This window comes from Lathamus discolor, chromosome 23 (assembly GCF_037157495.1).
Source record: "Lathamus discolor isolate bLatDis1 chromosome 23, bLatDis1.hap1, whole genome shotgun sequence".
In the NCBI taxonomy this organism is placed as follows: Eukaryota; Metazoa; Chordata; class Aves; order Psittaciformes; family Psittacidae; genus Lathamus; species Lathamus discolor.
The window spans coordinates 1205885-1306931 of record NC_088906.1 but is presented as its reverse complement, the minus strand read 5'-3'; the positions used below and the strand labels follow the sequence as shown (position 1 = coordinate 1306931).

The window sequence follows — 101047 nt, the reverse complement described above, 5'->3', positions numbered from 1 at the left end:
CCAGCACCCTCCCATGTGGGGGGGGCCAGGAGTGGGATGTCCCATTCGCCCCCAGTGTCACCAGCCAAGGGAGGGCTGTGTCCCCCCCTTCCCCACATGGCAGAGCTGGGGTGCAGACGTGGCGGGGGGGTCCCCATCTTTGGAACTCAGCTCAAATGTGTGCCCCCCCCAGCCCTACTTCAAACTCCCCCCCCCCCCCCCCCAGCGTGTCCCCATTGCCTTGCAGTGTAAAAACACACCACACCCCCCCCCCCGAACCCCTTCCCTACGGTGGGGGGGCTTGGAAGGGGTCAGACTGGGTCCTGACCCCCCCTCGTTGTACCCCCAGATTTGGAGGGGGTGATGGTCCTGGGGCCAGTTCCAGGGGGGGTTCACTGCACTTGGGGAGGGGGGGATCCTGTACCCAGGACCCCCGGCATGGGATGGAGGAGGTCCTGGGGTGGGATTCGGGGGGTCTCAGCCCCCAGTGATTGGCTGGGAAGGGGGGGTCCTGTAGAGATGGGATAAGATTGAAGGGGGGGGGGTCTCAGTATCCCCGAGACCCCCAGGATTGGGAGGGGGGTTCTCAGCCCCTGGGACCCCCAGGTTGTAACAGGGGGGCTCAACCCTCCGGGACCCCCAGGATGCAATGGCGGGGTCTCACCCCTGGATGGGACAGAATGGGGTGGGAGCCTCACCCCTGGATGGGATGGAGTGGGGGGGGGGGGGTCTCACCCCCCGGAGCCCCCAGGTTGTAACGGGGGGATCTCCCCCCCATCGCACCCCGACCCCCGCAGCTCGCGGGGCCGCGGCCGTGCCGGGCTCTGTGCGTTTGGGGGGGACCCATCCGCGTCCCCCCCCCCGTCCCCGTCCCCTTCCCTCCCTCCCTCCCCGCTCCCTCCCTCCCTGGCCGCCGGTGCCGTCCCGGAGGAGGGCCGGGGGGGCCGGGCCCGGCTCGGGTTACACGGGCCCGGGGGGCCGCGCCGGGACATATACGCGGCTGCGGGGCGGTGCGGGCACTGCTCGGCCCGACGCACGGTGAGGGGCGCCGCCGCCTCGCCATGCCCGGCCGCCGCCCGCTCCGCCTCGCCGCCGCCCTCGCCATCCTCCTCCTCGCCGTTGTCGCCGCGCAGGACCGAGACCTCCGTGAGTAGCGACCGATACCACCACCCCCCCCCCCCCGCCCCGACACCGTCCTGACCACCCCCCCACCCCCCCCCAGAGGGGAGCTTCGGGATGGGGAATGGGGGAGCGGGGGGGACGGGGGAACGGTGTGGGATGGATGGGAACAGTGTGGGATAGAGGGGGACAGCGTGGGATGGATGCGGAAAGTTTCAGGGTAGTTGGAAGGGGGCAGCCTGGGATGGGGGGCACACAAGGGAAGCGGTGGATAGCCTGGGGACACTGGGGAACAGTGTGGGATAGAAGGGAGACAGTGAGGGATAGGGGGGAGACAGCGTGGGATGGATGGGGAAAGTTTCAGGGTAGTGGGAATGGACAGATTGGAATGGGGGAACACACAAGGAAAGTGGGGGTCAGTGTGGGGACACTGGGGGACAGCGTGGGATGGGGGGGCCTGTGGGGCAGGGGGACAGTGTGGGATGGGTGGGGAAAGTTTCAGGGTAGTTGGAAGGGAACAGACTGGGATGGGGGGGAGAGAGTGGGGCACAGTATGAGACAGGGAAGGTCAGTGTGGGATGGTATGGAACAGCACAAGGAGAGTGGGGGACAGTATGGGGACATTGGGGGACACTGTGAGGACATTGGGGATATAGAGGGGTGTGGGGTGAGTGGGAAAAGTGTAAGGATAGTGGGGAGGGACAGTGAGGGATGGGAAGGAGCAGTGGGGGACACCGGGGGACAGGCTGGGACTGGGGGTGCAGCATTAGGACCGTGGGGTACAGATGGGACAGTGGGGTGCAGCGTGGGGACAGCAGGGTCCAGACTGAGACAATGGGGTCCAGTTGGGGACACTGGGTCCAGGCTGGGGACACTGAGGTCCAGCCCTGGGGCATGGCCTGTGGATACTGAGATGGATGCTGGGGACCAGTGTGGGGACACTGGGGACCACGCTGCGGTCCCGGGGGACGCCGGGAATCTCATGGAGATCCTGGGGCACATTCTGGGGACCCTGGGGACACCTTCTGGGGCCGCTGCAGCGCATCCCAAGGTCCCTGAGGACTCCAGGGACACCAGGACACATCCCAGGGACCCTGGGGCACCTCTGGAGATGTTGGGGTGCAGCGTGGGGGCCCTGGGACACCTCCTGGGGACACTGAGGCACAACCTGGGGACATCTGGGCGCTGCTGGGGTCCCTGGGACACATCCCATGGACCCTGGGGTGCAGTTTGGGGCCACCAGCCCCAGGGAGCCGATGGAGCTGCTGCCCGTGTCCCACTGGAGGTGCAGGGGCTGTGGGGATGCGCTGATGCCCCCAGGACACGGGGACCCCTCCGCTTCAGGCTGGAACCCCCTCGCTGAGCCGCTCCAGGATCCTCTTTCCCCCCCCCATACTTCGGGGTGCTGGGGCGGGGGGGGGATGCCCCCATAGCAGCACCACCACCTCCAGCACGGGGTGCCCGCGGTCCCATTGCCACCCTCCCCGACCCCCGCGGGGGTGATGCCCGCACGGTGTAGCCCGCAGCCTTCCCCCCCCCCCCCCCCCCCCCACCTTGTCCCTGCAGCCGAAGCAGGCAGCTGCCTGCAGGACGGGCAGAGCTATAGCGATAAGGACGTGTGGAAGCCGGAGCCGTGCCGTATCTGCGTGTGCGACACGGGGACCGTCCTCTGCGACGACATCATCTGCGAGGAGCTGCGGGACTGCCCCAGCCCCGAAATCCCCTTCGGAGAGTGCTGCCCCATATGCCCCGCTGAGCAGCCCAGCGGTTGTAATTTATTTATTCCCTCTTTTCCTTGATAAATAAATTACCGGCCATGGATGGGCGCCGGGAACATCCATGCGGAGCCCCTCGAAAGGCAACTTGGCAAAGCTCGGGGTGGTGGTGGGGGGTTAGGGGTGTTTTATGCGATTTTGGGGGTGCTTTGTGTGATTTTGGGGGTGGTTTTGATGGTTTGGGAACGGTTTGGAAGGGTTCGGGGTGGTTTATATGGACTGGGGGTGTTTTACAGGGATTTGGGGTGGTTTATCTGCTTGCGAATGGATTTGAACCCGTTGGAAGCAGATGGGTTTGGGGCACAGGGGGTGATGATGGGGGGACGCCGCAGCCGTGGACCCCCCCATCTCCCTGGACATCCCGTGCCAAAAGGGACGTTTCCATCCCCCTCATCGGGATAACCCACCTGGAACGATGGAAAAGCCCCGGGACCCCATTCCCCAACCCCCCAAACCCCCCAAGTTGCCTTTTTTAACCCTTCCCTGCCCCTCCCAGGGGGAGTTGAAGGGTTGAGCCCCCCCCCAAATCGTGCAGCCCCCCCCCCCCCGCATGCTAACCCCTGCTTTGCCCCCCCGTTCCCCACCTCCCTGCTTCGGGGGAGCCCCTCTGCTCCTGTGCCCCCCGGTTTTGCCCCACAGCCCCTCAGGAGCATCACACCCCCCCCCCTTCCTCCGGGTTGTGCCTTTTGTGTCGTGTCCCCCCCCCAGCCCATTCCCCCTCTAATTCCTCTTTATTTCTTTGTTTCCCAACAGGGCAACCTGGCCCCAAGGTGAGGTTGGGGTCTGTCCCCTACCCTGGTCCCATTATCCTGTGATTTTCCCCAAAAATGGGGTTGGGGGTTCTAAGCAGGAGCCCTGAGCATGGGGCGAGTGGCCCTGGGGTTGTCACCTCTTGGGGGGTGCCACTTGGGGGGGTACATTTGGGGGGCTCTTTGGCTCACCCCATGCTTTGCATTTCAGGGGCAGAAGGGTGAACCCGGTGACATTAAAGATGTAAGTGTTGGGTGTGCACTGGGTGGGGGGCACCCACAGAATGGGGTCCCTGTTGTTGGGGGATGGGCTGGAGGGGGTGCCCCCTTCACCCACCTCACCCCACCCTTGTGTGTGCCCCCCCCATCACAGGTTGTAGGACCCCGAGGGCCTCCAGGACCGCAGGTGGGAACACGTTTCACTGGGTGCATTGCTGGAATATTTGTGGGAAGGGGGTGGGATATGGGGGGGGGGATATGGGGGGGGGGATATGGAGGGTGGGATATGGAGGGTGGGATATGAGTGGTGGGATATGGGGGTGGGATATGGGGGGGGATATGGAGGGTGGGATAGGGAGGGTGGGATATGAGGGGTGGGATATGAGGGTGGGATATGAGGGGTGGGATATAGGGGGGATATGGGGGGGGGATATGAGGGGTGGGATATGGGGGGGATATGATATGAGGGTGGGAGATGGGGTGGGATATGGAGGGTGAGATATGAGGGGTGGGATATGGGGGGGGATATGGGGGATATGAAAGGTGGGATATGGGCGATATGGAGGGGGGGATATAGAAGGTGGGATATGAATGGTGGGATACGGGGGGGGGGGGGGGGGGAAGGGCAGAGCTGACCCCCCTCTCTCCCACAGGGCCCTGCAGGTGAGCAGGGACAGCGAGGGGACCGCGGCGAGAAGGGGGAGAAGGTGAGGGAGAGCCCCCCCAGCGCGGATGGGTGTCGCAGAGACCTGCCGCACTCACCGCATGGATCACCCCCTCTCCTTCCCCCCCCTTTAGGGTGCTCCCGGCCCCCGGGGCAGGGATGGAGAACCCGGCACCCCCGGGAACCCCGGCCCCCCCGGTCCCCCCGGCCCTCCCGGGCCCCCCGGCCTCGGCGGGGTGAGTATCAGAGGGGGTTTTGGGGTGAAATGAGTGGGTTTGGGGGGTTCAGTGCGCTCAGATCCCCCCCGTTCCCTGCAGAACTTCGCGGCTCAGATGGCCGGAGGCTTCGATGAGAAGGCTGGAGGCGCACAGATGGGCGTCATGCAGGGGCCCATGGTAACGGGAACCCCCCCTAGCTCGGTGCAGGGCCCCCACCATGGGGGATGCAACCCATCATGGGAGACCCCCCCGTTATGGGGCACCCCCCGCAGGTGATGCTGACTCTGGTGTCTCTCCCTATAGGGCCCCATGGGACCCCGTGGCCCCCCCGGCCCTTCCGGTGCTCCTGTAAGTAACAACCCCCCCCCCCCCATATCGGGGGTCTCTGGTGGGCACCCCCCACCCCATTGATGCCCCCGTGTCTCTTCCAGGGTCCCCAAGGCTTCCAAGGCAACCCCGGCGAGCCCGGCGAGCCCGGCGCTGCTGTGAGTGCCCCCCCCACCCCGCTCCTTGTCCTGGCTTGGGGACGCGGTGCCCCCCATCGGCTCCCATTCACCCGCTGCCTCTTTGTCCCCTTTAGGGTCCGATGGGTCCCCGGGGACCCCCGGGACCCCCCGGGAAGCCCGGCGATGACGTGAGTGCTGTGCGGGCTGGGAAGGGGCAGCTCCTTGCAGCAGTGGCCCCAAAGGTGCCCTGATCCCCCCCCCCCCAATCTCGTGTCCCCGCAGGGTGAGACCGGCAAACCCGGCAAGTCCGGAGAGCGCGGCCCCCCCGGCCCGCAGGTAAGGAAGGATCCGCCCCCCCCCCACCTCCGAGACCCCCGTGTCCCCCCCTGCGCCCCTGACCCCCGTTCTCTGTGCTCGGCCGCAGGGTGCTCGAGGCTTCCCCGGGACCCCCGGGCTGCCCGGAGTGAAAGGACACCGGGTGAGTGTGTGCGTGCCCCCCCCGCGGTACCCCCGAGGGTCCCCATCACTTGGTGGCACAGAGGGTGACCCCCCCCCCCCCCCCCCCATCCTGTGTCCCTCATCTCTCTTTCCACAGGGATACCCTGGCTTGGATGGTGCCAAAGGAGAGGCAGGAGCTCCTGGAGCCAAGGTAAGTAAGTGGGTGACCATCGTCATGGCATCGGGGCTGGTGGGTGACCACTCCTGTGGTGTCAGGCCTGGTGGGTGACCATCCCCATAGCATCGGGGATGGTGGGTGACCACCCCCATGGCATCAAGGGTGGTGGGTGACCATCCCCATAGCATTGGGGATGGTGGGTGACCACCCCCATGGCATCAGGGCTGGTGTGTGACCATCCCTATGGCGTTGAGGATGGTGTGTGACCATCCTCATGTCATCAGGGCTGGTGGGTGACCATTACCATTGCATCAGGGCTGGCAGGTGACCATCCCCATGACATCAGTGCTGTTGGGGGACCATCCTCATGGCATTAGGATTGGTGTGTGACCATCCCCATGGTGTCAGTTCTGTTGGGTGGCCATCCCCATGGAATCTGGGCTGGTGTGTGACCATCCCCATGGTGTCAGTATTGGTGCGTGACCATCCCCATGGCATCAGTGCTGGAGCATGACCATCACCATGGCATTGGGGCTGATGTGTGACCATCCCCATGGTGTCAGTACTGGTGTGTGACCATCCCCATGGCATCTGGCCTGGTGGGTGACCATCCCCATGGTGTCAGTTTTGGTGTGTGACCATCCCCATGACATCAGTGCTGTTGGGGGACCATCCTCATGGCATTAGGATTGGTGTGTGACCATCCCCATGGTGTCAGTACTGGTGTGTGACCATCACCATGGCATTGGGGCTGATGTGTGACCATCCCCATGGCGTCTGGCCTGGTGGGTGACCATCCCCATGGTGTCAGTACTGGTGTGTGGCCATCCCCATGGTGTCAGTACTGGTGTGTGACCATCCCCATGGCATCAGGCCTGGTGGGACTCACCCTCTCCACCCTTCCCCACAGGGTGAATCCGGCTCCCCCGGTGAGAACGGCTCCCCCGGCCCCATGGTGAGTCTTTGGGGTGACAAAGGGGGAATCAAAGCACGGGGGGAAGCTTCTTCTTGCCCCAACCGGTCCCCGTGTCCCCCCACAGGGTCCCCGTGGGCTGCCTGGAGAGAGAGGACGACCCGGCCCCTCCGGCGCCGCGGTGAGTGTGACAGTGCCCGGTGACACCCGGTGATGGGGACCCCATCTCCCCCCATGACACCCATCACCGTGTCCCCGCAGGGTGCTCGTGGCAATGACGGTCTCCCCGGCCCGGCGGGCCCCCCGGTGAGTATCGGGGTGCTTCGGCCCTTCCCATAGAGCTGCGGACCCTGTGTTACCCCATGGGGAGCACTGGGGTTTCCCCCCACCGAAGCCTGTGCAGGCCCTCACGCTCTTCTCCCTGCACCAACAGGGACCTGTGGGCCCAGCCGGAGCCCCCGGCTTCCCCGGTGCTCCCGGCTCCAAGGTAAGGGCGAAGGGGCTGCTCCCAATGGGGAAACTGAGGCACGGCGCCAGCTGCCACATCCCCTTCACCCCATCTGTGCTCCCCGCAGGGCGAAGCTGGACCCACCGGAGCACGAGGGCCCGAGGGTGCCCAGGGCCCCCGCGGTGAATCCGGTACCCCCGGCTCTCCCGGCCCCTCCGGTGCCCCTGTGAGTGTCCCCTCCCCTTGTCCCTGTGCGTCCCCTGCACTGGGATCCATGGGGATGGGGTGATCCCGAGTGGGGAAACTGAGGCACGGGGATGGAGCCTCAGGGGTGTCTTCTCTTAGGGTAACCCCGGGACTGACGGCATTCCCGGCGCGAAGGGCTCTGCGGTGAGTGGGAATGGGACAGGGATGGGGATAGGAGGGTCTGAGGGGGCTGAGCTGGGGTTTGGGGGTGCTGGGGGTCATAGGGGATGTGGGAGGATGCTGGGGGTGGGAGGATGCGCATTGCTGGGGGGTGCTGGGAGTTATTGGGGATTTGGGATGTTGGGAGATGCTGGGACATACTGGGGACATGGGATGACCGGGAGCATGGGATGCTTGGGAGACAGTGGTAGGTACTGGGGCATGTGGATGCTGGGGATCATGGGATGCTGGGAAATACAGGTAGGTAATGGGAGATGTGTGATGCTGGGGGATGTGGGATGCTAGGAGATACTGTGAGGTACTGGGTGATGCTGGGGATGCTGGGAGATACTGGGGAATGTGGGATATTAGGAGATATTGGGAGGTGCTGGGGAATGCAGGATGCTGGGAGATACTGGGAGATACTGTGGGATATGGGATGCTAGGAGATACTGGGGGGTGTGGGATACTAGGAGATACTGGGAGATACTGGGTGATTCTGGGGGATGCGGGATGCTGGGGGATGCAGGATGCTGAGGGATATGGGGTGCTGGAGGATGCGGTCGCTGGGGGATGTGGGATGCTGGGGGATGAGGGATGCTGGGTGGTGCGGGATGCTGAGGGATATGGGACGCCGGAGGATGGGGGATGTTGGAGGATGCGGGATGCTGGGGGATGTGGGATGCTGAGGGATATGGGATGCTGGAGGATGCAGGATGCTGGGGGATGTGGGATGATGAAGGATGTGGGATGCTGAGGGATATGGGATGCTGGAGGATGCAGGATGCTGGGGGATGTGGGATGATGGAGGATGCAGGATGCTGGGGGATATGGGATGCTGGAGGATGGAGGATGTTGGAGGATGCGGGATGCTGGGGGATATGGGATGCTGGGGGATATGGGATGCTGGGGGGGGGATATGGGATGCTGGAGGTGCGGGATGCTGGGGGATATGGGATGCTGGGGGATATGGGATGCTTGGGGGGGATATGGGATGCTGGAGGTGCGGGATGCTGGGGGATATGGGATTTCTGGGGGATATGGGATGCTGGAGGATGCGGGATGCTGGGGGATGTGGGATGCTGGGGGATATGGGATGCTGGAGGATGCGGGATGCTGGAGGATGTGGAATGCTGGGGGATACGGGATGCTGGGGGATGCAGGATGCTGGTGGATATGGGATGTTGGGGGATATGGGATGCTGGGGGTGGATATGGGATGCTGGAGGTGCGGGATGCTGGTGGATATGGGATGTTGGGGGATATGGGATGCTGGGGGTGGATATGGGATGCTGGAGGTGCGGGATGCTGGTGGATATGGGATGTTGGGGGATACGGGATGCTGGGGGTGGATATAGGATGCTGGAGGTGCGGGATGCTGGGGGATGTGGGATGCTGGAGGATGCGGGATGCCGAGGGATGCTGGGGGTGTGGGGACACGGGGGTGCGGAGGAGTGCGGTGATGTTGGGAGATGCGGTCCTTGCCGTGTCCCCCGGTGACCGTGTCCTGCTGCCCTCAGGGTGCTCCTGGCATTGCGGGTGCTCCAGGCTTCCCCGGCCCCCGCGGCCCACCCGGACCCCAGGGCGCCACCGGCCCGCTGGGACCCAAGGGACAGACGGTGAGAGACCCCCGAGACCCCTCCCACCCCCAGAGCCGCCCAGAGACCCCCCGAGTCGGGGCGGTGGCTCTGGCCCCGCCCACTAACAGCAAATCCCGCCCACTTTCACCTGACCCCGCCCACTCTGACACAGGCCACCCCCCCCATCCCAACCTCTTTGTGGGTCCCCTCCCGACCCGGCCCAGGTCACCCCCAGGTCACCTTGTCCTGGTGCCCAAAGGGGACAGCGGGGATGGGGGTGGGATGGGATTGGGGTGGGGTGGAGATGGAGATGGGATGGGGATGGGATGGGGATGGAGATGGGATGGGGATGGAGATGGGATGAGGTGAGGAGAGAAATGAGATGGGGACAGGGATGGAAATGGGGATGGAGGTGGGATGGGATGGGATGGAAATGGGGATGGGGTGGGATGGAAATGGGGATGGGGTGGGGATGGGGACAGGGATGGGATGGGGACAGAGAAGGGATGGGGATGAGGATGGAGAGGGGGACAGGATGTGAACAGAGATGACTACAGGGTTGGGTACGCGGACAGGTAAGGGGACCAGGATGGAGGTGAGGATGAGGAAAGCGATGGAGACAAGGATGACAACAGGGATGGGCATGGGGACAGGGACAGGGTTCAGGCTGGGGTCAGCAATGAGGACAGGAGTTGGTGACAGGAGAGAGGCTGGGTCAGGGATGGGGACAAGGAGGGATGGGGATGAGGATGGGGACAAGAAAGGGGCTGGAGACAGGGATGGGGACATGGACGGATTGGGGAATTGAGGCCAGGGATGGCGACAAGGAGGGATGGGGATGAGGATGGGGACAAGAAAGGGGATGGAGATGGGACATGGATGGGTTGGGGATGGCGATGGGGTGGGGACAGGGATAAGGATGGGAGCGGGAATCGGGGAAGGGAACAAAGTTGGATCAGGAGAGGGGATGGGAACAGAGATGGGCTGGGAACAGGGCTGGGGACAGGGGTGAAGATGGGAGTGAGGGTGAGGACGAGACCGGCTTGGGGGCAAAGATGCGGACAGGGTGGGTATGGGGCCAGGCATCGAGATGGACACAGGGCCAGGGCCTGGAGCTGGATGTGGGATGGGGACAGCCTTGGGGACACCGCGGCTTCATCACCTCTGCCTCCGCAGGGTGAACCCGGCATCGCGGGCTTCAAAGGCGAGCAGGGACCCAAGGGCGAGACGGTGAGTCCGGGATGGGGGCACCTCATCCACACCCCCCCCCACTGCCGGCTCTGGAATCTCCCCGGCATCTCCCGAAGCTCTTCCCCTGCGGAGGCCCCTCGAGGGGCAGCGTCCCCCCTCCCGTGCGGAACAAAAGCCGCTGTGTTCGTGCCCCCCCGGCGGGGACATTCCCCCCTCGCTTCATTAACCAGCCTCAATGCCCGGGGCCGGTTCCCGCAGAGGTGGCCACCGAGCCCCGGCGCCGGCGGGACACGTGGCGCCGGCATCTGGGATGCATCGAGAATTGCAGCCCCCCCCCCCCCGTAACCGGCTCCTTGTGACCCCTTCTCCTCTTCCTCAGGGCCCCGCAGGACCGCAGGGAGCCCCCGGCCCGGCGGGGGAGGAAGGCAAGAGGGGAGCCCGAGGGGAACCCGGCGCTGCCGGCCCCGTGGGGCCACCCGGAGAGAGGGTGCGTGCCCCCCCCCCAACAGAGCCCCCCGCGAGGTGCTGCCCCCCGGACCCTCCCGTCCGACCTCCCTCCTCCTCCTCCTCCTCTTCCTCCATAGGGCGCTCCCGGCAACCGCGGCTTCCCGGGGCAGGACGGGCTGGCTGGACCCAAGGTACTGCCATGGCCACGGGTGCGGGGGGGACCAGGGGCGCACCCCTGAGCCCCCCAACCCATCCGTGTCCCCCCGCACAGGGTGCTCCGGGCGAGCGCGGCCCCGCCGGCCTCGCGGGGCCCAAAGGAGCCACCGGTGACCCCGGGCGCCCCGGAGAGCCCGGCCTGCCCGGAGCCAGGGTAAGAGCCGGGGCCGCATCCTGCCCCGCTCAGCGCCACGGATGGGGGGGGGGGGGGCGCAGGGCAGTGTGGGGATGGCGGTGGGACCTGATGGGGCCAGCCAGGAGGCGCTTTGGGGTAGGTAAGGTGCTTTTGGGGTAGATTGGATGCTTTTGGGGTCATTTAAGGTGCTTTTGGGGTTCATAAGGTGTTTTGGGGGTCAATAAGGTGCATTTGGGGTTCATATGGTGCTTTTAGATCCATAAGGTGCTTTTAGGGTAATTTGAGGTGCTTTGGGGGTCAATAAGGTGCTTTTGCGGTTCATAAGGTGCTTTGGGGTTCATAAGGTGGTTTTGGGGTCAGTTAAGGTGCCTTTGGGTTAGATACGGTGCTTTTGGGGTCAAAAAGGTGCCTCTGGGGTTCATAAGGTGCTTTTGGGTCAAAAAGGTGCTTTTGGGGTTCATAAGGTGGTTTGGGGGTTTGTAAGGTGCTTTTAGACTCATTTAAGGTGCATTTGGGGTTCATATGGTGCTTTGGGGGTCATAAGGTGCTTTTAGGGTCATTTAAGGTGCATTTGAGGTTCATAAAGTGCTTTTGGGGTCAGTTAAGGTGACTTTGGGGTTCATAAGGTGCTTTTGGGATTGGTTAAGATGCTTTGGAGGCTCATAAGGTGCTTTGGGGGTCAATAAGATGCTTTTGGGTTTGGTTATGGTGCTTCTGGGGTTGGCCAGGATGTTCTGTGGCACTAAGGCACTCTTTAGGGTTGGTTCAGCTGCTCTTTATTGCTAATGAAGAAACTCTTTGGCGTTCCTTAAGATGCTCTTTGGGGTTAGTCAAGATGCTCTTTGCTAATTGAGATGCTCTTTGGGGTTAGTCAAGATGCTCTTTGCTAATTGAGATGCTCTTTGGGGTTATGCAAGATGCATTTAGGGTTGATGAAGATGCTCTTTGGGGTTTAGATGTGCCCTGGGGTTAAGATGCTTTCCTGGTGCTAACTAAGATGCTTTTTTGGGGTGGGTTAAGGTGCATTTGGGCTTAGCAAAGACACTTGTTTGGGGTTACGATGCTCTTTGAGGTCATGGGGTTAGTGCCGGCGTCCCCCCCCCTTCGGGGCTGCCCCCCACAGCTCCCCATTGCTCCCCGCCACCTCAGGGTCTCACCGGCCGCCCAGGAGATGCTGGTCCTCAAGGCAAAGTCGGCCCCACTGTAAGTGCTGCTGCGCAGGGGTCGGTGTGGGGAGGGGGATCGGGGTCCAGAGTGGTCCCCGTTGATGTCCCCATCCCCACAGGGTGCCCCCGGCGAGGACGGACGCCCCGGCCCCCCCGGCCCCCAGGGTGCTCGTGGCCAGCCCGGTGTGATGGGTTTCCCTGGTCCCAAAGGTGCCAATGTGAGTATTGACCCCAACCTGGGGCGGTGACAGGGACATGGAGCCCATCACCATCACCTCCCTCCTTCATCCCTAGGGCGAGCCTGGAAAAGCCGGTGAGAAAGGGCTCCCCGGAGCCCCGGGGCTGAGGGTGAGTGGTTTCCCTTCCCCATCACCCTAAAACACACCTTGGGGGGGGGCCCAGCATCGCTGTGCTGAGGCACCTGCAGTGTCCGAGTGGGGAAACTGAGGCACGGGTGCAGCAGCGCCTGCAGCATCGTACCTGGAGCTCAGTGAGGGGTTGTCTCCTCCATAGGGGCTTCCTGGCAAGGACGGTGAGACCGGAGCCTCCGGCCCCCCGGGACCTGCTGTGAGTGTCCCACCAGACCCAAACCTTGCTTGAAATGGGGGTCTGGGGGTTGTGCCCCCCCACTGTGGGCAAGAGCCCACCCGGCTCTGCTGGGATGGAGCCGCTCGTGCCCAGCCCCTGCGGTGGTGGGGATCTGGGGTGTCCCCATGGCCCCAAAACCTTGGGGTAGGGAAGCTCCAGGGTCCTTCAGCATCGTCCTCCCATAGGGTCCTGTGGGAGAGAGAGGAGAGCAAGGAGCTCCCGGTCCCTCTGGCTTCCAGGTGAGCACATGGCAGGGGGGCTCGGGTGATGCTCAGGGGTGATGCTCGGGGGTGGTGCTCAAGGGTGATGCTCAGGGGTGATGCTCGGAGGTGATGCTCAGGGGTGATGCTCAGGGGTGATGCTCAGGGGTGGTGCTCAGGGGTGATGCTCAGGGGTGGTGCTCAGGGGTGGTGCTCGGGGGTGGTGCTCGGGGGTGATTCTCGGAGGTGATGCTCAGGGGTGGTGCTCGGGGGTGATGCGCAGGGGTGATGCTCAGGGGTGATGCTCGGGGGTGATGCGCAGGGGTGATGCTCAGGGGTGGTGCTCGGGGGTGGTGCTCGGGGGTGATGCTCAGGGGTGGTGCTCGGGGGTGATGCGCAGGGGTGATGCTCAGGGGTGGTGCTCGGGGGTGATGCTCAGGGGTGATGCTCAGGGGTGGTGCTCAGGGGTGATGCTCAGGGGTGGTGCTCAGGGGTGGTGCTCGGGGGTGGTGCTCGGGGGTGATTCTCGGAGGTGATGCTCAGGGGTGGTGCTCGGGGGTGATGCGCAGGGGTGATGCTCAGGGGTGGTGCTCGGGGGTGATGCTCAGGGGTGGTGCTCAGGGGTGATGCTCAGGGGTGGTGCTCAGGGGTGATGCTCAGGGGTGATGCTCAGGGGTGGTGCTCAGGGGTGATGCTCAGGGGTGATGCTCAGGGGTGATGCTCAGGGGTGGTGCTTGGGGGTGATGCTGGGGTCTCGTTGCTGCTCACGCTGCTTCCTCCCCATCCCAGGGCCTGCCCGGACCACCAGGTCCCCCTGGAGAGAGCGGCAAACCCGGAGACCAGGTGAGGCCCCTCCTCTTGGGCACCCCCAGGGTGCAAAGTGGGGTTCAGGACCCCCCCGCAGCCCCTATGGCTGAACCCCAACTCTCTTCCCCCCTCCCCCCCCCCCCCCGCAGGGTGTTCCTGGTGAAGCTGGTGCCCCCGGTCTCGTCGGTCCCAGGGTGAGTGTCCCTTGTCCCCATGGATGGGGGACGGGGGGGGCCTGGACTCCCCCATCCAGGGCCAGCGGCTCCCCCTGGTGGCTCAGCCTTGGCTGCAGCCCGTTGCTCCCAGTACATCCCAGTCCCACCGGGGCGGTGTGGGATGGCTGCTCTGCCACCATCCTTTGGGATACGGATGCTGTGACCCTCACCATGGCCCCATCGCCCCCTCCTAACGCTGTCCCCCCCACCCCAGGGTGAACGCGGCTTCCCCGGTGAACGCGGCTCTCCCGGTGCACAAGGGCTGCAGGGTCCCCGCGGGCTCCCCGGCACACCGGGCACCGATGGACCCAAGGTGGGTGACAAGGGGGGGCACAGGGCTCGGTGTGGCTGTGCCCAGGGTGCCCGGGGGTGTCGACACCCCAATAACTGCTCCTTTGCTCTGGTTCAGGGTGCAACCGGCCCCGCCGGCCCCAACGGCGCCCAGGGTCCCCCAGGGCTGCAGGGGATGCCCGGGGAGCGAGGAGCAGCCGGGATCGCCGGTCCCAAGGGAGATCGGGTGAGTGATGGGTGCCAGCGGTGTCCCGAGCGGTGTCAGGCCTCAGCCGGGCTCATGGCACCGCTGTCCTGGCCCTGCAGGGAGACGTCGGAGAGAAGGGACCAGAGGGAGCTCCTGGGAAGGACGGCGCACGCGTAAGTGGGATGGGACAGGGTGGGATGGGGACACGGTGGGATGGGGACGTGGTGGGATGGGGACGTGGTGGGATGGGACACGGTGGGATGGGGACATGTTGGGAGTGGGACATGTTGGGAGTGGGAACACAGTGGGAGCAGGTACATGGCAGGATGGGGACATGGCAGGATGGGGACATGGAAGGATGAGGACGTGGCAGGATGGGGGCACAGAAGGATGGGGACATGGAAGGATGAGGACGTGGCAGGATGGGGGCACAGAAGGATGGGGACATGGAAGGATGAGGACGTGGCAGGATGGGGGCACAGAAGGATGGGGACATGGAAGGATGGGGACACGGTGGGATGGGGACACAATGGGAGCACGGACATGGCAGGATGGGGACAGGGTGGGATGGGGACACAATGGGAGCACGGACATGGCAGGATGGGGACAGGGTGGGATGGGGACACAATGGGAGCACGGACGTGGCAGGATGGGGACAGGGTGGGATGGGGACACAATGGGAGCAGGGACGTGGCAGGATGGGGACGCGGCAGGAGCACAGTGGCTGGCGAGGGATGCTCGTGGTGGCCTCACCCTCACCTGTGTCTCCTCCCCAGGGTCTCACGGGTCCCATCGGTCCCCCCGGCCCTGCTGGCCCCAACGGCGAGAAGGTGAGGTCCTGCCAGCCCCTTGGCTGCTCCCAGCTGGGGGTGATCCCATCCACACCCCCCCACTCCCCATCCTTTCCTTTTTCCTTTCCTTTCCAGGGAGAATCCGGCCCCCCCGGTCCCTCCGGTGCTGCCGGTGCCCGCGGTGCCCCCGTAAGTACCCCCCCTCCTTGGGTCCAGCACCGGCCTCGCTGCTCCCACCCCCCCCATTGACTCCCATCTCTCCCCGCAGGGCGAGCGCGGGGAGCCCGGTGCCCCCGGTCCCGCTGGATTCGCCGGGCCCCCGGTGAGTATCGGCCCCGCGTCCCGGCACGGGCGCAGCTGCGGCTCCTGCCGCTGACGGCGCCGCTTCCCGCAGGGCGCCGATGGACAACCGGGAGCCAAAGGGGAGCAGGGAGAGCCCGGCCAGAAGGGAGACGCTGGAGCCCCCGGTCCCCAGGGCCCCTCCGGCGCCCCGGGCCCGCAGGTGGGTGCAGCCGGAGCACCCCGAGGCAGGGATGGGCCCCGCGGGGTGCCCAATCCCGGGACGCTGGTGCTGTCCCGCAGGAATGCCGCCCCCCCCCCGCCATGTTCCAACCCCTTTTCCTTCTCTCCCCAGGGCCCGACGGGGGTCACTGGTCCCAAAGGAGCGCGCGGAGCTCAGGGCCCCCCGGTGAGTATGGGGGGGCTGGAAGGGGGGGCGCTGGGGGCAGCGGGGGCAGCCTCTGAGCTGCCTCCATCCTCTGCATCCACAGGGAGCAACCGGATTCCCGGGTGCCGCCGGTCGAGTGGGACCTCCTGGCCCGAATGTGAGTTGGGAGCAGCCGGGATCACTTGGGGAGCAGCTGGGACTGGTTGGGAGCACTCAGGAAGCAGCTGGGATCAGTTGGGAGCCGTTGGGATCACTCAGGGAACAGTTGGGATCGCTCAGGGAGCAGCCGGGATCAATTGGGATCAGTTGTGATCACTCAGGAGCAGTTGGGATCAGTTGGGATCATTCAGGGAGCAGCTGGGATCACTCGGGAGCAGTTGGGATCACCCGGGAGCAGTTGGGATCAGTTGGGATCACTCAGGATTCAGTTGGGATTACTCAGGGTTCAGTTGGGATCAGTTGGGATCACTCGGGAGCAGCCAGGATCAGTTGGGATCACTCGGGATCAGTTGGGATCACTTGGGACCAGTTGGGGTCACTCAGGGATCACATGGGATCAATTGGGATCACTCAGGGATCACATGGAAGCAGTTGGGATCACTCAGGGATCACTCAGGGATCACTCGGGATCAGCTGGGATCACTCAGGGATCAGCTGGGATCAGTTGGGATCACTCAGGGATCAGTTGGGATCACTCAGGGATCACACGGGAGCAGTTGGGATCACTCAGGGATCAGCTGGGATCAGTCGGGATCACTCAGGGATCACTCGGGAGCAGTTGGGATCACTCAGGGATCAGTTGGGATCAGCTGGGATTACTCAGGGATCAGCTGGGATTACTCAGGGATCAGTTGGGATCAGCTGGGATCAGTTCGGATCGCTCAGGATCAGCTGGGATCGCTCAGGGATCACTCAGGGATCAGCTGGGATCGCTCAGGAGCAGCCGGGGTCTCTCGGAGCCCTGAGCGCTGCCGCACGCGGGTGCTGTCCAAGCCCCTTCCCCCCGCGCTCACCTCCTCTCTTCCCCCCCAGGGTAACCCGGGCCCCCCCGGCCCCCCCGGCTCCGCTGGCAAGGACGGACCCAAGGGCGCTCGCGGCGACGCGGGGCCCCCCGGCCGCGCCGGTGACCCCGGGCTCCAGGGCCCCGCCGGTCCCCCCGGGGAGAAGGGCGAGCCCGGCGAGGACGGCCCCGCGGTGCGTTGGGGCTGGGGCTCCCGCGGGGCTGGGCCCGCAGCCGCCGGTGCTGAGCCCCCGCTCGCCTCCACAGGGTCCCGATGGCCCCCCCGGCCCCCAAGGCTTGGCAGGACAGCGCGGCATCGTCGGGCTGCCGGGACAGCGAGGGGAGAGGGGCTTCCCCGGGCTGCCGGGGCCGTCGGTGAGCAATGGGGGGGGGGGGGGCAGCATCACTGAGGCACCCAGCACCCGGAATGGGGGTGCTTGGATCGCAAGGGGCAGCTCAGGGGTGGTCCCTGGACCCCCTGAGTGCAGGGACCCTGTCCCGCGGCACCGGGGCTGGGCGATGACGGCTGGGTCATCGCTGGGCGATGGGATCTGCTGGGATCGCCCCTTCAATGCTGGGATCTCCCATTCGATGCTGGGATCTCCCATTCGATGCTGGGATCTCCCATTCAATGCTGGGATCTGCTGGGATCTCCCCTTCAATGTTGGGATCTTCCCTTCAATTCTGGGATCTCCCATTCAATGCTGGGATCTGCTGGGATCTCCCCTTCAATGTTGGGATCTCCCATTCGATGCTGGGATCTCCCCTTCAATATTGGGATCTCCCATTCAATGTTGGGATCTCCCCTTCAATGCTGGGATCTCCCATTCAATGCTGGGATCTCCCATTCAATGCTGGGATCTCCCCTTCAATATTGGGATCTCCCATTCAATGTTGGGATCTCCCATTCAATGCTGGGATCTCCCATTCAATGCTGGGATCTCCCATTCAATGTTGGGATCTCCCCTTCAATATTGGGATCTCCCATTCAATGTTGGGATCTCCCCTTCAATGCTGGGATCTCCCATTCAATGCTGGGATCTCCCATTCAATGCTGGGATCTCCCCTTCAGTGCTGGGATCTCCCATTCATTGTGTTCTGTCTCCCGTTTTCCCTTCGTTTAGGGTGAACCTGGAAAACAAGGAGCTCCCGGCTCCGCCGGTGACCGCGGCCCCCCCGGCCCCGTGGGTCCCCCCGGCCTGACGGGTCCTGCCGGTGAACCCGGGCGCGAGGTGGGCAGCATCCAAGGGGCAGGGCACTGGGGATTCTCCTTCGCGCCGGGCCGGGATCAGCCCAATGTGACCCCAAGGGGTTAGGGCATGGCCGATCCCGCAGCCAGAGCTCCCAGCACCACCACTGGGCTCCCGGCAGCACCTTCCGCCGGTGGCTTTGGCTTTGAAGATGCTGCTCGTGTCCGGCTCCATCCCAGCTCCTAATCCCCCCTCTCCCCGCAGGGGAACCCCGGCTCCGATGGCCCCCCCGGAAGAGACGGCGCTGCCGGCGTGAAGGTGAGCTCAGCCCCGTGCCCCCCCGCTTTGTGCCCTCACATCCCCCCCAATCCCTGACCCTGCCCTTGTCCCGGCACAGGGTGACCGCGGCGAGACCGGCCCCGTGGGTGCTCCCGGTGCTCCCGGCGCCCCCGGCGCTCCCGGCCCTGTGGGTCCCACCGGCAAACAGGGAGACAGAGGCGAGACGGTGAGTGCTGGCGAGGGGAGATGGGGGCACAGGGAGCACACAGCAGTGACCCCCCCGGTGTGATGAGCTCCTGCTCGGAGTAACCGGGAGAGCCAGAGCGGGGCTGTTAGCGGCTGGGTCCGTGGTACCCTGAGTGCTGGTCGAGGCTTCGGAGCATCTTCCCAAGGGCTCATGGGCTCCAAGAGCCCGGCTCCGCCGCACACAGCACTGGGATGCTGCTCCAGGATAGCCCACGGAAGGATCAAGACTCGATGGTGATGCTCGGCTGAGAGGTGCCGGTTGCTGCTGTCCTGGTGCTCAGAGCAGAGCCGGTTCAGCCCCCCCGGAAGGCAAAGGGCACCCCTCGAGTCCCCTCTTTTCTCTCCGCAGGGCGCACAAGGTCCCATGGGTCCCTCCGGCCCTGCTGGTGCTCGAGGCATGCCGGTGAGTGATGCCATTGGGGCACCCTGTGAGCGATGCGCAGCACCCTGGGGTGCACTGGGCACCCTGAGCCTGACACCCAAGTCCCTTTCTCCCCTTCCAGGGTCCCCAAGGGCCTCGTGGTGACAAGGGGGAGACAGGAGAGGCTGGAGAGAGGGGTCTGAAGGGCCACCGTGGCTTCACCGGCCTGCAGGGTCTTCCTGGACCACCCGTAAGTGATGGTTTAGGGACCCCAGCACTCAGCACCCCCCATATCTCGCCATGGAGCTGGATGCGGCTCCATCAGGCTGAGCATCCCTCGGTGCTGTAACATCCACCCTCACTTCTCAGGGTCCTTCCGGAGACCAAGGTGCTGCTGGTCCTGCGGGTCCCTCCGGCCCCAGGGTAAGTCCTGCCCATGGGTGGGGGAGATGAGAAGGAAAGGAGGCACTGGCGTCCTCGAGACCCCCTGGGTCACCTCGCTCCCCAGTGGACCCTTCCCTGCCTCTTGACCCCCTATTTGGGGCTCTCTCTCAGGGTCCCCCTGGCCCCGTTGGCCCCTCTGGCAAGGACGGCTCCAATGGGATGCCCGGCCCCATCGGTCCCCCTGGCCCCCGTGGCCGAAGCGGCGAACCGGGACCTGCGGTGAGTGGACGTGGTGCTGGCGGCAGGGATGGGGCTTGGAGCAGAGCATCACGATGGCACCGTCCTCCTCCTGCAGGGTCCCCCTGGAAACCCCGGTCCCCCTGGTCCTCCCGGCCCCCCGGGCACCGGTATCGACATGTCAGCCTTCGCCGGGCTGGGTCAGACGGAGAAGGGCCCCGACCCCATCCGGTACATGCGGGCGGACGAGGCGGGCAGCAGCCTGCGGCAGCACGACGTCGAGGTGGACGCCACGCTCAAGGCCCTCAACAACCAGATCGAGAGCATCCGCAGCCCCGAGGGCTCCAAGAAGAACCCAGCCAGGACCTGCCGGGACATCAAGCTTTGCCATCCCGAGTGGAAGAGCGGTAGGAGCCTCCATTGCTGCCTCTCCCCAAGCTCTTGCACCCAAGGGGACAGTGAGGTCCATGAGGCTCTTTGCTCTGACCTCCAAAACCTCGTGTTCACGCATCATTTGCTCTCCCCGCTGCAGGAGATTACTGGATCGACCCGAACCAAGGCTGCACCTTGGATGCCATCAAAGTCTTCTGCAACATGGAGACAGGCGAGACCTGCGTCTACCCCAACCCCAGAAGCATCCCCAAGAAGAACTGGTGGACCAGCAAGACCAAAGACAAGAAGCACGTCTGGTTCGCAGAGACCATCAATGGTGGTTTCCATGTAAGTGTTCCACTGGGCTGGTGTTGAACACTGGGAATGGGAAAGGGAATGGGAACGGATGGGAATGGGAATGGACGTTGAGCAGGGGAAGGTGTTGAGTGTCTGGTTGGAAGGCTGGGATGTCCTTCCTTGGAGTTGTGTTGATGGATGTTACACGAGGGGCTGGCTCTTCTAAGGGACTCTATTGAAAGCATGGAGTTGGGTCAGTTCAGCTCCATCTGGGAATGTAAAGCCTGGACGTGCCCTCAAGAGGTGGCTGGAATGAGGGTCGTTGCAACACCCATTGGCTTCAATGTCTCGCCTCATCCCCCCAGTTTAGCTACGGTGACGAAGACCTGGCTCCCAACACCGCCAGCATCCAGATGACCTTCCTGCGCCTGCTGTCCACCGAAGGCTCCCAGAACGTCACGTACCACTGCAAGAACAGCATCGCCTACATGGACGAGGAGACGGGCAACCTGAAGAAAGCCATCCTCATCCAGGGCTCCAACGACGTGGAGATCAGAGCCGAGGGCAACAGCAGGTTCACGTACAGCGTCCTGGAGGACGGCTGCACGGTAAGGCCAGGGCTACCTGCGAGATAAGGGCGCAGGTGATGAGTTGGGGCTCAACCCCTGAGGATGCTCAAGAGCATCTCATCCCACTCTTGTTTCCCCCCCCCCCAGAAACACACTGGCAAATGGGGCAAGACAGTGATCGAGTACCGGTCGCAGAAGACCTCGCGCCTGCCCATTGTGGATATTGCACCTATGGACATTGGTGGAGCGGAGCAGGAGTTCGGTGTGGATATCGGCCCCGTCTGCTTCTTGTAAAGAGAGCTTCGTGGTTCGTTTGGTTTGATCGTTTGGAATTCCAGCCCAATCCCGTGCACCTAAAGAAGAAACGACCGAATCCCAAACTCACCCCAAGGACCCGAGTTCTTCCCCAAACGACTTCTGCACTGAATGGCTGCAAGGACCCCCCTCGGCTCACGGCATTCCCGTCGGGAACCAGCGCCTCTTCCCAGCGCCGGCCGGGCAGGCTGAAAGCAGAAAGAAACCACGGGCTTATTTATTTATTCTCTTCCCGAGACCTCGCGTTGAGGTCGGGGGGAGGTGGGAATCCGGCACGTTCGAGGGCCCTTCCCTGCTAAAGGGGTCTCACAAATCCAGGTACCACGAATCCCCTCCCGTCCCTCTGCCCCGGGTCTCCCCAGCAGGAGTGTAATGGATGAGAGGACACAAACCCAGTAACATGGTGCTATTCTTGTACAACAAGTCTGTATTTTTTAACATCAGTTGATATAAAAAAGACAAAAAAACGACAAAAAAAAAATACTTTTGGTGGAAAACATAAATCCGTGGGTTTGGTTTTTTGTTGGTCTCTGGGGGTTGAAATCCCTTCTTGTTTCTCAGCTGTGAGAAAGGAAGGTTTGGGTCAAATCACCTCATTAAAGGGAAAAAATCCCTGAACAATGAATGTCCCCCCCAAAAGGGAGAGGAAAACCTGGAGCCAGGCTGAGAGCGGGACTGGGGCAGCCTGGAGAAGAGAAGGCTCCTGAAGGGGAGACCTGAGAGCAGCTCCAGGGCCTAAAGGGGCTGCAGGGAACCTGGAGAGGGGCTTGGGACAAGGGATGCAGGGGTGGGATGAGGAGTTTGGGCTTCCAGCTGGACCAGGGAAGAGTTAAATGGGATATGGGGAAGCTCTTCCCCATGAGGGTGGTGGGATGCTGGAATGGAGAAGCTGCGGCTGCCCCATCCCTGGCAGTGCTCAAGGCCAGGTTGGACACCGGGGCTCGGAGCACCCTGCTCCAGTGGGAGGGGTCCCTGGAGCTGGATTGGAGCTGGAGGAGCTTTGAGGTCCCTCCAACCCAAACCCCTCTGGGATTCCATGAAGTGAGAACCCTTGAAGCACCAGGAGCCAAGGCAGCAGCCACCGCTTTGTGTTAAGGGGTCTCGTTGCTCCCCCAGACAGAACCAGGGCGATGCAAACTGGGGCATCAGTTAAAAGAAACCAGTAAAACCAGTGGAGAGGGGGGCTGCTGAGACCAAACCTCATGCAGATCAGTACAGCCACAGGTGGGGGTGTCCTCTAACCCTCATCCCTATGGAATTTGTCCATTTTGTGCCCATCTAAATAGAGCTTCAGGGTGTATTTGCAGCAGGGAAGGCCAGAGACGCTCAGCCATCGCCTCTGCAAGCAGCAGCACGTTTAGAGTGTCAGAAAGAGTCGCAGGTGTAAGCAATGAGAGGGTTCAGGATTCACTTGGGTTGTGCTTCCTCCAAGCAAAGCAGCCCAGTGCCCCCCCAGGAGTCAGGAACACCCCAGAGCATCACACATGGGACACTTTGGGTTCCAGGACAGTGCTTTTGGTTAAAACCCTGGCACTTCGGGGCTGCAGCTTTCCACTAAGAGGAGCGACCACGTTAAAGGGTTTGTCCAAAGCTCTACTTTGGGGCGGGTTTGAAACCCTCTCCGTTGGCACCGGAGCAGGACCTGAGGCAGCCCAGGACGGGGGGAGCTGGGAACGTTGGCAGCAGGAATTCATTACAGGAGATTGGAGGATTAAGCAGGATTTCCAAACCCAAAACAGCCTCTCAAAGGCCAAGGGCTTTGGCCCATGACCCCAGGGCAGCCCCAGTGAGCAGTGCCCTGGCTCAGAGCCTTGCGCGCTGAACCAGGGCAAAGCCACACTCCTGTGGAGCCAAGCAGCAGGTTCCGGGGTCCTGAGCACCCTAAACCATCGCCCAGCTCAAAGCAACCCCATGCAACAGAACAACGGGGGTTAACGCTGGGGCTGCAGCTGATGACAGGGGTGGAAAGGCAAAGCTGGGGAGCAGGAGGTGACCTCACCCCACCAGCGCAGGCTGAGCAGCACCAGGGGGACAGAGGAGGAGGAAGGTGAGCAATGGGATGGATAAAAAGCAAAGGTTGTGATTTCCTCTTCCTTAGAGCAGAAAAGTTCAACTCATCAGAAACTGGGGGCTCCTGGAGTCGTGTGAGCAGCTCGTGATGGAGATCACCAGGGACGAGTGCCTGAGGCCATGGAACCCCGGCCTGGTTTGGGTTGGAAGGAGGGAATCTCCCCTTCCTGCAGCAGAGGGGCAGGATCCCCTCCCTGAGCTGCTGCTCACGCTCTGGGGGTGCAGCCCAGGATACTGGTCCTGGCTGCAATGGGAAGGGATGGAGGGGCTGCGCTGCTCCCTGATGAGTTTCTTTGCCCTCATTCCCCCCAGTCATTCCCAAGAGAACAGGGAATTCTGAGCAGACGATGACTCCAGTCACTAACTCTAGGACAAGGTTTGGTTTCCACAGGAGAAAGGCAGAGCTTTTCCTCCAACAAAGGACGCTGCACAGCCACAAACAGCTCTTTGTAAGGTCCAGCTCCGCTTTAATGAGTGAATTCACTCCTAGAAACCTCAGGAGGCAGAAACGCCACTTCCTCAAACAGGCACCGTGTGGTTTTATTTCACATTCCCACTAAATAAAGCATCCTTCATTGAGCACTGCTCTCAGCTCCACCCCGGCTGCGTCCTCACACAGGCCCACACCACCTCCCATCTGAAGGACAGGGTAGGTGCAGGCAGGCATCGAATTCCAGAGGAACTACAAAGGGATGAAAGGTTCCAAGCTGCAAACAGCACAGGTTGGGCTGAGCCTGGGGGTTTATTTGCTTTAAGAACACAGCTGATGCCACCCCTCGGGAACAGCCCCTGGAGTGAACTCTCTGGAACACCAAACCCCCCTGAAACCAGTTTAAATCCAGACCTGACTGTGTCAGGCATGAGCACAAAGCGACACCGAGCTGTGGGACCCCAGAGACCCTGCAGCAGCCCAATGTGGGGAGAGGAAGGTCCAAAGGAGGAGGAGGAGGAGGAAGAGGAAGGTGGAATTCACACAGAGCCTTCCCCAGCCCCACATTTACTGCAGCACCTTTATTCGGGTGGTTTGGGGCTGGGTTTGCTGGAGGTGCCAAACACAGAAAGAATGTGTTCCAAAGGTGCCTTTGCCTCCTCCTTGCACAAGTTAGGGAGGTGGAAGCTTTATCTGCACATTCCTTATGGGAACTATCCCTTTGTTATCAAGGTTTGCTTTGGATCAAGTCAGGGACACGCTGCTGCTGAAGAAAAGCAGGATAAATTAACTGCACAGGACTGATTAGTTCACCCTGAGGGACCTGACACAGTGCAAAGCTTTGAGAGCTGCAAAAATCAACTCTAAATCTTTGGGAACTTCAGCCCCCAGGTGCCTGGAAGTCCAGTTTTCCTACCAAAAACCAGTTCTCCAGAACCAAAGAGAAAGGCAGGACCCTGGAGCTGGGAAAACACCCCAAGAGAGTTTCACGGCCAGGCCAGAAGCGCAGCCCAGCTGCACGTGGAAGAGCATGAAAGGAACACAGGGCTTCTGGGCAGCTCCCACCAAAGTCACGCGTGATCCCTCTGCTTCCATCGGGATGTCCCTGGTCCCTTCTAGAAACCCATCTGCACCAGCATCCGCCCCAGGCCGCAGCAGCCAGGCCTCAGGCGGAGGGGGAGAGCAGGAGCAGGTCCTGGCTAGCTGTGAAGTTGGTGCTGCAGTCGACGTAGCGGTACCGCTCCAGAGTGCTCTGCGACACATGCCCGATGTACGAGAGCTTCACCCACGTCCTGCGGGGGAGAGCAACGCCTCTGCCTCAGTAACTGCCCCAGCAGGTTCACATTCATAGAACCCCAAACAGGGATGGGTTGGGAGGGACCTTAAAGCTCATCCAGCTCCAACCCCCTGCCACGGGCAGGGACCCCTTCCACTGGAGCAGGCTGTCCTACTAGAAGGTGTCCCTGGTCCTGTCCCTACAGGCCCTTGTCCCAAGCCCCTCTCCAGGTTTCCTGCAGCCCCTTTAGGCACTGGAACTGCTCTCAGGTCTCCCCTTCAGGAGCCTTCTCTTCTCCAGGCTGCCCCAGCCCAGCTCTCTCAGCCTGGCTCCAGAGCAGAGCTGCTCCAGCCCTCACAGCAGCTCCATGGCCTCACTCCAACAGCTCCACGTCCCCCTGGTGCTGCTGCCCCAGAGCTGGACACTGAACACTCATCACAGCTCCTCTTCCCCCTCGACAGCTGCAGCTCCTCTCTGTTTCTGTTCCTCAAGGTCTCTCGCTGCAGAGGACAGGCTGGCAAGCACAGGCTCCAGAGCACAACATCCTCATGTGAATGCTCAGTGTGAACTGAGCTGGTGTCTTCTCCTTTCCATCTCACATTTCACCCAACCGTGTCAAGTGGCCTGGACTAAAAGCTGACACTGAACCAGGCTGGGGGCCTGCCAAGAGGGATTTTCTTTGTGTCCCCTAGATCTGCTGCAGCAGCAATTGCCTTTTGAGTCAGGAGCTGAGCAGAGCACCACGTACCTCATGAAGATCAGGATGTTGTGCACCTTTGCCTTGGGAAACGTGCAAGAGAAACTGGAAGAGAGCAAACCACAGAACCAGGTCAGTGTGGGCTAAGCAGGGCTGTGGAGACACTCGCGTTTCTCGGTATCTTCTGTGATTCTTCCTTTGGTGGCAGCTCAGCTCAAGACCTGGGCCAAGACAAGCCCTGCTGCAGCATCCCACAGAGGCCTTCAAGTCATTTCTAGCAAACAGTCACCTTCCAGGAAATTAGCACAAACCAAGTCATTTCCAGAGCTAATTCTGATGAAAGCACCTTAAACCTGCCCTCCTCCCCAGCTCTATACAAAGAGTAGTAAATCCTTACTACACATAGGAGAAAGGACCACCCAGTTCTGCCTTCACAGTGAAATTTACCTGTAAAAAGAGGAAAGAAAAACACATTCACATGCCTAAATCCACCGTTTCTGGAGTCTTTCCTACTTGCTGTTGCCTTCATCTGGGGTGCATAAAGCTACTCTAACCATCAGACTACTTTGATAAAGGGCAAGAAGGGGGGAGTGAGTGGACGAGGTTTGTGGTTGGGTTTAAACCACGACACTAGGCAAAGCTTTAAGGTAGATAGACCACCATCGTGTTACCTACAGGTTTTAGGCAATAAAAGCATCCCCCAGTGAAGCAATGAAAGGTGACTACCAGTTTGTCGCTCAGCGGCTGGATGCTGGAGACGTTGCTGACCTGCTGGGTCCCCACCACGGTGTTCATGTACTGCACCTGAGTAGTGAGGCTGGTCACTGTCACCGAGTAGAAGTTGGAGTTCCTGATGCGTAAGGTGGCCTGGGTGGAGGGGATGAGGGGACACAGGCAGCGGGGAGCCTCCTGGCAGCTCTGCAGGGAATTTATTCCCTTGGGAAGAAACACACACCAGCACCTTACCGTGATGGCGAGAAGGACGACGGAGTTCTTCTTGTCGAACCAGACCTGAACCACTTTGATCCCATCGTCATCCACCAGGATGGAGTGTGGGAACAGGAAGAAAACCACCAGCCCCGAGATGAGGAGGCAGAGCAGCACGGACAGCAGGACATAGAGCTTCCTGGAAGAGGCAGGGAAGGGGTCAGCTCCCTCACCTCAACACCACAGCAGCCTTTGCATCCGAAACCCAACCCAAGCAGCAACCACCACAGATTTGCTCTTCCCTGGGAGAGCCCCACAAGCGCTGCTCTGGGGTTTTTGCTACCTGAAATTGCTCAAAGCAGGGTAGTTTTTGGCAATAAGTAACCAAAGATTCAGTTTTGCCCCCACAGAGTTTTCATTCCCCTGTTTTTGCTGCTGGCGAGGCAGCTGCTTTCTACAAGCTGCGGTAACAGGCGCAGGACGAAGCGTGTGAATAAGATCATTGTTTCCACATCCACCCCACAGTGGGATTTCACAGGAAGCATTTCAAGTTCCCCTTTAAACTGGATGTGTTGGCTTGGATGGAAACAAGCCACCGGCTGAAGGAGAGGCTGCAGAGCAGGTGAAGCACTGAACCACTAAAGAGCCCTGTCTGCTCCTTGCAAAGATGCTGTGACTCTTTACTGCACACTTACGTTCTCTGGGGACGGAGCCGCTGGTCGCTGTAGGGTATCAGAGCCACCAGCTCATTTACCTGCTCTGGAAGGCAAAAGGAACACGTGTCCCATTCCCTGTGCGCCCACATCCATAGGGAATGTTTTCCGTTTGCATTTCAGCCCCTCACGTGTGGGGATGCAGCCGGTGCCCTGGCACGTGGGGCAGGTGATGCTGTCCTGACCCGTGAACTCCACATAGGGGAACTTGGCAATGTCCTCCTCACGGTCCCGGCTATCGAGCAAGTCCTCCTCCTCCTCCTCCTCAGCCTTCCTCCTCTGCCTCGAGGTGGTGTTGGCAGCAGGGAAGGAAAGCACGGAGCCCATGGCAGCCGCTGCAGGAAACCTGTGACAGGGGCAGCACGAGCAGCCCTGCTTATTCAATGGCTTTCAGCCTGCTTCTGGCCAACAAGGAAACCCTAAGCTATAGAGAACCCCCCCCCCAGCACCCCTTAGAGGGACACCCCCATCGGGACACCCACCACAGTGGGCTGAGCTCCACAGCACCCTACAGAGGGAGGCCTCAAGGGAGGCTCATTGCCAGCGGCCCCCCTAAAGACACCCAAACCCCTCCTGACAAACAGGCTCACACTGCCCAGAGCCGAGCCGTGCCCTCTTGGGCACCCCCAGCCCCAAAAGGAGACACCCACCCCCCAACAGCCTCCTCCCTCGCACACAGCCCCTAACAGAGCCCCTCATACCCCCCTCGAAGCAGAAGGCTACCCCAAAGGGGGGTGCACAGCAGGTACATATCCCCCAAAGGGACCTGCCCCCCAACTCCCCATGAGGGGCACCCCTTTAGGACACCCCCAAAACCACCGCTCAAAGACTGACACCCCCCCCCCCATGAAGGAATGCTGCCCTCAAAACCCCCCCAAGGCCCTGCCGCCCACAACCCCCCCCCCCCCGGACCCCCCAGAGCCACCCCTCACAGCCCCAACTCCCCAGTGGAGGCTCGGCCCCCCTCAAACCCCGCCATGGACCCCGACCCCCCCCGCGGCCCAACGAGACCCCTCACATCAGCGCAACCACTTCCCTCTTCCTGCGCAGGCGCGGTCGCTATGACAACGCCTCAAGCGGCGGTGGGCGGAGCCAAGCATTAGCCACGCCCATTGGGCGCAGCGCGCATGGCGGGGTTGAGGGAGGGGCGTGGTCCGTACAAACCACGCCCCTTTCTGACGCCCCGCCCAAACAGGTGTTTCGTCACTGCGGGGCGGCCCCACCCTCGGAGGGGAAGTGGGCGGGGCTCTGTACGTCACCGCCTCCCATGACGGAACGCCGCGCCCGGGCGTGCCGCGCCCCTCACTACGCATGCGCACAACAGCAGCGGGGCGGTAACGGCCACCGCACCCCTTTTGGGGGCGTGGTTTGTTCCGCGCATGCGGAGCAGCCGCGCGGCGACGTCCCCTCGGCTGTGGGCGGGGACTGGTGAGGGAGGGGGCAGGAGCGTGTCCTTCTGCTCATGCGCACTGCGCGGCGCGCCCCGCCCTGTCCCGCGCGTGCGCGGCGCGGCGCTGCGCGCGGGGAATGTGCGCGTGCGCGGTGGGAGACAGGCAGCGGTGGAGGGAGTGCTGTAGGGACCGGCACGGGCACCGCTTATAGGGACCGGTATAGACACCAGGATAGGTACCGTTATAGACAGTGCTATAGGCAGCGGTATAGGCACCGCTTATAGGCACCGGCATAGGCACCGCTTATAGGTACCGGGATAGACAGCGCTATAGGCACCGCTTACAGGTACCGGGATAAGCACCGGTATAGGCACCGCTTATAGGTACCGGTATAGACACCGGGATAGGCACCGCTTATAGGTACCGGTATAGACACCGGGATAGGCACCGCTTATAGGTACCGGTATAGACACCGGGATAGGCACCGGCACAGGCACTGCTTACAGGGACCCGTACAGGCACCGGGATAGGCACCGGTACAGGCACCGGCACCGGCACAGGCACCGCTTACAGGTACCGGTATAGACAGCGCTATAGACACTGGTATAGGCACCACTTATAGGTACCATTATAGACAGCAGTATAGGCACCGCTTATAGGTACTGTTATAGACACCGGTATAGGCACCGCTTACAGGAACCGTTATAGACAGCGCTATAGGCACTGGTATAGGCACCGCTTATAGGTACCGTTATAGACACCGGTATAGGCACCATTATAGACAGCGCTATAGGCAGTGGTATAGGCACTGCTTATAGGTACCATTATAGACACTGGTGTTATAGACACTGGTATAGGCAGCAGTATAGGCACCGCTTATAGGTACCATTATAGACACCAGTATAGGTACCATTATAGACAGCACTATAAGCACTGGTACAGGCTCCGCTTATAGGTACCGTTATAGACAGCTCTATAGGCACTGGTACAGGCACAGCTTATAGGTACCGTTATAGACACCGGTATAGGCACCACTATAGACACTGGTATAGGTACCGTTATACACAGCGCTATAGGCACCATTATATGCACCAGCATGGACAGCGGTTTAGACAGCAGTATAGGCACTGCTATAGGCACTGTTATAGACAGCGGTATAGACAGCTCGATAAGCACTGGCCTAGGCACTGGTATAGACAGTGCTATAGGCACCGTTACAGGCACTGGTATAGGCAGCGGTGTGGATACCGGTATAGGCACCGCTATGGATGCCAGTATAGACACCGATACGGACACCAGTAGAGGCACTGGTACAGACAATGGCATAGATACCAGTGTGAGCCCCTGGTCCCAGTATAAAGCTGTCAGACACCAGTATGAGCCCTGCCCCGTCCCAGTGCAGAGCCTTCAGACACCAGTGTGAGGGTTTGTGTGTGCTGGTGCAAGGCCGGGTGTCATGAATGGATGTCGTGGTCATGGGTGTCATGGATGGGTGTCATGGTCAGGGGTGTCATGGTCAGGGGTGCTCGTGCAAGCGCAGGCCAGGCTGCATGTGCTTGTGCACAGCAACATGAGGCCATGGCGTGAGGCTGTGCCATGACTGTGCGTGCTCCTGCACATGCATGTGCTGCCATGCACATGTATGTGATGCCGGACACACGTATGTGATGCTGGGCACAACATGTGTGAAGCCATGCACACGTGTGTGAGGCCGTGCACATGTATGTGATGCTGCGCACACATATGTGATACCGTGCACATGAATGTGAGGCCATGCACACGTATGTGAGGCCATGCACACGTTATGTGATGCCATGCACTCGTATATGATGCCGTGCACACGTATGTGAGGCTGTGCACACGTATGTGACACCATGCACACGTATGTGCTGCCATGCACATGTATGTGATGCCGGGCAGACGTGTGTGAGGCCGTGCACACATGTGTGAGGCCGTGCACATGTATGTGATGCTGTGCACACATATGTGATGCCGTGCACACGTATGTGAGGCTGTGCGCACGTATGTGACACCATGCACACGTATGTGCTGCCATGCACATGCATGTGATGCCGTGCACACACGTGTGAAGCTGTCCTTAGCCTCACCAGACACGGTGCTGCTGGGGGGGGTCCCTCAGGGGTCCCAGCTCCTGACCCCTGGCTCTGCATCCCAGGATGGAAAATAGTGATGGGAAAAGCCCAAATCCCCCCCATTTCCACACAGGAAACAGCCAGGGATGGGAAAAATGACGGGAAAAGGCAAAATCCCTCCAGTTTCCCACTGGAAACTGATGGGAAAAGCCCAAATCCTCCCCAAGCCCCTTTTCTCCCATCACCCCCATCCCATCGGCTCCGGGACCGAAGGAAGCAAAACCAGTCTGCTTGGAACAATGTTAATTCCATAACTCGCTCCTGTGCAATCGCTGGGGGTGTTTTCCCTTTGCAATAAGGAGAGCTGGTGGGAAATGGAATTCCTGCCCCTCCAAGTGACCCAAAGCACCAAAGTGAAGTTTATGGTAAAACTCGGTATTCCCTGGAGCTGCTTTCCAGTGCGGTGCCGATGGAAACTTCATGGATCATTTCTTCTGTCTCATGGATCATTTCTTCTCCTCCTTCCCAGCAGCAAAATGCCAAGGAACGGAGGCTTCCTGCTCACCTTTCCCATCTCACTGTGGGCTGGGAATCTCCTGCTCTGCCTGGGATGGGGGTGGAAGAGCCAAGGAAGGGGCTGGGAGCAGGACTGAGCCATGAGGATGGACACTGCGTGGATGCTGAGGGGAGATGGGAAGGGGGAAACCCACACTGAGCCCACAGGGGTGGGCTGTGGGGTGAGCTCAACCCTATATTAGACAACAGAGAATCCCCAAAGCAGGGGAACCATAGAACCATGGAGCCATGGAATCAACCCGGATGGAGAACAGCTTCAAGACCGTCAATTCCAACCATTCCCAGCGCTGCCAAGGCCACCACCAGCCCATGTCCCCAAGTGCCACGTCTGCACGTCTTTTAGATACCTCCATGGCACAACCCCTGCCCTGGCCCTGCTGCCGCACTGGTGCTGAGCCAGGCCAGGATGCTGGCGGCTTCCCGGCTGCCTGGGCACAACCTGCTCCTGTTCAGCTCCATCCATCCCGGTCCTTTTCCATGGGCAGTTTCCAGCCGCTCTTCCCCAAGCCTGGAGCATTACCTGGGGTTGTCCCATGCGCAGGAAAGCACTGCCCCCCAAAGACGAACCCGGCAGCAGCCTCCCCCCCCCCCCCCTGCTCCTTTTGCTGTGTCCTGGGATCCATCCCTTTCCTTCCCGTTTTAAGCCCGTTTTCCCCGCTCCAGGCTGCAGGAGGGGGGGGAATGGGGGGGGGGGGGGACACACGACGGAGCCGCGGGCGGGTTTCGCAATCGCTTCTCCAGAAACCTGCGCTTATGAGGATGTGGAGCAAGAGCCTGAGTCAGCGCCGGGAGAGCCGGATCCGTGCCGGGGGAGCGGGATGGGGAACGGCTGCTCCCGGGGGAGCGGGATGGGGGAGCTGCGCTGCTGAAGCCGGTGGCTGCAAAGGGGCTTCCAGCCGGGTTGTGTTCGTGCTGTTCCCTTCCTGCACGGATCAGGGAATGCGGACGGATGCTTCCAGGTGGAGTTCAAGTTCAGGAGCTGCCTCATCCACCCCAGCTGGCAGAGAACCGTGGAATGGTTTGAGTTGGAAGCGACCTCAAAGCTCCTCCAGCTCCAATCCAGCTCCAGGGACCCCTCCCACTGGAGCAGGGTGCTCCAAGCCCCTGTGTCCAACCTGGCCTTGAGCACTGCCAGGGATGGGGCAGCCACAGCTTCTCCATTCCAGCATCCCACCACCCTCATGGGGAAGAGCTTCCCCATATCCCATTTAACTCTTCCCTGGTCCAGCTGCAAGCCCAAACTCCTCATCCCACCCCTGCATCCCTTGTCCCAAGCCCCTCTTCAGGCTCCCTGCAGCCCCTTCAGGCCCTGGAGCTGCTCTCAGGTCTCCCCTTCCCACAGCAGAGGGGCAGGATCCCCTCCCGGAGCTGCTGCCCCCGCTCTGGGGGTGCAGCCCCACACTGGGGGGGTTCTGGGCTCAAACGCTCCCTGAAGCCGGCTCATGGGGAACTTCTTGCACCCAGCACCCCAAGTCCTTCCCCTTAATGCTGCTCCATCCGGTGCTTGTGCTTCCCCATACTTGGGGCACAAACCCAGCTGTGGCCATGGGACAAGGTGTGTTTGGCAGCAGAGCAGTTTCGATGGGGTTCAGGAGCTCATTGCACTGGTCCAGGCACGGTGAGGTCCATGGGGCAGCCGCTGTGTGAGGCTGGGGATGTGCTTGCTGCTGCGGTGATGTTCAGCAGTGGTGGGATGGGTTCTGTGCAGCCTCTCCCGTGCAAAGCCCCCCCCGGCCCCATCCACAGCCCACTCCCCACCCTCCCAAAAGCTTTCTGCGCCATGGAATTGCCTTTGATGAGCTCCCATTTCTTCCCAGACATCGTTTTCTCTCATTGGCCTCATTAAGGCAATTTGAAGCCCGTTAGTGAAGCGCGTTCCCCACGCAGATGAGCGCTGTTGAACCCGGTGGGTGCAGCTCAGGGGCGGTGATTGCCCTCGGCTGCCTTGGGGGCTCATTTGCTCGGGGGACTTTGGGTTTAGGGAGCACTCGATAAACCCCAGAGCATCGCACGGGGGCTCACAGCCCTCCTCGCTGTCCCATTGGTGGCCACCCCCCAGATGCGGTTTTGGGGGTGGAAAGGGAAATATCTGCCAAAGACACTGAGTTTTCCACGCTGGGGGTGTAACGTGCCCGGGCGATGGATGGAGCAGCTTTGGGTTGGGGCTGCGGCACCGGCTGAACCGGCTCAGCCCAAACCCCCGCGCTCAAGGTTGACTCACGCCACCGGTAACGGGATTTTGGGTGGTCAAGGTCGGTATTTGTGACCTGGTTCCATTGTCCCAGATTCCACCAGATCCCACGGGAGAGCCCTGTGGGTTCCAGGTCCAAGGACCTGCAAGGTCAGTCCTTGCTTGGGATGTGAAGCACATCCCATTGAGGGGTCAAGCAGAGCAGCCCAGAGGCTACAAAGAGCCACGACTCTGTCAGAAACCTGCCCGCCCGTGGTCATGCACCCCTGGAGCTGTGCTGGGGCCCTCGCAGATGCCGTAGTCTGGAGGCAGGGGATGGATGAATCAGCTCTCCCTCTGCCCTTAATCTGATCTAAGCATTGGCAAAACACAGGAGCCGTCTCCAGGCTGTAATCAGGTGGAGGTTTTGGCGTGTGCAGAGGCAGCTCACCTGACACTGGGAGAGGAAGGAGACGAGCCTGGGGTTTGCCTGCGAGGTGCTGGCTGTGGGGAGCCGCAGGGTGGTTTGTTACTTGGAAATGCGGAAGGGAAGCAGCCTCTGAACAGCTCCGGGGATGGAGCTGGGCAACACCTGGGCTGCCGGGAGACAGCGGAGCAGCGCGCTGGGGACACCCAAAGGTGCTCGGGGCCGATGCTGCAGGGAGAAGCTTGCCCAGGAGGGCTGGGGGGGGGACTCTTGTGCTGGTGGTGTTTGCCCTGGCCCCGTAAGGGCCGGACTCCAGGCCGGGAGGCAGCGGGGGAGCCCCCCGAGCGCTGCAGGGGCTGTACCCCGAGAAGCACCCGGCAGCGGCACCCCAAGAGCCGGCCGCAGCTCCCCACAGCCCCGGGCAGAGCGCGGGGCTCCCCACAACCGGAGACCGGGCTCTGCAGCGGGGTCCCTAAAGCCGGGGAGCACCGGGGGAGCGCCCCGCGGTGCGGGCACACACGTGCGCTCTGCCGCCAGCCCTCGCCACGCCCCTAATGGGCGGGGTTTAGCACAGTGCGAGCCTTATATGGTACTGGTGGGAGGAGCCGAGACGGTGCCGCGCTGGCATTGGCGGGGGTGGGGAGGAGGCGTGGCCCGGAGGGGGCGTGGCCTCGGGGAGGGGCGGGGCGCGGAGCCGGCCGGGTCCCGTCAAAAGGCGGCCGCGGGCGGAGCGGAGGGAGCGGCTGTGCCGGGAGCGCAGGTACCGGGGCCGGGTTGGGAGCACCGGGTCCGGGCTGGGCGCATCCGCGGGGGCGATGCTGCTGATGGAGGCACCCGCACGGGTCCCTCCGGGAGCGGCAGCGGCTCCGGTGGTGGCTGGGGGGCGGCTGTAGCCGTGGGGAGCCGCTCGGTGCCTTCTCCCTGCTGCTTGGGGGACCCGTCGGGGTCCGTTGAGCTCCCCCGAGGTTTGAGGGTCCTGTGGGGATGTTGGGGTCCCCCCCGGTGCTCTGAGTGCTCACTGGTTTGGGTCCCACCTGGGCACAGGGCTCTCTGTGTTCCCCATCCCGGTTTGGGGCTTCTATATTCACCAGGGCACCTCAATGCTCTGTAGGTCGCCCCAGACTGGGGGTCCTATGTGGGGCTCTGTGACACTCAGTGTCTCCCTTCAGATGGGGGGGTTCTCATGGCTTTTAATGGCTTCTCCCCTAAAAGCTGGGGTTCCCTATGGGTTGGGTTCATTCCTGTCCCCCTCAGCCTCTGAGTTGTGGGGTGGCTCCTGCTTTTGCGGTGTCAGGGTTCCCCCAGTACTGCCCAGTCTCAGTTTTGACTTTCCCTTGCTGGGCCCAGAATGGGGTTCAGCTTGTAGCTGAGGGTGCAGTCACGTACCCCACTTTGGGGTGCCCCCGCTCTTTAGCTCCATCCCTCATCACAGGAGACCACCCCTGTCCCTTCGCCCCATCTCCCATCCCTGTGTGTCCCTGTCTGTGCTCCTCTCACCCTTTGTGGGGGGCTCTGAAACTGGGGGTTACCTGGGTGCTGTTGGGGTTTCCAGCCTGTTTCTTGCCCGCAGGCGGGTTTCTGGTGCAGGGAAGTTCCTGGTTAAGTTTAAGGGCACTTTAAAGCTGATCATTAATCTCCCAACCGAGTACTTTTAGAAGGGGGGGGGGGGCCGGCAGTAACTGCCCTGCTCTGTGCTTCCCAGTGACTTCTCCTCCGTTTGGGAGCGATCTCGGTGTTGGAAGAGGCTTCGAGTCCCAACGCGAAGGAAACGAAGGTACCAGGGCTCTTCCTGCAGCTCCTACATGAGCAGGGCTCCGTGGTCCTGCTTTACCCCCTGCACCGCTCACAGCCCCCAAAGAGAGCCGGGGGGCTGGGGATGGGTGGTGGTGCCCGGTCCCTGGGGTGAGCGGCTCCTTCCTCTTTATCCCCTTCTTTCGGGCCGGGGCTGAAGGCTTCAGCATTGGAGGCTTCCTCCGAAGCTGGGCTTCCTGAGAAGCTCTGGGTTCTGAGCTCTCCTCCCATGCGGGGCAGTGACTCACCTCCCTCCGGCGCTCGCTTAAAGGAGCCCAGGCACCTCGGGGCCATGCGTGTCCCCCCCTAAAGGGTGCCAGACACCAGCTTGGGTCCTATTCTGTTTTGTGGCCCCTTCCTCTGGGTCTCGCTCCTGAGGCTGCCTTGGAGCAGCCCTCCCGAGTGGAGCAGGGAGGGACTGGGGTTACTGAGCTGAGGAAAACCCCTTCTGCTGTCTCCAGACCAGGCAGTTAAACCGAAACCCCATGAGATGGGGCTGGAAGCTGTTGGCTGCCGATGGGCTCTGTGGATGTGTTTAACTGGGAGCAGTGGGATAAAACCCGGCACCGGGCTGTGGTGGAGGGGCTCCGGGAGCCCCTAGCATTGCATGGCTTGGACAGCATCATAGACCTGAAGGAGGAGGAGGAGGAAGGCTGGTCTGGTGCAGGAGGCACGGGCAGATGTCTGCCTGATACCTGCGTGTCTGCAATCAGATCGGGTGTGAGATCTCGCAGTGGGATTTGGAATAACAAAGGCACAAAGCACAGAAATGGGCTCTTCATGGGGCAGGAATGTGCCTGGGGTCAGGCATCCACGAGGTGTTTGTTTCCCACATCCCGATGTACTTAAGACAAAATAACTGGATCGTCTCCCTGCTGCTGCCATGTAATGGATAACTGCGGCGGAGGCTGCCTCCCTGTCCCAGGCTGGGAGTAATCTTTAACCGGCTGTAGCTCACAAAGGGGAGCATCCAGTGGCCGGGATCGATCCTGCTTAGAGGCAGTTGTGTCTCTGGGCTGGGTCCGTGAGGGTGAGGAAGGTGCCAATGAGCAGCGCATCCTCCTCTGGTGCAGGTCCCCATCAGCTGCAAGATGAACGGGTCGAGCATCTGGGTGTAGGGTAAGGTCTGGTGGCTCCGGCATCAACTTCCTCAGGCTGATTATAGGCACGGATGGGGGCACCCGGGCGTGCATGGGGCTGTTCTGTGGGCACTGGACACTGAGGGACCCCCCCCCCCCAAAACGTATGTCATGGGGAGGGATGCAGTCCCGACCCTGTGGAAGGAGGTGCCATGGCTGGGTGTCCCGTTGGGAAGCATCCGGCGGGCAGTGGGGTTTGCCTGTATTTGAATGTGAAAGTTGGATGTGAGGGATGTGAGTATTTGCCTATGGCGCAGGTGGCAAGTGAATAAATGCAGGTGGCCGCTGAGTGATGTTATCACGTCAGTGGGGATGTGTCTGGTGCTGGGCAGCTCCTGCCTGCAGCATCGACCTCCCCCAGGGCTGGGTACAGCAGCCCTGGCTGGGGAAGCATCTGCATCCCTGCAGCCACAGGTGCTGGGAACGAGGGATCCATCCGGATCCCAGCTCGCTGCCGGCTCTTTCCTAACCATAGCTACAAGGGGGCGGCTCCCCCCGCTTTGGGTGAGCTCCTGGGGACGTCTCTTGGGTAAGAGGCGCAGGGGAGGGATTGGGAGCTCTGCCGCGGGGCTTGCACAACCGGGGCTCGCACTCATTGTGTGTCACCGGGCAGGGAGCTGGGGCAGCAGCCGAGGGTGAAAGTGGTTTCTAGGGCTGGTTCTCTTCCCCCTCGGGTGAAAGTGCTTCAGGAGACCCAAATTCCCCTCCTCATTGTGGTGGTGAATGTGGGGTGTGCAGCCCTGTATGGGGGGAGAGGCAGCGGCGTCAATGTGGAACAGCTTTGTGAAGGTGGGGGCTCAATGCTAACCCCAAAAGGAGAGCGATGCAAATGAAACTGCTGCTTAAAATAAGTCTCTAGAGCTACAGTTTCCTGTTGAGTTAATGCAGGGGTGTTGGGGAAAGCATCCCTCTGGTTGGGGCTCTTTGTGGGGGACTTTGGCTCTGGAGCTGTACCCGCGGTGCAGGAGGACAGCTGAAGATGCAGGTGAAGCAGGGCTGGACCAGCTGATGGTTGTAGGTGCTTCCAGTTGAAGGTACCCAGTTGTGAGCTGGAGCTGTGGCCCGGTGCTGGGCTGGCAGCCCATAGGGTCCGGCTGTGTCCCTGGGGATGGGAGAGGGAAGGGCCGTTAAAGCAGGGTGTGAGGAGCACAAGTGATGAGGGGAGCAAAAGTCCAGGAGATAAGGAAGGTCGGAGGCTCTTAAAGGCTTTAAATGGAGCTCCTGAGCAGGAGCTGGCTGGCGACCGGGTCCCCTCCTGCAGTCGAGACCGACGTGGCAGGGTTTCCACCGGGGCCTCTCGCTGCCTCCACGTCTGCTTCAGTGTTTGCTGAATCACAGCATCCTTATCTGCGGGGTTCGCAGCCGTATCAGTGGGAGCCTCACACGTGGAAGTGAAGTTTTGCCGCTGACAAATGGAAACGGGGTGCAAAAGTGCTGAAAACCAATACCGGGAACCTTGATCTGCTGATCTGAAAGCAGTTTCCTCATTGCCGGGAGCACCCAACCCGCCTGCCAGGGGTGGGTGACCTCCGAGCTGCGGTAGCTCCGGTAGTGGGACGCTGGTGAGGGACTCCTGGCTTCTGCTCCCAGTTCCCAGGTGGGATCTGGTGGAAGCGCTGGATGAGGAGAGATGGGTTGGCAAGGGTGTTCTTGGTGCCCGGCTCTTGGAAAAGCCCACCTTTCCCTAAGGATTTGGCCACGAAGCCCACGCTCTCCTTAGCTCCATGCCCTTGCACCCCGATGGTTGCAGGCTGGGTGCCCGCTGTGTGTGGGTGCTGTTCCAGTTGCCCAATGCCAGGCTGTGGTGCACATCACCTCCTGCTCCATTGATGCTCCCACTCCACTTGGGCAAGAAGCCTCCGACCTCGGCTGGAGCCAGGGGTGAGGTGATGGGTCCTGAGCTTCAGCCCCCTGCAGCAGGGACGTGGATAGTGCTGACATGGAGGGTTCATTATAAATGAGCCCTCAGAGCTCCATAAATGGGACCAGGAAGCAGATAAGATACAAGTGAGGTTTATATTTAGACCTGCTTAGTTCTGCAGAGCATGCAGTGGCCTGGATCAGAGCTGGGTTACTCACCTTTGTGTCCCAAAGGGATGCGGAGCACCGGCTGTCACATGCAGACTGGGTGAGATCCCTGGGAATGGGGGCTCAGAAGCACTTTTCAAGCCCCGTATTCCCTATGTTTTAGTTGGGAGCTGCTCTTAAAGAGTTCGTTTCATAGCTTGGCTTATGCTGAACATGGAGGTGATGCTGATCCCTTCCTGGTCCTGAGCTTGAATCCTGAAACCAGCCTGGTTTGGGTGGAAGGGACCTTAAAGCTCCTCCAGCTCCAGGGACCCCTCCCACTGGAGCAGGGTGCTCCGAGCCCCTGTGTCCAACCTGGCCTTGAGCACTGCCAGGGATGGGGCAGCCACAGCTTCTCTGGGCACCCTGTGCCAGCGCCTCAGCACCCTCACAGGGAAGAGCTTCTGCCTGATAGCTCAGCGCAGTCTCCCCTCGGGCAGGTTCCAGCCATTCCCCTTGGCCTGTCCCTGCATCCCTTGTCCCCAGCCCCTCTGCAGGCTCCCTGCAGCCCCTTCAGGCCCTGGAGCTGCTCTCAGGTCTCCCCTTCCCGCAGCAGAGGGGCAGGATCCCCTCCTGGAGCGGCTGCTCCCGCTCTGGGGGTGCAGCCCTGCACTGGGGGGGTTCTGGGTCACTGGGGGGTGGGGGGTCTTGCACCCAGCACCCCAAGTCCTCATCCAGGCTGCTCCTTTAAGGAGCAGAGCCCTTCTCAACCCAGCAGTCCTGGTGCGTTGCTTCCCTGTTGTCCTGGCACCTGGGTGCAGGCAGTTCCTGTACCCGGCTGTGCCCCATAGCTGAGGCTCAGGCTGCCTCCTTCTGGCATGCTCACGGAGAGGCCGTTGTCTCCTGAGCATCCCAGCTTCGCGCTCAGACGTGGAGCGATGCTGCGGTGTGGTCAGCGCTGGTCGCAGGAGGAACCCGTTTCTCCATGCTCTGTGTGGCCTCCCACAGTCCCTGTGGGCAGAGGTTGGGCTGCCAAATACAAACCCACCATAGGAGGGTGGGAGATGCTGCGTCTGCAGCAGGGCACTGCACGCACACAGGCTCCGTATGAAGACAGGCTGAGGAAGTCGAGGCTGTTCAGCCTGGAGAAGAGAAGACTGCTTGGGGACCTCATAGCAGCCTTCCAGTACCTGAAGGGGGCTATAGGGATGCTGGGGAGGGACTCTTCATCAGGGACTGTAGTGACAGGACAAGGGGTAACGGGTTCAAACTGAAACAGGGGAAGTTTAAATTGGACATAACAGGAAAGAATTTCCTCCTTAGGGTGGTGAGGCACTGGAATCGGTTGCCCAGGGAGGTTGTGAGTGCTCCATCCCTGGCAGTGTTCAAGGCCAGGTTGGATGAAGCCTTGGGTGGGATGGTTTAGTGTGAGGTGTCCCTGCCCATGGCAGGGGCGTTGGAACTGGATGAGCTTCAGGTCCTTTCCAACCCGAACTATTCTATGATTCCTGCGCTGCAGGGAACAGGTCCCTCCTGTTTGTTTTACCTGCCACGGATGAGAGGGTTTCAAGTGACGGAACGTCCCTGGCCCTGGGTGTGGGATCTCTGCCGCACACCTTGGCAGGGAAAAGGATGAGGTGGGAGCTGAGGCAACGCATGCACGGTGCCTGAATCCATGGGTGATGTGTTCAGCTCTCATGGGAGCGATGCTGCGCTGCTGGCAGGGCAAGGGTAGCGCTTGGTGGGCTCCTCTGCGGGCATTGCAGTCAAGCACAGGATGTGGCATTGCTCTTTCTGCCCCCAGGCATCAGTGTCCTCTGCTCTGGGGCAGGCTGAGTGCGGGAATGATGTGGGGAATGGGATATGGCTGGGAAGGAGGAAGCAGATCCCTTGATAGAGGGGGACGGTTTAACCCTGCTCACCAGCACTTCCTGGAGCAGGGCCTGGGGAAGGAGCTGCCTGTCTTGGGCAGGGCACGGCTCTGCCATGGCCTCACGCACTGGGGCTCTGCTGGCTCTGAGCGTACCTGGGTGCTCGTCTGGATGGGCAAGAGGAGCAGAGACCCAGGAGCCAGCTCCTCCCTGCCCCATCCCGGGCTGCAGGTACCCAGTGCCCCTGGGCTGCAGGTACCCGGTGCCCCTGGGCTGCAGGTACCCAGTGCCCCTGGGCTGCAGGTATGTGATGCCCTGGGCTGCAGGTACCTGGTGCCCCTGGGCTGCAGGTATGTGATGCCCTGGGCTGCAGGTACCCAGTGCCCCTGGGCTGCAGGTATGTGATGCCCTGGGCTGCAGGTACCCAGTGCCCCTGGGCTGCAGGTATGTGATGCCCTGGGCTGCAGGTACCCAGTGCCCCTGGGCTGCAGGTATGTGATGCCCTGGGCTGCAGGTACCTGGTGCCCCTGGGCTGCAGGTATGTGATGCCCTGGGCTGCAGGTACCCGGTGCCCCTGGGCTGCAGGTATGTGATGCCCTGGGCTGCAGGTACCCGGTGCCCCCGGGCTGCAGGTATGTGATGCCCTGGGCTGGCAGAGCTGACCTGGGGGTGTCCTCTTTGGTTTGTCTCACTCCTCGGTTCCTCCTTGCTCTGTTCCCCATGCCCCCCTACCCCCAGTGCTTTGGCCTCTCTCAGCCTCTGGCTGCTGTTTTCTGCTTGTCCTCGGATCAGGTGATAGGGATCTGCCAAGAAATCACAGCTCTGCTCCGAGGAAACCCAAGGCTGGGAACGCTGGAGCTGGGGAGAGGTGCAGGGGCTGGACCTCAGCCTGGGCGAGAGGTGGGAGGCAAGAAAGCAAGGGCATGGTCTGAGCAATGAAGGAGAAGATGCTGCTCCAGCAAACTGAGCCTGGGCACGAGGAGCTGCTCCGTCCTGGGGCTATTCCCTTGTAGCTCTTCCCTCTGCATCCATGTGCACATTCCTGGCTTGGAGGTGACCTCGTTCAGGCTTTTCTTTTCCATAACCTGGGAATCTCCCTTTGATGCTCCAGCCCATGCAGCAGGACCAGGGATGCACCGAGTTTTGGGCCCCAGCAGCTGTCAGCTCCCGTGGTTGTAACCTCCCACCTGACCGCAGCGATGGGACTCGGCCCTGTTGTGCTCTGTATTGGGAGCTAAATTCATTTCCTCCTTCCCAAGAAGACCTCATGGCACTCGCTGCCTGCTGCAATGTCACATTCCTGGAAGCGTGCTTGGTGGGGAGGCCACGTGGCTCCTGAAGCAGCAGGAAGGCTGCTGCGGGTACGCAGGGCTTGCAGGGAGGGCTGGTCAAGGCTTGTGTCTCTCGGGTTGATTTGGGGTGAGTAATGCAGAGAGCAGCTCCTTGTCCTTGTCTCAGCTGCAGCGTTCCCCTTGTCAATGCTTTTCCCCATCAAATGCCCTGTGTAGGAGCCAACGTGACTGCGTGGGAGAGCTGATGGGTGCCAGGGGCTTTCAAAGCTGCTCTTCCCCTGCCAGGAGAGGGGGTTGATGCCCCAGGGTGGGTTTGTGCCTGGGGCTGGGTGCTGGAGACCTCTGGCACGGGGCAGCCGGCGCTGCCAGGTCTTTCCTGCTGGGAATGGTGCAGTTGGTGGCCTCTATCTCCTGGGATCTCAGTAAATGAGTTTATTGCTTCAAAGGCCACTGGAGCGGCCGGCGCCTCGCAAGGGCCCCGTTTTCCACACAGGCGGTGGTGACTTGGAGAGCCCGGAGACCTTGGATTCTGGACTTGCCCTGCAGAGGAGGAGCTGCTCCGATATCCCAGGTATTCCTGTGCCCATTCCCAGCAAGGCCGCTGCGGTCCCTGGTTGTGTGGGTTTAGCATTGAAAGGGGCTTGGTGCCGTCAATGCACTTGGTCAGGGGATGAAGGTTTAAGCTCTCCTCTTCAGCCAAGCTTCAGTTCCGCCCCCAGACCTAAGGCACATCCCCGGCAGGTCACTGGTTCCATGCAGACCTCAGTGCTGGCTCGCAGCTCAGTCAGCTCCGGTTCCCCCATCTCCAGCAGAAAGCCCCGGAGCAGCCCTGCTGGGATGGTGCTTTCAGTATTAGAGCTGCTGGGGAGCCCCGGGGGGGGTTCTGTGTGCTCCTGCTGTGACTTCTCCCTCGTGGAGGGCGACGGAGCGATTTGTGCTCTTAGCAAGAACCTGTCTGCATGGGTGTCGCAATCGGGGAGACGCTCCTACGGAGCGCGTGGTATTTGCCGCATGCAGGGGCAGCTCCTTTCTCTTGGCCTTTCCTGGTGTTTTTCAACGGGAGAGGACGGATTCCTGGCCTGCTTTTACCCTGGAATTAGCGATTGGGAAACAAAGGCACAGGCGAAGCACGCACAGGGTTCGAAGGGGGAGATTGGGATCTCGGAAGGGTTCAGGTGACTCGGAGCGGCAGTGGGAAGCATCTTATGGAAGCAGTGGCTGTTCCTCGCTCCTTCGAGTGGAGCATTCCCTTTGCCCTGTCCTTGCTGTGCCCCGCGTTACCTGGCGCAGATGGTGCGGCGCGGCGGCGGTATCGGTGTGGAAATCACCGTGACTAAGCTGGAGGAGATTTTTCCATTGGAGAAATAGCTCGGCCAGATAAGGATTGGGAATGTGGGAGAGGGGGGATTGCTGCTCCCTGCACCGCTGTGGGTAATGGCAGGGCGGAGGGGCCGGGGAGGCAGAGCCAGCTGGTGCTGATGCCCTGTGCATGGGCTGGGGTTGCAGCACCCTCCTGCAGCCCACGATGTGCTCAGTGCAGGAGCCTGGTGTGAGGCTGGAAGGGTTTTGTGCGGCTGCAAGGCGAAGCTCTGCTGCTCGCAGTGGCCTCGGCTCATCTGGACGTGCCTTGGGTGGCTCCCGGCTTGGTTTTCTCTTTCATTCTCCTTGCCAGCTCCTGCACCAGCATCGCCGGGCAGCTCTCGAGCACCTCGGGCCCCCGCAGCTGAGCAGGGCTTCACTTCCCAAAGCAAAAGCAAAACCCAGCCCGTAGCGGGTCTCTTCCTGTACCTGGTCCCTCTGCTGAGCGCTCAGGGCAGGGGCGATGCTGGCTGGGAGCTCTCGGCAGCCTCCGGTCCCTGCTCCCTCAGAGCCCTGCTGTGGCCGGGCAGGGATGGGAGCTCCCCAGGAGCTGGGATGCTCCCTGGAGCCGGCTCTTCCCTTCAGTCCGGGCAGAGCTTTGGAGCCTGGCGGCTGCTTCCATGACTCAGGGGGAAGTTGGACGGGGCTGGAGCCTCCCCGTGAGCTGGCCCCTGGGCACCTGCTTTCCCGGGAATGCCGGAGCTGAGCCATCCCCTTCCAGCAGGGAGGTGGGACCGGCCCTGTGCTGCTGCCAAGGCTCAGAGCAGTGGGATCGGCACCGCTGCAGGGACCCCCTCCACCCCTGTGGGTGCTGCGGCGCCCTTGGGTGAGCGATGCCAGGGCTCTGGAGAAGGCTGCAGTGATTGGAGCCCATCCCAGGAAGCATGGGCGGTCTGTGGGAATGAGCTGGGATTTTTTGGTCTGATTGAGTAGCTTTGGTGCTTTTTTCCCCCCAGGAAAACCCAGCCCCTGCCCTGCGGTTCATGCAGTGATAGGTGATGATCTCCACATCAGGTGTGATGCTTTGCCCCATGTCAGGTTGTGAGTTATTGCTCGATGCTTTCTTCGCCACCCAAGGACACAAGAGCAGTGCTCTGGAACTGTTCTCCTTAGCTCTGAGCTTGGTTTGATCAGGTTTTACCCTAGAAATGGTTCTGGGGGTTCTGAATCTCTGCATGACTCTGTGCTGCAGATGTAAATGCTCCTTTTTGTGATCTCAGAAGCGATTTAGGATCTTTTTGCTTGTGACCAGTGCTCATTAGGAGCTGGCTTAGTCCAGAAGAGCGGTTTCAAATGAGGAGGAAGAGCTCCAGAGCACGGGTTCTCTATTGAAAACCCTGCTTAGGGAGCCTGTGAGTCAATGCTGGAGGATGCTCCACCCTTCCCCATTCCTGTGCCGTGGTGCTCGCAGGTCCTTCCCCACCATTGAAGTGGCTGCGTTTCAGGCCAGCTCTTGCCTCTGCTGCTGCGTTGGCCCCTTGGAGCAGGGATGGAGTCTGTGGGTGCTCCTGCAGCGCTGGAGCTCAGCACCTCTCTCTGGTATGGATCTTATCACGGCCGATGGCCCCAGCTCCGGGTGGGGTTGAGCCAGGTTTGCTCATCCCCGTTGGCAAACGGTGTCGGGACCGGGCTCCGCGTCTGCCAGCGCTTGCGTCAGGTTGGTCTGAGGATGTGCGCTGGGGTGAGGCCATCGCTTGGGAACGAGGGCACAGCCTGAGCCAGGCTGGTGCCAGACAGAGCCACAGGAGGTGTGAACAGAGCCACAGAGTGGCTCGGGTTGAAGGGACCTTGGAGCTCCTCCAGCTCCAATCCAGCCCCAGGGACCCCTCCCACTGGAGCAGCTTGCTCCAAGCCCCTGTGTCCAACCTGGCCTTGAGCACTGCCAGGGATGGGGCAGCCACAGCTCCTCTGGGCACCCTGTGCCAGCGCCTCAGCACCCTCACAGGGAAGAGCTTCTGCCTAAGAGCTCAGCTCAGTCTCCCCTCGGGCAGGTTCAAGCCATTCCCCTTGGCCTGTCCCTGCATCCCTTGTCCCAAGCCCCTCTCCAGGTTTCCTGCAGCCCCTTTAGGCACTGGAGCTGCTCTCAGGTCTCCCCTTCGGGAGCCTTCTCTTCTCCAGGCTGCCCCAGCCCAGCTCCCTCCGCCTGGCTCCAGAGCAGAGCTCTCCCAGCCTGTTTTGCCCAGGGTTTGCTTGAGGACCCCTCCTTGTGCCTTTGGTTGCAGGAGGCCGGATGGGCTGCGGCCAACCTGGGGGCTGCGGGTCCCGTGTGCCCGCATCCTCCCCGGAAGAGCTGGGCAGGGAGGCATCGCTCTGTTGATGCCCCTGGATCCCCAACCCTGGCTGCTTTGGGGTCTCGCTGTGCATCCCTCCTGCGTTCCCTTGCTCTGAATGTGATGGCAAAGGCGCCCTGTGATGATGGAGGTGCAGGGATGTGGGGCAGCCCCACGGGCTCTGGCTCTCTCAATGCTTATTCTTCTCCTCAGCTTTGCTGCGGGGAGGTGCTGCTCCGACGTCTGCTCCTAACTGCATTACTGGCAGCACTGGGGCTGTAACTGGGTTCAGTGTGCCCCTGGGCTTGCGCACTCCCATCCCACAGAGCATTGAGGGAGCCCATAAGGGCCTGATTCTTCCTGAGGAATGAGATTAGCATCCTGTCCTATCGCTGTCCTGTCGCTGTTCCTCAGGGATCAAGTCTCTCTGACCCTCTGTATACTGATACCTGTATCTCTTTGGCTGTGACACAGCAGGAGCCTCCTCCAGAGCCCTCATTGCAGTGACCTGTGGGTTGCAGACAGGGAGTGTCCGGGCTCTTTGGGATAGGGATTACGATGCTGAGGCGGTGCCCGGCAGGATGAGCCTCCAGCCTTGGCCCGGGGGGTGGTGGCAGAGGCTGCAGGAGGGGTTGGATCTGATCACATCAGTGGAGGAAGGGGTGACGTGAGCTGGCTTGCACCAGGTCGTGAGCAGCTGCCAGGAGGTTGTAGCCATGCTGGGGCTTGCAAAACCAGCGTTCTCCCAGCCTGGAAACAGGGCTGGTGCTGGATGGACTAGAAATAGGGAATGCAAATAGGCATAGAGAGGTGCAGGAGGAGCCGGGCTGCTCCACGCATCCATCCACGTGTCCATCCGCACATCCATCCATGCACCCATCCATCTATGCGTCCATCCAGGCACCCATCCATGCGTCCATCCATCCACGTATCCATCCATCCACACACCAATCTATGCATCCATCCTCGCACCCATCTATGTGTCCCTCTGTGCACCCATCCACGGGTCCATGCACACATGCATCCATCCACGCATCCATCCATCCATCCATGTGTCCATGCACACATCCAGGCCGCAGGAGAGGCTCAGAGCTGCCTGGGTTGTGCTGGGAGAGCTCCCTCAGGCACCAGCGCCTTGCCCGAGGCTCCGTGGAGCGTGGCTTTGTTCCGCCGTGGCGGCAGTGCTGTGAGCTGAGCCCCAGCCAGGAGCGGCCCCAAAGCTCCATGTGAAGGAATGGGACTCCCCAGGCCTTCGCAGAGCTTCAGCTGCGCGCCCGAGCAGTGCCAGGGGCAGGATTTGCACTGGGTTCCGAGCCCAGGCCGGGAGGGGGAGGATTTTCTTGCTCTGTTTTGCTTGGCAGCCAAGTTGACCAAAGAAATGCACTGGGACGGAGCGGGAGATGCTGAGGATGTGACAAATGCCCGCTCGGAGCTGGGAGGGCTCTGGTCTGCCCATGGCAGACTCAGCCCCACGGGCTTCAGAGCCCTCCCAGTGCAGCCCCACTCCCGGCTGGCGCCGCTGGGATGTTCTTGCCTGGTTGGGTTTCTCCTCCAGCTCTCAGCAAAGCCCGAGCCTCCCATGGAGCCAAATCCGCCTCCTCCAGGCAAATCCCTGCTCTTGTGCCTTATTCTGAGCTATTTCTTGTGCTGGGCATCCATGTGCGGGGCGGGGTGGGGGGGGTTTGGCTTTGCCCGTCAGGGACGTGCGAGGCTGCCGGGCTCCATTTGGTTGTGTTATTCCCAGCTCTGGCTCTTGCTGGAAGCAGGGAATGAGCGTTCTGGCCCTGCAGTGCTGGGGGGGGCAGCCTGCTCCTGTGGGGCACTGGATGCGGGGACTGAGGCTCTCAGCAGGAGGAATCGGGGCCTCCGCAGCCTTTTCCCTTCTGCCAAGTCCCCATGAGCTGGGCGCTGGGGAGAGGAAAAGGAAAGGGAGAGCAGGAGCGAGCCCCAGCCAAAAGCTTCCTCCTGGATGGAGCGAGCCCCGAGGATGCTCAGAGCTAAGGAGACTGAAAGCAAAGGCTCCTGCTTGGGCTGAGCAGAAGGGAGGGAGAGCAGCCGGAGCTGCGCCCATCGCCCTGCCCAGGCAGGTGCCTCCCTGCTCCCACTGCTTGCCCTGTAGCATGGGCATCCCCCTGCACCCCAGAACTCCCCGTGCTCTGGTTTCCATGGGGGCCTTCCCAGATTCCTTTAGCCTGGGTTATGGCTGGGGACCGGCAAAGCCCTCCAGAGGATGCTCCCCGCTTTGTGGTGCTCACAGCTGGGTTGTAGCTTCCTGCTCTGCTGCGCGCCCTGAGCATGGCTCTTGGCCACTGGCTCTGTCCTCACTGCACCATAGAACCATGGGGTGCGGTGGGTTGGAAGGGACCTTAAAGCTCCTCCAGTTCCAGCCCCCTGCCTTGGAGCAAGCTGCTCTAGGGGAAGGTGTCCCTGTCCATGGCAGAGGTTGGAGCTCTATGGGCTTTAAGGTCCCTTCATCCCAACCCATCCCGTGATCTGTCACAGCCTCAGCCTGGATAACAGCTTCTGGCTTGGGGCTGGAGCCAAGCTGCCACCCCCAGCCCTCTGCAGAGCCATCAGCTCCTCATCTGCGCTGTTCCCCCCTCGGTGTCTCCTCCAGCTGAGCTCTTCCCTTGGGTGTTAATCCCTGAGCCTGGTGCCTCCCGTGCTGCTCCATCACCCAACCGCATCCCGGCGCAGGGCTCCGTTTGCTCATCACAATCACAGCATCCTGTGCCTGTTTGAGCTCAGCTCCATGCAAACCCCCCCCGGTGTCATCTGGAGGCTGCCCTTTCCTCACCTATGCATGGATTTGGTGCCCGGGGATGGATGAGGTGATGGAAACCTCGGGTTCAGCAGGGAGCCGACCCTGCAGTGACAACTGGGTCGCTGCAGCTCTGCCACAGGCAGCTCTGCCCTGGTTTGCCCTTTGTGGTGCCTCCACGCCGGTTGTTTTGCCTCTTCCACGGGGTGACGGTGAAATGTCAGGTTTGATGAATGAGCCGATGGGGGTGGAGGGAAACTCCCACGTGCACCAACGTCACTTCCATTGCGGGCTGAGTAACGCTTTCCAAGAAGTCAGAGGTGGAAGCGGTGCCCGTCATCCGTGTGGGAATCGCATCTGGCACAGGCTCCCTGCGGCTCACGGGCAGCAGTGAGCATCCCACCCCATGGGGGTTCAGCTGAGGGCTGGACGGGGGTAGGGGGCCCTTCCTGGATTGACTGGGTGCCATCGGTGCCTGTTTTCCCCATCCTGTCCTGTGATGCTGGGGGTATCAGCATCCGCAGGCACGGTGCTGGGAAGGTTTGGTGGAGCAGGGAGCAGCACAAAGCCCTGCAGAAGTATTAAATGGTGCATCAGGGTGTCCGTGTCATGGGATGCGTTGGGATGAAGGGAGCTTAAAGCTCCTCCAGCCCCAACCCCTGCCACGGACAGGGACCCCTCCCACTGGAGGAGGGTGCTCCAAGCCCCTGTGTCCAACCTGGCCTTGAGCGCTGCCAGGGATGGGGCATCCAAACCTTCTCCATTGAGCCCATCCCAGTGTCCCAGCACCCTCACAGGGGAGAACTCCCTTATCTCCAACCTGAGCTCCCCCTGTTCCAGTCTGAACCCATCGCCCCTTGTCCCATCGCTCCAGTCCCTGATGCAGGTCCCTCCCCAGCATCCCTATAGCCCCCTTCAGCCACTGGAAGCTGCTCTGAGCTCTCCACGCAGCTTCTCTGCTCCAGCCCCGATGTTCTCAGCCTGGTTCCTATGGGAGCTGCTCCAGCCCCTGAGCATCCTCCTGGCCTTGCTCTAACAAACCAGCCTGACAGAGGGCACCAGAAGCTCCCCGGGACTGCGGTGAGGACTTCGGGAACCGCTCAGCGCTGCCCCCGCTGCTGCAGCCCCACGGGGAATTAACCCATAGGAAAGAGTGAGGGAGGGGGAAAGCAGCGGCCCCGCACCTCTCGCTGTCTCCTGCCCTTCCTGTGCCCTGGCCCGGGGTGGCTGCAGCGATCTCGGCTGCCTTAGCAACGGCCCTGCAGCGCTCAGGGCTCTGTGGGAAGCGCACAAGTGGTACCCGAGCGGGCAGCGTGTCCCGAGCTCACCCCATCCCGGTGCTCCCGTCCCAGAGGGGCTGGAGCGAGCGGGCGGATGCTCCGCATTGACTCCTCAGCGTGATAAGGTCTGAGCTGGCTCAGCCCCTGTCCTCTCTGTCTTTGATGCAGGTGGCTCCATGTCCCAGCTGCAGAGCTCCTGGGAGCTGCACCAGCAGAGCATGGCCTATCTTCCAGATCCAGGTAACGATGAGCTCTGCACAGGGACCTTCTCCTTGGGGCCGGGTCTGTCTCCTCCTGGGGGCTTTCTCCAAGCAATGTAAAGGACCAGGACATGGGGATGCTGCAGCTCTGCTCTGGAGCTAGGCTGAGACAGCGGGGCTGGGGCAGCCTGGAGAAGAGAAGGCTCCTGAAGGGGAGACCTGAGAGCAGGTCCAGTGCCTGAAGGGGCTGCAGGGAACCTGGAGAGGGGCTTTGGGGAAGGGATGCAGGGGTGGGATGAGGAGTTCGGGCTTCCAGCTGGAAGAGTTAAATGGGATATGGGGAAGCTCTTCCCCATGAGAGTGTTGGGACGCTGGAATGGAGACGCTGGGGCTGCCCCATCCCTGGCAGTGCTCAAGGCCAGGTTGGACACAGGGGCTCAGAGCACCCTTTGAGCTCTTCTGAAAACCACCCCGATGGGGAGCAGGTTCTGCCATTGAAGTACAGCAAAGGGCTGGGGGAGTGTTCGGGGGCAGGGGAGGGGGGGATTAGACCTGGATTTACTGGGCAGAGAAGCAAATGCACCCTAAAAAAGAGATAGAACCTGCTCTTGGGTGGTCCTAAAGCAAGTCCTAGCCTGTCCTCTAGGACATGGCAGGTCCCTTCTGTTAGTGCAGGAAGAACAGGGAGACACAGAACATAGGGAGCACAGAGACACAGAACAAAGGGAACACAAAGGCAAAGGGAGCACAGAGACATAGAACACATGGATATGGAGGCAAAGGGAGCACAGAGACACGGAACACAGGGACATGGAGGTGATGGGAGCACAGAGACATAGGACATAGGGATATGGAGGTGATGGAGACACAGAACACAGGGATATGGAGGTGGTGGGAGCACAGAACACAGGGACATGGAGGCAATGGGAGCACAGAGACATAGGACACGGACATGGAGGTGATGGGGACACAGAACACAGGGACATGGAGGCAATGGGAGCACAGAACACAGGGACATGGAGGTGATGGGGACACAGAACACAGGGACATGGAGGCAATGGGAGCACAGAACACAGGGACATGGAGGTGATGGGGACAGAACACAGGGACATGGAGGCAATGGGAGCACAGAACACAGGGACATGGAGGTGATGGGGACACAGAACACAGGGACATGGAGGCGATGGGAGCACAGGAGTTTCTCTTCGCAGACCCCGCGGAGGCCAAGGGCAGGTCCCTCCTGGCAGGGTTTTGCAGTCGGTGGGGCTGTGACGGGCACTTTGCAGTCACGGTGCCTCTGTCCCCGCAGAGCCGGAGCCCGTGGCCGCCAGCACCTCCCTGCCCGACCCCAGCACCGACTGCGACAGGAACGTGCCCCGGATCTGCGGGGTCTGCGGGGACAAAGCCACCGGGTTCCACTTCAACGCCATGACCTGCGAGGGCTGCAAGGGCTTCTTCAGGTGAGCGGGGGGCTGCGGGCAGGGGGGGGCCTCACCCCATCCCCAGCATCACCTGAGCCTCCGGGGGCTGCTCCCTGCATCCCTGCATCCCTGCATCCCTGCATCCCTGCATCCCTGCGATGTGCCCGCGTTGCTGAGCTGGCACCTCCAAGCCTTGATGCTGGAGAGGTCACCAGCTCCTTGTGCCGTCCTGTGCCCCCCGGCATGGGAAATGGGTTGTTTTCCCCCTTATCAGAGATTTCCATCTCTCTGGGAGCCCTGCAGCCCTGCTCATGCTGCATAAGCAGGAGTATAAGAGCCCCTATGGATGGCACCTGGGGAAACACACCTGAAAGCAGCAGCCCTTGGAGACTGAATGGGTTTGATGGCCACAAAGTTCTATTGAAAGCAAACTGCATCTGGTGGCTGCTCCGAAGCTCTGGGTGCTTGTGAATGGAGGTGGATGTGGTCCTCTGCCCGCCTGCCGGAGCGGGCACCGGGCTCTTCCCAAACCAGGCGCAGCCCTGGGGGTTGGAAGTAGCCGGAGGTTGGATATGGAGCCCTTTGGAAGCTTTTCCGCTGTCAGGTGGGGTCTTGAGTGGCCTCAAGCTGGGCAGCAAAGCACAAGCACCTCAGAGAGAGACCAAGCAGGTCTGGAGAGCTGCAGGTGTCAGGGGTTTGGGTCTACCCTGATGATGCTCCCATACAGGCAGTGCTGCCCCATTCACATGGGAGCCCAGAGCAGCTTGCACCAAGTGGGACAGTGACTGCCCCTGGTGCAACGGGGCAGGGTGGTGCCTGCATTGCCCTGCAGTGGGATGGTGGCACAGGCAGCAATGGGATGGTGGCACAGGCAGCAGTGGGATGATGGCACAGGCAGCAGTGGGATGGGATGGTGGCACAGGCAGCAGTGGGATGGTGGCACAGGCAGCAGTGGGATGGTGGCACAGGTAGCAATGGGATGGTAGCACAGGCAGCAGTGGGATGGTGGCACAGGCAGCAGTGGGATGGGATGGTGGCACAGGCAGCAGTGGGATGGGATAGTGGCACAGGGAGCAGTGGGATGATGGCACAGGCAGCAGTGGGATGATGGCACAGGCAGCAGTGGGATGGGATGGTGGCACAGGCAGCAATGGGTTGGTGGCACAGGCAGCAGTGGGATGGTGGCACAGGCAGCAGTGGGATGGGATGGTGGCACAGGCAGCAATGGGATGGTGGCACAGGCAGCAGTGGGGTGGGATGGGATGGTGGCACAGGCAGCAGTGGGATGATGGCACAGGCAGCAATGGGATGGCGGCACAGGCAGCAGTGGGATGGGATGGTGGCACAGGCAGCAATGGGATGATGGCACAGGCAGCAATGGGATGGTGGCACAGGCAGCAGTGGGATGCTGCCACCACCATGCAGCTTTACAGAGTGAGCTGGGCTCTTACAGCACCCAGGGCCTGCCCTGTCACAGCCAAGGTGTGCAGGGATGTGGAGCCTGGAGCTTTGAAGCCCAACCCGAGCAGCACCTCAGGACCTTCCCTGTCCCGCTGTGGCTGCAGAGCCATGGTCCGGCTTTTGGCATGGCTTGAGGAGCCCTTCCTGGGTGCGATGCGGCTCTTGCAGCGATGCTCTGAGCCCCGGTGCGGTCTCCCCGTCCCTATTGTCACACGTTGTCACTGTGCAGCCATAGGGCGGTGACAGCGTTTCTGAGCACACGTCTCAGTGCTGGGGAAAGCTCTCACCTCCCTGCCCCATCTAAAGCCTTTAGTTCCCATGTAAGGCTCTAATTAGCTCTTGCTTTCTGTCCTGCCTTCCAGGCTCATTTCCACGCCGTGTTCAATCAGTGAATGCATTAACGTCGCTGCTGCCCAGCAGTGACGTGTTTGCTGCACTAACAAATAGCAGCAGTGCCATGGAAGAGCCTGCACCCCCAAAACTCTCCTGGAAAAGCCCACCCCTGCCTTTGCCAGCCCCTTGGGCTCTGTAAGGGGCTGTGCTCAGAGCATCACTGCCTTCCACCTCTCAGCTTGTGCTCCTGCGCAGGTCCTGATGCTGGCATCGCTTTGATGCCGATTCCACCCGGGGGCTCCTGTGGGACACGAACCCCGCTGTGAGATCCCTTGGGAGCATCCAGGGCCTCTCCAAACAGCACCCGGGTTTATTGGCACCCCTGGGTGCTGCGGCACAGGCAGGCACGAGGCAACCTTTGGCCGCTGGCTTCAAAGGCCGCTGTTTGCTGATGGTGCCAATGGCAACGGCGCTCCTGGAGCTCTGCTCTTTGCTCCGGAGCTCTGACGAAGCAGCTAATCCGGAGGGATTTACCGCGGCGGCTTGGCTGCAGCATCCGCGGCGTCTCCGGTTTCTCCGGGGGTGCAGTGATGCTGGGTGTTAATGGCAGAGCTGCTCCGGGTGTTCCAAACCCTTTCCCCTCCCCACCCCTCCTGTCTCCATCCCTGCATCCCACCCCTGCATCCCTCCCCAACCCTTGGCTTTAGCATTTAGAGCAGATCCTGCTTCCCCAGGGCTCTCTAAAGAGATTTCGGGGCAAGAGGGCATTGACTTGGCTGTCACAGGGCAGCAATGGGATGATCCCACCCCAAAGGGTTTGTGCCCCTGGATGAGGTGGTTCTGCTGCAGCCTTGGTGCCAGAGTGATCCCTCCTCATCCAGCTCCTCCAGCTCCAATCCAGCCCCAGGGACCCCTCCCACTAGAGCAGGGTGCTCCGAGCCCCTGTGTCCAACCTGGCCTTGAGCACTGCCAGGGATGGGGCAGCCACAGCTTCTCTGGGCACCCTGTGCCAGCGCCTCAGCACCCTCCCAGGGAAGAGCTTCTGCCTCAGAGCTCAGCTCAGTCTCCCCTCGGGCAGGTTCAAGCCATTCCCCTTGTCCTATCCCTGTATCCCTTGTCCCAGCCCCTCTCCAGGTTTCCTGCAGCCCCTTCAGGTGCTGCAATGACCAAGCTCCTGCCTTGAGGCGCTGGCATCCTCGCTGTCCCCTTCTCTTGGTGGGCTCTGTCACCCATGGGATGCTCCTCCTGCCCTCACCGGTGGGTGATGGGCGCTGCCCTCCGTGCCCCCCCCCCCCCCCCGCCCCGGGAGCTGGGTCCCTGTTTCCTGAGCTCGGTGCCCATGGAGCCCGGTGCTGGCCGTGCCTCCGCTCTCCCCCATGGGCAGGCAGCGACGTCTCTATTTTTACCCCTCGCCTCTGCCATGAGCCTCCAAATGGCTGGGTTGGAGCCTGGTAAATATACCCTGGAGCCAGACACCGGGAGCTGCTCCGCTGGGAATGGGATAGCTCCGGGCCCCTCATAGCCCAGCGCTGCGGCCCCTTGGGGCAGCGGAGCCCAACCTCCCTGGCTTCCCAGACTGCAATTTTCATACCAAACCCCCGGCCCTGCCTTGCCCCTGCCCTCACCTCGGGACACCATTCCCTGCCCCAGGCCTTCTCCCGCTTGTTTGTGCATTCCCAGCCTTGCCCTCGGCTGCAGGGGGGTCAGGGAGCCTCCTGCCTGCCCCCGACGCTCGGAACCGGAGCACTCATAGGAACAAGGGGGTTTTGGGGGGCTCCGTGTCCTGGTGTGCCCCTGTGCTGAGCAGCGCTTGCCCCTGTTCCTGCGAGAGCAAAGGTCCTGGTGGAGGGAGAAAACCCAGAGAGGAGCCGAAGCAGAGCCAGCGGTCGGGAGAAACAGGGGTTCCTCAGTGTAAGGCAGTGCCGGGGGGTTCCGCCATCCCATAGTAACTCCACTGAATGCCTTCATTCAGGTAAAGGAGAGCGAAGCCTCTGTTTACAGCTCCCTTTCTAAAATAGCTCCTAATTGCTGAGTGCAGCCTCCCAGCACCTATTTATACCCCATAAGCATGGGCTTGGTGCTGGAGGGGCCCCTTTGCCGTCGCCCCCTCAGCCTGTAGCCACGTCCATGGTGTCTGAGGAGCAGGGGGGCTGTCACCATCAGCTCAGCGCCACGGAGGGGTTTTAGTGCTGGTTCTGCAGGATGCTCCTCATCCTCCTGCATCCCGCATCTGGCACCAGGGGGACCTGGGGCTGCTGGAGCGAGGCCACGGGGATGCTGCAAGGGCTCCTTAAGGGGGGACCTTAGAGCAGCTCCAGTGCCTAAAGGGGCTGCAGGAAACCTGGAGAGGGGCTTGGGACAAGGGATGCAGGGGTGGGATGAGGAGTTTGTGCTTGCAGCTGGACCAGGGAAGAGTTAAATGGGATATGGGGAAGTCCTTTCCCATGAGGGTGGTTGGAGGCTGGAATGGAGAAGCTGTGGCTGCCCCATCCCTGGCAGTGCTCAAGGCCAGGTTGGACACAGGGGCTCGGAGCACCCTGCTCCAGTGGGAGGGGTTCCTGCCATGGAACTGGATGAGCTTTAAGGTCCTTTCCAACCCAGTCCTGTTGGGATTCAATAGAACAGCGCTGACTCAGTGGCCACATTCTCTCTGTTCTGCCTGAACCGCATCTCCTCTCTGCTGCAATCACCCCTCCGAACACCCTTGGCCTCGCAGCCTGGAGGCACCCGGGCCTTGTTCACCTTCAAAATCACCTCTTTGTGCAGAGCCAATGGCACCCTTAGGACCTCCTGTACCCGAGAGGCGAGCTCCTACTGCTGATGCTTGAGTAACGCTCTCCAGAGCAAAGGCATGTGCAGGGGAGCCGCTGGCCTGGGTGCCGCAGCTCAGCTATGCCTGTAACGTGTCATTAGCGGACACCAGGCAGGATGCCCCTGCACAGAGGCCACTTCGGGAGCTTTCCCTCGAGCTCTGCCTTTGACCCTTTGTACTTGGAGCGCTGACAGCCCCCGCGGCAGCAGGGTTAACGTGGCACGGGCCGGCTCTGCCGGGGGAGGTTATTATGGTCAGGGCCATTCCTCTTGAGTCCCGCGCTGAGGTTTGCTCCCTGCGCACGCTCTGCAGCCGGTCCTGCCAGCAAAGCCCGGCTCGAAAAGCTGGTGAATGTTTAATGGCACGCGCTGCTTTCCCTTGCTGCTCGTGGGGGGGCCTCTCCAACCTTTCCACCCTCCTCATGCCCTTCAAAGTACCTGCTCCCAACCGGAAAGCTGCTTAACCTGAGGCTGAGCCCCTCGGCTGTGGCCTTATGGAACCATAGAATCAAAGAATGGGTTGGGTTGGAAAGGACCTGAAGCTCGCCCAGTTCCAAAGCCCTGCCATGGGCAGGGACACCTCACACTGAACCAGGGCACCCAAGGCTCTGTCCAACCTGGCCTTGAACACTGCCAGGGATGGAGCACTCACAGCTTCCTTGGGAAACCCAACCCAGTGCCGCAGCACCCTCACAGTAAAGAACTTCTTCCTTAGATCCAATCTGAACTTCCCCAGTTTGAACCCGTTACCCCTTGTCCTGTGACTGCAGTCCCTAATGAAGAGTCCCTCCCCAGCATCCCTATAGCCCCCTTCAGACACTGGAAGCTGCTCTGAGGTCTCCACGCAGCTTCTCTGCTCCAGGCTGAACAGCCCCAACTTCCTCAGCCTGGCTCCGTACGGGAGCTGCTCCAGTCCCTGCTCATCCTCATGGCCTCCTCTGAGCTTATTCCAACACTTCCATGTCCTTTTTATGCTGAGGACACCAGAAGTTCTCCTTCCCCTGCTCTCCAGCAATGCCTGGACCTCTAAGAGCAAACCCACGGATGCACCCAGCCAGGCTCAGCCCCTCCAGCTTGGTCCTCTCAAGCAGGCAGCTGAGCTGAGCGGCTCAGAGATGCTGCCAGCATCCTCGTAGCGGTTTGCTGCCCAGAGAGCTGCATTTGTGCCTGGCATCTCCTCCCGGGGCTCAGAGCAGCCTCTTGCCCCATCCCAATGGTGCCAGTTTGACCCAGGACGGTTTCTGTTCCCTTTCTCTGCAGGAGAAGCATGAAGAGGAAAGCCATGTTCACCTGCCCCTTCAATGGTGACTGCAAGATCACCAAGGACAACCGGCGGCACTGCCAGGCCTGCCGGCTGAAGCGCTGCTTGGACATCGGCATGATGAAAGAGTGTGAGTATGGGGCACGTATCCCATGGGAACATCCCAGCTTCGTGCCCTCATCTCCTTTTCCTTCCCATTGAATGTGCGGTGCAGAAGGGAGCCCTCCAAGGATCCGAAGGGGATGCAAAGGGCAGGGGATGTGGTGGGTAATGATTAAGAGGAGCTTGTTTAATGGTTGAGGCCGTTGCTGTGGTGCTTGGGGAGCTGGGGAGCTGCTCTGAGCAGAGCCAAGTCGCCTTTGCTGGCCCTCGGAGGGCATCGGCTCAGCGAGAGCATCCGGGGCTGTTTCTGATTAACTCCTGGTTACACCGAGCGAGCATCCTCCCATCCCGCCTCTGTCCTCACCCAACCTGGCTTCGGATGCCCCTGGCTGCATCCCAGCAGCGGAGCGGAAGGAGCTGCCCGGGTTTTGCTCCTCCACGTCCCTCTTTGGGCTTGGTGTTTGGCTCCTCTTCCTGCAGCACGGGTCCATCCCTCCCTCCCTCCATCCCCGTGCCCAGCAGCGGCTCGAGTCAATAGCAGAGGGGAGTAAAGTGGGTTTTAACCCAATCCAAACACACTTTAATGGGCTCCAAATATTTGTTTTCCTCGAGTATATTTCGAGATAAGCAGCCTTTAGAATGCAGTGGGTTTGTACAGTTCCTCCTGAGAGGCTGGTGGCCATGGAGGCTTCCAACCAACAGAGCAGCTTGGAGCCACTGCAAACAGGACGTCACCTGGAATGATGGATGGACCTGGAAATCTGGGGGATGGAGGCTCCTTTCGTCCGTGCTGAGCAAACAGTCCCCATGTCCCAGGGTGCAATCAGAGCACTGAGTCCTCCAGAAAATCCCAATTTACAGGCGTTTGCAGGGCAAAGATGCCTGAATTTCCAATTGTCCCAAAGAGCGAGCAGATCCCTGCTCTTCTCCTGATCCTTGGATCTTATTCTTTTCAATAGCAGCCGTGTGCCATAGACAGGGAGACAAAGACCATGGAATAGACCACTTGCACCCATGGCCTGTGTCCAGCTCGGAGCCCCTCACTCCAAGAGAGACATTGAGGAGCTGGTGCAGGGCCTGGAGCCCAAGGGTGATGGGGAATGGCTGAGGGACCTGGGGGGTTCAGATGGAGAAGAGAAGGCTCAGGGGGACCTGATCGCTCCCTACATCTGTCGTGGGTGATTGAGGCCGTGTGAGCCCATGGTCAATGGGCCCTGCTTGGTGCAGCCGTTGCTAACAAGGGGAATGCATTGTTTTGCTCTGGTAAATGACCCGGAAAGGCTGGAAAACCGGGAACCCATCGGAGCCGCGGTGTTTGCACCGGCTCCGGGATGCGCCTGCAGGAGTTAACGTGTAAGCGACCCCTCCGTCAAACCAGCACCGGATGAGCAAGTCCTAACCTAAGGAGCCTAAAAATAGCCTCCCGTGGACTTTGCTGCTGGTAAATGAGGGCTGAGGTGTCCTGCTGGTATTTTGAGGTCGAATCAGGGCGTTTGAAGGCTCAGGGAGGGGTTGTGCCTTCCCTAGGCTGTCCTTGAAGGCAATGAGGAGCCCACGGGCAAGGCTGGGCCAGTTTGAGCCCTCTGCTGATGGGATCTGAGGGGTCCAAAGCAGAAGTGAGAGTGCGGGATGGGGAGGAAGAGGAGGAGGATGAGGGCAGAGCTTGTGCCGGTGTTAATGTGGGCTCTGGTGTGTGGTGCAGTGTGCTTGGGTGTTCTTAGCCATCGCCTCCAGGGTCCCTTCGCCAGCACAAGGTCCGTGGACCAGAGGCTGCGGTGATGGGCTCGGGGGGAGCCGGTGCTTGTCAGAGAGGTGCAAAAGGCAAAGGGACCCTGGGTGTGTGCGGACTGATGCAGAGCAAGGGCCCCGGAGCCACTGGAGGTGGGAGCTGGAGGGCAGCGAGGTTACGGCCGTGGGCATGGGCTGGGGCAGGGTTTGCAGCCCCGCCGCAAGCCTGGGCTCACCCCAGAGCCACGTTAGCAAATACTTGTGGGTTTCCGCCTGTTCTCGGTGCAGGGTGAAGCTCGGGGCCGGGGAGCAGGAGCCGGAGCCTTTGGGAATGCGGCTTCTGCTGCCTTTGGGGGAGGTTTCCCTCTGCGTGGCTGCCGGGGGTGCTGCCGGCTCCCTGCCCGCTCGCGCTGGGTGCTCTTTGGGCGATGCTCGGCACGGATGTACTTTGGGTCACAGAATCGCAGAGTGGCTTCTGCTGGCCAGGACCTTGACGCTCACCCAGCTCCATCCCGGGCTCCCCCCTCGCAGGTTAAAGCCATTCCCCGGCCTTATTTCAAGTTTAAGTTCGCTTCTGCTCTAGATTCGGCTGCTGCTTCCTCGCTGGACGGGGCGAGGCTGCTCCCCATCACCCCCGGCTCTGCCGCCCAGCCCCAGCAGCCGAGCCCTCAGCGCTGCCCTCGGTGCCGGCCGCGGCTTCCCCTGCGCCCTGCGGTGTCTGCACAGGGCCCAGCCTCTGTCTGGAAGCGACGGACGGGATTATCCCGGCCCCCGCAGGGATGTGGGGCCAGGGCAGCCCGCAGGCACCCGGCCACGTCGCCGGCTGTGCCAGGAGCCTGCGGCCGCAGCGCCCCAGGGCTTGGGAAGAGCTCGGAGCTGGGAGCTCAAGGGGGAAGGGGCAGGCGCTGAGCTGCTTGTTCCCCCTGGAGGCAGGCAGGGATGCGATGGGCAGCGCCCATGCAGTGCTCCGAGGCTTTGTAGTGAGAACTGGGATGGGAGAGGGCAAACCCCCCCTTCCCTCCCCATCCCTTCCTTCCCCATCCCTTCCCTCCCCATCCCTCCCTTCCCTCCCCATCTCTTCCTTCCCCATCCCTTCCCTCCCCATCCCTTCCCTCCCCATCCCTCCCTTCCTTCCCCATCCCTTCCTTCCCCATCCCTTCCTTCCCCATCCCTTCCCTCCCCATCTCTTCCCTCCCCATCTCTCCCGTCCCTCCCCATCCCTTCCCCCCCATCCCTCCCTCCCCAGGCAGTCGCCCCTACAATGTCCTGATCCCGGGACCAACCCTTCGGTTATTCCCATTCCTCTGAGTCTTGGCTGAGATTGTGCAAGTTTGAGAGCACCTTGGAAAAAGGCCTCCGGCAAAGGGGGGAGCAGGAGCAGGGACAGGAACGTTCCATGCCCCCGGCCCCGTGCCCGGGGCCCCCGCTGCCCTTCGCCATCGTCCCCCTTGACTCGCCCCCATCCCACCCCCCTCTCCATCAGATAACACACACGGGGCTGTCTCTGATGGTGGGTAAAGGGCGCAGAGCACCCTGAGGAATGGGCGCTGCTGCCGTGGGTGAGTTAAGGAGCGCTGCTGGGAAGCTGGGACCGGCACAAGGATGGGGACCTGCGTCCAAGAGATCCATGTGGGTCCCAGCCCCGCGGCGCTGCTCGGGTCTTTAAGCTCTTTTTACCCAGCCTCATGGATTGCCCTTGAGGCCAAGCCAAGGCTGTCACCCGGAACACGGCCATAAATACCCAGCCCTGGGGGGACGTTTCTGTGTCCCTTTAGTTCGCAAACCCTGGTGACGCTGCAGACCCCAGGTTATCAGCACTGCAGCGTCACAGCTCCCTCTGTTGTGGGGCAATGGAGCGGGATGAACCCGCTGGCCCGATCCTGCGGGGTGCAGGTTCCTTCCACCTGAGAGCACAGAGCAAACAGCCGTGGCCTCCCCGCACCCAGCGTCACCCAACAGCACCCGATGGGCTGTGAACGGTGCTGGCGAGAGGCTGTGACCCGGCAGGCGGGGACAGGAGCAGGATGGGGCTGCTGGAGGGGTGATGGTTGTTGAGTGGGCTGATGGGGATGCAGCAGGACGGGGCTGCCGGAGGGGTGATGGTTGAGCGGGGTGATGGGGATGCAGCAGGATGGGGATGCAGCAGGATGGGGATGCAGCAGGATGGGGCTGCTGGAGGGGTGATGGTTGAGTGGGGTGATGGGGATGCAGCAGGATGGGGCTGCTGGAGGGGTGATGGTTGAGCTGGGATGGATGCAGCGGGGGCTCAGTGCCTGTCCTGCTCCCCGCAGTCATCCTGACGGACGAGGAGGTGCAGAGGAAGCGGGAGATGATCCTGAAGCGCAAGGAGGAGGAGGCGCTCAGGGAGAGCCTCAAGCCCCGGCTCTCGGAGGAGCAGCAGAAGGTCATCGACGTCCTGCTCGAGGCTCATCGCAAGACCTACGACCCCACCTACGCCGATTTCACCAAGTTCCGGGTACGTCCGGGCCGTTCCAGCCCCATTCCCGTGTGCAGGAACAGCCGCGTGCACCAAACCCCTTCATCCACAGCTCCTCATCCGGGGGGAGTTTACAGACCCCAGGAAGCGCGCACAGCAAAGTGCTCCAGCAGCCCCGCTCTGGAATGCGCTGGGATGAAGGGAGCTTAAAGCTCCTCCAGCTCCAACCCCTGCCATGGGCAGGGACCCCTCCCACTGGAGCAGGGTGCTCCAAGCCCCTGTGTCCAACCTGGCCTTGAGCACTGCCAGGGATGGGGCAGCCACAGCTTCTCCATTGAGACCATCCCCGTGTCCCAGCACCCTCACAGGGAAGAACTCCCTTATCTCCAACCTGAACCTCCCCTGTTCCAGTCTGAACCCATCACCCCTTGTCCCATCGCTCCAGCCCCTGCTGCAGGTCCCTCCCCAGCATCCCTGTAGCCCCCTTCAGCCACTGGAAGCTGCTCTGAGCTCTCCACGCAGCTTCTCTGCTCCAGCCCCGATGTTCTCAGCCTGGTTCCTATGGGAGCTGCTCCAGCCCCTGAGCATCCTCGTGGCCTCCTCTGGACCAGCTCCAGCATCCCCATGTCCTTACACTGAGGACACCAGAGGTGCCCCCAGCGCTGCGAGCGGGGTCCCACAGAGCAGGGCAGAGGGGCAGGATCCCGTCCCGGACCCTCTGCTCCCCTTCACACCCTGCTCTCCCTTCCAGCCCCCCGTGAGGAGCACCCCTGGCAACAAGGGGGCAGCGAGGGCCCCCCCCATCCTCACCCAGGACTTGTCAGAGGACTCCAGCGAGCTCTTTGGCCCCGATGCCTTCAGCGCGTTCTCAGGTACCGCCTCCCCTCTCCATGGGTGATGGGGGAGAAGTGCAGCAGCTTCACCCGATTGTGGCCCCTTGTTCGACCCCTTCTGAGGAGCTCGTTTGGCTGAAAGACGCCCCTGGGGGTGCCGCAAAGGCTTTTGGGGAGCACAAACCCCTCCCAGTAGAGCAGGGTGCGGGGAGCTCCCAACACCGGGATGCTGGAAGGCTCCCAGCCCCATTCCCCACGTCCTGCTGCAGGATGGGCACCGTTCCCGCTGCAGGCCAGCAGCATCCCCCTCATCCCTAACATCACCCCACATCCGAGGTCCCCTCTGCCCTCAGAGCCTGTGGAGCCGCAGATGCTGTCGAACCTGGTGCTGGAGGAGAACGACGACACCTCCTCCATGAGCACCGACTTCTCCCAGCTCTCCATGCTCCCGCACTTGGCCGACCTGGTCAGCTACAGCATCCAGAAGGTGATCGGCTTCGCCAAAATGATCCCGGGCTTCAGGTGAGACGATGCCCACGCGCGGGAATCGCGTCCCAGCCTTCGCAGCTCCCTCAGGCTCTGTTCCCATCCCAGCCCTGTTCCTGCTTTCCTGTTTCCTGTCCCTCTCCTCCCCGGCTTCCTCCTCTCCGGGTTCAGTCAGTGAAATGCTCGGGTGCTGCCCCCCAATGAATGGAGCTGCTTCATCACAGGCACCCGGGGGAGGGAGAACCCGGGGAGCCCCCAGCATGGAGCAGCTCCAGAGCCTGAAGGGGCTGCAGGGAGCCTGCAGAGGGGCTTGGGACAAGGGCCTGTAGGGCCAGGCCAAGGGGAATGGCTTGAACCTGCCCGAGGGGAGACTGAGCTGAGCTCTTAGGCAGAAGCTCTTCCCTGTGAGGGTGCTGAGGCGCTGGCACAGGGTGCCCAGAGAAGCTGTGGCTGCCCCATCCCTGGCAGTGCTCAAGGCCAGGTTGGACACAGGGGCTCGGAGCACCCTGCTCCAGTGGGAGGGGTCTCTGGACGCGCTTTAAGCTCCCTTGATCCCAACCCATTCCGTGGCTCCATGCTCTATGGGTGGCAGGTTTCTGCTCGCTGGGGCCTCACCTCAGCCTCTCCCCCTGCACAGGGACCTGGCAGCTGAGGACCAGATCGTGCTGCTCAAGTCCAGCGCCATCGAGGTGATCATGCTGCGCTCCAACCAGTCCTTCACCCTCGAGGACATGACCTGGACCTGCGGCAGCAACGACTTCAAGTACAGGATCAGCGACGTCACCCAAGGTGAAGGCTGCCAGAGCCCCTCCTGCTTGCTGCGGGCTGAGGAGCATCCCCTGCGCCTGAAACCCACATCCCCGCATCCCACAGGGAGCAGGCTGGGAGCAGGGATGCGCTGCAGGCTGCGGTACCCAGCAGCTCGGTGGTGTCCCAGCACCAGCTCCCGTCTCTGAGCCTCTGCATCCTGCAGCAGGACCCAATGGCTCCATGCACGTCCCTCAGCAGTGAGGGATCCTGATCCCGATCAGGTCATGCTAAAGGGTCCGTTCTCTTCCCAGCTGGCCACAACATGGACCTGCTGGAGCCGCTCGTCAAATTCCAGGTGGGCTTGAAGAAGCTGAACCTTCATGAGGAGGAGCACGTGCTCCTCATGGCCATCTGCATCCTGTCCCCAGGTGAGAGCACGCTCATCCCCCTGCATCACTGACCTGATGGGTTTGGTGTTGTCCCCATAACGCCACCCTTCCCATATGGGGCTCGGTGCTGTCCCCCTAATGCCGCCCTTCCCTTATGGGGCTCGGTGCTGTCCCCCTAACGCCGCCCTTCCCTTATGGGTTCAGTGCTGACCCCCTAACACCGCCCTTCCCTTATGGGTTCGGTGCTGTCCCCCTAACGCCGCCCTTCCCTTATGGGTTCAGTGCTGACCCCCTAACGCCGCCCTTCCCTTATGGGTTCAGTGCTGTCCCCCTAATGCCGCCCTTCCCTTATGGGGCTCAGTGCTGTCCCCCTAATGCCGCCCTTCCCTTATGGGTTCAGCGTTGTCCCCCTAACGCCGCCCTTCCCTTATGGGTTCAGTGCTGTCCCCCTAATGCCGCCCTTCCCTTATGGGGCTCAGTGCTGTCCCCCTAATGCCGCCCTTCCCTTATGGGTTCAGCGTTGTCCCCCTAACGCCGCCCTTCCCTTATGGGGCTCAGTGCTGTCCCCCTAATGCCGCCCTTCCCATATGGGGCTCAGTGCTGTCCCCCTAATGCCGCCCTTCCCTTATGGGGCTCAGTGCTGTCCCCCTAACGCCGCCCTTCCCTTATGGGCTCGGTGCTGTCCCCCTAACGCCACCCTTCCCTTACGGGCTCGGTGCTGTCCCCCTAACGCCGCCCTTCCCTTACGGGCTCGGTGCTGTCTCCCTGACGCCACCCTTCCCTTATGGGCTCGGTGCTGTCCGCCTGACGCCGCCCTTCCCTTACGGGTTCCGTGTCCCCACAACCTCCCCTTCCCTTGCCCCTGCCCCGGGGCCGTTGGAAGCGGGGAGGGCATCACGGCGCCCCCGGTACCCGCAGACCGCCCGGGCGTGCAGGACACGGCGCTGGTGGAGTCGCTCCAGGACCGGCTCTCCGAGATCCTGCAGAGCTACATCCGGTGCCGGCACCCGCCGCCCGGCAGCCGCCTGCTCTACGCCAAGATGATCCAGAAGCTGGCGGACCTGCGGAGCCTCAACGAGGAGCACTCGCGGCAGTACCGCTGCCTCTCCTTCCAGCCGCAGCACAGCATGCAGCTCACCCCGCTCGTCCTCGAGGTCTTCGGCAACGAGATCTCCTGAGCCGGGCCCCGACGGCCACGGGCTCCGTTCAGCGCCGGGGCAGCGGGAGCAGGGCTCGCCCGCAGGCGCTCGGGTTGCGCGCTGCTGGAGGCGCTGCTCTGTGGGCTCAGCTCCGCGGTGACAGAGCCGGGTCCCCGGGGCTTTTCCCTCTGGCCCCTGAGCAGCTCCCCCGCGGCCCTGCCCTCGGCCGCCGCTGCCCTCTCCCTTTCGGGGCGCTGAGGCCGAGCTGCCCCCGGGCACTTCTCGACCTGAGACACGGAGGGAGAAGCGGCGCGGGGTGGTTCTGGGGTTCTCTGCCCCGCATCGAGGAGGGAGGCTCCGGCTGGGGGTGCCGGGGGCTGCGGCTCCCGTTGCGGGGACGTTTGTCCTCGGCCCCGCGGCAACAACCGGATGCGCCGCGATTCGTGGTCCGGAGCTCGGGGTTCCACCCCATCGCGGGGGTGACAACCCCGGCTCCGGAGGCTGCTCTTAACCCCCCCCCCCCCCGCCCTTCCCGGTACCGGGGGGAGCCCCGCGGCGCCCGGGGCGGCCCCAGCTCGCTCCTGGCAAATAAACTCGCTCCAACGGCGCCGGGGCTGCGAGTCCGGGGGGGCTGCGGGGCCGGGAGGGGAAGAGGCGGGGGCCGGGCGGTGCCTGCGCCCTTCCTTGCAGGTGTGTGCGAGCGTGTCCTGTGTGCACGTGTGTGTGCACATGTATGTCCTGTGTGTGCATGTGTGTGCACATGTATGTCCTGTGTGTGCACATGTATGTCCTGTGTGTGCACGTGTGTGTGCACATGTATGTCCTGTGTGTGCATATGTATGTCCTGTGTGTGCATGTGTGTGTGCACATGTATGTCCTGTGTGTGCACGTGTATGTCCTGTGTGCACGTGTGTGCACATGTATGTCCTGTGTGTGCACATGTATGTGCACATGTATGTCCTGTGTGTGCATGTGTGTGCACATGTATGTCCTGTGTGTGCACATGTATGTCCTGTGTGCACATGTATGTCCTGTGTGTGCACGTGTGTGTGCACATGTATGTCCTGTGTGTGCACATGTATGTCCTGTGTGTGCATGTGTGTGTGCACATGTATGTCCTGTGTGTGCACGTGTATGTCCTGTGTGCACGTGTGTGCACATGTATGTCCTGTGTGTGCACATGTATGTGCACATGTATGTCCTGTGTGTGCATGTGTGTGCACATGTATGTCCTGTGTGTGCACATGTATGTCCTGTGTGCACATGTATGTCCTGTGTGTGCACATGTATGTCCTGTGTGTGCACATGTATGTCCTGTGTGTGCATGTGTGTGTGCACATGTATGTCCTGTGTGTGCACGTGTATGTCCTGTGTGCACATGTGTGCACATGTATGTCCTGTGTGTGCATGTGTGTGTGCACATGTATGTCCTGTGTGTGCATGTGTATATCCTGTGTGTGCATGTGTGTGCACATGTATGTCCTGTGTGTGCACATGTATGTGCACATCTATGTCCTGTGTGTGCACGTGTGTGTGCACATGTATGTCCTGTGTATGCATGTATGTGCAAATGTATGTCCTGTGTGTGCACGTGTGTGTGCACATGTATGTCCTGTGTGTACACGTGTGTGTGCACATGTATGTCCTGTGTGTGCCCATGTATGTCCTGTGTGTGCACATGTATGTCCTGTGTGTGCATGTATGTGCACATGTATGTCCTGTGTGTGCACGTGTGTGTGCGTGCACATGTATGTCCTGTGTGTGCACGTGTGTCCTGTGTGTGCACGTTTGTGTGCACATGTAGGTCCTGTGTGTGCACGTGTGTGTGCACACATGTATGTCCTGTGTGTGCACGTGTGTGTCCCGCGTGTGCACATGTCCTGTGTGTACATGTGAGTGTGCACGCATCCGTGCACATGCATGTCCCGTGTGTACGCGCATGTATGTCATGTGTGTACGTGTGTGTGTACACGTGTCTGTCCCATGTGTACGTGTGTGTGCGCGTGTCCCCTCAGCACGTGTCTGAGGCCGCCTGCGCACGTGTACCCGGCTGCGGGGGCGTGGCCTCCGGGAATCCGCGCCCTCTGGCTCCGCCCCCAGCTCCAATTGGCCCCACCCTTGGCTCCACCCCCGTCCCACGCCGCGCTTACCAGCGCTTCCATCCGGGCGGGGCGATTGGCGCATGCGCGATGACGCCCGGGCGTGTGTTGGGCGGGGCATGCACGCAGCGGAAGGGCTGTGGGGGGAGGGGGGGAAACAGGGTGAAGCGGCGCATGCGCAGAGCAGCGGGGCGGGGCTTGCGACGGGGGCGGAGTCATGGCGGGGCGCGCGTGTGACGCATGCGCAGACTGAGCCACGGGCAGGCGCAGCGGATGACGCATGCGCAGTGTGATGCGCCGCGCCGCTCGCCTCATGGCCGCCGCCGGTGCCTGCGCTGGTGCCGGTGCCGGTACCGGGGCCGGGGCCCCGCCGCGCATCGGGACCCACGACGGGAGCTTCCACTGCGACGAGGCCCTGGCGTGCGCGCTCCTGCGGCTGCTGCCGCGCTTCCGGGTACGGCTCCGCCGCGCAGGAACCGGGGCCTCCTCAGCGGCGCCCCCGCAGTGCCCGGGGTCCCCCCCGGGGTGTCCGGTACCGCTGGGCCCGGCTCAGGGCCTCCGGGGGTCCCCCCTGGGGCTCCGGTCCCTCCCGGAAGCCCCCGTTGGGTCCCCGGTCCCTGTCAGGGTGCACGGCCCCCCTTGGGGTCCCCATTGCCCCCCGGGGGTCCCCCTTAACTTGCCAGTGCCCCCCTGCTCCCTGTTCTCCCCAGGGGCAGCTCCTGGGGGCCCCCCCCCGGGCTCCCCAACGTTACCCCCCCCCCCCCGCAGGACGCGGAGGTGCTGCGCACCCGGGACCCGCAGCGCCTGGCGCAGTGCGAGGTCGTGGTGGATGTGGGGGGGGAGTACGACCCCGAGCGGCACCGCTACGACCATCACCAGAGGTGAGGCCCCCCCCGCGCCCACACCGGGGTCCCCTGGGTGCTGGGGGGGCCCACAAGGGAAGGTCTTAGGGCAGGAGCTGTTCCCTGTGAGGGTGCTGAGGCGCTGGCACAGGGTGCCCAGAGGAGCTGTGGCTGCCCCATCCCTGGCAGTGCTCAAGGCCAGGTTGGACACAGGGGCTTGGAGCACCCTGCTCCAGTGGAAGGGGTCCCTGGGGCTGGCTTGGGGCTGGAGGAGCTCTCAGGTCCCCTCCATCCCTGCCCGCGCGGCCCCGCAGGTCCTTCACGCATTCCATGCGGAGCCTCCGGCCCGACAAGCCCTGGAGCACGAAGCTCAGCAGCGCCGGGCTCATTTACTGCCACTTCGGCTCCCAGATCCTGGCGGAGCTGCTGGGGCAGCCGGAGGACGGCCCCGTGGTGGCTGCGCTCTATGACCAGGTAGGGAGGCTCCGGGGGGGGGGATCTACCCCAGCTCCCCCCATGGATGGGGGCACCCCCTAGCAGAGGGACCCCCTTTGTCTCCAGCTGTACGAGAGCTTCGTGGAGGAGATCGATGCTATCGACAACGGCATCGCACAGGCGGAGGGGGAGCCCCGCTACGCCCTGAACAGCACCCTCAGCGCCCGCGTCGGCCGCCTCAACCCGCGCTGGAACGACCCCGAGCAGGACACCGAGGTGGGGACGGGGCCATGGGGGAGCACGGGGCCACCCCCCTGCCTGGGCCACCCCTGAGCCCCCCCGTGTGGCCCTGTTCCCCCCCCCCCCCCAAAAAGGCCGGGTTCCAGCGGGCCATGGAGCTGGTGCGGAGCGAGTTCCTGGAGCGCGTGGACCACTGCCACCGGAGCTGGCTGCCGGCGCGGGCGCTGGTGCACGAGAGCATCCAGCGCCGCTTTGAGGTGCTCACTGGGGGTCTGGGGGGGCTCAGAGGTCGGGGGGGGGCAGTGCCGTGAGGGGGGGGCAGGTCCTCTCGGGATGGACGTCCCTGCATGGCCCAGGGTGGCCCCTGCGCCCCATATCCCTACACATGGCCTTGCACCCCTCCAGCACCCCTGTATCCTTACACATGGCCCTGCATCCTTACAGCCCTGCACCCCCCCTGCACCCCTATATCCTTGCACACATCCATGCCCCCATCCCATCCCTTATATACCCCCTCAGAGCCACACACCGGAACCCCCCCCCGGTCCCACCCACCCCACCTCTCTGTGCACCCCACATCACCTCCCCCTGCTCATCTGCACCCCAGTGAGCAGTGGGGGGCTCATGCACCCCCAGGGAGACACGCTCAGGGTGGGGTGCTTGTGGGGAAACTGAGGCACAGGGGCAGGACCCTCGTGTCCCCTCTGTGACCCCCATGTATCCCTCCCATGATCCCCCCATATGCCCCTTGTATCCCCCCCGTGACCCCTCCATGTTCCCCCCATGATGCCCCCATGTCCCCCCCTTGTCCCTCCTGTATCCCCCCGTGTTCCCCCCCGTGCCCCCGGTGCAGGTGGACGGCAGCGGGGTGGTGCTGGAGCTGCCGCAGGCCGGCTGCCCGTGGCAGGAGCACATCTTCAGGCTGGAGCGGGAGCTGGCGCTGCCGCAGCCGCTGCTCCTGGTGCTGTTCCCGGACCGGGGCGGGCAGTGGCGGGTGCAGAGCGTGCCCACGGCGCCGCACTCCTTCCAGAGCCGGTGAGCCCCGGTCCCGGCCCCCGGCCCCATAGCCGGGGGCAGGCTCTGACCCTCTCTCTGCCCCCCCTCGCAGCCTGCCCCTGCCTGAGCCCTGGCGCGGGCTCCGGGATGAGGCGTTATCCCGGCTCGCCGGCATTCCCGGCTGCGTCTTCGTGCACGCCACCGGCTTCATCGGCGGGCACCGCACGCGGGAGGGGGCCCTGGAGATGGCCCGGAGGACACTGGAGCAGCGCGGGGGGCAGGAGGCCGCTCCTGGCCCCGGCACCCCCAAAGGGACCCTTTGATGCAGGGATCGCCCCAGGGAATGGGATCGTTGTCATGGGGGGGCACTGCCCCTGCTCCCGCTGTGAGCCCGAAACAAGCCTTTGGACTTGAAGCGTGTCCCCACTCCTGCATCTCCTGGTTCCCAACCCAGTACAGCCCAGTCTGTGCCCAGTGCATTCAGTGCAGTGGGAGGGGGGGTCCTTGGGGTGTTGGCATCACCCCCCCCTCCACCGTGCTGGGCTCCCTCTGCTCCCCCCCCGCGCATGCAGCAGCAGAGGGAGGGGGGGACGCGGCTCCCCCCTCGCTCCAGCTCCATCCGCGGGGCCATGGGGACAGCGCGGCTGCTGCTGCTGCTGCTGCTGGCTCTGCCCCACGGCGCCGTGGGGCAGCGCTGCCCGCCCCCCCCAGCCGGCAGCAGCAGCAGCCACAACGGCAGCGCGGCGGGGCCGGCGCGGGCCCCGGACGCCGCGGTGCTGGCGGCCATGGGCGGGTGGCTCGGGGCCGTCCTGCTCTGCGTCGGGAGGCACGTCCGGAGGAGCCGGGCCCGCTCCCGGCTGCAGCTCCGGTACCTGCGGGCGCTGCCCCGGGCCCCGCCGCCGCCCGCCCCGGAGGAGCAGCAGGAGACGCTCGGCACCGCGCTCTGAGCCGGGGGGTTCGTATCCCATTGATTCTGCCTTGCGCTGGGGAGGGGACCTGGGGGTGATGGGGGAGGACTGGGGGTCCCCGCGCTCTCCCCCTCATCCCTGCCCTGGGCTGCAGCAGAGCGGCTGCGGTGTAATCCCAAGGATTATCCATGGGTAATCCCAGGATTTAACCACAGCCCCCCCCCCATCCCTGCGGGGGTCCATCTGCCCCCCCCAACCTTTGCAGCGCTGATCCGGCCCAGCCGCTGCCCCAAATGGGCTGGATTTGGGGGGTTTGGGTTCATCAGCACCAACCCCTCCCACTAGAGGTGCCCCGAGCCCCTGTGTGCAACCCGGCCTTGATGGGATGGGGCATCCAAACCTTCTCCATTGAGCCCATCCCAGCGTCCCAGCACCCTCACCGGGAGGAGCTCCCTTAGCTCCAACCTGCACTTCCCCTCTTCCAGTCCGAACCCATCCCCTCGTCCCCGGGGAGGAAGAGCGCGGCTCGGGGAGGAAGACCCAGCTTTAATCACAGCCCCGCGAGCCCCCAGCCCCCGGGGAGGCGCCGGAGGCCCCCACGGCCACGCTGGGTCCCTGGAGGAGGAGGAGGAGGAGGACGTGGAGCCCCTCAGAGCTCCGAGAAGAGCGGCTGCTCCCGCACGCTGGTGCTGGCCAGGACGGGGCTGGGGCTGGGGCTGGCGCAGGGAACGCGGGCGCTGACGAAGAACAGGGGGATGTGGCTGACGGTCCCCGTGGACCAGCACTGCGGGAGGCACAGGATGGGAGCGGGAGCCCGGGCACAGAGGACACGTTCCCTGCCGGGATCCCAGCAAGGACCAAACCCCCCCCCCCAGCTCTCTGCCTTCGGGGGGGTTCCGCATCCCCCCCTCGGCACCCACCCAAGTGATGTCCCCTGGGAACAGCAATGGGGGACCCCAGGCAGGGCTGTGGGGCCCCGGGGCTCACTCACCACGGTCAGGAGGGCTCCCTGCTGGAAGCAGGGGTGGAAGGCGATGAGCTGGGGCTGGGCACCGCGCTCGCCCCGCAGGAACCCGCTGCAAGGGAGAGGAGGAGCTGCGGTCAGAGCACAGCCATGGGGGGCACTGGTGGCAAGGGGGGCGGGTTATAGGCAAGTGGAGAGGGCTGGGCCCTGCCGGGGACCCGGAGCAGTGGGAGCTGAGGCGGGTAATGGATGAGGTGGCCAAAACGCACCTGGTTGTGGGGTAAAGAAGCAGGAAGGAGCAGAAGGGACCTCAAAGCTCCTCCAGCCCCAGGGACCCCTTCCACTGGAGCAGGGTGCTCCGAGCCCCTGTGTCCAACCCGGCCTTGGGCACTGCCAGGGATGGGGCAGCCCCAGCTTCTCCACCGAACCCACCCCAGCACCCTCAGGGAAGGGCCGCGGCCCCGCAGCACGCACCAGGGCAGGAGCTCGAACACGGGGCTGTTGCGGGTGCGGAACAGGGCGATGAGCGTCTGGCTGCCGGGCGCCTCGGGGCTGCCTGCGGAGGGAGGGGGGAGCAGGAGGGGTCCCTCCGGCGGCGTCCTCAAGGGAGCCTCAGTTGGGGCTCCCGAAGGCCCCTCAGTGACTGAACCCCAGCCCCAAGCATCGGGCACGGAGCATTGGGGTGATGCCTTTGGGACCCCCCAGCCTGGGAGGTCCCAGCCCTGCAATGCAGAGCTCATTTCCCTCCCCTCCCAGTTTCTGCACCGAGATCCCTGCAGGACCTGCCTGGATGTGCGCGGGGCAGAGGGTGGCAGCTATGGCCCCCCCCGCACCCCTTTAAACCGAGCTTGGAGCCAGCTTTGGGTGCCTCCTGCCCGAGGCAGCAGCACCCCCAGCACCACGGCCCGGTGCTCCTCAAAGCTCTGCTTTGTCCCAGGGAACCTGAACGGCTCCGTTATCCCGGGGCTGCTCCTAAAATCCGGAGCCAAGGGGCCCGGTTGGGCTCCAGGAGGAAGGTGGGAACAGGGAGACCCTGCGTGGGGTTGGATCCGGCTGGAAGCAGGGGGGAACTGGGATGCATCCCGGAGGGATGGGGTCTGAGCCCAGCTCCTCACCTCGGATGATGGCCGCGAGGCGCTCGCCCGTGGGGTCCCACACCATGGAGTGAACCTCTCCTCCCACCCTGCAAGCGGCAGGAGCAGCAGTGAGAGCCCGGCGCTGGGGGGCACGGAGCCCCCCACGCTGCCCCCCGGGGGCAGCAGCAGCGCTGGACCCACCTCTCCTCCCCATAGAGCGTCTCGAAGGTGGTCTCGGACAGGTCCGCCACGATGGAAGCTGTTTTGGAGCCTCCCACTTGCCCCTGCATCTCCCCTGGGACACAAAACCCGCTCAGCTCCGGCTGCCCCAGCCCGGTCCCCCCCCGCCTTTGGGCCCATAGGAGCAAGAAGCAACGCGATGGTGGGGGGGGATCCGACCCCCCCAGGGCCTTACCTCGGTACTCGGAGAAGGACAGGGAGTAGATGACGGCCTCCCCCAGCACGGTGAAGAGCAGGCGGCTGCCGTCGGGGCTCCAGCACCCGGTCTGTGGGGCACGGGGCCCACGTTAGCAACCACTGACGGGGGGGGGGGGGGGTGTTCAATGGGGCAGGGATGGGGGGAAACCGCGCCCCCGGTACCTGGCAGCGCCCGGTGATCGTGGGCCAGCGCTCGCACGTCCACATCTGCGCCTCCCACACTCTGCAGGGGAGAGGAGCGGATGGGAATGGGGGAACCCGAGAGCTGCCCCAATCCCGCTGCTCCAGGAGGCTGGGTCCGATCCTGCCCCCCCCTCCTCCATCGGCTGCAGTGGGGACGGCAGCAGCGAGGACACAACGCTGCGGCGATGCCAAGGGCAGGAGCTCACCTGAACACGGCCGAGGGGGTGGCTGCCAGCACCTTGCTGCCATCGGGAGACCAGGCCAAGTAGGTGACCCCCCCGCCCCCAAACCACTGCAGCTGCACACAGCTCTCAGTGGACACGTCCCAGACCTGCAGGGCACAACGAGGAGCAGGGTGGCGACGACGTGGCCAGGGATGGGGCAGCCCCAGCTCCTCTGGGCACCCTGTGCCAGCGCCTCAGCACCCGCACAGGGAAGAGCTTCTGCCTCAGAGCTCAGCTCAGCCTCGGGCAGGTTCAAGCCATTCCCCTTGTCCCATCCCTGCATCCCTTGTCCCAAGCCCCCCTCCAGGCTCCCTGCAGCCCCTTCAGGCCCTGGAGCTGCTCCCCCAGCCTGGGTCTGTGCCCCACGAGGTGCACAGGCCCCAGGCCCGCGGAGCAGCAGGCAGGGCTGGAAGCACGGCCCCGCACTCACCAGCATGGCCGTGTCCACCGGCGACGCGGAGAGCAGGAGGTCCCCGCTGGGCGCCCAGGCCAGGCTGGTGACGGGGCTGTGCCCGGGGTAGGCCAGCACCTGAGCGCAGCCGGATGAGGGCCTGCAGGGGAGGGCAGGGCTCAGGCGCCGGGGCCGGGGCTGCGCCCGCTGCTGCTACCGCCCCAAGCGCACCGCGGGGGCCACGGAGGGGACGCCCCCACCTCGTGGAGAGGGAGGTGGGATCCAGGTGCCAGAGCAGGAGGCAGCTCTGGCAGGCAACGGCGAGGATGGAGGCGCAGAGCGGCTTCCAGGCCAGGGCGGCCACGCTCCTCTGCAGGCGATGCTTCAGCGAGGGGATGGTGGCACTGCCAAGGCAAGAGCCAAGCTGAGGCCTCCCGGAGCCCGGGTGCCTCTTGCCAGCCCTGACAGCGAGTTTGGGGGGGGCGGGGGGGGTGCACATAAAGCATCAATGGGGGGGACGCGGCCCCGGTGTGCAGCGACCCCGAGCGCACGTCGAGGGATGGAGGCTCCCGTGCTGGGCCATGGCTCTGCTGGCCTGAGCCCGCAGGCAGGGGAGGGGGCTCAGGGGCAGGGGGTGGTGGAGCCTGCTCCGGGGGAGGGCTCGGCCCGTGTGGGGCGAGGAGACCTGGGGAGGGGAACCAGAGCTGTGGGGATGCCCCTGCAGGGGGAGCGGGACGGGGAGAGCAGCACCGGGAGGGGGGGGGTCAGAACACGCTGGATGTGGATGGGAGAAGGGGCCCCAGGAGCACCCGGGCCTCACCTGCTGGAGTTGTAGACGCGGACGGAGTCGTCCAGCAGAGCCACAGCGAACTTGCTGGTGTGGGGGTGCCAGGCGAAGGCCCGGATGCTGCAGCCGGTCCTGGGTTGGGGGGGGGGCACGGGACAGGCTCAGCGCAGCGGTGATGGGCTCCTGGCAATGGGGCAGCGCCAGCCCCCCCATGGAACGGAGGCGGTTCCAGAGCCTCCAGTGAAATAAAAGCTCCTTCTTGCTGCCGAATGGGCGCATTCCCTGCGCTCGGCCCCGGGGGTTATTCCCGGGATGGGGATCGGGATGGGGAAGGGGTTTCCCAACCCTAGCGCTGGCTCCCACCACGGGGCGCGCTGTGTGTGCCTGCCGCTGCCACAGGCAATGGGGCTGTGCGAGGGGAGGTTGAGCAGGTCCCGCCGGGGGGGTCCCATCCTCACCCCCCAGCCCTGGGGCTCAGCACTCACCAGTCCACGGCCTGCGAGAAGGCAGCGATCATGTCCTCGCTGGTCAGCTGCAGGGGCAGGGGCGAACGCTGAGCTGGGAGCTCAGGACCCGCCTCTGGGGAGCAGGGAGGACCCCAAAGCATCCAAACCCCGCTTCCCCCTCCATCCCCATCCCTCCCGGAGCACTCTGCTGTCCCAGGGCCCCCCCTCAGCTCCCTCCTGGGGCCGCCCATCCTTCATCCCACATCCCAGTGCCCCCCACCCCTCATCCTGCATCCTAGTGCCCCCCACCGCTCACCCCAGTGCCCCTCATCCCACATCCCAGTGCCCCCCACCCCTCATCCCAGTGCCCCTCACCCCACATCCCAGTGCCCCCCACCCCTCATCCCACATCCCAGTGCCCCTCACCCCTCATCCCAGTGCCCCTCACCCCGCATCCCAGTGCCCCCCACCCCTCATCCCAGTGCCCCTCATCCCGCATCCCAGTGCCCCCCCACCCCGCATCCCAGTGCCCCCCACCCCTCATCCCGGTGCCCCCCACCCCTCATCCCGGTGCCCCTCAACCCTCATCCCGGTGCCCCCCACCCCGCATCCCGGTGCCCCCCACCCCTCATCCCAGTGCCCCTCAACCCTCATCCCGGTGCCCCCCACCCCGCATCCCGGTGCCCCCCACCCCTCATCCCGGTGCCCCTCAACCCTCATCCCGGTGCCCCCCACCCCTCATCCCGGTGCCCCTCAACCCTCATCCCGGTGCCCCCCACCCCTCATCCCGGTGCCCCCCACCCCTCATCCCGGTGCCCCTCAACCCTCATCCCGGTGCCCCCCACCCCTCATCCCAGTGCCCCCCACCCCTCCTCCCGCATCCCGAGCGCGGGGAGGCTCACGGAGAGGTGCGGGAACAAGGAGCCGTGCAGCGAGGAGAGCCAGCGGCACAGGGCCAGCACCGAGCTGGAGCCCGACTTCAGCCATCGCAGCCCTGCAGGGACGAGGAGCATCAGCACCTGCGGGGGGGCAGGGAGCCCCTGCAGCAGGGATGGGGATGGGGGAACGGGGCTGAAGGGAACCAAGGGGGCTCCCGGCACTCACCCTCCTCCTCGGCAGTGCTGAGCTCCCTCAGGACCCCGCAGAGCCCCAGGTCCCGCCTGCACCGAGAGCCCCGTCAGCGCCTGCTGGGACACGAAACCCGCCCCGGCCTCCCCAGCCCTGAGCCCCGAACCCCCATGGGGGCCTCTGCCCGCCCCTGGGGCACCCATTGCTCACTGCTGGGCCTGCCCCGGTCCGGCTGAGGCCTGGGTGCATCGTGGCCCCCTCAGGAAGCGCAGACCGGGTTTAAACCAGCCTGGACGGGGTGGAAGGGACCTGAGAGCTCCCCCAGCCCCAACCCAGCCCCAGGGACCCCTCCCACTGGAGCAGGGTGCGCCGAGCCCCTGTGTCCAACCCAGCCTTGAGCACTGCCAGGGATGGGGCAGCCACAGCTCCTCTGGGCACCCTGTGCCAGCGCCTCAGCACCCTCACAGGGAAGAGCTTCTGCCTTAGAGCTCAGCTCAGGCCCCCCTCGGGCAGGTTCAAGCCGTTCCCCTTGTCCCGCCCCTGCCTCCCTTGCCCCAGGCCGCTCCCCCGGGTCCCCGCAGCCCCTTCAGGCCCCTCGGGTCCCCCCCAGGTCCCTCCCCGCAGCCCCGTGGCCGCGCTCACCACGCGCTGAGGCACCGCTGCCACAGGGCCTCCCGCTGATGGATGAAGGCCGGGCGGGCGCCGAGCTCCGGCCGCGAGGGCGCCTTCAGCGCGTCCCGGGGCAGGCTGAGCACGGGCAGCGCCGGGAGCTGCGGGCAGCGGCGGGGTCAGGCGGGGCCGCGCCGGGCCGGGCCCCCCCCCCGGGCTGAGCCCGGGCCTCACCTGGCCCTGCAGGGGCAGCGGCCGCCGCTCCCGGCCGCTCACCAGCGCGTTGTTGCTCTCGTAGGCGGTGACGTCCCCCGGGGGCGGCGGCGGCGGAAACAGCGCCAGGGAGCACATCCCGCGGCGGGGCCGCCCCCGGCCCGCAAGGACCGGGACCGGGACCGGGCACGGACCGCACCCGCCGGCCGCTTCCCGCCGACTGCTCCTGCGCACGCGCCAGCCCGCCCCCCGTGCGCCCCCTGGCGGCCGTTGTGCCGGGCCGCGAGAGGGGATTTAAAGGGGCCGCGGGTGCAGAGCGGGGAGGGCTCCGACACGGACACATGCGTAGGCATGCACACATACATACATGTACATACACACATACATACATGTACATACACACATACATACATGTACATGCACACATACATACATGTACATACACACATACATACATGTACATGCACACATACATACATGTACATGCACACATACATACATGTACATACACACATACATACATGTACATGCACACATACATACATGTACATGCACACATACATACATGTACATGCACACATACATACGTGTACATACACACATACATACATGTACATGCACACATACATACATGTACATACACACATACATACATGTACATACACACATACATGTACATACACACATACATACATGTACATGCACACATACATACATGTACATACACACATACATACATGTACATGCACACATACATACATGTACATACACACACACATGTACATACACACATACATACATGTACATACACACATACATGTACATACACACATGTACATACACACATACATGTACATACACACATACATATACATACATACATGGACATACATACATGTACATACATACATGTATATACATATATGTACGTACATACATACATTACATACATACATACATGTACATACATACATGTCCATACATACATACATTACATACATGCACTACATACAAACATTACATGTACATACATGTACATATATACATACGTGTACATACATACATGTACATGCATACATATACGTAAATACATATATACACACATACATACACATACACACACACATAAACACACACAAACACATACACACATACACACACATGCGCATACACACCCCAACACACCGTGGGTGCCTGGGACCCCGTGTAGCCACATCCCATGGGTGCCCGGCTTCGCTGGGGGTCCGTGTCCCCCCCACCCCATACCCAGCTCCCATAGGTCTCCATGCTCCCCCCCCGGGTGCCCGGTCCCCGTGTGCCCGCGCCCATCACCGCTGTGCCTGGGTCCCATGGGTGCCGGCTCCCCCAGGCCGGGCAGGGGGTGCCCCCCCCCCCCGTGGCTCATTCCCAGCTCCTCTCCCCCTTTCCCCCCCCGCTCTATTCCCTTTATCCGTGTTTTCCTTCGCGGCCGCAGGAGCTATTTCCATGGCTCCAGGATATTAAATCAAGGCAGCGGCGGGGGGGGGCCGCGGCGGGGGCCCCGCATTCCTCACCCGTTACGGAGCGAGCGGGGGGGGGACCCGCAGGAGACATCGATTTGCCCGGCGCCGCCACCGGAGCCACCGCAGCGGCTGCCGTGTCCCTGCGGCTCCGGTCCCTCGGAGCCCCCAAACCCAGCCCCATGGGGCAGCGCTGGGGGGGGCCGGGGGGGGGCCGTGGTTTGGGAGGCTCCGGGCGGTCGAGCCCTCGGTGGCCGCGGGGCCGGGGTTTGGCTCCGGGACCTTGGCGTTGGCATCGGCCCACCCAGGGCGAGCTTGGGTTTGGGGCGAAAACACCACAAAAAAGGCAAATCCGTGGTTTTGGGGGGGGGGGGGGGCGGGCTATGGGCTGCTGGCACCGGGATCCGGGAGCCCCACGGTTGGGGGGGGGGGGGAAGGCGCTGCCGTGCCTCGGTTTCCCCACCGGGCACGGGGGGGGGCGCAGCGGGGACAGCGGGGCCAGGGCAGAGCCACCGTGAGGCAGCCCCGGGCCAGCACACGGGGAGGGGGGACGGACGACACAGTGCACACGTGTGCTCCTATGCACATACGTGTTCCTGTGCACATGCGTGTTCCTGTGCACACGTACACGTTCCTGTGCATGTACGTGTTCCTATGCACATACATGATCCTGTGCACATACATGTTCCTGTGTACATACATGTTCCTGTGCACACATACACGTTCCTGTGCATGTACATGTTCCTATGCACATACATGATCCTGTGCGCATACATGTTCCTGTGCACATACGTGTTACTATGAGCATACGTGTTCCTATTCCCATGCATGTTCCTGTACATATGTGTGTTCCTGTGCACATCCATGTTCTTACGCACATATGTGTTCCTATGCACATACGTATTCCTATGCACATACATGTTCCTATGCACATACATGTTCCTATGCACATACGTATTCCTATGCACATACATGTTCCTATGCACATACATGTTCCTATGCACATACGTATTCCTATGCACATACATGTTCCTATGCACATATGTATTCTTATTCACATACGTGTTCCTATGCACATACGTGTTCCCGTGCACACGCGTGTTCCTGTGCGCACCGTGTTGTGTTCCCCTGCATGGCTGTGACTGGCCAGGGTGCGTGTGCGGGGCTGGGGCACACGCGTGTGCTGCCCTGATGAGGGGACCCCAAAACTGCCCCACTGGGCCTGGGGACACGGGGACGGAGGGAGGGGAGACCAGAGCATGGGGGCTATGGGGACATGGGGACACGGGGCACAGGGGGATGTGGGAACATAGGGACACAGGGGCATGGGGACACGGGGATGTGGGGGCACAGGAGGATGTGGGGACATGGGGACACAGGAATGTGGGGACATGCAGACACTGGGATATGGGGACATGGGGACACCGGGATATGGGGACATGGGGACACAGGAATGTGGAGATATGGGGACACCGGGATATGGAGGCATGGGGACACCGGGATATGGGGGCATGGGGACACCGGGATACGGGGGCATGGGGACACCAGATATGGGGGCATGGGGACACTGGGTTGTGAGGTTTTGGGGTCCTGGGAATGGGGAGAGACATGAAAAAGGGCCATGGGGCCATGGGGGACGTGGGGCCACGAGGGGGGGGGGGGGCTGTGGGGACCCAGAGATAAGGGCACAGACCCAGAGTGTCCCCAGCCCCACTCCTGCCCCACCACCCGCACGGGGCGGGGCGGGGGGACACGCGTTGAACCCGAGGGGGGTCCCGTGTCCCGTCCGTGTCCCCCCCCCTTCCCCGTGCCTCAGTTTCCCTCGGAGCCGGAGCTCGCGGTGGAGCCGCTCTGACGCCTCAGCGATCCCTTTATTGCTTTGGGGGGGGGGGGGGGTGCGGGGCACAGCTTAAAAAGGGGGGGGGGGCACACTGACATGACATTACATTACATTAGCGCTTAACGACCCGGGCCAACCCTGTCCCTGAGCTCTGTGCGGGGGGAGAGGTTTTTTTTTGGGGGGGGGGGGCGAGAAGATGGGGTTTGGGAGGGGGGGAGGGGGGGATGCCAAAGTGAGCCCCCCCCTCCCCCCCCGTGAGCCCCCCCATAATTTAAGACATAAATTATAGTCGCGAAGGAGGAGATGCGGGGGGGCCGCGCCCCATAATAAATACCCCCCGGCGGGGGTGCGGAGCGGGGCTCAGATCTCCAGCAGGTTTCCGGGCTCGGGGCTACCGGTTTCTCGGCCGGGGGAGCCCGGGGGTTGCCGGGGAGGGGGAGAAGGCGGCGGGGGCTGCTCGGGGCCGGCTTTGGGCGCTGCGGGCTCGGCGTGGGTCTTCTGGTGCTTGCTGAGGTGGTCGGAGCGGGTGAAGCGCTTGCTGCAGAGCAGGCACGTGAACTTCTTCTCCCTGGTGTGGGTCCGGACGTGCCGCTCCAGCTCGTCCGAGCGGGTGAAGCGCTTGCCGCAGAAGAGCCAGTTGCAGACGAACGGGCGCTCCCCCGTGTGCCAGCGCAGGTGCGCTTTGAGGTGCGAGGCTTTGCCGTAGACCTTCCCGCAGCCCGGGATGTGGCAGCTGTGAACGGGCTTCCGACGGGGCCCCCCCGGCCCCCCCAAGCGCTCCAGCTCCTGGCAGTTGGGGCAATCGCAGGCCGGGCGCCCCGTCAAGGACCCGGCGCCGCGGGGACCCTTCGGGGCCTCCCCCGAGCTGGGTTTCGGGGTCGGGGGTGCGGCGGGGGCACCGCTGTAAGGGGGGGGGTTCAGGGCCCCGAACTCGGAGCCGTAAGCGGGGAGCGGGGGGCTCAGGGCCGGCTGCGCCTGCAGCGAGCCCTGCAGCCCCTCGGCGCCCGCCGGGCCCCCCAGCCAGCCCCCGTTGGGGTGCACGTCCCACCAGGAGGGGGCCGCGGGCCCCGAGCCCCCCGGCAGGCCCCCGCCGATGCCGCCCTTGTACCAGGAGCCGTAGGGATGAGGCATCTCCAGCGAGGGGTACACGGGGGGCAGGCACTCGCCCGAGGGGTGCCCCTTGGTCGCCACCACCACGGGGGCCCCCAGCACCTCCTGCGCGCCCGAGGGCGCCGGGAAGGGGTGGCCGAAGGGGCCGTAGTCGGGGCCGTAGGGCCCGGGCGATGCCTGGGGGCTGGCGGAGGGCGAGAGCAGCCCCGGAGCGCTGGGGAAGGCGGCGGTGAAGGAGTCGCCCATGGCTGCGGGGGGGCCGGAGCACCCCGAGGCGCTGCGGGGTCGGGGGGCGGCGTCAGTGGGGGCGCCCGGTCATGGCCCCCGGCGGCCTGCGGGGAGAGGGAGATGGGAGTTAGGGGGTGGGGGGCGGGCGGTGCCGTGGGGCACCCGTCAGGGCAATGGGGAACCCGTCGGGGCAATGGGAACCTGTCAGGGCAATGGGGAACCCGTCGGGGTAATGGGGCACCCGTCAGGGCAATGGGGAACCCGTCAGGGCAATGGGGAACCCATCGGGGCAATGCGGCACCCGTCGGGGCAATGGGGAACCCATTGGGGCAATGGGGCACCCGTCAGGGTAATGGGGAACCCATCGGGGCAATAAACCATCATTGCAATGGGGCACCCATCAGGGCAATGGGGAACCCATCGGGGCAATGGGGCACCCGTCAGGGCAATGGGGCACCCATCAGGGCAATGGGGAACCCGTCGGGGCAATAGGACACCCATCGTTGCAATGGGGCACCCATCAGAGTAATGGGCACCCAATATTGGGGTAATGGGTACAATGGGGCACCCTGAGCAATGGGCACCCACAGTGATGGGATACCCAACGAAATGGGGTAATTGGTGCAATGGGGCACTCAGCACAGTGGGGCCCCAGTATTGGGGTACCAAGCCCCACAAGGCACCCCCAGGGCAATGGGGCACCCAAAATTGGGGCCCCCAGGCCCATGGAGAACTCAGACAAACGAGCACCCACTATTAGGGTGCAAACCCCATGGGGCACCAGAGCAATGGGCACCCAGCCCTATGGGGCACCCGACGCTGGGTGAGCAATGGGCACCCAATACTGGGGCACCCACCCCAGGGCAGCAGCCCCCCCCCCCCCCACTCTACACCCAGCCCCACAGTGACCCCCATCCCACCTCCCCCTGCTCCCCCGTGCCTCAGTTTCCCCTCCAGCGCTGAGCAAACCCCATCTCCCCCCCTCGCTGTGGCTTCTCCAGGGGCTCATAGCGGGGTTGTGCCATGGCAGAAGCCCCCTCCCCACCGCACCCCCACTCCCAACCCCAGCTCCTGCTGCTTTTATGGCCTTTTAATCGAATTAGGCTGCGGCTCCCCCTCCCCGGGCCACTTCCTCTGCTTTAATGCCCTTCATGGCTTTCAGCTGCCGCCGCTGCGAGCGGGCGTCCCGAGCCGCCCCCCCCCGGCCTCCCCATTCCCGACTTTTCCCCTTGATTTGAGTTTTCCTTCGCTTTCTCCCTCCCCCCGCGCCCTCCCTGCGGCTTTTCCAGTTTTTTTTTGGTGCTTCCTTGTGTTGGGGGTCCCCCCCCCCCCCCCCCCCTTCCCTTTTTGCTGTGGTTTCTGCTCCTATTTTTGCGCCGGGCCCGGCCGCGGCCGCAGCGCGCTCCCGGTTTTCCAAGGATAACAAGGGCCAGGCCCGCGGGCCGGGAGCGCGGCGCTGCCGCAGAGCTCCGTAATTAAAACCAGGGCGAGCGCCGAGCGGAGCCGCGCTTAAAATAGTGTCCAAGGGCCATCAATCAGCGCCGGTTGTGCCCGAGGCCGGGAATGCCGGGAGCTGCGGCCGAGCCCCGGGGCCAAGGGGGCACAACCGGTGGCTCCCGGTGGCCTCTGATGGGCCCAGGAGTAGGATCCCCGCTTGTGTCCTCCGTGCAGGCAGCGGGGATGGGGAGGGGATGGGGATGGGGATGGGATGGGGATGAGGAGGGGATGGGGATGGGATGGGGAGGGGATGGGGATGGGGATGGGATGGGGATGGGGATGGGATGGGGTTGGGGATGGGATGGGGATGGGGATGGGGATGGGATGCGGTTGGGGATGGGGATGGGATGGGGATGAGGAGGGGATGGGGATGGGATGGGGCTGGGGATGGGTCCTGCAATGGGGCTCGCCTGGTCCCCAGTTCCTGGTGTCTTGCTCCCGAACCCCAGTTCCTGGGTCTTGGTCCCCAGTTTCAGGTCCCCAATCACCAATCCGTGATCTCCAGTCCCTGAGCCTCCAAGTTCCCAGGCTCTTGTCACCAGACCCCAACCCCAGGTCCCTAAACCAGTCCTTGTCCCTAAACCCCATCCCTCATCCTTAAACCCCATCCCTCATCCCTAATCCCAGGTCCCTAAACCCCATCCTTGTCCCTATCCATCATCCCCAGCCACTGGTCCCCATCCCTCATCCCCAGTCGCAGGTCCCTAAACCCCATCCCTGTCCCCATCTGTCATCCCCAGCCCCTGGTCCCCAAACCCCATCCATGTCCCCAGTGCCTGGTCCCTGTCCCCAGTGCACCCCAACCCTGACCCCCGCGGCTGCCCCCCTGCCTCAGTGCCTCAGTGGTCCCCATGGTCGATGTCCCCTCACATCCCCAGGCCACGCTGCCACCAGCACCCCCTGCCCTGTCCCCAGGGTCACCCCATCACCGGGCCCTGGCTCCCCCTGCCCACACGGTGGGGGACACTTTGGGGTCCCCCGTGCCCATCCCCTCCCTGGTCCAGGTCCTGTGGGGTGGGGGGGTCCGGGCAGGGGCAGCGCAGGGGGGATCAGGGGATGGGGGATGCCGGGGCCCTGGCTCCTGGTCCCCACGGCTCCCAGGGACCGCAGTGGCCTCTGGAGCCATCCCAGTGTCCCAGGGTGGCCCCGTGCCAGGGGCGGACGTGGCCCCATCACCATGGCCCCAGCGGGTGCCAGACTCTGGGGATGGAAACGTCCCCAACCCCAGCTCCGGGGTGCAACGGCGCTGGGGACCGACGTGACCCCAACCCCAGCCCTGGGGTGCAGCGGTGCCGGGGACTGATGTGACCCCAACCCCGTGTCCCCGGCACCACAGCCCCGTGCGCTGCCAGCACCCCGGGGTGCCCCAGGCTGGGCGCAGCGGCCGATGCGGTGGTGCCAGGATGGGAACAGCCACGGAGTCCCAGGGCTGGAAATATCCCCCTGGAACCAATCCAGGCCATGGAGGGGGGGTCCCCCCTTCCCGAAGGGGTCCCGTTATCCCAGGGGACTCCTCCTGGATCGCGGGGGGCTCCTTCTCTTTCCCCGTCCCGGGAGGGATCCCCCGTCCTGCAGGGTCCCGTATCCCGAGGGGCTCCCCCATCCAGGAGGGATTCCCCGTCCTGCAGGGTCCCGTATCCCAGCGTCCCTGTCCCAGGAATGGGGGGGGGGGGGGGGGGGCGGTGTCGGTCTCCATCCCCGAGGGTCCGGGCTCCGGGGGCTCCCCGCATCCCAAGGGGTTCCCTGTCCCGGGGGTCTCCCCTATCCCCGGGTCCCTGTCCCAGACGGGGTCCCCATCCTGGAGTGTCCCAGACCCGGCGTCTGCCCTGTCCTGGAGCGGGTCCCTTATCCCGGGGTTCCCATCCTGCCGGGTCCCTCATTCCGAAGGATCCTGGCCCGGGGTGCCCCGTGTCCCGGGATCCCTGTCCTGGGGGTGCCCGTATCCCAAAGGATCCTGTCCCGGGGTGCCCGTATCCCAAAGGACCCTGTGCCGGGGTGCCCCGTGTCCCCGTGCCGGCTCCTTACCGCGCTCCGGGGCTCGGCGGTGCTGGATGCCGGGGTCGGGTCCCGGTGTCCCGGGGCTCGCTCGGAGGAGGGAGCTCCGCTGCCGCCCGCCCCGCTCTGCCGCTGCGGCGGGGCTGGGCCGGGCCGGGACCGGGGCCGGGAGCCCGGCCCCGAACCGCCCCTCGCCGGGGGGGGGGGGGCCGGGGGGGTCGAGGAGGGAGGGCAGGGGAAGGGGAAGGGGAAGGAAAAGGGAAAAGAGGCTGGAAAAAAGGAGCAAGGAGTTGGAAGAGGGAGAGAAATTGGGAAGGAAAAGAGAAGGGGAAGGAGGGATGGGGAAGGAAGGGGATGAAAGGAGAAAGGGAAGGGGGAAGGAAACCAGGGAAGGGGGAAGGAAAGGAAATCTGGGGGGATGGGAAGGAAAAGAAAGGAAAACAGGGAAAGGAGAGGAAGGGAAGGGGAAAGAAGGGGAAGGGAAAGGAATGGAAAGGAAAGGAAAAGGAGGGAAAGAGAGGGAAAAGGAAAGGAAAGAGAAAGGGAAAAGGAAATGAAAGGAAAAAGGAAAGGAAATGAGAAAGGAAAGGAAAAGAAAGGAAAGGAAAGGAAAAAGGAAAGGAAAGGAAAAAGGAAAGGAAAGGAAAAAGGAAAGGAAATGACAAAGGAAAGGAAAGGAAAGGAAAGGAAAGGAAAGGAAAGGAAAGGAAAGGAAAGGAAAGGAAAGGAAAGGAAAGGAAAGGAAAGGAAAGGAAAGGAAAGGAAAGGAAAGGAAAGGAAAGGAAAGGAAATACAGGGAGGCTGAAGCTAAGGGAGGGAGGTGGAAGCTGGGAGACAGGGACTGGGATGGGGTGGGAAGAGTGGAGTGGGAAGGGGAAAGGGAAGGGTGGAGAAGGAAGGGGAAAGGGAAGGAGAAGAGAAGGGGGTAGAGGAAGGGAAAGGGGAAAAGGAAAAGAAGGGAGAAGAGGCTGGGGAGGAAAGGGGAAAAGAGAGGAAAGGGGGGGGAAGGGCAGGGGGAAAGGGAAGGGAAAAGGAACGGATGAGAAAAGTGCTGGGAAAGAGGGAAGGAAGGAGGCAAAACGGGGAAGAGGTGGACAGGGAGGGGGAAAGGAACAAAGGGACAAGGGGGACCTGGGCCTCGTGACCCCGCATCTGCGGGGGGAGATGGGGCAAAATCACCCCAAAACGGTGCCCGTGGGGATGGGGGGACACGGGAGGGGGACAGGGACGGGAGAGGCATGGAACAGGGATGGGGACAGGATGGGGATGGGGCAGAGACAGGGACAAGACAGGAGCCCAGATGGAGACGGGATGTGAGTGGGAGCAAGAATGAGGACTTGAGGAAGGGATGGGGATGAAGCAAGGATGGGGACAAGAGGAGACCAGAGACAGGGGTGGGATGTGGATAGGAGCAGGGACAGGGATGGGAAGTGAATGGGAGCAGGGACAGGGATGGGAAGTGAATGGGAGCCGGAATGGGGATGGGGTATGGATGGGAGAAGGGATAGGGATGACATGTGGATGGGAACAGGCGTGGGGCCTGTAGGGGACCAGGAATGGCACTGGAGGTACCAGGGCTGGGGCTGGGTCCCGGGGCTGGGGACAGGAGTTGTGGATGGGGTGGGATAGAGCAGGGACGGGGACAGAGGGGACCAGGGATGGAGCTGGGGGCAGGACCAGAGGCAGGGCCACGAGTGCCCAGGCCATGGGGCTGGGGATGCCCGTGCCTCAGTTTCCCTGCTCACAGCGGGTTATTCCCAGCCACGCTCCTCTCCCCCCTTTCCTCCCCCTCCACCTTTTTCTTCCTCTCTTTCCCCCCCTTCCCGCTCTGTTTTCCCCTTTTCCTCCGTTTCCCATCCAAGGCCGTTCCGGAGCCAGCGGGGCCCTTTCCCAGCCCTGACTCAGGGTTTTCCGCTCCGGAGCCGCCGGCGCCGTGGCCGCAACCACCGCCCCCCCCCCCCCCCCTCCCCCGCCCCGGTCCCCCCCCAGCTGCACCCTCACTGGGCTCCGCTGCCCGCAAACTGGGAGCAAACTGGGACAGCTCCATCCCGCTGCTCCCCGCCGGCGGGGGGGGGGGGGGGGGGGCACCCCCGGGGGGGGTCATGGTCACCTCGGGGGGGGAATTGGGGTTCGGGGGGAGGGGGGGGGTGATGATGGCAGCAGCGGGGCCCCCACAATTACCCGGGAGTCTGGGGGAGGATGGGGAAGGGGGGACCTGGGGGGGACACTGAGGGGGGACATGGGGGGGTCCTTCACAACGGCTCCGGTTTTGTGTCTGTCTGTGGGTGTCCATTCACCTGCCCTGTGTCCCTCCCTCCATTCCTCCCTCTATTCCTTCATTTCTCCTTCCCTTTTTCACTTCCTCCCTCCCCCCTCCATCATCCATCCCTCCCTTCCTCCCATCCATCCCTCTCTCTTTCCATCCATCCATTCATCCATGCATCCATCATCCATCCATCCATTCATCCATCCCTCTCTCCCTCATCCATCCCTCCATCCATGCATCCCTCCCTCCCTCCGTCCATCCATCCATCCTTCCCTCCCTCCATCCATCCATGCATCCATCATCCATCCATCCATTCATCCATCCATCTCTCCCTCATCCATCCCTCCATCCATCCATCCATCCATGCATCCTCCATCCCTCCCTTCCTCCCATCCATCCCTCTCTCTTTCCATCCATCCATCCATCCCTCCATCCATGCATCCCTCCCTCCCTCCATCCACCCATCATCCATCCTTCCCTCCATCCATCCATCCCTGTCTCCCTCATCCATCCCTCCATCCATCATCCATCCACCCACCCACCCACCCACCCATCCCTCCCTCTCTCCCTCGCTCCCACCTTCCCTCCGCTCCTGCGCTCCCCCCATCCATGCCGTTTTCCCTCCCTCCTGTCCCTCTCCCTCCATCCCTCCCTTCCGCCTCCCCCTCGCTCACTGCCCCCCATCTCCAGCCCAGCTCAGGACCTGACAGGACTCGGGGGGGTCTCGGCCCCTGTCTCGAGCCTGGGGGGTCTCAGCAGGACGGGCTCTGCCGCGGCCCCCCCGCTGCGGTTGAGCCAGAGCCGGGGCTGGGCCGGGGGCACCGCGGCCTTCAAAGGGAGCGACAGCAGCGGGAATGGCTTCCATGTGTGCGGGGGGGGGCACCGGGGGTGGGGAGCACCGGGAACGGGGAGCACTGGGAATGGGGACTGGGAGCACTGGGGATGGGGAGCACTGGGAATGGGGTCTGGGGATACTGGGGATGGGGAGCACTGGGAATGGGGAGCACTGGAATGGGGACTGGGGATACTGGGAATGGGGAGCACTGGGAATGGGGAGCACTGGGAATGGGGACTGGGGGCACTGGGGATGGGGAGCACTGGGGAATGGGGAGCACTGGGAATGGGGGACTGGGGGCACTGGGAGTGGGGAGCACTGGGAATGGGGACTGGGGATACTGGGAATGGGGACTGGGAGCACTGGGAGTGGGGAGCACTGGGAGTGGGGACTGGGGGCACTGGGGATGGGGACTGGGAGCACTGGGAACAGGGAGCACTGGGAATGGGGACAGGGGATACTGGGAATGGGGAGCACTGGGAGTGGGGACTGGGGATACTGGGAATGGGGACTGGGGGCACTGGGAATGGGGACTGGGGATACTGGGAATGGGGAGCACTGGGAGTGGGGGACTGAGGACACTGGGGATGGGGACTGGGAGCACTGGGAACGGGGAGCACTGGGGAATGGGGACAGGGGATACTGGGAATGGGGACTGGTGGCACCGGGGATGTGGTACCCAGCCCATAGCACAGTGCCCCTGAGCCCCCCATCATCAAGTGTCCCCCCAGTGCCCCCTCCTATGACAGCGTCCCTCATGTCCAACCCCCCTTGTCCCCGTGCCCCCCCCTTGTCCCCTCGTCTCCCCCTTGCTCCTGTGCCCCCCCCGTCCCCGTGTCCCCCCCCGCTCCCTGCCCCCCCGCCGCTCCCGGATGTTTCTCTTGCGGTCGGAGGCCCCGAAATAGCGGCGGCCCCGGCCCTGTGGGTGCGCCGGGAGCGGCTGCCAGCGCCCGCGGGCTCCGGCCGGGGGCGGCCCGGCCCTGGGGACTCTCGGAGGGCTCGTATGGGGCTGAGCGCCGGCACCCGCGGGGCCTGCAGGGGGAGCCTGGGACCGCCCGAGCCCCCGGATCCTGCCCGTGGGGGGCGGGCGATGGGGGGGTGGGGGAGCTACAGGGCTTGGGGAACCCACAGGGTTTGGGGGAGCTATAGGGTGTGTGGGACCCATAGGGCTGGGGGGAGCTATAGGGTGTTGGGGACCTATAGGGTTTGGTGTGTCCTATAGGGTTTGGGGAACCCATAGGGTTTGTGGGGGCTATAGGGTGTGTGGGACCCATAGGGTTTGGGGAACCCATAGGGTTTGGGGGAGCTATAGGGTGTGTGGGACCCATAGGGTTTGGGGGAGCTACAGGGTGTGTGGGACCCGTGGGGTTTGGGGGTCCTATAGGGTTTGGGGAACCCATAGGGTTGGGGGGAACTATAGGGTGTGTGCGGACCCATGGGGTGTATGACGACCTATAGGGTTTGGAGAGAGTTATAGGGTTTCAGGGTCCTGTAGCGTTTGGGGGGCCCATAGGGCTTGTAGGACCTATAGGGTTTATGAAGGGCCATAGGGTGCGTGGGGACCCATAGGGTGTGTGGGGACCCATAGGGTTTGGGGTAACAGGAGGTGAATGGGGGGGATGCGGCGCTGCCTGCGGACACGGGGGGGGGGGGGTCCCAAAGGCGGCAGCAGCACCCGGGGGGGGTTTCCCCGGGGGGGTCCCGGCCCGCGGCGCTCCCGTCCCCATTCAATGAGCCCGGAACAGCCGCGGGGGGGGGGAAGGAACAGCCCGGGGGGAGGGACAGCGCTGAGCCCCCCCCGTGCCCCCCCCGCCATGTGGCTCCCATTGCGCTGCGGAGCCAGCATCAAAGCGGCCGCGGGGGGTGGCGCTGGGGGGGGGGGGGGGGGAAGTCCGACCCCCCCCATTCCGGCTGCCAAAGGATCCCCCCCCCCCCCCGGAGCTGCCTCGGTGCCCCGGGACCCCCCCCCATGGCAATTTGGGGGTGCCCCCCCCCCCGCGGGTCCCCCCCCTCCCGATGCTCTCCGGGACCGCGGTCCCTCTGCCCCCCCCCCCCCCCCCCGCTCCCCCCCCCCCCCCCCCGCCTGGGCTCGCGCCACGCGGCATTTCTGCGGTTCCCAACCCAAAATTGCCGGGACTCGCCCGGCGTCGCCCCTGAGCCGCGACCCGCGGGGGGGGGCACCCCCCTGCCCCCCCCCCCCCCCCCAGTGCTCCCATTCCTCATCCCAGTGCCCCCCGGTCACTTCCAGACTGGTCCCAGTGCCCACCCCAGTGCCTCTGTGTGTCCCCCCCCCCCCCGCCCATGCCCGGTCCCAGCACCCCCATTCCCCGTCCCAATGTCCCTGTTCCCCATCAGGCTGCTCCCAGTGCCCCCAGTACCACCCAGTGGCCCTGCTCCTGCCCAGATTGGTCCCAGTGTCCCCGGTCCCCATCCCAGTATCGCTGGTCTCCATCCCAGTGTCCCTGTTCCCTATCCCAGTATCCCCAGTCCCCACCCCAGTGTCCCCAGTTCCTTTCCCAGTATCCTTGTTCCCATCCAGTGTCCCCCAGTTCCCTTCCCAGTATCCCTGCTCCCCTTCCCAGTGTCCCGAGCTCCCTTCCCAGTGTCCCCAGTTCCCTATCCCAGTGTTCCTACTCCCTATCCCAGTATCCCTGTTCCCATCCCAGTATCCCCAGTCCCCCATCCCAGTATCCCTGGTCCCCATCCCAGTGTCCCCAGTTCCCTTCCCAGTATCCCTGTTCCCCATCCCAGTATCCCCGGCCCCCATCCCAGTGTCCCCAGTTCCCTTCCCAGTATCCCTGTTCCCCATCCAGTAACCCTGTTCCCTTCCCAGTGTCCCCAGTCCCCATCCCAGTGTCCCTGTTCCCATCCCAGTGTCCCAAGTTCCCTTCCCAGTATCTCTGGTCCCCATCCCAGTGTCCCCTGCTCCCCGTCCCAGTATCCCTGTTCCCTTATCCCAGTATCCCCAGTCCCCACCCCAGTGTCCCCAGTTCCTTTCCCAGTATCCCAGTTCCCCTCCCAGTGTCCCCGCTCCCCTCCCACCCCGGTTGCCCCCCCCCAGCTCCGCACCCGCCGCCAGAGCCCAGCGCTCCTCAGCCGGGCCCGGCTCGGGGCGGGGCCGGGGGCGGGGCAGCGCCGGCGGCTCCGCCAGGGGGCAGCAGAGCCCGCACCGGGTGGCACCGGCCCGCGGCGGCCACCAGGGGGCGCCAGGCGGGGAAGCGGGGGGAGGGGGCGGGGTCGGTGCCGGTCCCGGCCGCATCCGGACACGAGAGCGCGGCCGCGGCCGGCACCGGCGCCGCCCCCCCCCCGCTCCCATTCCGGGCCCCGGAGAGGCGATTTCGCCGTGAACCCCCCAAAAAACACCGCTCCCCCCCCCCCCATCCCGACCCCAGCGCGGAGGCGCCTGAGGACGGGCCGGCCGCCATGGCGGGGGGGTGGCGGGGAGCGGAGCGGAGCGGAAGCGGCGCCGCCGCCCGGGGCTCGGAGCGGCCGCGGCCGGGCCCGGGCCCGGGGCCCCTCTCGGCGGAGCCGGGGCGGAGCCACCCAAGATGGCGCCTCCTCCTCAGCCACCTTCCCGGCGCCGTCCTCCAAGGGCGCAGCCCGGCCGCTCGCCCCGCCTCCCCTCAGCCGCTATTGGCTAGTTTGAGACAGACCGCCGTTCTCATTGGCCAGCCTCCCACAACCTGCCTAGCTGCTATTGGTTAGCGCTCATGTCATCGCGCCTCCCCGCCTTCCCCCCTCGGCGCCATCCGCGCTGCGGATTGGCCGTCCCCGCTGCCGGTCACCCCTCCGCCCCGCCTCCCCATCTCCTATTGGCGGACTCTCCCGCCCATCACTCCGCGGCCCACGCCGCCACCGCCTCTCCCGTACGGGGTCTCCCTGCGAGCCCGCGCGGGCTCCCATTGGCCCCCGCCTCCGCCGGCCCCCCCCCCACCTCCCGCCTCCCTCCCCCTTCCTCGTCCCGCCCTCGCCTCCCATTGGCTGCGCCTCGCGTCACTCCGCCCCCCGCGGGCGCTCCCCATTGGCCCGCTCGGCAGAGGGCGGGGGCCGGGGCCGCGCCGCTCCGTCCCTCAGCAAGCGCCTCGGCGGCGGGCCGCGGGTGAGGCCGCCTCGCAGCGCCGGGCCCGCCCGCCCCCCGCCCCGCCGCGCCCCGCTCGGCCCCCCCGCGCCATGAGCGGTGAGGACGGGCCCGGGGGCTGTGGGCTTGGGGCGGGGGGGGGGGAGCCGAGAGGGGCGCGATCGGCGGGGCCAGAGGCGGCTCCGCCCCGGGCCGGGCCTCGCCGAGCTGAGCCGGGGAGGGGATGGCGGCGGGGGGGGGAGCGCGCCGGGGGAGGGACCGGGGGAGGGGGAAGGCCTCGGGGGAGGGACGCGGCGGCCGGGCCGGGCCGGGAGCGGAGGAGGGGGAGAGACGGGGAGGCCCCGATGATGGGGGGGGGGCACCGGCCATGGGGGGGGGGGGGCCCGGCCCCGCTTCCCCCGAGGGGCGGATGCGGTTGGGGACGGGGACGGGGGGGGGGGCAGAGGCGGGGTTGGGGCGCAGCGGCCCCCCCCGTGCGGGGCCCCGCTCGGGGCACCCCGGCGCAGGGGAGCCCGCGGGTGGGTCCGCGGAGGGGCCGGGGGCAGGAGGAAGGGAAAGGGGAGGCCCGGGAGGGGAGGAGCCGGAGCCCGGAGCGGGGCCGGGCCCTGTCCCGCTGCCAGCTCCGCTTTGGCAGCTCCTCCGCTTCCCAGCGCCGGGGCCGCTGGAGCGCGGTCCCGTGCCCCCCCCCCCCCATCTTTCCCCGTCCTCCTCTCTCCCGGCCCCGGCCGCTGCTCCGGCCCGGCCATGCCCGGTAACCGGCGGTGCCGCTTCCCCCCCCGCGCAGACCAGGAGAGCCCCGAGGAGATGGCGGCGATGAAGGCCGAGAAGGGCGAGGGAGACGCGAGCAGCACGGGCAGCGCCGAGGCGCAGGTGAGAGCGGGCGCGGAGGGCCCGGCCCCGGCCCTCGCTACCCCCCGGTGGCAAAGTCCAGGCCCCGGCGCAGCCGAGCGCGGCGCTGCCGCTTCCCCCGCCCCGGGACGGAGCTTCCCGTCCGCAGCCCCGCTCCCTCCGCCCCTTCGCCGCCTCCCGGAGGGCCTTCCCTGCGGGCCCGGCGCTGGCGGCGGTGTTCGTGCGGGGGGGGGGGGGGGGGTCCGGAAGCGGGGTTTGTGCTTCCCGGGAGGCTCCTCCCTGCGCCCGCTTCCCTCTGCTTGCTGCTCCCTTGGCTTTTGGCCGGCCCAGCCTTAACCCCTCCTCCCCTCCCCTTCCCTACCCCGGGAATCACAGCCTCTTTAACGCCTCCTTCCCTAGGAATAACAACCTCTTTAACCTCTCCTTCCTAGGAATCACAGCCTCTTTAACCCCTCCTTCCCTAAGAATTGCAGCCTCTTTAACTCCTCCTTCCCTGGGAATCACAGCCTCTTTGACTCCTCCTTCCTTAGGAATCACAGACTCTTTAATTCCTCCTTCCCTCCTCTTCCCTTCCCCAGGAATGACACCTCTTAATGCCCTCCTTCCCTAGGAATCACAGCCTCTTTAACCTCTCTTTCCCTCCCCTTCCCTTCCCTAGGAATCGCAGCCTCTTTAACCCCTCCTTTGCTTCCCGTCCCCAGGAATCTCAGCCCTCCCCGCTGGCCCTGCTGGCCGCCACCTGCAGCCGGATCGAGTCTCCCAATGAGAATTCCAACAGCTCCCAGGGCCAGCCGGGCGGCAGCAGCGAGCTGGACCTCACGGCAGCCGCTGCCCAGCTCGCGCAGTCGGCCAATGGCTGGCAGATCATCTCCGCGGGCTCCAGCACCCCCACGGGCTCCAAGGAGCCCGGCACCAACGGCACCAACGGCGGCGACGGCGCCAAGAGCCGCCCGGTGAGCGCGGGGCAGTACGTGGTGACGGCCGCCTCGGGCCTGCAGAACCAGCAGGTGCTGGCGGGGCTGCCGGGCGTCATTCCCAACATCCAGTACCAGGTGATCCCGCAGTTCCAGACCATCGACGGGCAGCAGCTCCAGTTCGCCACCGCGGCGGCGCCGGCGCAGGTGAACGTGCAGCAGGACGCGTCCGGGCAGCTCCAGATCATCCCCGGCACCAACCAGCAGATCCTGACGGGCCGCGCGGGGACGAGCAACCTCATCGCCATGCCCAACCTGCTGCAGCAGGCCGTGCCCATCCAGGGCGTGGGGCTGGCCAACAACGCGCTCTCGGGGCAGGCCCAGTACGTGGCCAACGTCCCCGTGGCTCTGAACGGGAACATCACCTTGCTGCCCGTCAACAGCGTGGCCGCCAGCCTGGCGCCCACCTCGCAGACCGTCACGTTGAGCAGCTCCAGCTCCCCGGAGAGCAGCTCCCAGCCGGCCACCTCCGGCTCTGCCATCAGCTCCAGCGCCACGGCCACATCGCAGGCCAGCTCCGGAGCCTTCTTCACCAACGCCAACAGCTATTCCAGCACCACCACCACCGGCAACGCGGGCATCATGAATTTCTCCACCAGCACCACGGTGGGCAGCACCGTCAAGCGCAGACGCCCCCAGAGGGTCAGCAGCGTCCAGAGCTCGGACTCTCTGCAGAGCCAGGTTTCTGGGGTGCCTTTGCAGTCGGGGCAGCAGAAAGAGGGGGATCAGAGTCAGCAGTCGCAGCAGATCCTGATCCAGCCGCAGCTGGTGCAGGGGGGGCAGACGATCCAAGCCCTCCAGACCACGCCGCTCTCCGGGCAGACCTTTGCCACTCAAGCCATCTCGCAGGACACCCTGCAGAACCTGCAGCTCCAGGCCGTGCCCAACTCGGGGCCCATCATCATCCGCACCCCGACGGTGGGTCCCAACGGGCAGGTGAGCTGGCAACCATCCAGCTCCAGAACCTGCAGGTCCAGAACCCCCAGGCGCAGACAATCACCCTGGCCCCCATGCAGGGAGTGTCGCTGGGGCAGACGGGCAGCACCAGCACCACGCTCACCCCCATCGCCTCCCTCCCCAGCGGCACCGTCACCGTCAACGCTGCCCAGCTCTCCTCCGTGCCCGGCCTCCAGACTATAAACCTCAGTGCCTTGGGAGCGTCCGGCATCCAGGTCCACCAGCTCCAGGGGCTGCCTCTGGCCATTGCCAACGCTGTCGGTGAGTCGGGATTTGGGGGTCCCCTCTTGGTTCTTGCTCCATCACCGGGCGGAGGGACCGGGAGCTGGAAACCGCGTCGCCTGCCTGGGGTCAGGCTGCTGTTGGGGCCACGTGGAGGTGGCAAAGGGGCTGGTGCTGAGCTCGCTCTGGGGGGGGTTTGGCTCGTGGAGGCCGTCAGTGGGGCCTCAGGTCGGGGTTGGGGGTGGACCCCAGGTCCAGCCCCGCTCCTCAGCTGCAGGGGCCCTTGGCTGGGAGAACTCGGGAATCATTGGAATCCCCCTGGAAAACGGGGACCGTTGAGGAATTGCCTGGCAGGGGAGGAGGAAAGGGCCCCTCAAGTGTGCGCTGAGCCTCAAGCTGGTGGGCTGCCCCCCGCAGGGCGCCCTGCTCCATTCCCTGTGGATCCATCCCCAGAGTTCCCACAAGCCCACAGAGGGTGTGTGGATGTGGGGTGTGTGGATGTGGGGTGCGAGGATGTGGGGTGTGTGGATGTGGGGTGCGAGCCTGAGGCTGCTCCGTTCCCTATGGATCCATTCCATGGTCTCCCAACAGCTCCCAGCAGCCTGTGGAGGGTGTGTGGACACAGGGCTGCTGGGCTTCCCATTGGGAATGCTGTGCCTGCCCATAGAGCCGCCGGCTCCTGCCGGGGGGGGGGCTGTGGAAGGGCTCCGCTGGCTTTCCCAGTGTTTTCCCTTCCCTGTTTCCTGTTGTTGTCCTGGCTCCGGCTCCGGCTGTTGCTGGGTTTGGTCCCAGCTCCCCGTTGCTCAATGCTCTTCCCGCTCGCCCGGGCTTGTTTTCCAGCAGCGTTATTCCAGGCTGTTGCTGCAGCCGCTCGGCTCATGGGATTATCCCGATCCTTGGAATTCCGGAGCGGAGACATCTGCCCCGGCGGGAGCTCGCTCCTGTTTGCACCCCCGTGAGGGGAGGTCCGGTGGGATCCATGGATCCCCTCAGCCCCCGTTGTGCCTGGTTTGGGATGTGCCGGGGAGCACACGGGCAGCTCCCGGATCCTGTGCTTGTGCCGGGCTCTGCCCTCGGAGGTGGGACAGGGAGGAACGTTCCGGAGCCCACCCACCCCGGGAGCCGCCTCCTCCTCCTCCTCCTCCTCGGCTCCTGATCCCTGGTGACAGCCCCGGGATGCGGCCGAGCTCTTCCCTCCTCCTGCCACGGCCCGGCAGCACTTGGGTGCTGTTGATGCCGGCTCCTCGGAGCGGCCGTGGCCGAGGCTCCCGATGGGATTCCAGGGCTGTGGCAGCCATGGGAAGCTGCCCGGCACCGGTCGCACCGGTTGTGCGGCTTCGCTCCAGACCTGCCAATGGCTCTGGCTGCGCCCTTGTCACCCAAACCAGCCCCTCTCGGGTGGGTGCTGAGCTCCCCAGCACCCACACTGGGTGCCTGTGGGTCCGTCCATGGCTCTGAGCATCCTCTGCTGCCACGGGGGCTCCAGACGTGGATCCTGCCTGGTCCAAGCTCTCTGATAGTGACTTAAGAGACCAGGCGCTGTGCTTCCCTCTGCTTCCCAGTGCTTCCTGCCCATCTGCCAGGGCTGAGCTGCCCTGAGCTGCCCCGGCTCTCCTGTCCGCTCCCTGTCCCGGCTCGGCTGCTGCCAGGCTTTGGGAAGCGCGCTCCTCTCCTGACCGCAGTCCAGGCCGGGGGATCCTCTGGGATCACTGGAGCTGGCGGGGAGCTGCTCCTGATGTTCCTGCTTCTGATAGGAAAGGGAAGATCCCCCTGGAGCAAGCGTGCCTGGAAAGGAGCCTTGGGAATGATGGTGCCGGGGCAGCCCGGGCCCCGTGTGTGTGTTTGTGGGGGTTAATGGGGGTCCCTGCTCCGTGCCGGATGTGCTCAGTTCCAATGGGAAGTGACCCCCCGCCGCCAAACCCGCCCTGGAGCCGGCTCCGCTGCAGCCCAGGGCTGGGATTTGGGAAGCGCCGTGCTGGGGCTTCTCTGCCCCTTCCAACCCCCCTCGGGGAGAGGGGAAGGACTCAGGAGCTCCGTGTCCATGGGTTTGGCAGGGAAGCGGCTCTGCCCCACGCGCGTGTCCCCAGCAGAGCCCTGCCTGGCTCAGGTATGTCCGGGGGGTCAATCCCCACATCCAAGGCTGGGTATTCCAGCGGGAATGGAGCTGGTGGGGCTGGAGAGGTGCAGCCATGGGGTCTCTGTGGGATGAGCGCCTTCAGGGTTGCATCCATCATCTGTGATGGAATGGAGCGGCGGGCATGCAGCAGGAGCATCCCTCTGTGAGGGAAAAAGGGGGAGGTAATCCCTTGGGATCCACAGCCCCAGCTCCGGGCTGTTGTTCCTCAGGGCTGCGTCTGGGTGGGACACAAAGCCCTGATTGTCCCTGCTCTGGGTTTTAAGGGGAGCTTTGTGGCAGGGATGAGACATCCCCATGGCATCGAGGGCAGGGGCAGGTTCTGTTCCCTGTCCCCCATGGGCAGGCTCCGTCCCCCATGGGCAGGCTCTCCCCCCATGGCCACGCTCTCCCCCCATGGCCGCGCTCTCCCCTCCTCAGCAGCTGCTGACACCTCGGGCACCGGGGATGTTGTGCAATTTCCTGCCCTGGGCTCCCCCCCTTGGTGCGGGCTCTGCCCAAGGAATTCCGGGAGAGCCCGGGCTCTGCCTGGTCCGGGGCGATGCCGATGCCCGCGGTAGCGCAGGAGGAGGAGCTGTGGGTCCCTGGGGCGGCCCCGGGGCCCGGCTGCGGTGCTGCTGGGTGCTGGTTGGGCCGGTTGGTGCTGTGCGCCCCGGGAAGCGTTTCCCTCCTCCCCTGCCTTTATCTGTGCTGCCCCCCCCAGCAGCTCCTTTATCAACCCCGGCAGGAGCGGGTCCTGGCCCCGGGGCTGGGGGTGGCTCCCGGGTGGCTCCGTTCCAGAGCTCCGGCTCCCACCCCTCGTGTCCCCTTGAGCTGAGGCCCCGTCCCGGGGCAGGGCGGGTTCGTGGTGGCAGCGATGCAGGCACAACCCCGCCATAGGGGACCTAAGAGCAGCTCCAGGGCCTGAAGGGGCTGCAGGGAGCCTGGAGAGGGGCTGGGGACAAGGGATGCAGGGACAGGCCAAGGGGAATGGCTTGAACCTGCCCGAGGGGAGACTGAGCTGAGCTCTTAGGCAGAAGCTCTTCCCTGTGAGGGTGCTGAGGCGCTGGCACAGGGTGCCCAGAGAAGCTGTGGCTGCCCCATCCCTGGCAGTGCTCAAGGCCAGGTTGGACACAGGGGCTCGGAGCACCCTGCTCCAGTGGAAGGGGTCCCTGGGGCTGGATTGGAGCTTTCAGCTTCATCCCGAACCGTTCCAGGGTTCTCTCTGTTGGGATGGAGTTGAAAACAGGAGCCCGGGCTCCGGGGCAGCGCCTGCCCGTGGCGGATGGGACGAGCAGGGAGGTTCCTGCGGGTGCTTTGGGCTGGGATGAGGCCGCAGCCCCCTCGCTGCTCACAGGGATCCCCGATGCCCCCGGAGCTCAGCAGCTCCCTGCTCCCTCTCCTGGTTCCTTCCTCGCCTTGGTGGGACCTGCCTGTGCTGTGGGGTGACGGGGCCCTGGCAGAGCCACGGCATCGGCAGGGCTGGAGGCTCCATCCCGGCTCCGCAGGAATCCAATGGAATGGCGAGGGCAGAGGAGACGTGGGGGGGGGTTTGCAGCACCCCAGCGGTGCTGAGCCCCTCCCGGGCCTGCAGCTGGATGAGGGGATCGGGGCAGCCTCCAGCAGCTCAGGGACGTCCCCTTGCTTCCATGTCCTCAAGCTCCAGGTGCCACCAGAGGTGACTGCAAAGCCCCAGCTCTGGTCCATAGCGCCCAGGAATGCCCGCGGCAGAGCCTCCTTTCCCTGGGTGCTGCAGCCGGACCCATCCTGCACCCGAGGAGATCAGATGAGATCCAGGTCAAGGGGAGCAGGACCCAAAGGCAGCGTTGGTCCTTAGCGCAGCTCGGCTCTGCTGTGTCCTGGCTCCATGAAACCCCCCCGGAGGAGGAGGAAACAGGGAGAACCTGCCCTGGGAGCAGGGAAGGGTGGATCTGGGGCTGTCCCTGCAGGCACATCCCTGTTGTGTTGTGTGGGGCTGGCCCAGCCCGGGTGCTGCTGGGGTTTGCCTTTGGCCCTCAGGCTTCCTCCGGCCTCTTCCTTGCGCCTGGAAGCTGGCAAGCACTTCGGTGTCGGGCCTGGTGATGGCTTCCCCTCCCCTCCTCTTCCTCCCTCCTGTCCCCCTGCGGCCCCATTGCTTTGCTTGCTTCCTTGTCCCCGGGGCCGTGCCCCTACACGGGCAGTTCTCACCTCGTTGGAGGTGAGGGACCGGAACCACCTTGTCCTGAGGGCAGGCCTGCCCGGGCTCCCTCCTGGCTCCCAGCATCCCCCATGGATTGACCCCATGGAGCCTCAGCCTCCAAACGGTCTCTGAGTGGAGGTAACCGTAAATCAGGCTTCCTCCGTGATGTGCGGTATTCCAGAGGCTGGAGCATCCCGAGAGGTGCAGGATGAAGCCTCTGCATCCAGGAGCCTTCCTTCAGTTCTCCCCTGATGGGGTGTGAGCCCCAGATTGCCCCAAGGAGGATACGGGGGGTTTCAGCCCCCCAGCTGATGTGCCAGAGCCATTCCAAGCCATCGGAGCCGGATTCCGCCCCTTCCCAAGCGTGTTCTTGGGAGAGCTCCTTGCGTCTCCTTCCTGCTTCCCGCAGCATTCCCACCCGGCGCAGGGAGGCCTCGGTGCTGCCTTTCAAGCTGGCAGCGTTGAACGGCTCCCGGCTCCCTGCCTGCCGGGTTTAGACTCTGAACGTGTGTTGCAAGAGCTGGAAGGGGGCAGGAGTGGAAAGGTTCGGTCCTGGAATTGCGGGAGTGCCGGGATGGTGCTGCCGAGGGTTGGGAAAGAGCAGCCAAGGTCCCTGTGTCCTCTGTGGACAGCCCCGGGCGGGCGCCGGCGCTCCCTGCCCCTGGGTCCCCGCTGGGGGGGCCAGGCAGGGTTCATGGAACCGGGGCCCATCCTGGGGCTGAGCTGATCCCGGCGGCTCCATCCCGGCGGCTCCATCCCGGCGGCTCCATCCCGGCTCTTGCTGGCAGCAGCTTTGCCCTGTGAGTGTTTCCTCCTGTCCCTGGAGGGGAGCATCCTGCCCGTGGTGCTGTGCGCACCCCGCCGTGAGCAATGGCTCCTGCTCCTCGTTGCGATGCTCTGGGGGTCTTGGTCCTGCCCGGTGCCCCCCTTTCCGTGTGGATCCGGGCAGCGCTCACCCGCCTGCGGGACCAAAGGCGCTGGGATCATGGAGTGGTTTGTGAGGGAAGCTCCTGCAGCTCCAGGGCCGCCTTCCGCTGGGGCAGGATGCTCCAAGCGCCATCCACCCTGACCGGGAATGCTTCCAGAGATGGGGCAGCCACAGCTCCTTGGGCCCCCTGTGCCAGCGCCTCAGCACCCTCACAGGGCAGAGCTGGATGAGGCCCGGGATGGGGCACAGAGATCCCCGGGGCGCTGGGATCATCGGAAGCGCCGCGGAGCCGTTCATCCAAGGAGCCATGGATCTGTTCCGGGTGGGGTTTGCCCTTTCCCGAGCCTGTCCCGGCTCCGATCCTGGGCACCACTGACACCTGCTA

The 101047-nt window shown here is 63.6% G+C and overlaps 7 protein-coding genes across 17 annotated transcripts; 4 read left to right on the top strand and 3 right to left on the bottom strand.

The window, feature by feature from the left end:
- Positions 1-992: 992 nt before the first annotated feature.
- Positions 993-21743, top strand: COL2A1 (collagen type II alpha 1 chain). The gene is made up of 54 exons (XM_065659739.1): positions 993-1125; positions 2665-2865; positions 3627-3643; positions 3834-3866; positions 3996-4028; positions 4495-4548; positions 4640-4741; positions 4823-4900; positions 5027-5071; positions 5155-5208; positions 5304-5357; positions 5452-5505; positions 5594-5647; positions 5765-5818; positions 6696-6740; positions 6826-6879; positions 6960-7004; positions 7132-7185; positions 7274-7372; positions 7492-7536; positions 9071-9169; positions 10307-10360; positions 10701-10808; positions 10906-10959; positions 11040-11138; positions 12270-12323; positions 12406-12504; positions 12581-12634; positions 12800-12853; positions 13060-13113; positions 13864-13917; positions 14031-14075; positions 14311-14409; positions 14506-14613; positions 14694-14747; positions 15351-15404; positions 15501-15554; positions 15634-15687; positions 15760-15867; positions 16000-16053; positions 16136-16189; positions 17065-17226; positions 17300-17407; positions 18157-18264; positions 18487-18540; positions 18620-18727; positions 19097-19150; positions 19251-19358; positions 19478-19531; positions 19664-19771; positions 19848-20136; positions 20262-20449; positions 20764-21006; positions 21115-21743. The coding sequence occupies exons 1-54, from the start codon at positions 1041-1043 to the stop codon at positions 21259-21261; spliced, it is 4458 nt and encodes a 1485-aa protein (XP_065515811.1). The 5' UTR covers positions 993-1040; the 3' UTR covers positions 21262-21743.
- Positions 21744-23796: 2053 nt separating this feature from the next.
- On the bottom strand, positions 23797-28036 carry TMEM106C (transmembrane protein 106C). 3 transcript variants are annotated; one of them, XM_065659502.1, is made up of 7 exons: positions 27527-28031; positions 27378-27441; positions 26722-26881; positions 26482-26622; positions 26153-26202; positions 25807-25860; positions 23797-25074 (listed from the first exon to the last, which is right to left on the bottom strand). In XM_065659502.1, the coding sequence occupies exons 1-7, from the start codon at positions 27720-27722 to the stop codon at positions 24948-24950; spliced, it is 792 nt and encodes a 263-aa protein (XP_065515574.1). In that variant the 5' UTR covers positions 27723-28031; the 3' UTR covers positions 23797-24947. The 3 variants fall into 3 exon arrangements, with proteins under 3 accessions (XP_065515574.1, XP_065515573.1, XP_065515575.1); XM_065659501.1 differs by having other exon boundaries at positions 26482-26881; positions 27527-28036; XM_065659503.1 differs by lacking the exon at positions 26482-26622 and having other exon boundaries at positions 27527-28032.
- A 6705-nt stretch (positions 28037-34741) lies between these two features.
- On the top strand, positions 34742-65780 carry VDR (vitamin D receptor). 7 transcript variants are annotated; one of them, XM_065659758.1, is made up of 12 exons: positions 34742-34812; positions 35755-35826; positions 42599-42723; positions 49991-50062; positions 51332-51482; positions 57309-57439; positions 61431-61615; positions 62328-62448; positions 62763-62931; positions 63533-63684; positions 63957-64073; positions 64953-65780. In XM_065659758.1, the coding sequence occupies exons 4-12, from the start codon at positions 49999-50001 to the stop codon at positions 65210-65212; spliced, it is 1350 nt and encodes a 449-aa protein (XP_065515830.1). In that variant the 5' UTR covers positions 34742-34812; positions 35755-35826; positions 42599-42723; positions 49991-49998; the 3' UTR covers positions 65213-65780. The 7 variants fall into 7 exon arrangements, with proteins under 7 accessions (XP_065515830.1, XP_065515832.1, XP_065515828.1 ...); XM_065659760.1 differs by lacking the exon at positions 42599-42723; XM_065659756.1 differs by lacking the exons at positions 34742-34812; positions 42599-42723.
- A 1741-nt stretch (positions 65781-67521) lies between these two features.
- Positions 67522-70200, top strand: MYG1 (MYG1 exonuclease). The gene is made up of 7 exons (XM_065659761.1): positions 67522-67726; positions 68041-68153; positions 68429-68588; positions 68676-68825; positions 68924-69046; positions 69643-69824; positions 69898-70200. The coding sequence occupies exons 1-7, from the start codon at positions 67553-67555 to the stop codon at positions 70106-70108; spliced, it is 1113 nt and encodes a 370-aa protein (XP_065515833.1). The 5' UTR covers positions 67522-67552; the 3' UTR covers positions 70109-70200.
- Positions 70201-71219: 1019 nt separating this feature from the next.
- On the bottom strand, positions 71220-77303 carry AAAS (aladin WD repeat nucleoporin). Of its 2 annotated transcripts, none has more exons than XM_065659751.1 (16): positions 77114-77303; positions 76913-77040; positions 76307-76362; positions 76105-76196; positions 75242-75288; positions 74790-74888; positions 74230-74373; positions 74009-74129; positions 73561-73685; positions 73334-73394; positions 73149-73239; positions 72935-73028; positions 72773-72840; positions 72132-72213; positions 71685-71769; positions 71220-71477 (listed from the first exon to the last, which is right to left on the bottom strand). In XM_065659751.1, the coding sequence occupies exons 1-16, from the start codon at positions 77228-77230 to the stop codon at positions 71343-71345; spliced, it is 1545 nt and encodes a 514-aa protein (XP_065515823.1). In that variant the 5' UTR covers positions 77231-77303; the 3' UTR covers positions 71220-71342. The 2 variants fall into 2 exon arrangements, with proteins under 2 accessions (XP_065515823.1, XP_065515824.1); XM_065659752.1 differs by having other exon boundaries at positions 77156-77303.
- A 3178-nt stretch (positions 77304-80481) lies between these two features.
- On the bottom strand, positions 80482-87041 carry SP7 (Sp7 transcription factor). Of its 2 annotated transcripts, none has more exons than XM_065659691.1 (2): positions 85292-87041; positions 80482-81873 (listed from the first exon to the last, which is right to left on the bottom strand). In XM_065659691.1, the coding sequence occupies exon 2, from the start codon at positions 81785-81787 to the stop codon at positions 80792-80794; it is 996 nt and encodes a 331-aa protein (XP_065515763.1). In that variant the 5' UTR covers positions 81788-81873; positions 85292-87041; the 3' UTR covers positions 80482-80791. The 2 variants fall into 2 exon arrangements, with proteins under 2 accessions (XP_065515763.1, XP_065515762.1); XM_065659690.1 differs by having other exon boundaries at positions 81783-81873.
- Positions 87042-92459: 5418 nt separating this feature from the next.
- On the top strand, positions 92460-96401 carry SP1 (Sp1 transcription factor). Its single transcript, XM_065659452.1, is given in 5 exon segments — positions 92460-92539; positions 93225-93310; positions 93991-95206; positions 95209-95670; positions 96283-96401. Coding segments are annotated over 5 exon segments (1890 nt in total). The 5' UTR covers positions 92460-92532.
- Positions 96402-101047: the final 4646 nt, after the last annotated feature.

Excerpts from the sequence above, each read along its gene's own strand:
- COL2A1 (XM_065659739.1), top strand. The coding sequence starts at position 1,041 with ATGCCCGGCCGCCGCCCGCTCCGCCTCGCCGCCGCCCTCGCCATCCTC. Across the intron at positions 5,072-5,154 it reads CCGGCCCTTCCGGTGCTCCT|GGTCCCCAAGGCTTCCAAGG; the intron begins GTAAGTAACAAC and ends TGTCTCTTCCAG. Across the intron at positions 19,151-19,250 it reads CTGGTGCTCGAGGCATGCCG|GGTCCCCAAGGGCCTCGTGG; the intron begins GTGAGTGATGCC and ends CTCCCCTTCCAG.
- TMEM106C (XM_065659501.1), bottom strand. The coding sequence starts at position 27,722 with ATGGGCTCCGTGCTTTCCTTCCCTGCTGCCAACACCACCTCGAGGCAG. Across the intron at positions 27,442-27,526 it reads CACCGGCTGCATCCCCACAC|AGCAGGTAAATGAGCTGGTG; the intron begins GTGAGGGGCTGA and ends TTTGCCTTCCAG. Across the intron at positions 26,882-27,377 it reads CGGCTCCGTCCCCAGAGAAC|GAAGCTCTATGTCCTGCTGT; the intron begins GTAAGTGTGCAG and ends TGCCTCTTCCAG.
- VDR (XM_065659753.1), top strand. The coding sequence starts at position 44,882 with ATGCTCCACCCTTCCCCATTCCTGTGCCGTGGTGCTCGCAGGTCCTTC. Across the intron at positions 45,051-49,990 it reads GAGCTCAGCACCTCTCTCTG|GTGGCTCCATGTCCCAGCTG; the intron begins GTATGGATCTTA and ends TCTTTGATGCAG. Across the intron at positions 64,074-64,952 it reads CATCTGCATCCTGTCCCCAG|ACCGCCCGGGCGTGCAGGAC; the intron begins GTGAGAGCACGC and ends CGGTACCCGCAG.
- MYG1 (XM_065659761.1), top strand. The coding sequence starts at position 67,553 with ATGCGCAGTGTGATGCGCCGCGCCGCTCGCCTCATGGCCGCCGCCGGT. Across the intron at positions 67,727-68,040 it reads GGCTGCTGCCGCGCTTCCGG|GACGCGGAGGTGCTGCGCAC; the intron begins GTACGGCTCCGC and ends CCCCCCCCGCAG. Across the intron at positions 68,826-68,923 it reads ACCCCGAGCAGGACACCGAG|GCCGGGTTCCAGCGGGCCAT; the intron begins GTGGGGACGGGG and ends CCCCCCAAAAAG.
- AAAS (XM_065659751.1), bottom strand. The coding sequence starts at position 77,230 with ATGTGCTCCCTGGCGCTGTTTCCGCCGCCGCCGCCCCCGGGGGACGTC. Across the intron at positions 74,374-74,789 it reads CGCGTCTACAACTCCAGCAG|TGCCACCATCCCCTCGCTGA; the intron begins GTGAGGCCCGGG and ends TTGCCTTGGCAG. Across the intron at positions 74,130-74,229 it reads CCCACCTCCCTCTCCACGAG|GCCCTCATCCGGCTGCGCTC; the intron begins GTGGGGGCGTCC and ends CCTCCCCTGCAG.
- SP7 (XM_065659690.1), bottom strand. The coding sequence starts at position 86,501 with ATGCCTCTCCCGTCCCTGTCCCCCTCCCGTGTCCCCCCATCCCCACGG.